The sequence below is a fragment of the Pristis pectinata genome, chromosome 17, assembly GCF_009764475.1.
Source record: "Pristis pectinata isolate sPriPec2 chromosome 17, sPriPec2.1.pri, whole genome shotgun sequence".
Lineage (NCBI taxonomy): Eukaryota > Metazoa > Chordata > Chondrichthyes > Rhinopristiformes > Pristidae > Pristis > Pristis pectinata.
The window spans coordinates 21047522-21169417 of record NC_067421.1 but is presented as its reverse complement, the minus strand read 5'-3'; the positions used below and the strand labels follow the sequence as shown (position 1 = coordinate 21169417).

The window sequence follows — 121896 nt, the reverse complement described above, 5'->3', positions numbered from 1 at the left end:
ACCCAGGTCCTCTCTGTCTTTACCACCCATCTGAGTGACAATTGATTGTCCATGGTTCATTCAAACCAAAGATAAATATCTCAAACTTAGCACTGGAGGATTCTTTATAATATTACAACAGCAAACACCCCACAATTCTGGTGCATGACTGTTAACCATCTTCTAGTGCAAACTATTTCCTTTCAAGTAAATTATGTTCACTACAACAAAGGATCACGTCTCTTCTCAGAAGTCATTAGGACCCTGAAGTCTCCAAGAATTTGGTTTGATTTCTTCTAACCTCATGTTCACACAGCAAACACCATTGACAGTGGCAATAAAATCCATTGCTGGAAATATCAATACCCTGTGTCTCAAAAACATATTTTCTTTCTTTCATAAATGAATAAAACTTAATGTAGCAAAATCTGCAAAAATATATGTGCAATTTTAATAAAATGTTCAGCTAGGTCTCATTATTTTGCTTTGTAACAAAAAAAGTGCTTTTAAACCACTGACTCATGGGTCGAGGCATGGAAACAGCATTCTGCCAAATCAAGAATGAATCCAAACCTCTAAGGTTGCTGTTAATTTCCTCAGACTTGATGGGATAATAAAAATTTGTGTTCAGATAAATCAAGTTTTCCTATTTGTTCCTGAAAAACCTAGCACAAGCCTTGAACAGGAAAGCATCAACTTTTTTCTGTCAAAGCAGATAAGTTTATGAAAACCCAAATTTTGTGCTTCTTCCAATTCTAGCAATTATTGCTGCTGAGAAAGTTTTTTATATAATAATGTTGATATCTAATGGATGGTACAAGATTTTGTTTTACACTTTTTGAAATTTGATTTTCTGAGTAAATATAAGGTAATTACAAATGATTACATTGAAACTGTATTTAAATCTCTACCTGTACAGGTTTAATTGTTTTTTTTTAACAGAATTTCTACCTGTAATACATCACATTACCTCAATCAGCCCATGACCTGTTTGCAATGATTGCAAAAAATATCAGCCATTGATGTAATTGCACTGAGAAGCCAATGGCACCTTTCTCTGCATAAACTGTCTAGGTTAAAATCCTGAAGTTGCTATTAGTGCTTCAGTACTCTTCCCCTGCAATTATTTTTAGCTTTCCCCATCACAAACAAGGGAAATCAGTGAATCGATGAAAATTTCAGACACTTGCAAATTATCCTTAAATGTCACACTTTGTTTCATCAGGAGCAAGTGAGGTTTTGAAGAAACTTTTCCTTAATTTTTGTAAGGGTTATTACATTCTCAAATATTTTAAAGTGTAACAAAGTTTAAAATAAGAAAAAGGTTGATTTTTAAACTTATTTGTGGTATTTCAGCTTCGAGCTTAATCTTGTGTGTGCAATCCAGTCTTAATTTCTGTAAATTATCAGCTAAAAATTGTGCTTTTTCTTTCTGGGCTTGCTCTCTGTGAAAATCCTTTATTGTGTTTGATGACATCATGGTTACTGGGCACCAGGGTTCCTTTTGAACTGATCCTTGTCAGCAAGCAATTTTGGAAAAAGGGAAGTCCACAGCAAATATTAAGATTTTTTTCTGGTAACTTTTTTCCCCCAAGGTTAGAGGCTGTGCCAAAAACAGCAAAATGCAGCACAATAGGAAGGAACTTTTAAAAATTACAATAGTGCATGGCTAAGACATCTGTGATGAGCATTAATAGATCTTCAAATGGATATAAAGTTGTGTAATGCAAATTATAGTGTGGAAATTTAGACTTCAACAAATAAACACTAACAATTGATTTTTTTTGTTGAAAGCAGACAGGTCTGGGAGTCAGATGCATTTTTTCAATGTCTGGGAAAGCTCCAGATTCCGTTCTGATGTCTTTTACAATAAAGCAGCTGGTACAATATTTTTTGAGAAAATGAGAATGCAATATTTAGAACCTCTTCACTCACCGGTCTTGCTTTTTCTTTCTTTACATAGACATGTTTGGATTCATTCTGGCACAATGGGAGCTCCTCCAGTTCTTCACTAATGGTCTATTTCTATTCAAAATTGTCTTGCATACTGTGGATTTCATTTGCACGTAGCGATACCCTTATTGGTAGCGTTCATTAACATTACAAGAGTTTCACAAAGTAAAAGTTGTCACATCAAGGTTTTAAAATCCATGCATTATCATGCATTTATTTTCCTGTATTCCTGTATAGGCTGGAAGTTCCTTCACAGACTCCAAAGTCAATAGGACTACCATGCAATCGTGCTGCTGTCTACCAGTTTATGTGAATTGTCCAGGTGCAGGCTGATTTGAGGATCTACCCTCATTTCATCCCACTTCTCAGCACCTGATTTGCTGCTATAAGCATTACACTGATAATGAAAGCTATGGCGAATGCACAGATGAGACTCTTCCTTACACAGGTCTGTTTGATTTGCTGTGTGGAACATGCTGCAGATACAAACAAAAGAAGTTTACTCTGTGGATTCACATACAGTGCACTATATTTTTCTGTTGAGGGCAATGTCCATTGGCCCAGCTGAGAAATGATGAAACTCGCCAGGTGAGAGTGTGGTCGACAGCCAATTGAAAATGGGACTCAAATATGTTTTAATTTTCAGTTGCATACAATGGGAAGGTATGCCCATTACTTGGATAATATGAAGTGGTACATAAATGTGAATTAAACATTTAAATATGTTTAAGTTAGCTCAGGTAAAGGGGTAACTTGAAAGATAAAGCAGCTGATTTTGAACTCCCCCAAAGGGCTATCGCTTGACTTGGAAACAATAACTATAGAAGCAATATCACAGCTCACATGAAGAAAAAATCTGTCATTATATCCAGTTAAAAATGCAAGTAGTCTTGTACAGTGATTAGTTGAAATTAAGCATTCTCACATCATTAAAGACAGTCAGTTCAAAAAAGAAGGAAGCGGTCTTGGATTTGTTTCTGGGAAATTAATGAGGGCAAGTAAAGTGCATAGCATTGGCAGATCATCTAGCCCACAGTGACTACAACATAATTTGGTTTAGAATAATCATGGAAAGACCTTTGAAAATATTGACGGAAAAATGGTCTACTGAGAAAGAGCTAATTTCAATGATTAAGAAGCAACCAAACACCATTAGACAGGAAAGGGCAATGTGATGTGGTAACAGAACAGTGGAGAGACAATATAGATATATTTCACTGAAGGGGAAAGGTAAAGCATTCAACACTTGTAAGGTTGGATTACAAAGGAAATAACTGTCGATATAAATTGGAGAAAAGAGATTTAAGATTAAAATCAATTTTTTTAACCAAAAAGAACGTGGAAGGGAATGGAGAGAATTGAGGAAGTGAATACAGACATCAGAGACATTATAAGATTAGCAGGCAACTTTAAATTCAACAATAAAATGATTTATAAAAATATAAAATGTGGCAGTTAACTAAGTTACCTATCTTAGTTTACTAAGGACCAAAGAGAAATCTTAATGTGGAGGTAGAGGACATGCCAGAAGCGTTAAATAAATCATTTGCATCTGCCTTCACAAAAGAAGTGGATGAGATAGGGTTGCACCACAGACGGAAGTTATCAGCAGAATAATAGTAACTTGAAAAGACTAGTTAAAGCACAGAACAGTTCAGTTATGAGAAGAGACTGGAGAAGGTAGGTCTATTCTCCCTGGAGCGGAGGAAGGTAAGAGGAAACATGATTGAGTTATTTAAAATTGAGGGGTGAGATAGGGTAACTTGCAGGAAACCTTTCTTCATATCAGAGGTAGATAAAACTGGAGGACACAGATTTAGGGTAAGAGGGAAGAGATTTAGAAGGGATATGAGGGCAACCTTCTTAACCTAGAGAGTGGTGAGTACTTGGAATGCACTGCCTGAGGGAGTTGTTGAAGCTGGGTGGCTAACAGCATTTAAGTGGTATCTTGAATTGCTTAGGCATGGAAGGCTATAGACCAAGTTCAAGGAGATGGGATTATTACAGAAGTAGCCACATTGATCTGTGTGGATAGGTTGGGCCGAAGGCCTCTTTCCATGCTGTATGATTCTCTGGTCTTGTCCAGACAGAGTGCATTCTAGGTTGCTGGAAGTAAAGATAAAAATAGTAAAGACATTGGTCAAAACTTTTCAATCTTCTTTGGATACAGGAGTACTGCCTGAGGACTGGAGCTTGCTAATGTTGTTCAAGAAAGGAAATTGGGAAAATACACACTAGTCCACCTAACATCACGCATCAAAGTTATAGAAAACCATTATCAGGGACTATCATTGGGAAGCCGTGGGTTAATCAAGGAGAGCCAACATGGTTTTGTCAAAGGGTAATAACTTGAGTGAATTTATGATGGTTTTTGATGCAATATCAGAGAAGATTGATCTTGGTATCTCAGTAGAGGTACATTTAGATTTTAAGTGAGGCATTCAACAAGGGTTTATTGAAGCCCGCAGATTTAAAAGGCAAGTGGCATCATAACACTGAACTGGTTCAGTGTCAAGAAGCAAAGTGGAGTGGGGCATAGTGGATTGATGCGTTCCAGACTGTGAAGTCATTGATGTTCCCCAAGGATTAGTTCTACGGCTTTTTATTCTTTATAAATGATCTGGTCTCAGGCATAGGAAGCAGTACCATAAATATGATAATGATATGAACTTGGCAAAACAGTTGATGATGATGACAGTTCAGGATGAGAGACAGATAATGAAATGGGCAGAAGAATGACAGATGGAGTCCATTGTGGAGAAGTGTGAAGTGAAGCATTTTGGAGCTACTATACAGTTCCAGTGGCACTAACTGGAAAAGAAAATCAGCAGAAAAATCTTGATATACATATACATAAATCTTCAAAAACAGTATGAGAAGTTGATGGGGTAGTTTAAAGATCATCTGTGTTACATGAGTTTATTAATTTAACAAAAGATTTACAGCAAAGGGATCGTGCTAGAATGTGATTAACCACTTTCTGTTGAGGAATATCAAGAATAATTCTATGCGCTACACTTCAGCAAAGATATATAAAGGCCTTGAGATGGGTACATAGGAGTTTTATCAGGGATTACTGGTTTTGAGGAGTAGATCAGAAGGTTATGTTATCCACCTTGGAAGGAATAAATTTGGGACAGGTGACCTAACAGTAGTTTCCACAATGATGCATGGTTCTGATAGAGTAGATAGAGCAAACCTATTACCCCTGTTGTGTGAGTCAAAAATTATGGGTTATACTTGTTGAAACTATCATTGCTCTTGAGATTTATTGGAAGCCTGGAACTGATTTTGCAGAAGTTGTATTATACTGAACTTACTGTCAATATCAACTGGACATTCATCTGGGTTGTCCACATGGCTCGCTTCTTCTGTCATGATTATATTTTCTATGTCTTTCATTGACAAATGTTCACAGAATGCCTCATAAAGGAGTCTCTTCAGCTCTTCCACTGTCATTCTCTGCATATCACACTACAAGAGAAACCAAAGTACGTCAAGCTTGTAATCCCAGAGTAGTGAAATCATAACATAACTATACCCAGTATAATGATGTCAAGAACAACTATAAATAGTTTCCTGCAATGCCATTCTGTGCTTGGCTGATAAGAGTTACTTAGTTGTAACTCAAGCTGGAACCTTTGTTAATTCTCTTGCCTTTTTGACTTATCTGGACATTTTGCCCACTACAGTATTTCTGTAGTAATAAATATTTCAACTGAATTCATAGTTTAATTGTGGAAAGAGCTTTATTGCACCTAATATTACTATGACAGAATTTCCTACAGAATAAACAATGTGGTGTTTATTATCATTAGTGGAGTAAAACATCATGGCCTAGAAATTTAATTCCGGCATGAAAACCTGTTTTGAGTGGGAGTGGACTCACCTAAATAGTTCCAGTGTGTTCACACAAGATTTTCATGTATACACCTCTTGTAATGACTCAAAGGCTTAAGTGGTGCCAATCGCAATCTTTCTTGAAATAAGATGAACTGTGAATGATTTCATGAATCCTAGTCGTCAAAGGATACTATCCTGCACTAATTAACAAGTTGTCTGCACGTCCTAAATGGGACTTACAAAATTCCAGTGACTTGGTCCAGTCCACTCCCCTGATCACCAAGTGCACACCCATCAGCCTTAACTGTGAATAGGCAACCCCCGTCCCCACCAAACTCTCAGCAGTCACCTCAACCATGACCCTGAGGGTTTATCTGGAGCACTTTCATACATCATTTTGGTCTGCTCTCATAGAAGGTGGTGCAACTATTTCAAACACATCTTGTTCCATCATAGAATGACTCGTGTGATATCTATACGCACAGATATCACGCATATAGTTGTCCCTTGGTTGACATGGTGATAATATGTGTATTGTCTGCATTGCTCTTTTCTGATGTGCAGCAGGTTAGCTGTTCTAACTTCTATCTCATTATCCCTTGAATCCACCATAAGTAAGGTCCCTCAGCAGGTTTGTTCCCTAGACTTCCCTCTCTGCTTCTGAGGTGCATGGGGACTACCACTGATATTGGTTACTGGTTTTTTGAAGGATCTGCCCTTATGTGCAATGCGCCCTGTACCAATGTGACACGCTATGGCAACCGTAACACTGAGCCATCTTGGATGAGCATCCTGAGGCTGGTTAGCTTCCAAAGGGCCTCCTACCTTTTCCATTATTGTGGCGTATCCACCAAGCCCACTTGTAGCATCCACATGACTGGATCTTGATTGAGGATCATCCTGCTGTTGCCAACTATGCTCGTGTTTTCTTCACTTGCACCTTAGAATCATACCCCAAGATTAACTCTCTCACATTTCCCTTCTGTACCAGTGGGAATCCTATGTGCTTCTCCTGAATGCTAAATCCACCATATTAGCCTGCTTCTCTTGAATTCTCTCAGCAACTTCCGAATTTGTAAGACTAAAATTCCCTCCAAAGTCTACACTGTCTTCATGTGATACCTCAGTGGTCAATAGGTTGTGGTGCCAATAGACTCACTAATGACTTGTATGCCTCTAATCTTACTGCCAACAGCAATCCCACCTTCATCTCCTCACGTGCCATTGTGGCTTCTCTTCAGTGTCCTTCTCCAGGATCTCAAAGATATCACTGCCTTAAGGACCAGCTGGACATGGTCCATGTGCAGGGCAAATGGCTACATCTGCTGGTACTCCTTGAGCTTCCTGATGTAGACATTTCCTTCTGTTCTCACTGTATGTGCTTATGCTCAAAGGACTGGGTCCTTCAGTTTAACCACAATGTGTGTCTGTCTCCTGTTGCTCTGACAAGCAGCAGCAACTTCCCAAACTTCATGCCAACCTGTAGAGTTCTTTGGTGTTGCTGCTTGGTCACATACGATACACTCACTTCTTGAAGGTACACTTGCACTTGTATAGCCTATATTGATGCATGTGGTTAAGGACTGTTGGTACATCAAAGCCAGCCTGCCAAAGGACATGCAACTACTCCTTGCACCACACCTATATCATTTACCTTACAATGTTTTTACGCATTGAACTCTCACATTAACACTGATGTACCCTAATGCACACTCAGCAATCACCACCATACTGATAAACACACGCACACATTTCTCACTTTCTTTTCTGTCTATTCAGTTAAAACAGACTTACCACACCAACATTCTTTCCTTTCTCGTAGAGAAGCTGGGATGGAATTGCTGAAAGCAAGAGCAGACAGAAGGCAGCCTCCACCGTGCTTTCCATCTTTTCAAAGCAACTAAGACTGTGCTTGTGATTGTGGACTTGGCTGCCATGGAGCCTGTGTCCAGCGGCGCCCCAGCGATTAATGACAATATGGTGATAACTAATCCTCTTCCTCACACCTCTCTCATCCCCTGGTCACTTCTGTCAATGACTTGCAGATGTGTTTAAATGTGCCCCACTAGTTGCCCTCTCCCCTCCTTATGACTGCACCCTTGCGCCTTTCTCATTTTAGTGATGTGCGAAATAGCATTTGATCAGGTGAGAGCTGGTGAATTTCAAGAGTCAGCAGTTGGAGGCAGTGTGTCACTTCATCCGACACAGGCATTCTTCAGCCCAGGTCCTGGCATTTTGGGAGAAGTAGAGGCCAATTTATAGATGGGATCTGCACACGGTGAGTCACTAGACCAGTATGTGTGCCAACTCCCTGGAGGGCAGACAAGGTCTCAAGTTCTGCATCGGAGGGCTCGGATTGAGAATTACATTGATGAAGGCTGATTCACCTGCACATCGGGATGCTGGGGGCATTGTCTGACCTCCTTGAAAGTCTGCATTCATTATGCATGATGTGCAATGTAATCTACCAGTGATGAATCACAAGATATTTTATTCAACAATTTGGTCCTTTTTTTAAAAAAGGAAGAAATGCAGCTTGCAATCTAATTTCAAGGCTCATATGGTTGTGTTGCTTACTTAAAAACACTATTATTGTATCACAATCTAATGATGCGTCAAAGTAAGATGGAATGAAATACTTGAATGTGATTTTGTTGGTCGTTTGTTTATACAACCTCAGCTGAGGTGTTCGTGTCAGTCAGAGAGCATCGACAGAAATCCTGTGACAAACTAAAATTAACATGTGTATTACATTGTGCTGGTGCTGTGCACCTCCTAGAGACACTGTAGAGGAGCAGTGGTAGAGGACTGGGGGCAGTTTGGGGGGGAAAATATCTCATTAGGAGAATCACACTCGCTGGATTATCCAATTAGTAATTGATGTTTCAAAATGTTATGGATCTGCATTGTAATAATCTTAATCTGTTCTTTAGAAGCCTCTGCTCAGTTTTTGCTGCCATTGCAATTGGGGTCCTAAACAGGTATTAAGTCTCGATTAGTAGCAATGTAAATATGGAATGCTGACCTACCAATACCAACCCGTAATAATTATTGCATTGATATCTGGCACTGCAGCAAGGTCTCTTCTGCTTTGGACCAATCAGAAGTTGCTACCTACTATTTGGGGGGGCAGGGGGGTGATGGGGAGATGCAGTTGGAGTTGGACATCACACTTCACACTTGCAAATTCGTCCCCATGACTCTGGAGGCAAAATTGCATAGCTCTGGAGATGGCATTTTAGGACTAACCCACACAGAATCAGAATCAGATTTATTATCATTGACATGCCGGGAAATTTGTTGTTTTGTGGCAGCAGTACAGCACAAAGACATAAAATCTATAAATTACAAAAATAAATAAATAGTGCAAAAAAAAGAATAACGAGATAGTGTTCATGGGTTCATGAATCGTTCAGAAATCTGATGGCGGAGGGGAAGAAGCTGTTCCTGAATCATTGAGTTTGGGTCTTCAGGCTCCTGTACCTCTTCCCCAATGGTAGTAACAGGAAGATGGTGAGGGTCCTTAATGATAGATGGCACCTTCTTAAGCCACCACCTCTTGAAGTTACTTCTGAGGCTGGTGTTTACAGATTTACAAGACAACTGCATTGAACCAGCATGAACCATACTATTAAATGGCTAGTGCATTTCAACAGACAACCAGTACAGTGAGCGGCTAGCCTGCATTACCTAATGGCAGCAGGGAGAAGAAAGAGGAGTCAGTGAAAATGTAGAAGCACTAACACTTATCTGCACCACCAGTTCCTAAGTGTGTTTCTGTTGAGATTTTGGTTTTTGAATTTCTCTTTGATGACTTTGTAAAGAAAAAGTTAATGCAATCCCCACAAATGTGCCAGTCATCTGGAGGAAGCTGACTGAATAAAGATTAATATAATTTAGGCTATGTAATATAGGCTAATGTAAAGTAGTCCAAGCATGCCACATTCAGGTATTCAAAGATTTGCAGGGTAAGGACATACATTTTCTGATTGACCTTTAACAGAAAAACAGATAAAGAGTTAATAATACATCTGGTCCTTTGTTTTCTGGTAGGGTGTGTTGTCATGTTTATGGATTACCTCATTGTAACATACTTCTTGTATTTTTCACTACATCCCTTTTGTGAGTTCTGATGAACATCCATCATCATAATGTTCTTGTGAGTTACTGTCAGAAAGTGAAGAACTCAAGCAGATCTATTTCCATTTGGCACTATTTGAAAACAGATAATGTACTACTTATTCTCAAGTGGCTTCACTGTTGTTTTGTTTAACTTTAAGTTGTAAAGAATTCTGAACTCCCTTACCACTTAGATCATCAACAGTTTTCGTTCTCAAGTAACACACACTCTGTAGCTTTGCTGGAAGATTACTTGCTTGTTGTTCATGCTTTGCCTTTGTTAAGTATTGCAATTATCTCTGAGTGCTTATTTCTTTCAGTTGTTTTTCTGGTGATTATGCATGCTTTCATTATCAGTTTAGTCTCTTGTAATAGACTCTGGAGGCTAAATTCTACAGCTCTGGAAAAGGATTGATGAGAGATTAGTCCACTCCTATTACTTCTGTGGTAGGTATATGCTGATTTACATAATTGCTGCTCGAAGTCATCACTAACCAGGCCATTTAAATGGCTGGCTCATTTCAACATGGAGCCAATATTGTGTGTGGCAAGAAACACTTTAAAAAATGGCCAGCAATAATAAACAGCTAAAGAGGGAAGAACATTGTCTTCCACTAGGTGACTGGGATTGCTGAGCCACTGTAAAACAGGGGCAAGGATGGCTCTGTAGAGCACAAACTTGCAATCTGCCCTTGGAAATTGTTCCCCTATTCTTGCTGCTCCAATGCTGTGCCTAACGTCTGTCAGACAGCTAGTCCAAACTGTGTATTGCACTGCGCACAAGACTAATCAGGTGACATTTCCTCCATATTGTGGCATGTGTTGATCTATAAATGTTGGCTTGCTATGTTTATTCTGTGATGGCTTTTGTTCTGAGCCAAGTGGATGTTATGATGAAGGTAACTCATAGAATCATACAGCACAGAAACAGGCCCTTCAGCCCACCTAGTCTGTGCAGACCATCAAGCATCCACTTACATTATTCTTATTTTATTCTCCCCACATTCCATCCACTCCTCTGCCCCAGATCACACCACTCACCCATACACTAGGGCTAATTTATAATGGCCAATCACCTTTCAATCCACACACTTTTGAGATGTGGGAGTCACAGGGAGAATGTGCAAGCTCCAACCAGACAGCACTGGAGGTTGGGATCAGACCTGGGTTGCTGGAACTGTGAGGCAGCGGCTCCACCAGCTGCACCACTCTGCCACCCTACGCCATGAGAGCATTGATGAAGTGGGACATGGGGCTGCATTTACTCATGTTGCAGTTAAACAAGTTACACAAGGGGAACTCTATCAGAAAGGGGGCTGCCTAGTCTGAAGAACACAGCTGGAAGTATCTCAATATCAGTAAGTATGGAATACTGATTCAAAACTAATGCTGCATTTGGCACTTGCCCTCGAATGAATTTCATCCTCATTCCTCATACAGCTGAACACACATTCAGCAGCTGAAAGGAATCAGAATCAGGTTTATTATCATTGACTTGTATGTCATGAAATTTGTTGTTTTGCGGCAGCAGTACAGTGCAAGGACATAAATTACAAAATAAATAAATAGTGCAAAACAAAAGGAATAATGACCCACCCCCAATAATTCTATTTAAAGGGATTGTTTACTATTTTTTAGCTTGGTTGCTAATTGATTTCCACTATCTATTGCTGTAATTGTACAAGTGTCTGGTAATTTTTGGAGTACACTGAAGTTGCTGAAACATGGGAAACATTGTGGTAGGTGCTAAAGAAGTTTATCTGGAGTTCCTAGGCAGGAGCATGTTAGTAAGCCTTCCATGGAGAATAGCACGAGTGGAAGAATAAACAGAAGCCACTTTGAACAGGATAAAGGGGAGGAGGGGAAGGCACTTCACAGAAGGGTGACTCTTTCCAGGGTGTTCAGGGGGACAGTTTTTCAACTGAATCTCAGCGTAGAACGGTGTGCAACAGATCCACAATTCAGTCAGGAGGACATATTTACTGAGACCTGCCACCTGCTGTGACCATTCCACCCAGTGCAGGATGAGGACTGTCAGAGGCTGTCAAGATGACTGTGATTTCTTATACGCCGAGATGATTCTCAGTTTGATCTATAATGGAGGTCACTGACACTCTCTTTTCAAAGAGAGCTAAATACATTTCATTCTGTCTGTCCCCAGAGCAGGATGGAGAGTAAGCACACAGTTCTATGAAGATGAAAGATGTGCCTGTGATGCAGGGCTTCTATGGTGTATCACATGTCAAATCTGTAAATGTACCTCAATCAAAGAGGGTTCCTCTCCCTCAATGTCCATCTGGTGGGTATTGTATCATGTAAATCAATGCTTAGTCTCCTGACAGCAGGCCAGATGCCTTCACCCTGTTGCAGTCCACTGTGCCATCTACATTTGAATCACCACAAGTAAAGGGTGGCCAGTGGATGACAAGGGAAATATACTGACATCAAGGCTGATGATTCTGATGCACAGCCCCTTACACACGGAAAGCATGAATTCAACGTATCCTCAACAGTTGCTGCAAGAAATCTGATACATCAGACAATTGGTCTAATCCATTGGACTATTATTGAGCAGTCTCATACAATTCAGCAGCATGGATGAAGTAAGGAGTTAAATTAGTACCCGAAACGTCAACTGTTTACTTCCCTCCATAGATGCTGCCTGACCTGCTGAGTTCCTCCAGCACTTTGTCTGTATTGGTTATGGCGAAGAGCAGAAAGGTGGATAGTAAATGATTGGATGGCCACAATGGAGCGAATGCTCTTCTGTGCCAATTCATTTCATGATTATCTGCAAAGGAAAGTGCCTTATTTTTTGGTTTTAAAATTTTGTTTGTTTTCACTGTCTTTCCTTTTAAAATCTTCTGACAAGATCAAGTATGGCACCTCTAACACCAAACATTAAGGTCAGTTTCAACGATCAATAAAAGATTCAAGAGAGTGAAAATGTACTATTTAACATTCAGCCATTTTTACTTAATTATATTTAAAATCTAATCACACAAGTGTGTTTAGATTAGGGACACTTACAAATAACTTCTGGAGTACAGATGTAAAGATACAAATCAATTTTAAGCGGTGGGCATAATCACGTCATTAAGTTGGAATAGTGTAATTGACTGAAGAGGCATGAATGACAGTCAAACGCTTGGATTTGCCATCATGGGGTTGTTGAAAATCAATAAAGATGTGATTTCTTGTAGGTCTTTCATTCTTGAATTGCAGTGCCCTCATAGGGTAAAACTCCTCACCTGATTAATGCAGCACCAGTACTCACTGAGTGGGTGAACAGCTGGAATTGTAAAGAATTTTAATATATCTTCCATTTGGTAACTGATATGATTGGGTGCAAAGTTATTTTTGCATCCAATTTTACTTCCTGTGGTGTAAAACATCCATTTCAGCTGACCCCATGAATTCCTCAACAGATGAGGTGGGTTTAAATCCCCCAGCAAATGTGTGTCCCAATGAGAAGAAGGACATCTGGTATGCTCCACAAATAGTTTAAATACTTTCTTTGGTAAGTAAGAACATAAAAACACAAGTACATAAGAAATAGGAATCAAGAAGCAAAACATCAGCATCTGCTAGACATCTGAAATAAATAGAAAAACTTAAAAATACCCAGACGATCAGGCAGCATTTGTAGAAACAGATAGAGAGCAAACATTTCAGGTCAATGGCCTTCCACCAGAAGCAGGAAAAATAGAAATTAAGCATATTTTAAGTTATAAAGGAGGAGTGGAAGGTTTGTTAATTGTTGTTAATCTGTCTGTGGAAATGTAAATAGATGGAGAAGAAGAGGACAGTGGAATGAGGGAGAGAGGAACAAAGGTGGGTCTGTGGGAATACAAGACACTCCGTATTTGGAAGTAAAAGAGAATGCTGCCAATACTCAATAGGTCAGGCAGCATCTGTGGAGAGAGAAAAACTGAACGAAAGTTACGGGGTGATGACTTCCTCCCCAAGATCCACAAGCCAGATTCACTTGTCAGATCCATTGTTTCATTCTGTTCTTTCCTCATCGACTCTATTCTTTCTCCCCTTGACTGTCTTTCTTCCCAATTAATCCGAGGCATCTCTGACATCCTCTGACACTTTGCAGTTTCTGGTTCCTGGTCCTAACTGGTTCATTTTCATTAAAGACATACAATCCCTCCATCTTATACCAGGATTCCATGAGGGTCCCTGGCTTCTTCCTTAACAAAGGCCCAACCAGTTCTCCTCCACCACCACTTTCCTTCGCCGGGCTGAAGTTGTTGCCATATTGAATATCTCCTAATTTAACTCCTCCTACTTCAGCCAGGTTACAGGTGTTGCTATGTGAACCTGCACGAGTCCCAAGCCGTGCCTTTTCATTGTGGCATATTCGGAACAGTCCTTGTTTTAGTTCTGATCAAGGCCCCTCCCTTGCCTTATTTTCTGGTAATTGATGACTGTATTGGTGCATCTTCCTACTCTAACAGTTCCATTACCTTTTATGGCAATTTCTATCCTGCTCTCACATTCACACACTCCAACCCTGTCCCTTCCCTTTCTTGATTTCTCCATTTCTATCCATCTCGGGTGATATTAGTGATGACGATCTTCACTATAATTCCTCCCACCCTGTTTCCTGCAAGGATTCCATTCCATTCTGCCAGTTTCTCCAGCTCCATTGCATCGGTCCTGATGATGGCACTTTCCACATCAGTGCTGAGACATCAACTTTTTTTTCCCCCCTGGCTTCTCCTCCTTGATAGAACTCCCAATGCGATCTGTTCCATTTCCTGCACCTCTGCTCTTAAAACTTCCTCTTCATTTTCCACCCAATTTGCCCCAAGTCAACTTAGAATCCTCTGTAATTTCTGTTCCCCTCAATGAAATACCACCACCAGACACTTGGTCCACAGTCTTTCCCTTTCTCTGTTCCAAAGGGACCATTCTCTTTGTGACTCCTTGATTCACACTTCCAGTTTCAATATTACCCACTTCCCTTCTTATGGAATCTACCCATGCAACTGCACCTGCTGTTTTATCTCTTCCCTTCCCACCATCCAGGGACCCAAATACTCTTTCAAGGTGAAGCAGTGTTTTACTTGTACTTTTGTGTATTGCATTCACTTCTCACAAAATGGTCTCCTCTACAATGGAAAAATCAAACACAGACTGTCCACAAGAGTGACCTTGGGATTCCTCTTGGCTGCTTCTTTAAATCTTCATTTCCCTCCCACTCTAACTTCTGTTTTTGGCCTCTTACACTATTCTAATGAAACCCAATGTAAGCTCGAGGAACAGCATCTCATTTTCTGACATTATAGCCCTCAACATTGAATTCAACAATTTCGGAAAAACAGCCTTTCCAGTTTGTGTCAGAACTGGCAAGTTCTCATAAAAGTTTATCAACCTGTAACATTAACTCTTTTTTCCTTCTCTCTGCATAGATGCTGTGTGAACTGTTGGGTATTTCCTGTGTTCTCTTTTATTTCAGATTTCCGAGAACTGCAGTGTTTTGTATCCCACAGTTCCAGCATTTAATTATATTTTCTCTCTCTGTCCTCTCTTATCCTCTTGTATTTACATTTCCTACAGTCAAATTGGCTTCATTTAGGAAACCTTCACCACTTTCTCTCATCCAGCACCATCACCATTTGTCCATTCAGTCCCTTTGTGCCAATCCCCTTTTTTCTCTCTGCAACTTAAAAAATGTTCTATTTCTGACTTTTTCCAGTTCTAATGAAATGTCATTGACCCGAAACATTAACTTGGTTTTCTTTTAACATAAACAATGAGCCGGTGTATGCAACATCCTGTTGAACCTGCTCTTTTCATAGCTTTATTGATCTTGAACCCAGATCCACTTTCATGCCTGTTTCTCTTCACCCTCGACTCCCCAATCTGTCTCGCCCTTGAATATATTCAGTGATTCAGCTTCCACAACTCTTCAGCATGAGAGTTGCAAAAATTTACAAACCTCATAGAAGAAATTCTTCCTTATCTCCCACTTAAATGGATGACTCTTGTTCTGAAACTATGCCTCCTAATTCTAAATTTTTCTGCAACCTTACCATCTACTCTTTCAAGCCCTTGAGATTCTAATGTTTCCATAAGATCATCTTTCATTCCGAAAATCTCAATGAAGATGAACTCAATCTCCTTACTCTTTCCTCCTAAGACATTGTCTTCATCCTTGGAGTCAATCTAGCAAACCTCCTCTGAGTTGTCTCCAATGTAGATGTATATTGCTTGAAATAAGGAGACCAAAACTGTGTGGGGGAGCCTCACCAACATCCTGCCATGTTATGGCAATATTTTTACACTCTAACCTCTTGTGACAAAGGGCAACAATTAATTTGCCTTCTTAATTACTTGTTGCATGCCAACTTTCTGCCTTTCATTGCATGAGGGCAAATAGATCTCTCTTGCATCATTCTGTAATCTTTCTCTGTTTACCTAATAATCTGTCTTTCTATTCTTCCTACCAAAGTGCAAACCTCATATTTCCCCAAATTATACTTCATCTGCCAAACTCTTGCCCATTCATTTAATCTATATCACTTTGCAGACTCTGTGTTCTCTTCACAACTTACTTTCCCATCTGACTTGGTACCATCAACAAACCTAGCTATGTAATGCCAGGCTATATCAAAGTTATTGATATGTTGTCAATACGAAGCCCCAACACTGATTGCCGTGGCAGTCTGCTAGTTACAGCCTGTTAATCTGAACAAAACTCATTTATTCTGAATCTGTTTTCTGTTGGCCAATCCTCTGTCCATGGTTATAATTTATCCCCAATACCAGGAGATCTTACATTGTGCTTTTATGTGACTTCTAAATGAATGTCTTTTGGCAATCCAGATACACTACTTGTTTCCCTTAACCACCTTGCTCATTATATCCTCAAAGAACCTGGACAGAGGTTGTCAAATTTGACATTAATTTGACACAGTGAGGATGTGTTGCTTAGATTCCTATTAACTCCCGATATTGAGTGAAATTTGGTTTCTGTTGGTCACTGTTAAAACGAGACCCGACACAATTTCAAGGAACAGCACCTCATCTCTCATCCAGGCACGTTGTAGCCTTCTCGTCTTCATATCTAATTCTCTAACTTTAGATAATATGTTTTTACTTCCCGTCTATAAGAACCATTTCTGCCTGCCATCCTTTTTCCTTGTGCGCTCTGTGCATAGTCAGGCCTGCTGGGCATGTGGTTCTGGGACATCATCAACACATTACACAGCCATAGTAGCTTAACCCTATTCCATCTGCCACCTGTCTTCACTCTATCACTCCATCCTTGGTTTAACCCATATTGTACTGCTACCTAGATGAACTTGTTTCTCTCTTTCTCGGGTCTGAAGGGTCCCTAATCTTAAAAGTTAACTGTTTCTCTTTCTACAAAAGTTGCCTAACCTGCTTAGATTTTCCAACATTTTCCATTTTCAGCTTTTTAAAAAAAAACTTAATGTTGGCTCTGTTTTTTTATCCTGCGCATTCAATCTAGCCTCCCAGGCAAGTCCCAACACCTTACCATTAACAACTCTTTACATAGACCAAGAAACTTAACCTACGGGTATCTACCTCCATTAGACTATTTCAATTCATCCTGTCACAGGCAATCCCTTTGTTCTACACGCTGCTCCCCCACCTCCTCTCTTACTGTAAACTACTTGCATCTCTCTCTTTCCCAGTTCTGGTGAAGGGTTGCAGACCAGAAACGTTGACCATTTCTCTTTCCACAGATACTGCCTGACCTGCTGAATTTTTCCAGCATTTTCTGTTTTTGTTTGAGGTTTCGTTTCATTGTGATCTTTCCTAATGTATCTGTGATCTGTACAAAGCCAGCATTAGGCAATCCACAACATGTGGATTCTCAGAAAATGTTGTTATCCTGTAGACATGTGCTTTGTCCTTACAAAGAAAACAAAATAGTTGCTTTAGTTCAATTGACTGAAGTTACCATTTCCCATTGAAATTAAATAACACATTAACCTTCAGGAGAATTCTATTTGTCTGATGAGCCACAAATATCACAAAGAGATATACCTGCACCTCTATTTCATTTCTTTTCCTTGTACTTAATCCTTTCAAACATTGATTGAAGGCATCATAGTGATCTACTCAAAGATAGAAAGTAACTGGTACTCTGAGGCTAACCGGGAATTGCTTTCTACTTTTTTTCTGAGCCCAAGTGACCTCTGTCAACAATCTACATTGGTGTAAGAATTGCCTAATCACTGCCCTCCTGAATAACTTTATATAGTGGTTTATTCATGGGGTGAGAGAGGCTTACAATCAGCCAACATTCTACTTCATCTTTGCTCCAGATGGGACTTCTGTTGGCAAAAATGACCCAAATTGGAATACTCACAGTGAATGCATTGTCTCTAGAGCTGTGAGTTTCTTGCCCAAATTATTCTGCCAAGGTCCTTGAATTAATTTTAAGTGAACCTTGGTTCAAGAATGCCATTACATGTAAATTCTTGTTTTGGCAGATCCCTCACCTCTACTATTATGATCAAGCTAGGAAATCAACACTGGTTTGACAAGGTGCACTGAAGGCCATGCTATGTGCACACTAAACATCAGGTGCTAACTTAACAGCAAAGATAGCGTGCAATCAACAGAGCTAAATGTAGCCACAACCAATGGATTGTAGGTACATGCAGCTCTGTGGCTGCAGACCAAAGTTCTAGATCCAGTACCAACAAATTGGTGCCTCAAGAAGGTGGTATCCATCACTAAGAACCCTCACCATCCGGGACATGCCCTCTTTTCGTTACTACCATCAGGGAGGAGGTATAGGAGCCTAAGGACTTGCACTCAACAATTCAGGAACAGCTTCTTCCCCTTCCCCATCAGATTTCTGAATGGCTCATGAACACTACCTCGTTATTCCTTTTTGTTTGCACTATTTATTTATTTTTGTAATTTATGGTAATTTTATGTCTTTGCACTGTACTGCTGCCGCAAAACAACAAATTTCACATCATACAAGTCAGTGATAATAAATCTGATTCTGATTCCGTTGTGAATGGCAGTAGGTAAGTAAACAACTAACAGGGTGAGAAACCTCCAAGCACATTTCCACCCTCAGTGATTGCAGGGGCATAGTTAAGGCTGAAGCGTTCACAACTGTGTTCATCCAGAAGTGCTGAGTGGATGATTCATTTTGGCTTCCTCCTGAGAACCCCACCATCACAGAAGCCAGTCTTCAGCCAATTTGATTCACCCTATATTGTCTGGTCCCATGGACAAGACTATGGGACCAGACAATAACCTAGCTGTATTACTGGTGGCCAGTGCTCCAGAACACCACAATGCAACATCAACCTGACAATGTGGGAAATTGTCCATTTATGTCCTGTTCACATAAAGTAGAACAAATCCAATCTGTCTACTTAGCACCCAATCAATTTATTATCAATCATTGGCAAAATGATGAAAAATCTCATTGACATTGCTGTCAAGTGGAGCTTGCTTTCCAATAACCTGATGACTGATGCCCAGCTGGGTTTCACCAAGACCTTTCAGATCTAAAGCTCATCACAGCCTTAGTCCAAACATGGACCAAATAGCTGAATTCCAGAGGTGAACTGAGACTGACTGTTCTTGACATCAAGGCAACATTTGATGAGTGTGGCCTCAAGGAACCCCAGTAAAATTGTAGTCAATAGTCATCATGGGAAAACGGTCCAATGGTTGGAGTCGTACTTTGCACAAAGGGAAGTGGCTGTGATTGTTGGAGTTCCTAACCTGGAAACATCTTACTGTTCCTTTACCGTTATTGGATCAAAATCCAGGAACTCCCTCCCGCCATTGCAGGAGTACCTTCACCTGAAGAAATGTAGCAGTTCAAGAAGATGCCTCACCACCATCTTCTCAGGTACAATTAGGGATGGGCAATAAATTCTGGCCTTGCCGGCAACACCCTCATCCATATCAAATGAATAAAAACAAAGTGCCTACCAAATCTTTAGTTTTAAAATTCTGCTATTTGTGGTATCATTAAATGTTAATAAAGAAGTTGGAGCAGATCATTTGAGGCCTTATTGAATGCTGGAGGTGGCTCAAGTGACTATATGGCCTCTTGCTCCTATTATGTCCATATGTAAATGTAATTTCACAATTTAGTTGTTGAATCACTTAATGAATTTAGCGAGAAGAGACTAATTCCATTTTTGGAAGGCAGTTGGCCTGTGAGGAATATCATTTGGACAACATAACATAGTGCATTTAAGTGAGTTAACCTTAGGCATAGAATAATCTTTAGATTTGTGCAGTAGATTTGTAAGTGGCTCTTTGCTGAAGAGTTTAAAATCAAGAGCTAAAGCATCTTTAGAAAGTGTACTTTAAGGCTTACAGGTTTAACCAAGCATGGAGCCCATGGTGCTATTAAAAGTGAGCTCCGGCTCAGTGGGAACACTCTTAGAAGGCTGCTACTGTGGACATCTGAATATAAAATCTGAGCTGACGCTCTAGTGATCTCTTCTCTCTTAGCTGGACTTTGAAAATCCCATGGCACTGTTTCAACCAAAGGTGAGTGACTTCCTCCTGTTGTTTGAGGCTTTATTTATTGTTCCAACAACATTAAAGCAGATTATCTGGCCTTTACCTCATTAATGTTTAAGTGATTTCACTGTGTGCAATATGGCTCTTGTGCTGCTCTGGACTTTACCTTGCTCAGTTCCATTCCGCTGCCATTGATTTGAAACTTTAGGGTACCTCCAGCCTTCTTTTGCAAGACTGGGAGAAATTACATCAGGTATAAATATCCAACCAGGTAGTTCACTGAAAATAATCAGAGATTGAAATTGTGCACTGCTTGAAAATGGATGCAGAATTTTCTCCCTGCACTCCACCAACGTAAAAATAGAGATAGAAATCAAGTAAATACTTTTATACCAGTTTTTACTTTTTTGTAGAAGGGTCCCCTGGTCTTTGCTGCTTGTCTGAAACTTGAAATAAATGGTGTGGTAAGCAATGTTACAGGATAAACTCAAGGGCATTGTTTTGTACCACTGCACAGAGAGCAAACACTATTTAAAGGGAGCGATGTGAGCTTCGGTGTCTAAAGTGGGTCAGATCTGAGGATTCGATAACTCTGAACTGGGAAAGTTTCAGGATTGGCTTTGATACTTGGGTTTCAATTTGTCTGTGTATGGGGAAAAGGCTAACAGTTGGTTAAGTTGTATTAATACTGTGTAATTCACTTTAATGGAAGGGAAACTACTTTGTTCCTATACATCCAAGATTACTCTTGGGAGCATATATTTCTAAATATATTAATGCATGGTCCCAGGGTTAATGTTTTTCTTCTGCCAGCCTAATGCTTGTTAAGCAGCAATTAATGTGGAGTATGTAAAGATACTCATGATTGATTTAATTCCCATAACACAAGCATTGCATGTTTTCCATTTAAAGACATATTACCCAGAGGAAAAATTTCTCAGGGAACTTTGGTTGGGAAAATTGCAAACTTCTCTATGCCTGAATATTATGGAGAAGGAAGCGAACTGGAACCTATATCGGGACTTTGAGAATGATAAGAGATTCTGCAGTTTGACCCAATGTTTAGCAAAGTCTAGTGAGGAACACATGTAAGGTGACTGCATCTTGACAAGTATTGATTTCTGATCTGTCTTAGCATGCTTTTACTCTGCTGAGGTTTCTGAGTTCTAATAGGAATCATCACTCAGAGAAGCTAGTGTATAATTCACTGCTAAGTTACTGAAGTAACAGATGTCTTCTTTGCTACATGTTGTCACACATTGATTTCAACCGTGACATGCAGTGCAAATTTCAGCGGATAAGGGATATTCTTTCAGTGTAAGATGGCATTGATCGAACTAATGTTGCTGTTCATATATCTGTGGGAAATAGCATCTATTTTCATCAACTGAGAGGGTTCTTACACTCTAAATGTTCAGATAACAGCTACATTTTCTCAAAAGTTCTTATATGTACACTTCCTGAAAGAATTGGGGGTTCAAGGGCAGAGAAGTGGAGGGTGTGAAATTGCAGAATTCAATGTTGCCTCTGGGGAAACAGGATCACCTGGTCGAGCAAACACTTAGCTTCTTAAGAAAAAAATGACACTGTCTGGACCACTTTGGAGCAAAACTTACACAAGTTTGCTGTAAGATCCCATGCAAATTGTTGGATTAACTACAGAATTATACATGATGCATGACATCCCATTGAAAAAAATATTTACACATGCTCAGGGAAATAAAGTTGTTATTTTGCAGCTTTTGAGACAATTTAAGAGAAACCCAAATCCTCTGCACCTCATTAACTAGAATTTGAGGCATCATAGATAATAAAACCACTTGTTGGCACTATTTTGATTAGAGCTGATGACACTGCAGGTTGAAGACAAAAGCAAAATGTGTGAACACTTCAAAACATGAAGTTGTTTTCTTAGGAGAAAATCCCCATACTGAAGTAGTGGAAGAATAAATTTTGGATAAATACATTGGAGCTGATACTAGTATCCCAGAATAACATTTCAGGTCCAATGTATGAAAAAATATTCTATTTCAGTGCACTTTTACAGCTATAAGAACAAATTAACCTGAGGCACAAGAGATTATGCAGATACTGGAATCTGGAGCAACACACACAAAATCCTGGAGGAACTCAGCAGGTCAGGCAGCATCTATGGAGGGAAATAAACAGTGGATGTTTCGGTCGAGACCCTTCATTGGGAAGAAATTTCTGTCGAAAGTAACCCGAGGAGTGTTTCTTTGTTGCAGAATATTGATTGTGTTTATTCTGTTACTTGTGGTTCCCCTGCATTCCATGCACCCCGCCCCCCCCAACCCCACCCCCAACCCTCCCCACTGAATGCCTTACCTTCCAAAAAACATTGTCAAACTCGGTCCCGTGAAATTTTTCTGGGATTGCAGCAGATGACAGTTTGGGGCCTAGCAGAGTCACAAATTCTTCAAAGTCCACTTGTCCATCACCTAAAAATATAATAGATTCTGTTAGCTTTGAACCTTCTAAATCAGTCGGAATAATAATTTAACGACATGAATCATGTTTCAATATTAACATTACTAATAACCATTGGCACTGTATGTAATGAAAATGAGCAGCACATCAGTCTCCCAGTTATAAAGCAGTGATGGTGCAGTGGTTAAGTTACTGGACTAGTAACCCAGAGGCCTTGACCAACAATCCAGATCCCTCAGTTCAAATCACATCATGGCAGTTGTGGAATTTAAATTCAATCAATGATCTAACCACTATGAATGATGACCACAAATTGCCAGGACCCCTTGGGGTCAGGAGAGGGAGAAGAAGTCCGGTTTCTATGTGACTTCCAGACTCACGGAAAAGTGTTGAATCTGAAATGGATGAGCAACCACACTGTTCAGTGATGGACAGTGACGTGGGTTTGACCCTCATGGTTAGTTGTCAGTTGTGTCCATCATGATCAATAAATGATGTAATGGCCACAACGGAAGAAGGTATTCTGGTTGTGTTCTGCTTGCCCCCTGGTGAAATTCTGTCAGATGGGCTGCCAAGTGTTTTGTTCGTTTGGGGATAGTCTAAACCATTCTCCCCCTTGTCACGAACCAGCAACAAAAGAAACACACTGAGCATGATTTAGTGTTAAAAACTATTTTATTAATCACTACTTATGATAATACGTAAAATAAAAGTAAAAATGTTAGTATGTTAGAATTCAAAAATGTTAAACCTCGAACGTTAACCCCAAAACTAAACTCGTCGTGTGTGTGTGTGGCAAAGTCCAAAACTCCCAGTTCCGGAATGGTTCTTAAAGTTCAGTTCCGCAAGCCATAAGGTGAAACATGAGCAAGGGCTTCTTCAACAACCACCGTTGTCAGAAGATAAGACGTAGATGTAGAAAAACATAGAGAGAGTAAATACGAAATCCAAATGTTCCACGATGGAACCCAAACAACACTCCAGTGTTTACTCAGTAGTGACTTCCTCACCCCGAAAAGCATCCGAATCGTGGTCGTCCACACAAATATACCTGTTTCCTTCTACAGGTCAGCAACAAAGTGAACTCCACCGGATTACTTCCAACTTCCATACATGGATTTCAGTAGCAAACACAGTTATTGTTTCTCATCCATCGGTAGAGAAAACAAGCAGGCTGGTGTCTCTCTCCCTTCTCTCTCTCTCTCTCCTTCTTCTTCTGCCTTCTTCAACCACGTCATTACGTCCTTTATCTTCTATTGACGTAAGCACGCCCCACACACACAAACACACACACTCTCTATCTTAAAGGGACTTTCACTGAGTCCGTAACACCCTGCACTCCCTTCCCATCACCCCTCAGGGGTTGGTTATGGCTAGAAGTGCAGGACAGTGGAAAAATCTAGTTTCTCTGACAGCTCTTTAAAGGTAGACAGCACCTCATAAAAGGAGAGGTAGATACAAGTTAGCTCCTGTATTAAGATTGGCACCTTACCAAGCAAAAGACTGCAGACTGATGTCACCTGCTGCAGCCTGCAATGACCTTGCAAGTTAAAAGTTAAGAGCATCAGTGACCTTGACCATCAGCAGTGGTGGGACATTTCCTGGCTGCCCATGGAACAGCCCATTCAACTATGGCAGGTGCTGCACTTCTGCTGCAAGATAGGCAGGCACACGCAAAAATGATCTTGTTGGCTTCTATGTCATTTCCTTAAAATGGACACAATGTGATCAAATTTCTAGACCAATATGTTAACACGAAGTATATCTTCTCAGGCCAGACACTGGAATGCAGGACAACAAAATGGTGTTGTTTCAATATTGCTTCATTAACAGCAATTATAAAACCTTTTGAAATAGGAGAAGGAATGAAAGATAATTGAATTAACACAGGATAGATAGTCAATTATAAATTTAATTTCTGTATGAAATAATCAGTGAAAATGTTTCTATCTTGACTGAATATGCAGCAATGAAAGGAATAAATGGTATTTTACTGACAAACTGAAACCTTGCTAGTAAATGTCGTATTTTGTTGCTATAATATTAGTAGCACATACAACCTTCAGTTTTACATGGTTTAGCAAGGGACTTTGCCTCCCTCACATTTCTGTAAAATACATTTTGGTAAATTGCATGTAGTAACTAATCTTAACTGGAATCTGGGGAAGAGTTTAATTTTGCAGGGAAAGGACAAGGATAACTAGAACACAGAAGATCAGGGTAGAAAGATATATAGCAGCAAAAAAATTAGAAATATTGCAAAGTTGAAGCATCCCAAATGAAGGCAAAAAGCAAAAGTGACAGAGGGCATATTAAATTTTATGAACATCAAAGTCTGTGGTGTAACTAATAGGGTTAGTGAGCTGCAGGCACAAATTGCTGCAAGGGATTACAATGTGGTTGCAGCGGAGACATGCCTCAAACAAGGTTGGGAATGGATTCAAAATACTAATTAACTATCATCTTTGCTGATTTCCCCCCCTTCTCTCACCTTCACCTTCACCCTTCTGATCCTTCCCAAATTGCCTGTTCCATTACCATCCAATCTCATCCTGCACTATCAGTCCTTGTCCTTTAATCTCTTCCGTCTTTACAAGATCAGTCTTCCCTCTCTCTTTCCCTGCATCTTCAAACAAGAACGCCTTTTCCCAATTTTAATGAAATGGTAATGTAGCGGCTAGCGTAATGCTATTACAGCGCCAGCGACCCAGGTTCAATTCCAGCCGCTGTCTATAAGGAGCTTGTATGTTCTCCCCGTGTCTGCATGGGTTTCCTCTGGGTGCTCCAGTTTCCTCCCACGTTCCAAAGACGTACAAGTTAGGAAGTTGTAGGCATGTTATGTTGGCCCCAGAAGCATGGCAACACTCTACGCAAAAGATGCATTTCACTTGTGTGTTTTGATATACATCTGACTAATAAAGATATGTTATCTATCTCTTATAATCAACTTGAAAAATTAGCTTTCTTTCTAAGTCCACAGATACCGCCTGACTTGCTAAGCATTTCCTGTATTTTCCATTTGGATTTCAGATTACCACCATCCACAGTGTATGGCTCTTTTTTTAATGGATTTTTAAAACTCCAGGGAACCTTCAGGAATGACAGAACAGGAGAAAGAGGAGAGGGTCTGGCAGTATGGGTTAAGGCTGACGTCACAGTTCCAGATAGAGAGGATTTAGGGCTGAATCATTTGGCTTGAGCCCAAGAACAGAGGGAAATCTGCTACATTGTTGGAAGATTTCTAATGGAATTGCAGGAAGAAGGAGATAGATCAGATTATTTGATAACAAATTTCAAAGATGTGCAAACAAAAGATTAGCAATATTAGGAAAGTCTTATTATCCTAATATAGCTTAGAAAATGCCTCTCGAAGATCAGAAAGGGACACAAAAAGATTTTTTTTATTTGTGTGTGGGAGAATTTGTCCCCAATCTAACAAGAATGTTGATTCTGGGAATCACTATAGGGCAAATGGTAGTGTGATACACAAGGAAATAATTTATCTGAATGTGACCAAACCATTATACAGTTTAAAGTACTTATATAGAGACCAAAAAATATCAAAGGTATAATTGCTCAAGAGAGGAATATCTAATTTCAATGAAGGATCTTATGACAGGTAGATTAGGAAAGGAGATCACAGGGTAAAGTGGTAACAGGGCAATGGACAACACTTAAGGAAAATTAGTAAATACCTTTGAAGGGATAGAGAAAAAATTAGTTTCTATCCAGGAATATTATGGGAAAGGTGGAAATGAAACAAATTAATATCACTAGCAGAGAGGGATTACTTAGAAAAGATTAAGAGGAGAATTAAATTGAAGTCATAATCAGTTATAACATGAAAATGTCAGTTGTTAGCTATGAGAAAAGTCTGGCCAGCTAAGAACCAGAAGTGGGATCTCCTTATGGAGGGAGAGGACGTGGCAGAAGTGTTAAGTAAATACTTTGCACCCATCTTAATAAACGAAGCAGATTATCTGAAGATTGCACTAAAAGAAAGGGAAGTTATGTGGAAGGTACTAATTGTAAAAGTAGATGTATTAAAATATTAGCTCTGCTGAAAATTGGTAAATCACATGATCTACATGGAATGCATCTCTGGTTGATGAAAGACCTCTGCCTTTTTATTTCTCCCTCTGGTTGAGGGAGAAATAAAAAGGCAGAGGTCAAAATCTTGAAATCAGGAAAAGATGCTGAGGTCGAGAGAGTTGCCGGTGTCCTGTCATTATTCAAGGAAGGGAGATGAGTAAAGAAGGAAAATGCAGGCCAGTCAGCCAATTGCCAATGAGAGAGAAGTTGTTGGAAATGGTGATCAGGGTCAATCATTTGGCAAGGTATGGGTTAATCAAAGCGAACCTGTATGGACTGGTTAAAAGCAAGTTGTGGCTGAATAACTTGAATGAACGTGTTAAAGAGGTAATGGATGATTTATCAAGGGGTACAATAGACGTACAATAGATGGTTGAAAGGATATTCGACACAGAAGTTTTATTACAAGGATGAATATTCATAGAATAAAGGGAAAACAATAGTATAGATGAAAAAGTGACAGGAAGTGAAGAGTGCTGATGGATGAATTTGTTTTCAGACTGAAGTTGTTTGCAGTGATGTTCTCTGATGGTCAGTTTTGGGTCCAAGACTTCACAATTTTTATAAAAACCTCAATTTGAGTGCAGGAGGCGGCATTAAAAAGTTAGAAGATGATATAAAAGTAGTAGTAGTGATGAGCTTAGCACATCATTGACAGGATGGGCAGAAGTGTGGCAAATAATGTTTAATGTGGAGACGTGAAGTAATGCACTTTGTAATGACTGATATGAAAAACAATCCAGCAAGGTTTTGAAAACTGTAATTGAACAGACAGACTGATATGGCACAGTACGTTGATAAGTTATTAAAAACACAGAGACAATGACAGAATATTATAAATGACTGGCTAAACCTCAGCTGTAATACTGAGATAATTCTGAACACCAAGTCAGATCAAAGGCCTTGGAAAAGGTATGGAGGAGGTTTGCCAGGATGTTACCAGGGATGAGGGACTTCAGTTAAGAGTGAGACCAGAAAGGTCAGGACAGTTCTCTTTAGAACAGACCAGGCTACGAGATGCCTGACAAACATTTTTGAGTTGAAGAGCTTTGATAAAGTAGATACAAAAACAATATTCTCTCTGTAAAAGGGCTTAAGATCCACAGGGAGATAAGGAGATTATTTTTTTCATTCAGGCTTTTCAAGATCTGTATCACACTAACTGAAAAACTGTTGGAGGTTGATTCTATAAATAACGTTAAAAGAGTGCTGGAGCATTGGAAGACCCTTCCTCAGTTCTGAAGAAGGATCTTTGACCTGAAATGTGAACCAGTTTCTCTTTCCACAAATGCTGGTTGACTGGTTCTGTTCTTCCAGCATTTCCGTTTTTGTTTCAGGATCCAGCCTCTGCAGTTTTATTTGTTTTCCATTACTGTTGCAGAATTGTGGGGTGAAATATAACTACTCTTTCATAGGACTAATGCAGACTGAATGGCCTCTGTGTATGCTGTAAATTTCTATGTTTCTATCAGATTACGGTTTCTGTAAATTTGATTTTGCATAATCTTTCTCAAAATCAATAGTGTCAGCTCAGCTCAGATGATACCAGACTTGTCTCTGAGTATAAAATGGTGGTTGGTTGAAGTCCAATCATTTAGTTTAATTCAGACTGTTACTTCAGTTCAGTACTGAATGAGATGCTTTAATACAAGTATTCACTGACCAATTACATGCTAAATTAAACTCACTCCTTGCAGTTAAGCTAAATGTTAAATAAACAACTGTGTCCGGGCAAACAACTTTTTTTTGAGTCAACAAACTTTTAAATAGTCATCTCATTTGCTGTTTATTGGACCTTGTCTTGTACAAATATTTTGCAGTATTTACCCACTTGGCAACAGGGACCACACTTTAAAATATAATTCGCTGTACATGAAATACTTTGTAGTGCCTGGACTGTAAACATTATGTAAATATGGGTCATACATCAATTCCCATTTTACCATTCCAATATTAACTTCCTTTACTGCAAACGCTTGTATACTAATAATTAGCCTCAAACTGCATGATACTGTATCATACATATCTTTCCCAACATATACAAATTCACATTTAAAACTACCAAATCTTCTATATTTGAGTGAAACTTTCAAGTAACAACTATCTTTGTGAACGACTTTGAAGGGGAGCCCAGATTTGATATGCTTATCTCCTGTTGAATTGATTTTTAAATTTTCATTAAGTGTATTGGAATCTGTGCAGTGGCTTTCTTTTTGCCACAGATTGACCATTATGAAAGAAGATTGTCCATTTTATTGTAGATTTAAATTGCAAAAAGTAATCATTTAGCCAGTTCATACAGGTATAGAACCACAATGTATGACTAATGTGTAATTTACAGATGTGACAGTGCAAGCAACTGGGTGCAATTATTAGTGGTCCTTTAGAAATGCAGCAATAGAGCACATGCTGACAATGTACAGAAGGCTCAAATTCAAGTCTAAGGACTTATCTCACATGTAATTAAATCTGCTTGCCTCATTTGTTATTTCAATGAATTCTTGGTAAATCTATTCAGTAATAGCTGAAATTTCTTCGGTATAGGAGGAAGCAATTTTAACATTTCTGGATGTATTAGGAGAGAACAATAAATCAAAAATAATAATCTAAGTCATCCTAAGTGGGCTGTCCTGTTAGGGAAATCTGAATTCTGCCTTTGCTCCGGGCACACATTGCTTCTTTTTCCTTTCTGAAGAAAACTGCATGGATGGGGTAAGAACTAAATGGCCCTTTATGTGTGGGCCACCTTCAAAATGGTAGAGTCCTGAAAGTGTACGGGGGAGCTTGAGCGATTTTACATCTAAATCCTTGGCAGTCTAGTGCTGGGATACGTCAGAGCTTCTAGTGATATCATTGATCCTTTCTCTGCTTACAGCTGGGGTGTGATATTAAAACCTCTGATCCCCATCGGGAAGGATCCTGAATGTATTTGAACTTGGATTCCAGGTGCATTATGAAATTAATGTGGAACAGAAACATGTGAACAGCACAAAAGACATTCATGTTTCCATCTGAATTTCCCATCCACCACAACCGTGCAGTCCTTGATTTATTGGGAGAAGAAAAATACCAAAGAAAGCTATCTTCTCTTGCAGACAGTATTTTAGTCCAGTTGGTATACTTCTCTAAAATGCAAATGAATTATCAGTTTTTGTGCTCAACAAATTAGGGGGTATCTCTGCTGCAAAATGGAACATTTATTATATTTCAGTCATTTTGCATAGGAAACAAATAACCTGTTTTCATGGATGGCAAAATCAGACACAGGGTTAAACATTTTCCAAACCTGACCACTATGAGGGGAAAAAAACTGCTCTTGGGATGCAAAATAGAATAAATTGGTTGTCCTCTTTAGAGAATATAAATTTTGATGATCGTCAATCTGATTTTTGAGCTGAGTTTCAAATAGATGAACTCAATTCATGTTGGATCCTGTGATTTTCATGCCATAAATGTGAGCTGAATTTGAATATTAAAGGTAGCAGTTCCTATTCAGTCTTCTGAAAAATAATGCTTGAGAAAGAACAAAATCAAGCTGTGTTCCACAATCATTACTGGATTATGTATAAACAGGACCCTTTGGCAATCAAAACACTGTAGATGCTGTAAATTTAAAATAGAAAACCTAAGACTGAGAAGCTGGGTTCTGATGAATGGTTCTAACAAGTGGGCAAGTGGGATACACAAGATCATTGATCTAAAAGTGCCAAAACATTATTCAGTTTGAAGTACTTATAGAGAGATCAGAAAATATCAAAAGATGAAAATGCTCAAGAGGGGAAAATCTAATTTCATTGATTTAAGGAAGCTCCCAAATACAGGTAGATTGGGAAAGGAGATCATAGGGTAAAGTTGTAACAGGGCAATGGATCACACTTAGCAACGAATTAGTTCAACTATGAACTAAATAATAGCTTTGAAGTGTTAAGGTAGATGGAAGCAAATGTACCTGGGTGACAAGGAGAAAAAAATGAAAGTAGTAGTTAATGGAAAATATCAAGAGCAATATTTAATTTCTATCCACGAACATCATGGAAGAGAGGAATATGTAACTAATTAATATCAATGTCAAAGAAGGGTTACTGGAAAAGGTAAGGAGCAGAATGAAACTGAAGCGAAAGAATACTGTAGCATAGAAGTGTCACTTACTAGCTATGAAAAAGTTTGGTCCATTGAGCACTAAACAATCCAGAAGCTTTGAAAAATCAGAAAGCCGCAATTGCTACAGATGCTGCCTGACCTGCTGAGTATTTCCAGCAATTTCTTGCCACAGATTGACCATTACTGAACGAAAAGACCAAATGTGAGTATTTCAGATTTCCATCACCAGCAATTTTTTTTTGTTTTTCATTTACTATGAAATTCATTGCCACTTCTCTTCCAGGAATGCCAGCCTTGAAGAGGTTCTGCTCCTTTGTTCTGACAAACATAAACTTTTCCTTGGTTGGAAAATACCATATCTTATGTGATTCACTCTTGATCTTGGTGGAAGAATCAGATTAAATGGTCCAGTCTAGAACACCAGAATCTTCGTAAATACTATTATTTTTCCCTTAATAATCAATGATAACAGATTACTGCTTGAAATGCAAAATGAACTGAATGAGGTAGAGTACAAGGTTCATACACATGGTTGATTGTAAAGCTGCCATTGATTTAAGCTTGTCCAGTACATAGCTTCTCTTATCTTATTCCACACCAAATCTTTTTAAGTGATGGCTTTCCATTGCATTTAAAGTCGTCATCTGCAAATCCATCTCTGACCTTGATTCCTCCAGTTTTACCTTCAATTCAGCACCTTTTGTTCATTTGACTGGTCTTTGTTTTATACTCACTCCATCACTGTGCTCAGCCTTCAGCTACTTTGGCCCTACTGTCTGGAGCTCCCTCCCTAAACCCCTCCAGTACTTCACTTTACTAACTCACTTTAAAAATTCTCATACCAATGGCCTAGATTTCTGCAGCAGTAATGATGTGGAAACTATGCATATTTGCCTCCATTGCACCATTAAACTGTCAGCAACTTGGAGATTTCCACACATGCACTGTTCAATACGTGAGTCTCAGAATTGCTGACAGTGATTCAGTACTGCTCCGCAGGCTCTGCTGTTTGCTGCCTTGTCCAGCTCAGTCAAGGGAAGTCACCCGAAGTGATGTCAATTTAAACTACTTATCAATTAGCACCGTGATAAAATATCCTGAAAATCTTATTGTTTGTTATACCAGGTCTAAGTGCATTTTTAATGACACACTAAAACATAATTTACTGCTCAGCAAACTAAACCTAAAAATTTAATTTTGTGCTTTATAATTTCTTCTAATAAATATTTCAAAATGTAAATGTTTAAGTAGAATATTTTTAATATTTTAAAGGTTTAGTTTTTATGTTTTAGCTCCTAATTAAATTATATGTGTATGTTCTGATCTGTGTAAAAGACATTTGGACAAGTACATGGATAGGAGGGGTTCAGAGGGATATGGGCCAAACGTCAGCAAATTGGACTAGGTCACTGGGCACCATGGTTGGCATGGATGATTTGGGCCAAAGGGTTTCCATGCTGTGTTACTCTGTGACTCTATGAATGACACTGTATAATGTTTAACATGAAAAATTGTGCTTTTACTTTCTAGTGTAAAGTGTGTGAAAATTCTTTTATAATGCTACAGTTGCTGGGTGTCAGGAACCCCTTTAGTGTTCAAGGGAAATCCTCACTGCACAGATTGCTGGATTCTTTCACTGTCAGCAGCAGGCTTCATTGCTTCATTGCTGACCAAGAATATTCTGGGCCATTTTCCTCTGACCATCTCTGAATCTCACATTTTGTGATTTAATACTAATTCCTCAATTAATATAGTTGTGAATTAAATGTGCTTTGTGCATGGAGTTGGTGTCTTCCATAATTATACTAAATAATAAATACATGGGCTGGATCATAAAAGATCAAGAGATTTTATCATCTGGACATAGAGTTTTCTATGGGTTACGTTTTTTCGGTGTGTTACTCCCAAAATCATCTAAGCCTGTACATTAGTTAAAATGAAATTGCGCTGGAAGCTTGCTCCACCCACAAAATTTAGCAAGTCCTCGATCAAATTAACCACCTTGCAAATTTCAGCTTAATGTTCCTGTTTGCAGACCTTCAAGGAAGGTCTTAATGTTAAGTTGGCTCTTTCGGCTGTAAGGATACTAATAGGCACATTTTGTGAGCTTTGAAGATAATTCTTTGTCACTTAAGAAGAAAATGACTGCACTTGCACAATTTTTGCATGTTTCTAAATACATCTTTAAATTGACTTTGAGTTATAATTAATCGGGTTATTCTCATGAAGGAATGGAAACCGATTAAAAATGTTTAATTATTGTGAAAAGTCTAGTTCAGCTGCATTGATAAAATCTGCTCCAAAGTAATCAAAGGAATGTGTCAAAAATAAACCGAGGAATCCATTTTAAAGAGAATTTTTTTTGGAAGAAGTAATCACATTATAAGTTCCTGTCTAATATTGCCAAGTTCTGGTGACTTTAGGATTTTCAATACTTGCAGCTCTGTTTGAAGCACAGGTTTCTTTCACATGAACACGAGGTAGCACAAACAAAAATGATGTTGCCACTCACAATGACTGTACAATTAAAGTTTGATGGACTGCCATCAGCACTTGAACAGATTTGTGCATATTTTGTTCTCAAAATTTAGTAATGATTTTTTCCTGCAATCAGCAAATAATCTGCAATGGAAATTTTTGAAGAAAACAAAAACCTCAATATTAGTGGAAAATTAATGGAACTAAGTCACTCTCAAAACTCTAAGTGGCTCTCAAAACAGAAACTCCATGTGCTGAGGCTTATTGAGCAAAGCAATCTGTTGTGTGCATATAGCAATTTAGAAACACAGAAATTCTGCATCCAGGGTTAAAAAAGCTTTAAGTTGCCGCTCTAAAACATCCTATATTTAAATTGGGAATGGATAAATATTTGAAAAAGAAAATTTTTTTAGAGTCTTGTGTAAAAATAGGAAAATAGGACTAAGTAGGTAGTTTCATTGAGAGAATTAGCTTTGGAATGAAAGGCTAAATAACCATTTATGCAGTAACTTGCTATGTACGTTTTATAACATGGAGATAAGTGACAACAACCATTTTGGAAATGCATTACAAGATGTAGGAAAGACAGAATCATTTGACACTGAAGGACACTATCCAACCTGTTGGTCTTTTGAAGGGCAATTTAGCTGATTCCACTCAATACTCCTCCACAGTTCTACAGTTATCTCCAGGTTTCTTTGGGAAGCTGCTACTTAATCTGTTTTCAGCAATCCATTCCAAGTCCTGATGAATTAAAATGATTTTCCTCATGTCAACTCTGTTACTTTTTTAACCAATCACCCTAAATATGTGTCCGCTGGTTACTGACACATCTGCCATCAGCAACATTTGCTTTTACTCTTCCTGATCAATGCATGATTTTAAATATTTCCATCAAATCTCCCTTCTGTGCTCTGAGAAGGACAATCTCAACTGTCTAGTCTATTCATATAACTATACCTCAGTATCAATGGATCAAGGCAGTAAATCTCTTGTGGAGACACAAGAAACTGCAGATGCTGGAATCGGGAGCAGAAAACAAACTGCAGGAAGGACTCAGCAGGTTGATCAGGATCTGTGGAGGAAAAGGGATGGTCGACCACCTCCTTGTCTCCACAGATGCTGCTTGACCCACTGAAATCTCTTGTACATCCTCTCTAAAATGGCCGTGCCCTTCCTAAAATTGATGCCCAGAATTATCTGCAAATTTCAATAGGTACCCACTAATAGACAACCTCATGGAATTAAACACAAAACTTCAGTAGGGCCAAGATAGTGGTTTTGTAGGTTTAACATAACTTTTTTATTCATTCTTGGGATCTGGGTATAGCTTTTGTATTTTTTAAGTTTGACATTTGTGCTCTTACGCCTTGGTTTATAGAGCCCAATATCTCATATGTTCTATCAACTGCTTTGTTAAACTGTCCTGCCAGCTTCAGAGACTTGTGCACAAACACCCCCAGATCTTTCAGTTCTTGCATCCCTTTTAAGATTGTAACATTTATCATGTAATGTCTCCCTTCCTACAGGTATGTATCAGCTTACAACTTTCTGTGGTAAATTTTAGCTTATCAAGTTTCACACTATCTGGACATTTCAATGTGTACCCACTAATACAGAACCACATAGAACACCACACACCTACACCCCAAAAGAGCCATTTAACACAAATCCATTTTCTACTGCACAATTTTGTATCCATGCTGCAACTGTCCTCTTCTTTTCATAGACTTCAATTGTGTAGACAAGTCTTTAATAAGGCACTTTATCAAATGCACATCAACTGCACTGTTCTGAACAACCCTTTGTTATCTGATCAAAACCTCAATCAAGTCAAGTTGATTTGCCCTCAGTCAAATTTGATTTGGCCTTACCAGATCTGTCCTGGCCCTCTTTTATTAATTAAATGGTCAGTAATTTTCTCCCAGATTATTGTTTCTAAGTACTTCCCCTGCCAGAGATGTTGAACAGATTGGTCTATAATTGCTAGGTTTATGCACATCCCCTGTGTAATGTTTAACCATCCCTTGTATTTGATAAGGGGTTGGAAGATTGTGGGCAGCACCTCTATAATTTCTATGGCTCAGCATGCATTCCATTCAAGTCAGGTGATTTATCTATTTCAAATACTGTCAGCCTTTCCAGGATCTCGTCTTTATCCTTTTCTTTTATCTCATTCAGTATTCTGGCAATCTCTCTGTCTACCCCAGTTTTGGCAAAGCCCCCTTTCTTGGTAAACAATTCAACTATGGCATGTCATTGTCTCATATCAAAGCTGTCATCCAAGTTTCCCAAGAATACTAATCGAAGTAGATTGTGAGTTTTAAGAGGAGTCTGAATCTCATTAAGCAAACATGAAACATAAATTAGTTCTAATTGGATTTCCATTATCCTCTCCAATGCCAAAGACATCCATTAGTTAAACAACTGCCATCCTTTCCATGACTTTTTTCTAGACTCATTTATCAGCAGATTTTACCGTCTATTAAATATAAATCATATCAATGCATATTTAATTATATTCCAACCAATCAAACATTTCAAATGAATCTGTATTTTAATGATGCAATCAAATTCCATGTTCAATTTGAAATAAACTTTGATTGCTTTTACTGTACATTTGAACAACTTTAATCTCATTGTATGAACCAGGTTAATTCAATTCCACTACCAAGGACTCCTACAGATTCTGATGTTGAAATGATTAGGATAATACCACTGAGGTGTGGAATAAAAATTAAGTATTTTCATGAGCCATAGCTTTACTCAGTAGCAATATGAATGATTAGCAAGTGGAAATACTATAAGTACAGAAAATGACTTAGAATTTCATGGTGAGCGTCATCTCACAGACTTGCTTCATAACAAAGGCAATGCACAGTTGATTGAAAATCATGGAAGTGCATTCTGTACACTCGGACCTCAGACACATGCTGTAATCAGAAGGTAAATTGAGGATTTCACAATCCACATTGTAAGTCCTATTTTTTCAGCAAAAGGTTTATCTCAGAGATTGTTTGTGTAGTGCACATAAACATTTCAATAGAATGTGCAGGGGTGAATTTGCTTGGTTTTAATTATTCCCTTTCTGAATCAGAAAGGGTGATCAGCGTTTCAGGAACACAAGTCTCATCATTAAAAGGATTTTTAAAGGTAAGCAGTGCTAACATTCTGTGGTAAGACTAATGGGCGATTAATGTGCAAGTTCACCAATTTCATGAAATTCAAGAGAAGACTGAGGGAAACCTGTTGTTTTTATGAGGTTGAAGGTGGCAAACTGGAAATAACCCAGGAACTCACAGGCTCTCTCTTTATCACCAGACATTCTGGATGATTTATGCAGTAATAACAGTGTGGACTTTAAATGTGCCATCATTTTGCTAGCAAATTCTGGCTCAGGTGTGAGCACTTCTTTGTAAAGTACAATGAATTTATCTTCAGGATGTATTTGTCCTGTTGCTGACCTTGTCTTCTTGACTATTCTCTTTTTTGAAATGTAATTGATTAATTACATAAAGTGTTACCAAGCTACTAGTATAAAATGCCTACTTGTTTCACAATAGCACATGAGATGTCTAAGCAAAGCAAGCAGTCCATTCTCAGCTGTGTTGGCAAGATGGAAGTTTATGTGATAATGATATTTCCCACCTTGAGTGGATTGAGAAAAAAAATGCTATCATTCAGTTGGCCTACTTAAACTGAGGCTCCCTGCAGCTAATTGTGAAAGAACATTGATTTGTGGAGAAGGCTTCTGCTGAAGCTGTTCCTTGCAGTTTAACACAGGCATATTGAAGTAAGTGGTCTAAACCATTTAATTGCAGAAATGGAAGCAAGTTCAAAATGACTATGCACAGCAATAAACACATGGATACTGTGAAAATGCAAACAGTACACATAATTTACTACCACTCTTTATTACCAATATCACACAGTTTGAATTATCTGCTTATTTTACATACACAACTGGCAATGGTTATGGACTGTAAACTTATTCTTCTACATGCTGCATCCTAATTCATAGATTATACATGGAGTTATACAGCATGGAAACAGGCCCTTGGGCCCAACTCGTCCATGCTGACCAAGATGCCGATCTACGCTAATCCCATTTGCCTGTTTTTGGCCCACATCCCTCTATACTTTTCCTATTCTTGTACCTGTCAAAATGTCTTTTCACTGTTTTAATGTTTTATAATGGTTTTCGTTTATTGATTGCAACATTAGAATTGAATTGAAGTTTGTTACTGTGTTTAACTAAGACCTTGAAATTTGTGATTGGGAGATGGGGGTAAAATGGAGGTCGGGGTGATAATTCAGGAGGAAGATTGGGGCGGTGCTTCGCAGCAGCCTGTACTTCAAGATTGTGTCAGAAGGCACACCCCTACCTCTACATTTCTGCATGATTTTACTTTTACAAACTTACCAGCCTGCTTTCAGGAGCACCAAATTTTATAGGTTCCCTATTTGCCGATGCAAAGAGCATAATACTTGGTTCAGGTACTGACCCATGATTGCTTTTGTTAACTTATACCAATATAAATGCAGGATCCATCCAGCTCACAATAAGCATGAATTTCCTATTTGGTATATTAAACAATTAAGTTTAGCTGCCTGATAAATTGGTGCAGCATTGTTGAATTTCTTTTTGTTGAACCTAACTCTCCTCTTCAGTCCTTTGGGGTTGGGGATGTTTTGCCTGCACTCCTACCCTGGGGGAAGAGGTGACAGATGAAGCCACTGTGGGATCTGCAGATTTTGTAATAAGTGTGGCAGGAGATACTTGGTGGGACAGGCAGGTGGGTAGTTTGGGAGATGGTGTGCTCCCAATTACACTGCAATTCTGTGTGATCACCGCCATGTGGACTCGAAGCTCTCAGTGCCCTTCTGAATTCCCCTTCTCTACTTTGAGTGGTCATGAGCCAAGCATTCCGAGGAATCGATGAAAATATTGCACTTTGTCAAGAAAGAAAAGGCTGCTTTAAGATGGAGACCTCAAGTACGGTCTACAAGGAAGCAGATATCCCTGTCCTCCTGTATGCTTCTTATTCATGGAGCATATAGAGCAGGAACCTCAAACTAATGCTTTCTCCCAAATCCACTTGTAGAATAAGTGAACCTACTTCAATGTCTTCTCCCAGGCCAATATCCCCAACATTTGAGTCTCTAATTATACTTAGTCAAATACATTTTACGGGCTATATCATTCGCATGCCCAACGTCAGATATCTGAACAGGTACTCCATTCTGAGCTTTGCCAGTCATACAAAGGAAAGCTCAAACCAACGTGACATGGAAATTAGTCAGAAACTAACCTGGAAAATGACTTATGACCTATTAAAGAAGCTCAGGTAAACAAAGGCAGGTTCCTTCCTTATTCTGAACGTTAAAAATGTCTGTATCAGAGGATATGATAGAAGCAAATCAGCCCCTGAATCCCCCATCTGGCAAATTAAATTTTACAAATTTTAGTCCTTGTCATTTTTACAGCAGATGTCAGGAGCAAGGAGTAGCTCAGTTCAGTACAGCATCCATAAACCCATAACATCTTCCTTCTAAAACAGCTTGGGTGCACAACATCCAGCTGAGCAATCCTTCTATCAGTTGGAGGTGCAAAGCTTCAAGAGCAGCAGCTTGTCTTTCTGCAACCAAGTCATATTTGGCACTGAGCCCGAGACAGATTAGTATGTTCTCACTCCATGGTCCAAGATAACAGCATTCAGCAATACACAAAAAGTGCTGGAGGAACTCAGCAGGTCAGGCAGCATCCATGGAAGGAAATAAACAATGTCAGGCTGAGACCCTTCATCAGGACCGGAAAGGAAGAGGGCAGAAGCCAGAATAAGAAGGTGGGGGAGGGGGTGGGATACAAGCAGGCAGGCGATAAGTGAGCTCAGGTGAGGGGGGAAGGAAGGTAGGTGGGTGGGGGAGGGGAGGCTCCTTCAGCAGCTGTCTGCCCCAGTATCAATGTTTCCTCTCTGGGTATCTTATTTCAATATGAAAGGAGGACCCAGTGTGCCTGTTGCAAGTAATCCGTGTTTCAGGAATGCACTGGAGGCCAGGGATCACATCTGCCTGGTAGATCATGAGTTTTGTGCTGTGCTTGGGTCTTGATCTTCACACTGTTTCCTCCTTGAATAAGTGCAATATGTCCATCAATTCCAGGGAATCCCTGGCCTGTGACCATTCAGAGTTGACAAGGAACATTCGGGATGACGTTGAGAACCTCGAGTGCTTGTGTTGCAACCATACAGAAGTGTAGTGTAATGGGGGACGTGATCAAAATAGGAAAGTCCAATACAGAACTCATTTCCAGCAACTTAATCCACATTCTTATTGATGGGCTTTAGTAATGAGGTGTGTCTGCCTCGAGACTAACTCCCTAGTAGTCAAACTGCAATCATCTCTCCCTGTAGCCACATCCTCTGTTTAATCGTTAAACTTCCTCACAGCCCTGCATCTGGCACAATGGAAAGAGGAAACCCCTTGGCTTGCTGCCTGAAGCATCTTTGGCACGAAGGAGGAACATTGTCAGGAGATATGGTATCTAGGGGCTCTAATATATGAACGAATTAAATTAAGGTCAAATAACATAGTTTGAATTTTATTTTGAGCAGCATTTTTGAGGTGTGTTATTTGAATACAAAACTGAAGGAATATAATTTTGAGAATACCAGCGTCAGTACAAAATCATATTTTGAATAAAAACTATTTTGAAGGATATGATATGCATAAATGTTATTTCAGAATCTGCCCAGAAACTCAATTGCATAATGTTGTTTTTCCTACACAACATAATTGAAAATCTGCTTTTCCTGGAGTAATCATCAACTCTCAGATGTCTGGTGTCATCCAGAAATTTGACTGGGAATTTCCTTGCACTATTGATTTATCTGTGACAGTCATGTGCAAAATCCCTTTTGGAGCATTTGAAGGAACTTATAATGAGTTGCCCCAGGAGAAATCATCACTCCCTGGGCTAGTAACCCAGCACCGATGGAGACTTCGGTAAGGTCAGGTCCTTAGTTACCTTTGATCCTTTGGCCTGCACCCTGATGAATCAGCTTCACTCCTTATCCTCCAAGGCAATGCCCCCTCCCTGAAGACCTCACACCCCAATCCTCTGAGGTCCTAAATGGATGCCCCGACTTCCACCCATTCTGACTACTTACCTGTTCACCACACCTTTTCAGACACACTTCCACAAACAACTTCAATTATGAAAAAATTCAATGCCTGTTAAAGCCCTGCTGAAACACTGGCATGAGGCAACCATTTGGTTCACCGGAGGTTCACAGAGTCACACAGCATGGAAACAGGCCCTTCAGCCCACCGTGATCATGCTGACCACCAAGCATGGATCTACACTAATCCCACTTTTCTTTTCACATCCCTATCAACTCTCTCCACTGTGATTCTCCTGCCACCCATCAATACCAGGGACAATTCACAGTTGCTAATTAACCTAGCAGCCCAGGAATAGTTCCAACTGAAATACCTGAGTTGGAAGGGTTAGAATCCTACAATCATTGAAGAAGATCATTCAGACTATCGTCTCCATGTTGACCATTTTAAAGCTATTCCACCAGATCCTGTCTCTTAACTGGAACCTTTCAGGTTGCTGCAAATCAAGTGTTCATCCAATTTTATGACCTAGAAGGAAGCCATTCAGCCTATCAAGTCTATGCCAGCTCTCAGAGTAATTCCATTCCCCCACTTCTTTCCCTAAAACTTATTCTCTTAAACATACCAATCAATTCTCCCAATTATCCCACCACTCACTACACTAGGGGCAATTTACAGTAGCCAATTAGCTTATCAACAAGCACATCTTTGGGCTATGGAGGAAACTGGAGCACCTGGAGGACACCCACATTATCAAAGGGAGGACGTGCACACTCCACAGAGACCGCACTGGAAATTAGGATTGAATTTGGTTTGCTGGAGCTGGGAGGCAGGCAGCACTATCTGCTGCACCATTCCACTCTGCTGCCCTCGGAGAAAGGGTTTCTGCACAACTGTTCTTTCAGAGAGTGAGTCATTGACCAACAACCACAACCACCCCAAATCCTCTGAGAAAATTTTTTTGTACCTCAACTCCCTTCTGCTCAGTAAAAACATATCCTATCCACTCTATCAAGAGCAATGGTGATGTTGAGGTTCGTTAGTTTTAACGTACCATAAAACATTGATTGTTTCTCACAACCAGGAATGGAGTTGGGAAAATATCAATCTAAGCAGTAAAATGTCTAACAGTTGCTGCATTATGTTGTAGATTGAACCCAATTTCTTAAATGTGGAGCTCTATGATTATGCTCGTCCATTCAGTAGATTAACCTCAACTGATTTACATAGAATGTCATCACAAATAACTTTATCACAAAGCGATGGTAAAGTTCAAACATCAGAATCAAAGGGAATATGTGTATGCTTCAATTGTTTTTCTTGGTTACAGGTCTGGGCTAACATTTCTCAAATCATGAAATACCAGATGTAATGATTCACAGTCATTAAGAAGTACAGTAAATTCCTGATAATCTGCTATCCCATGGTTTAGAAATCCTGATGGTCCAGCATCTGGCTCAACAGGTTCAGTTAAACTCACTGAAGCCCCATTTCTGTTCTCCCTTTGAATTTACTAGACATCCAGTCCCATGCTCCTTTTAATTCACTGGGTCTTGTTTCCTGTGCTCCCTTTAAACTCATCTGTTTCACTGGAAGATTTATTATACTACTGTGTAACATTTAAAAGAAAGTGAATAAAAAGTGTGTCAGTGTAACAATCAGAGTAATATCCAATAGTATGGAAAATCTGCCAGAACCACCAAAGTCCCAAGGGCAAGGGTTATTGGAGTTTTACTCTAAATACTTCAAACAATAAATTTCTGCACTCATTTTCTTATGGAAGCATTGTTCCTGGTAAAACACTCAAGAAGACAGAGATAGGCTGTAGATAGAAAGGGAATGGATTTAGTGGGATTGCTCTGTTAGGTGCCGGCATAGACTCATTGGGCTGATTGGCTGCTTCTGTACCTAACAACTCTGTGACTCTGAGCCTAAAAGCAGGCGTTTATTATCACTAGAGACACAAGAGACTGCAAATACTGGAATCTGGAGCAAAAAACAAAATGCTGGAGGAACTCAGTGGGTCAGGCATTTCAGGTTGAGACCCTTCATCTGGAATCCATTCCCTCCACAGATGCTGATTGACCCACTGAGTTCCTCCAGCATTTTGTTTTTTGCTACAGTTTATTATTGATCTTTAGCCTGTGTTCTTTTGTGAAAAGAAATTTACTCACAGACTGAAAAGAAAGCTATTCAGTCTAAATGAATGAAATTTAATTTGAGCTTGGTTATCTTGGGATAAAATTCTGCATTTGTGTCAAACAAGGGAGGATTCATCATTGTTGAAGAATTTCTTCCAGAATTATTTAAATGGCAATGACTGACAGTTTGTATTAAGCACCTCCAACGTCAGCATTAAATCATGATAACATCAGAACAAATATCTTCACATAAAATTTCCATTCTGCACAGTGACATCATAAACATATTTGAGCTAGAAAGTGTATAGTTATGGATACTCTCTCTCTCTCTCTCACACACACACACACACACACACACACACACACACACACACACACACACACACACACACACACACTCTCACTCTGTCTCTCTCTCTCTCTCTCTCTCTCTCTCTCTCCCCCCCCCCCCCCCCCCCCTCTCTGTCTGGATGACATGCAAACAAAAGCTTTTCACTGTACCTCGGTACATGTGACAATAATAAACTAATTACCCACAAACATACATCATATAACTGACCAAATACAATTGATACACAATGCTATGATAGAAGTCCGAACTCTAAAATAAAAGTGTTTCCTGCAAGTACTTATTGCACTGGACAGCCTGGAACTGGCACCAATGTTGGACTTGTGGATGAGCTCACCAATAACAAGTTACTGAAAATCAAAAAATCTGCAGATGCTGGAAATGTGAAATAAAAACAGGAAAGTTAGAAACGTTCAGTAGGTCAGGCAGCATGTGTGGAAAGAGAAGCAGAGTTAGTTTCAGATCCGAGACCTTTGACACAAATGGCCATTTCTGATGAATGGACTTAGACTTGAAACTAACTCTGCTTCTCTTTCCACAGATGCTGCCTGACCTGCTGAGTGTTTCCAGCATTTTCTGTTTTTATTTTATTAAGATGTTACTGTCACAGAAAGACAATTTTGCTGCAAACTCATGTCATGTCTTTACCTCCTAAAAGGACAAGGATAGAAGGCTTATGGAATACCATTACCTGTGGATTCCCCTCCTGACTTGGAAATGTATTGCTAGGTTAAGATCCCAGAACTCCCTTCCCAAGAGCACTGTGGGAATACTATTACCACAAAGACAATGGTGGTTCAAGAGGGCAGTCCATCACCACTTTCTCAGGGGAATTGAGCATGGGCAGTCATTGCTGATCTTGCCAGCAATGCCCACATCTTCTAGGTGAAAAAAAATATTCTCACCAGCCTTTCAACCATTTTCCTCAACTCCTGAAACATCTGAAATGGTGGCTCACCTGATGTTTCCAGTTGTCCTTAAGGAATGTGATAACATAATTTGTTTCAGAAAACATAGCATTAGTCATCTACCTAATGTAACCTCGAACTAGAATTGCAAACTGAGTGATGTGAATGATATCCCCTGTTGCAGTTTGGAAGGAGCTGATGCCAAGGAAAGTGACTTGCATCCTTGACAGTAGTATCAGGCAATATAATGGTATCTGTTCCAGTGGGTTGAAGGACTGGTTGCCACACAGATGAGTGATAACCTTCCTCGATATCTGCATTCTTCTTATGCAATATTTCTCCAGTAATTGCCAGTATGGGTATCTGTCCTTATACATCTTATTGGTTGGATAAGCATTCAGTGAGACCTGCTTTTCCTTGCAATGGAAAATATTGCAGTTACATCCTAAAATTTCTCAAAGATTTTCCAAGCTGTACAGCCAAAAAAAACAAGCAATTCTTCCCAAAAAGATTGCAGCTTATAGGCAAGCTATCTGGCCAATATTTTCAGCTATTTAGGCAAAGCAGGTGAATGCCCTTTTATATACAGATGAAATTGTCAGTTTCCCATCCACATTAAATCTTTTAACACGTTGTCTGTGTTTTCACAATACGTTTTATATAACAATGGCAGCACTGAACAAGAAGAGTGGGTTTGCATGGAATTGGAGGACCCTAATTTAAGTGGAGTTATTTGACTCCTACCAGCCTCCACCAGCAGCACTGCTGCCTAAGTTCAGTCCTGCTGACAAGTAGCTCTGTATGTGGGTACTGACAACAAGAAATTTTAAAGTTCTGCCATCATGCATTGTAAAAACATGGGCTGATTTTGAATCCCTTGGCCATTGTCTGATTGGGGAACTGATGGTGCTCAATTATTATTTGCCAAAATGACTAAGAAAAATGCTTGATTGCAAGTTTTTGAATTAAATATTTTGTGAAAATATAACTTTATTCATCAAACAAGCATCCACTTAAAACAATGGTGATTCTTTCACACATCTCAAAGTTAATAAATCACGCAAAGAGTAAGAATGGTGCAAGGTTTATTAAAGCAGCCATGGAGTGTACAATAGTGGCAATAAATGGCTACAGTGAAAATCACTTATTATTCAACAAGCTCCATGGGTTCTGATATAGAGCCCTTCAAGAATATCTTTAATGGGGGAGACTGACTCCAAGTATGTAAGTGAAGTCTGTGTCAATTGTCGGATAGTCTTGGACTGGAAGGAGGATGAAGTTGCAAATCTTGCACCATAAGCACTCAAGCATTACATGAATACCGTTACTGAGTAGCAGCACAGGACATGAATGCACATAATATAAAACTGATGTTGTATAAAGATAAACATAAATTGGTGTAATGACATTGAGAAATATTGAAACATGTTGTAAATAAATAATATAGTAGGGTTATGCAAAATACAATATATTTTTCATGATGTATGAGGGGCTAGCATTCTGTGAATGAAATGGCCATGCATCCATTCGTACTAATCTTCTGTCTAAAGATAGAAAACCCACAGGACTGCATGGAATCCCGACAGAAAAGCATGAGGACTGTTGAGAGTGCTACTGCTGAAGTGAAGAGTTGTGATCTGTGAAGATTGGCAAAGAGCACAGAATTCCAGGTTGTCAATTGTTCGAACTTTCAACAATGGGCATATACTCCCCCAATCTCTATCAACGTGGGAACCGTGCTGAAGCGTTACAGAAAATTTCCACTTATTATAGCATTTAGTCCCAAAGTAGTTTAAAGGACAAGGGGGTCAAACCTTGGTTTTTTTTGAGGAGGAGGGTGATGATGGCAGATTGGAAGGACAGTACACTGAGTCAATGAGTTCTTTATTCCCTGAGATCAAATCACCTCTGCCACTTCCCTTCCCAATCCAGTCTATTGGGACAAACTCTAATGCTACTCTAGCTCTGGCCCTGAATTCATATTTTCTTTAGCTTTTCTTATACCTCTCCTCTCATCCTCTCCAAGTTCACCTTATCTCTAAGGCCCATCGCCTACCTTCTCAAATCTATTCCTACCAGTGAATTTTGAGCTATGAAAATGAGGAATGGTGGTGATATCAAAGGGCAATCTGTGTCTTTTTCCCATCACTTTGGTGGCAGCAGAATGAATCTGATATTCACTCATAAATGTGTTTCATGATGTTTTTGCTGGTTATGCACATTGGTTCTGGTAAACTCTAGTAAGGAGTTGCATGGCCACTGTGCTTAATCCTGATGGATCTGACACCAGTACCAGGGTCTCCTTTTGTAGAGCTGAGTCTGCTTCCAGAAGCAAATATAACTATTATTTTACAGGCATGCTTGATGGTACAGAAGTAATGCTGACATGAGCACAAGCTGACTGTACCTGTGTGATTGCATGTCTAATACTACTAGAGGACATTCCTTCACTGTCTGAGCTTGGAGCAGTGGGCATATATGTGATCTAAGAATCCCTATTTCATGCCGGCTTTCAAAGAAGTTAAATCTGGCTACAACAGTTAAATGGGTTCCAAATAATAAAGCTTTTCTAACAGGCATTTAAGCATTTGTGCATTGAAGGACACCTTGGAATTAGGGGAGGTTGCATGTCAAGGATCTTCACTGACATGATCATTTCTACTTGTCAATGTACAAGTTTATGTGTAACTAACTCAATGTTACCAAGACTACCTTCATGTGAAAGGGACCAAGTGATTCTTCTATGTGATCTGTGCTCCTGTAACAGCCTCCATTTCCTATCTATTCACAAAGATCTGTCCATGTAAATCATCAGGGATATGAAGTATGGTAGATGGGGAAATGTTGGATGTAGTACATCTTGACTTTCAGAAAACCTTAACAATATACCATGGAAGAGAGTTTAAAGAAGATTAAATGGTTTGGAATTAGGAAAAGGATATTAAATTGGATTAAAAGCTAGTTAGAATGAAAGAGGCAGGGAGTGGGAATTAAAAGGCATCTCTCATGTGGCTATAATTACCTAGTAGAGTCCAAGAATGTTCTTCTCTGGTGCTGCCTTTGTTCACTGTGTAATCAATTATTTGGATAGTGGGCAAGACTGTCTGGTGTTTAAAGGCCAATTTACTAATCCTGAGGACCTAACAAAAACTGCAAGGGAATATCTATAAGGCCATAGAATCATAGACTCCTTGGGGTACAGAAAGCTATTTGGCTTTTTGAATCCATGCCAACCTTTTCTGGAGCAATCAGCTTAGTCCCATTCCCCCATTCTTTCCCCATAGCCCTACAAATTATTTCCCCTTGTGGTTACCCAATTCGCTTTTCACAAGATCACAAGACAAGGGAGCAGAAGTAGGCCATTTGGCCCATCGAGTCTGCTCCAAAGAAAAGGGGAAAAAGAAAAAAGAAATGAGAAATGGGGGGTGGGGGGTGGTGGAATCTGCTCCATGAGCAGAGAAAAAAACTATTCTAACCCCAATTTCCGGCCTTATCCCCATATCCCTTGATACCTTGACTAATTAGATATCTATCTATCTCCTCCTTAAACGCCTCCAATGATCTGGCCTCCACTGCTGTACATGGCAAGGAATTCCATAAATTCACTACCCTCTGGCTAAAGAAATTTCTCCTCATCTCTGTTTTAAACCTGCACCCTCTAATTCTAAGATTGTGCCCTCTGGTCCTGGACTCACCCACCAAGTGAAACAGCTTGGCCACATCTACTCTGACCAGTCCTTTCAACATTTTAAATGTTTCTGTGAGGTCCCCTCTCATTCTTCTGTACTCCAGTGAGTACAGTCCAAGAGCTGACAAACGCTCATCATATGTAAGCCCTTTCATTCCGGGAATCATCCTCGTAAATCTCCTCTGAACCCTCTCCAACATCAGCACGTTCTTCCTAAGATATGGGGCCCAAAACTGTACACAGTATTCCAAATGAGGCCTCACGAGTGCCCCGTAGAGCCTCATCAACACTTCCTTACTTTTATACACTATACCTCTTGAACTGAATGTCAACATAGCATTCACTTTCCTTACCGCCGATCTGACCTGGTGGTTAACCTTTAGGGTATCCTGCACTAGTACCCCCAAGTCCCTTCGTACTTCTGTACTTTTAATTTTCTCCCCTTCTAGATAATAATCTGCCCGTTTATTTCTGTTTCCAAAGTGTACAACAGTACATTTCTCAACATTGAATCTCATCTGCCATTTCCTTGCCCATTCTCCTAAACTATCTAGGTCTCTCTGCAACCTTCCTGTCTCCTCAATACTCTCTACTCCTCTACCTATCTTGGTGTCATCCGCAAACTTAGCCACAAAACCATTTACTCCATCATCCAAATCGTAAATGTACAGAGTAAAAAGAAGCGGCCCCAACACCGACACCTGCGGAACACCACCAGTAACCAGTAGCCAATCAGAACAGGATCCTTTTATTCCCACCCTTTGCTTTCTGCCAACCAGCCAACGCTCCACCCATTCTGTTATCCTAACTTTAATTCCATGACCTCTCATCTTATTAATCAGCCTCTTGTGTGGCACCTTGTCGAAGGCCTTTTGAAAGTCTAAATACACAACATCTACCGCCTCTCCCTTATCCACCTTGCCTGAGATTTCCTCAAAAAACTCCAATAGGTTGGTCAGGCAGGATCTTCCCTTCACAAAACCATGTTGGCTTGGACCTATCTTGCCTTGCACCTCTAGGTATTCCATAACCTCATCCTTGAGGATCGATCCTAATAACTTTCCCACCACCAATGTCAGACTAACAGACTCCCACCTTTCTTATACAGCGGAACTACATTTGCGACCCTCCAGTCCTCCAGAACCATGCCAGAGTCTATCGATTCCTGGAAAATTATCACCAGTGCCTCCGCAATCTTTAAAGCCACCTCCTTCAGAACCTGGGGATGCACCTCATCCGGTCCGGGAGACTTATCAGTCTTTAGTCCATTTAGCTTTCCTAGCACCTTCTCTCTAGTAGTCTTAACTGAACTCACTTCCATTCCTTGAGACCCCTGACTATCCGGTATATTGCTGATGTCCTCCACAGTGAAGACCAATGCAAAATACTCATTTAGTTCCTCTGCCATCTCTTTATCATCCATTATAATCTCTCCCGCACCGTTATCGATTCGTCCTATATCAACCCGTGTCTCTCTTTTACTCCTTATATATTTAAAAAAAACTCTTAGTATCCTTTCGAATGTTATCTGCCAACTTTCTTTCATAAGTTTTGAAAACCCTTTCTCAACCCCTCATACAGCCAGTGATTTCCAGATCATTTCTACATTCTGCAGAAGAAGTGTGAGGTGGTACACTTTGGAAGGACAAACTCTAAGGCAGAGTACAAAGTTAATGGCATGATTCTAGGTAGTGTAGAGGAGCAGAGGGATCTGGGGGTTCATATCCACAGATCCCTGAAAGTTGCCTCACAAGTGGATAGGGTAGTTAAGAAAGCTTATGGGATGTTAGCTTTCATAAGTCGAGGGATTGAGCCGCAAGGTAATGATGCAGCTCTATAAAACTTTGGTTAGACCACACTTAGAGTACTGTGTCCAGTTCTGGTCACCTCATTATAGGAAGGATGTGGAAGCATTGGAAAGGGTGCAGAGGAGATTTACCAGGATGCTGCCTAGATTAGAGAGTATGCATTATGAGGAGAGACTAAGGGAGCTAGGGCTTTACTCTTTGGAGAGAAGAAGGATGAGAGGAGACATGATAGAGGTATACAAAATATTAAGAGGAATAGATAGAGTGGACAGCCAGCACCTCTTTCCCAGGGCACCAATGCTCAATACAAGAGGGCATGGCTTTAGAGTAATGGGTGGGAAGTTCAAGGGAGATATCAGACGGAGATTTTTTACCCAGAGAGTGGTTGGGGCGTGGAATGCACTGCCTGGGGTGGTGGTGGAGGCAGGTACATTGGTCAAATTCAAGAGATTACTAGATAGACATATCGATGAATTTAAAATAGAGGGATATGTGGGAGGAAGGGGTTAGATAGTCTTAGGCGAGGTTTAAAGGTTAGCACAACATTGTGGGCTGAAGGGCCTGTTCTGTGCTGTACTGTTCTATGGTTCTATGGTTCTAAGTCTTGCCTACGTTTTTCCTATGTCTTTTACCCATCACTGTGGTGTCTGCAAATGGAATGTAATATGAATAAATAAAATGTTTGGTTGAAAGAATAAAAATGACAATTACACCTTGGATGTGGGAAATCTGAGTGACATGGATAGAAAGATTTGATGATTCAATTTTCCTGGACATTAACATCTCACTTCTAGCAAATAAGGCTGTAAAACTGGTTAATAGAATACTGGGTTTTATGACGAGAGGTGTGGATTGTAAATGTCAAAATGTGATGATGAATCTAAACAAAATCATTATGTCCACAGTTGGAACACTGTATGTAGTTTAGGTTCCATGCTATAAAGAGGCTTCTGGGGCAACAAGCAGCCAACAGCATAAATTCACCAAGATGCTGGCAGATATAAGAAAATAATTGGAAATGCTTTTGTGACAAGAGAAGACATGAAGGGATGATTTGACAGGAATGTTTAAAGTTATGAAGGTATGCAATGGAATAAATGCAACAAGCCGTGTTCATTAAATGTATAGTCTAAAAGAGGACTCCGACTTCAAATTAAATGTGAGAGATCTGGGACAAAGAGACATTTTCTTTATGTGGAGCTGAGGAATGCAGGATTCGAAATGGTGATTGAAGCAGAGGTTAACATTTAGCAAGCAGAGGTTAACATTTAAGAAGATAGATGGTTGAAGAAAAGTGCAATAAAGGGACTTGAGAACAAGATGTCACTTAGGATTAGACATGCTGATTATGTGGAAGATAAACATCAACACTGTCGGGGTGGAGGAGAGTTAGATGGCCTGATTCCATGCTGAATGCCTATGTCAGGAAAACACATTTTATTCACAGAGTACAACCCTGGCATAACTTACTAATACAAAGTCAATTTCTGGTTATTGTGTTACACAAACATAAAAATGTGTGTTAACCTAACTGCTGAGCTGTTCTCCAAGGATTCTGAGTGGATCCCTGTAGAATCACAATTGTGGGCTGTGGTAGACTTCATTGTCATTGGTAATGAATCGCAGGTGGCTGACTGTCTCTGCAAATCTTCATGCATCAGAAGACATTTCTGACTCATGATCTTCCTGCAGACTCAGAGCCTCTCCATACACTGCAATTCCATGTCTTGTAAATACTGCGTTATCCCAATATAACTTTGATATTATTCACAGCAAGGTTGCTATGTTGATGGATTCTTTGAGGACAATTTTAGTCTAATTTGTCTGGCAGAAAGCTTACAATTTTGGGATTGCTTTACATTCGGCCTGATCTTACTGTCTACAAGAGGCAAAATACTGCAGGTATTGCAAGCCTGAAATAAAACCACAAAAATCTGGAAATACTTAGCAGGTCAGGCGGCACCTCTGGAGAGAGATATAGAGTCATGGTTTCAGATCAATGCTCTTCCGCCAGAACTGGGAAACTTAACAATCAAACATTATTTAAGTTGCAGAGAAGAGAGAGGGTGGAGAGAAAGATGGGAATGCCCGTGTTTTTCTCCACAGATACTTCCTGACCTGCTGAGTATTTACAGCATTTTCTGTTTTTATTTACTGCCCATTACTTTGATAACTGGTAAAATTGAGTCAGGTGTAAACATGGATAGGTGACTCAATCCTTTGTTTCCTGCCAAGTGGGTTTTATAAAATTGTACCAGAAGATTCTGTATCGCACATACTCAGCTCTAAAGTAATCATTGGTACCTGCTGTATCAAAGTTCACTGATAAAATTCATCTATGGACTATTCCTTTCTTTAGTGGTTGTGATGATCAAAATCTGTCCTAACTCTGACCAACGTTCACCAATCATCCCCCTGCTTGTTGACATACATTGGTTGCCAATCGAACAATCTCCCAATGTTAAAATTCATACCCATTTTAAGATCTATCCATGACCTCACCGCTCTGTCTTTATAAACTCCAAGAATCCATCAACCCCTTGAACAATCTGTGTCCCTCTAATTCTGGCCTTGTGATTATTCATGAAGCTAATTGCTTCATCATTGGAGAAAATGCTTTCACCTCTCTAAACCTTCTTACTTTACTATCTGTCTTCCTTAAGTTACTGCTTAAAGCCTTTATTTACATTCACTAATATCTCCTGATTAGGTTCACTGTCAAATTTGATTGATTATGGATCTGTGAAGCACCATGTTTCATGGAGCCATGTAATTGAAAGAAATTATTTGGTACTTCAAAAAGTTCCTTACATGCTTATTCATAGTGGGTATGACTGATAAATATACCTTTGTTTTGATTTGGCTATGTAACTGAGACTATTTTTGGGATATCTAATAACTTACCTTTGACAAGTGGAGACTGAACAAAACTTTAACAAATTTGCTGATATTTCATAATTCAATTTAGTGAAAGTAGAAATTCTCAAAGCAGCATTAAACAGATACATGTTCCCTTAACACTTTCTAACATTCATGTCTTCTTTCTCTATAAAAGTCAGAAATAGCATCCTCTAAAATATTTCACGCATCTGAATTTCCAGAGGCAACAATGCAAGGAAAGGGTAATGCAAGAACAAAAGATGCGTAATTTATCACTTGTGGAGCAAAAGTTACAAGACACCAATTTTCTATTCATCCATTTTGGGGGATTTAAGTGTCACTGGCTAGACTGGCATTCATTGCTCATTCCTAATTGGGTAATTAATTCGATGATTCGATTAATTCGGTGCTAATGTTAAAAGTGGGTTGATACAAGAGTCCTGATGGTCTGAAATCTATGTTTACTGTCCTTCCTTTGCAAACATTTAGAGATGCTGGGAGTGTGGTGCAGTTATCTAACTAAATGGTTATGATATCACTAAGGAGATTGCTGTTCAATAATTAAGAGATTAGTGGATTTTCTAAACCAAAACTATTTTCATTTAATTGATGAACTGATAAATATACATTAGGATGTTTCCAGTTATCTATGAGTAGGAACCTTAAATACAATTATAAATTTCTAGGTTGAGGCTTAAATAGTTTGGAATTAAAACTAAATATCTATGACTTCAAATGTTAATTCTTTTTCTGCTTCCACAGATGCTGTCTGACCGAATGTGTGTTTTCAGAATTTTCTGTATTTATTTCAGATTCAAACCTTCCCCACCCCACCCCCACCCTCCTGCATCTGCATTTTTAAAAATTTTCATTAAATAATTTGGAGTTTTGCAACTCATCAAATTTCAATACATGAATGTGTTCTTACATGTGTTTATAGAGCCAAGGTATCACCAATGAGTTACAGTGCCAGCTTGGCTTGCACCCTTGCTTCTGAATAGCTTAGACTCAAACCCCATGGAACGATGTGAGCACTCTGTTCAATGTGCTGTATTTGAATAAATCATTAAACTGATGGCCTTCTCTGCCTATTCAGGTGGAAGTAAAAGTTGCATTAATAGAAGATGAAGTTCTCCTAATATACAGGTCAGCATTCATTTCTAAACTAACACCAGCAAAAATAACTTAACTGGTCATTTATCCTTTTTGCTATTTGCAGGATTTTGTAGCATACTAATTAGTGGACGGATAATGCCAAATAAAATGTTCCTGCTTTACGTTCCCCTGTCCTAGTTGTATAACATTAGCAACAATTCCAGTTTCCTGAATAAACCATCTCAGAATTATTTACATTTAGAGAATGGTTAGATTCAGTAACTGTATTGCGTAACAGATTACATGCTGACTCCACCAGGGAAGACTTTGCTGTGGAATCTTTGCTACTCCATTGAGAACTTCTTTTGGATTTTCTTTGCATCAGAGTTTCCTTTCCTAATGTTTCTCTTACTGCTGCTAAAGGCAGCATTCCATTCCCAAATCCACTTCCCTTCAGTTTATATAATCCAATTACCTTTAAACTTTACGTTACATGTTCATTTTACTGCTGTGGTTTAGCCATCACCAATTTTGACTTTCTCCTTGGATAAGTTTTTAATTTAATCAAGTTCATTATGGACTTCAAGGAGCCTGTTGTACGCGTAAGTTATATTTTCCACCACATTACCACCAAATTTTGAGAGTTCAGGTTCTGCTTTACACAGTAATTTACTTTCCTGTCACAAATTCCCAACCTACATTAATCTGACACACAGGTGTATGGCCGGCAGTCTAACATCTCCCCAAGTACACATTAGTCTGGTGTTATCCAATCAATCATTTTAACATCACATACAATGCACTAATCGTTTAAGGGCTGAAATAGTAATATATTTGCAATTTTAAAATTGTAATGCCACACATTATAAATAGATTAGAAACAAGAGGGTAGCTAGAGAAAGAGTAGGGCCCGTCAGGGACCAAAAGGAAAGTCTTTATACGGAGCCAGGGGCTATGTCTGGCATCCTGAATGAATACTTTGCATCAGTATTCACCAGGGAGGAGGAAAGGGAGGATGGGGAGTTAGGGGAGGTGTACATTGATAGTCAGGACAGAGGAAGTGTTCGAGATATTGAAGCATATCAAGGTGGAGAAATCCCCAGGGCCTGATGGAATCTATCCTCGGGTGTTACAGGAAGCAAGTGATGAGATTGCTGGGGCTCTGGTGGAGATTTTTGCATTATCTTTAGCCACAGGTGAGGTGCTGGAAGACTGAACGGGAGCTAATGTTGTTCCCGTATTCAAGAAGGGCAGTAATATAAGCCAGGAAAGTACAAGCCAGTGAGCCTTATGTCCGTAGTAGGGAAACCACTGAAAAAAACTCCTTAGGGACAGGATGTATGATCACATAGAAAGGCAGGGACTGATTGGGGGAGTCAGCATGGTTTTGTGCATTGGGGAATCCAGTCTCACAAACCAGATTAAGTTTTTTCAGGAATTACTCAGAAAACTGATGAAACCAAGGTGGTAAATGTGATATACATGGACTTTTGCAAAGATTTTGACAAGATCCTCCATGGTAGGCTGGTACAGAAAGTTAGGGCACATGGGATCTAATGTGTTTTGTCAAACTGGATCCAGAATTGGGTTGGTGATAGGAGGCAGAGGGTAGTGGTGAAGAGTTGTTTTTCTGACTGGAAGTCTGTAAAGCAGTGGTGTACGGCAGGAATCAGTGCTGGGGCCTTTGGTGTTTGTCACTTATATAAATGACATGGAAGAGAATGTCTGTGGTCTCAGTAAGTTTGTTGATGACTCAAAAATTGGTGGAGTAGTAGGTAACAAAGAAGGTTGCAAAGGATACAGAGGGATATAGACCTGTTGGAAAGGTGGGCAAAGTGGTGGCAGATGGAATTTAATCCAGACATAATGTGTTTAGGATTGTCTAATAGTGGCAGGACATATACAGTCCTACCACTATTAGATGATCTTAAATACATTAGGATTGTCTAGTAGTGGATTAGATGATCCATGGCAAGGACCTTAGAAGTGTTGATGTACAGAGGGACCTTGGGGTGCAAGTTCATAGCTCCCTGAAAATAGTGACACAGGTGGATAGAGTAGTGAAGAAAGTGTTTGGCTTGTTTCTCTTCATAGGTAGGGATCCTGAGTTTAAGAATTGGGACATTACATTGCAGCTCTACAAGACATTAGGAGGCCACCTTTGGAATATTGTGTGCAGTTCTGGTCACCACAGTACAGAAAGGATGCCGTAACACTGGAAAGAGCGCAGAAGCATTTCACCAGGATGTTGCCTGCAATGGAGGGCTTCAGTTACAAGGAGGTTGGACAGGCTGGGATTGTTCTCATAAGGCTGAAGGGTGACCTTATAGAGGTTTATAAAATTATGAGGGGCATAGATATGGTAGTTAGTTAGTCTTTTTCCAAAGTGAGAGGAGTCTAAAACTAGAGGACATGGGTTTAAAGTGAGAGCGGAAATATTCAAAGGAGATCTGAGGAGCAAGTTTGTCACACAGAGGGTGGTGGGTATACGGAACGAGCTGCCCGAGGAGGTGGTAGAGGCAGGTACAATTACACCGTTTAAAAAGCATTTGGACAGGTTAATGGATAGAAAAGAAATAGAGGGATAAATGCAGGGAAATGGGATAAGCATAGAAAGGCATCTCGGTCGGCATGGACGAGTCGGGCCGAAGGGCCTGACTCCGGGCCGTACCAATGACACAGTCGGAAAAAGAAAGCTGCAAAGTTAGGACAGCCGATTGAGCAAATATCTGACAGCCGTCTTGAGCGATTGATTATCCCTTCAGGCCCTTTGATAAAGGAGAAATGAGGATAAATAGAACATTAGATGTTCACTTTCTCAAGAACTCTGCGGCAATCTTTCCCTCTTTCATGCCATTCCACTGTAACCACGCTCCGAGAGTGACAGTTCTCAGCGGCCAAAGACCCGCGTTTTACGCAATGGTCGTCTCTGGACATCGGGGTTCTGGTCAAGCTACGCTCAGTCCCACAATCAGAAACTCGTATGGAAGTGAGATGAGATCCCAAGGACGGTTCATGGGAACAATGAAGCGGTTACACGTCAAATGTGCCCACGTTTTGCCGAAAGACAGTTTAGAAGAATAAGTGGTTTCCTCATTGAGGCACACGGCAGGTTGTTGCACTTTGCCAGCACAGACCCAGAGTAAGGAAACATTACACAGAGGGTTACAAACCTGTCTCGAGTGGTCTGTCGGTCTCAGTAGTTGAGGGTGTGATGATCAGAGGACGTGAATATTGGGCGGGAAAGTGAACCTGAAGCTTTGGACCAGCCAGGGCCCACTTCCAGTGTTCTTCCCTAAGCACTTGCGTCTATTTCCAGTCCTTCAATCCGACTTTATTTACTGAGTTATGTGATTTTAATGTAAAACCTGTTGCTTGAACGTAATTGGGCGTTGTGGATATTAATCTCTCCATTATCCACTTGGCCCCATTGTATCGGATTCCTGGTTGGAGGGACTCGAGTTGCGGGAAGACAGAAAACGTACGTTTAGGATGATTAATTGAACAAACTTTTACTAGTAACTGAATTTACAGGAACTAGACCAAGACCAAGTGCTTGTGATCAAGCCGTTGTAATGATCCGCCTATGCTTAACTCTAAAGCACAAGTTATCTAGGAGAGGGGGAGAGAGTGTTTGAATGTAAGAGGTTGCGTTCTGCCTCCTACCGTCCATATCCAATCGCTGGATGATCACTTCTAGTTCCACTTCATTCGGCATGTAGCCCAGAGATCGCATCGCCATCCCCAGTTCCTGCTTCGAGATAAACCCGTTTCCATCGCGGTCAAAGACTTTAAAAGCCTCCCGAATCTCTGTAGGGAGGAACTAGGTTTAATTAAATTTATACTAATGTTAACACACAATAAATTGATTTATAATATTGTGGTTATGCATAAATTATACTCATGTCTGGGAAATACAGACACAAGTCCAATAACTCGCTTCATTTTGAATCGATTTTTTCAGTGATCTTAGGTTGATATTGACTTGGAACACCTTTACTGGATTCATTATTAAACCTGACGCTCTCCTGAACATTTACCTGAGGAACTAAATCATGAAGGCAATCGTGACAGAATTGTCAAAGTAGCCAGGGATTTCATGAAGAAATGCGATCACTGCTGTACATATTTAGCAGCGGGCCGTTAAAGGGGATATTGAACAGTATCATCGTGGCACACAACGTTGTCTACATCCATGACAAATGTAAATCACTGATCAAAGTTATCCACAGAGCGGAAATAGATGAATGAGAGATCCAGCAGCAGATCCGCACATTGGTACAGGAGCAGTTCATGCGCCCAGGCAAGGTTTTATTATTCGCCTCTAATTTCTGTTGAGAGGATGGTTGATGTTTAAGGCGGAAGACAGCAAGCCTCTAAGTAAAAAGTGACCACTTCAGCTCTGAGGTGCATTCTGAACAGGTCATTCCCCAGGAATAAAAAAACAATTAAACCCAACCTGCAAGAGAAAATTGTCTTAGTCTTGCTCCCACCAATAGCAAATGAAAACTGTACTAGCTGACGCGCGCTGAATATCAATGCTTCGTGTTCAAGCCAAATACACGGCACCTTGCACCGGTATCTTCCTTCCTTCCTTCAGTAATCCAGACGTGTTTGTGGTGGTGTTTAACCTGGGGGGGGGGGGGGGGGGGGGTTGCTTCTGTATATCTTTTCCTATTGAATACACCCGCTCTATCTCTCACCTGTCTGTAAACGCTTCTGTCTCCCGCACAACAGTTCCACAGTCACATTCCTCTATTTTAACTACAGAAAAGAAAGACCACATTCATTTCGGTCACAGTTTTGGGTGTTGCCAACCCCGTTACCGCAGCACGGTGATATAGCACAGAACAAACATGTCACTGTCCTTACAGGTAACACGGCTAAGATAGAGACGAATAACACTAACCTTCCAGTTCATCCTCAGGTATGTCTATCGGGTCTTGGTTGGTGAGAATATCAGGGATGGTATAGATGCCCCTGTACATTAAAGTCGCGGTCACTGGGTGCATAGGCATATTGAATCTTTAGATCACAGAGGTTCTTCTCCCTGATCTTCATACGGCGAGTTTGAGAGACCAGTCCCTCTCGGTCACTTCCAATGAATCAGCACTCGGGAGCCAAGAGAAAGACATGATGCTATGGCTTTAATGTTTGCGAAGGGATCCGCGGCAAGACTCCATTCATCTCCTTGCGATAGTAGGAGCGGCGAGTGCTGTGCCCCCTCTCTCTGCCCGCTCCCTCGCCGTCTGACACGTGGCTTCACTCAGCAAAATTCCCTCTGACACTGAAGAGCAACCTGCAAAGCGCCTTGGAAATCAGTCAGGTCACAGCCTGCGAGGCTGCTCCAGCGTCGAGACTTAACTTGAAATGTAGTTAGGTTCCCGAAACGTGATGCTTCTTGTGAGGTTTCATCGCAGATAGCGGCTGCTGTAACCCTCCCCTCTCTTCAAACCATGACCCCAGACATTGCAAAGCATGAATGATTCATTTCAAAATACAATTTATTTGCTTTCATATTCACAACGATCAGATCTGGTGTGAGCACCAATCCATTATTCGCAAACAAAGCACAACGCCCGATAAAAACACATCTGAATATTCGTTTTGATCATAAATCATAATCCGGTCGAAGAGAAGCTCGCAATAGTAGGTTGAAACGCGCCACCGGGACTTCTCCAGGATCTGGTGTCAACGAATAAAAATGGTCTCACGGGATCCAACCAGTTAAATAAGGAAGGGACGAGCGACCCTCGCCAGTCAGATACACTCAGTCGTGTGGAATCAGTGAGGAATCGAAGGAGACATTGATTACTGCTGGGTTGCAAACACAAGAATTCAGCAAAACAAAATGCTACTGAGGCAACCTGTTCCTTCTCGATTCTACGAACTTGTATTTACGACGTGGGCTTTAGATCCAGGCAAACGGGCAGCCTGGAAATTTATACTGCTGTAATTTTTACACATTTCACGTCTTGGGAATGTCCCCAAGGCTTTGATGCCATCGAAGCCCGTCACCACGGTGTTGATTTGCCGGGTGTCGGCGATGGCCTGCTTTATGGTCATGGTTCTCCTGATCCCTTCTCGGGCTGAATATTCTGAAGTTGATTTGCTATGTGTTTGGACGTAACATACTAATCAGAACAGAAGCTTGAAAGCGAGCATATTGGCTTTCTAGAATGGAGATCGTCTAAATAAAACTGACCATGACGCCCCCATACCTAGCACCACACTTCTGTACCTGACAAAGTAATTCGACTACATTCTAAACTTTATTCTTTCCCCTTGTTCCCCTTGTAAACTGTGGCCAGATTATAAAAGAATTACAGCGAGGATTCGTACATTCAATTTTGTGAAAAATAAGGTTGGCAGTTTCACTGTTAAGTAAAATCTTAACGTGCCAGTACATTAAATAATAATTAGGGACGCGATGCTCCATCTGCTTTTAAAATGAAAGTGGTTATTATGAAAAAAAAGGATCTAAGACGTAATGAACCAACGCTTCAGAAGAAGGATGACCAAGAATTGATATTTGTTCGAAAAATAGTTGAGATAATGACAAAGGCAAATGATGTGTAATGGCGCGAGGCAGTCAAAGGGATCCATTCACACGCTTATCTCTAAAATGTGAACGAGTTATATAACAGGAAAAGTAATGCTTAATTTACACGACTTAATTGCATTGCAAAAGCTCTTTAGATTATTATCTGTATGTATACTTTATGACACCGGTGAGCTTTGGAAGGGCCATGGTTAACAATATGATTTATTAATTATTTCTACCAGGAAACAAACACAAGGAGAATATAAGTGGTCTCTGCAAGCAGGGTTGCATAAACACAAGGATAACCCATAGATATCAGACTGAAAATAACTGGAAACAATGGCAGAATTTATAATTAAATCACACATTAACCCATAATTAGAAGTAAATTAGCTATCACCACAAGTTTTGTCTCAAAAGAAAATTAAGATTTCCTTTATAGGTACATTAATTTATTTCAATTAGGTGGTTTGTGTCATTCTAGACTGTACTGCACTCATTCTAATTTGTCAATCCTCAATCTTCAGACTAAACAATTTGTGAGTAGATTTTGAATTAGGTGAGATAAGTATTTTGAATACAACCCAAAGACATTTTTAAGATTACCTTTAGTTCCTCATAACTCAATGTTTGATGCAAATGTATTATTAAACATAATTTTAGTTAAATATTTTGAATAGCAAATCATCATCTGCTTGGATAACTATCAAAGCTATCACAGAATTAGGATGGTAACATTTCAAAAAAGAGGAAAGGAACAAGTAAATCTTACAGGTTTAGGTACAAAACTTCTCAAGTGAGAGCTAACATTGGTGAAGTTGCTTTAAGATGCACATCAACACGGTAATGTGAGGCCATTTAGTCCTTCTGCCAGTTCTAGCATTCAATGAGTTCATAGTTTTAAAATTTCATGTACAGTGCCTGCCTTGGCACCATATCCCTTCATTGGTTTAGTTAATGAAAAACTATCACTCTCAGATTTAAAATCAGTTGCCCTTTTCAGAAAAGTTTCAAATTTTTAAAGTTATTTATATGTAGACACTTTTCTAATCATCCTATGAGACTTGGAACTCATACTTAAACAATGCCCCAAGTTCTGATCTCTTCATAAATAGCTTTTCTCAGCTATCTCTCAGTTTCCCACTGTGTCTTGAAAACTTCATGTCATCCTGGGAACACAGTCATAGTTTGTGTACTCTCTTCTCATGACCTGCAATTGAGATGTAATACTGGTGAATCCATGCTACACTCTCTCCAAAGACAACATGCTCTTCCCAGAATCACTCAAAATATTCCAGATGTGGTCTAATCAAAGCTTTGAATAGATACAGGATGCTTTCTACCTACTTGTAATTCTCTCGATACAAGAGCTGCCAGGCCATTAGCATCTTCTGTACCTTTCCATGTCATTTTATTGAATGATGCACATTGACCCCAAATCTCATTGGATTTTCACTGCTGCTACTTTCAGCATTTAGAAAATGCTGTCATCTTCTTGATTAGATCCAAAGTGCATAAGTTCACAGATGATTATATTGAAGTTCATTTGGTAGTTTCCTCCATTTGCAATCTATTAATAGCTTTGTAATTTTATACTTATATCTCTATTAGCCTACCTCTTAACTATCCTGAACATACTCAAGAAATGTGCTGCCTTTGTAACATGAGCTTGTCTGCTTATCTCAACTTATAGAGGTTAAAATTCTCATTTCAAATTATTCTGGCTTTACTACATGCTTCTCTATTCTCCACATTAATACATTCTGACACTTCGTGGCTGCAGCCAGAGTGACAATACACAACCCATCTCTATTCCCATAAAGTCTCCAATGCTTGTTTCAAACACAAACACAGCCTCAAGGACAAAGTGGTTGATGGCTACAGCTTGTTTGGGTTCACAGGTGGTTCTCAGGTAGAGTGCCTGGTGACACCCATTTTTTCACGAGATGAAACCTACTTGGCCTTGTAATCCTAGGCAATCTACCAACCAAGTACTAATTGTCCGAAATATGTTTGGCAACTGAGATCAAATAGCTATCATGTTGAAACCTCTAAACTGAACATGCACCTGCAATTCATTTAATTTGTTCTGTGCTTATGGGCCGTGGATCATAACCTGTTCTTTTGTTCGAACATTTTAAACATTCTTCTTTTATTTATCTCTCCTGATTTAACAACTTTACTTAATCTTCTCTTTACCTCCAGTTCCCAGAGCACAATTGCAGACTTTTAGCCTGCTCTCTAATTTTTCTGTTGTTTCAGGATTATTACTTATACTTCTTCTATGTGTTTATGACCTCCATTTATTAGTTTGTAGTCTCTGGCAGCCCCATGTGTTATTTCCATGAAGTCCCTGATCTCAGTTTCAATCAGATGGAGTCAGTACAAGCAGTTCCTTCAGATCCCAATTGTCATAGGAAATGGAACTTTTCTTTCCTACTTCACTTCCTCAGTGGCTCAGATAATAATCCAGATATTACACCTTTTAATTTGGAATCATAGAGTTGTACAGCATGGAAACAGGCCCTTCGGCCCAACTCATTCATGCCAACTGAGACATCTATCTATGATAATCCCATTTTCCTGAATTCCTGCATCCTGTCCAAATATTTTTTAAACATTGTGATTGTACAACCTCCTCTGGCAGCTTGTTCCACATACTCACCACGCTCTATGTGACAAACTTGCTCCTCAGGTCTCCTTTAAATATTTCCCCTCACCTTAAACCTGTGTCCTCCAATTTTAGACTTCCCTACCCTTGGGAAAAGACTATGACCATCTACCTTATCAATGCCCCTCATAATTTTATAAACTTCTATAACCTCTATTTGACTCCTGTTGCCTGGTAACCTTTGAACAGAACCTGTTGCGGAAGGTCTATTGATATTTTCTTACAGCCTGTATCTTCCTTTTCTTAAAATTTAATTCTGGTACATGGTCATGGTTGTCAAGCATTTAATTATTGCCCATCCGTCTATGTTCTTGAAAGGGTGGTGAAGGGCCACCTTCTTGAATTGCAATCCGTCCAGTGATGATACATACACATTGTTGGTGGGTATGCAATTCCAGGATTTAGACTTGGGTGCAGAAAGAATAGCATGAAATTTCTAAGTCAGGCTGGTAATGGAGGCTTTGATACCTGTATACCTGCTACCCTTGTGATTCTTGGTGGTTGAGATCATGTGTTTGGAAGGTGCAGTTTGAGTAGTCAAAGCAAGTGACTGCCCTGAACACCTTCCAGCTATGGTGTGCAGGTGGCAGAAGAAGTGAATAATTTACATGGTTAATGGGGTGCCAATCAGATAGGTTGTTTCGGGTTGGATAGTGGTTAAGCTTGTTGAAAGTTGTTGGAACTGCACCCCTCCAGAGTTGAGGGTATTTCAGCACATTCCTGACATGCCTTGTAGATGGTGGGAAAGCTTTTGGGTGTTAGAGATGAATCAATCAAAGCAGGATATCACCTTCTAACCTGCTCTTGTAGCCATAGTTAGATGGCGGTCAAGCTGAGTTCTGGGTTAGGACCAACACCCCAGAATGTTAATGGTAGGGTGGGTTGTTGTTAAGATTCTCTCTCTTGTTGGAGACGGTCATAGCCTGGAATGGGATGGCGTGAATGTTACTTGTAATTTCTCGGTACCTGGATATTTATGTCTTGTTGCGTGCAGGTCTGGGTCACTTCATCTCTTGAGTAGAGGCAAATGGAATTGAATACTGTGCAGTCATCAACAAACATCCCCACTTCTACCCATATGATAGAAGATGATTAAACCTCACAATCGGTTCCAGCTTCCTTTGTGTGAGGTGTGCCTCCTAACTTTGGCTGTTCTGACTTCAGTTTTACCAGAATTCATTGAAGTTACATTCATTCAAATGTTGCCTTGAAATCAAGGGCTGTCAGTCTTTCCTCACCTCTTGAATTCAGCTCTTTGGCCTTTCTTTGGACTATTCTCCTTTGATTTTATCAGGCAAGCATATCTGTCTCCCTCTCGTTAGTTCCTGATAGCTCAGGTTGTGCACAACCTGTCCTTTAGGTCAGTAGGAGGTGTTGCAATGTGTATCGTGCAGTTTGTTTGTGTGATTTGACTGTCATGGTCAAATAATTGTCACATGTAGAAGCTGGGAAATGTGAGTACGAATCTTGCAACAATGATAGATAATTAAGTGTAAGCTAAAGTAATGAAGGATAGAAACAAGTCCAGATTGATAGAGATTGTTGGTAAGTGAGTGATGGGCGTATGGTGCATTAAGTAGTCTGATGCTAGTGATCTAGTTTGAAGGTTATGACAGTTGAAAATGTATTCACTGACTTTGACCTCTTATCGTGTAGCTGTCACGGAGCTGTCTCCTGGCATTGGGCTCCATGGCCCTTTGCTCCCACTGCCTTCTGAGTGTGTGTCTGGAGGGTTTCCTTTCCTGGTGTGAATAAAAGACATTTCTCCTTCCTTGTATGTTCACTCAAATTCAGGAAATATTTTGAATAGATGGAATATTACAATGCAGTTACAACAGTCTTTGCATTCTTGAAATGAACAGGGAATATGCTTAAATGCAAACAGCTCTTGAAATGTAACATTATCAAATGTCCATCCAAAGTTGTGGAAGAGGAACACTGTCATGCTGTGTGGCGTTTCCATCTGTTACAATTGCCCAAATGTCTTTAAGTTTCACTAATTCTGGAACATATGGAGGGTTTTCACTGCAGTCCATCAAACACTTCAGTTTTCTGTGACTGCATTATTAGTTGCAGGATGAATTATGTAAAAAGGAATAACAAAATGATTTTTGCTGCAATGCAAATAGGGGTTCTGTCCCTGGAATCAGAACCTCCTGCACTTAGAACAAATTGTTGAAATAGTGGATGAATTGATGCAGAGAGCAACTATGGTGCATTTAATCCTATTAATTTCATTTAATGCAAGAATTGTGGAATAGTGATAATGGAAGATTTTATCTATCTCAGTATTATCATAGGAACGTGGGAATACAGCTACCAGTATATTCCTCTTCAAGATGGTTGCGTATACGTGGATAAATATTTGAATGAAACAAGAAATTTTGAAAGGGCAGTCAGTACGCTGGATTTCATAAATAGTGTTATGGTGTACAAGAGCAGGAAGGTTATGTTGAACCATTATAAAGCACTGGTTAACCATAACTGGAGTACTGCCTCCAGCTCTATTCCACATACTCCAAGAAAGCAGTGAAGTCCTAGAGGAGGAGCAGAAGTAGTTTCAGGAATAAGAGCTTAGAGCTACAAGGTTAGACTGGAGGATGGGGTTATTCTCCTTGGAGCTAAAAGGGTTGACAGTGAAATGATGGAGGTATTCAAGATCATCTAGACAGGATTGAAAGAGAGCAGCTGTTCCCATTAATGAATGATTCAAGGATTGGGGAAACAAATTTAAAGTGAAGGACAAACGGTGCATGGGGGTGATGAGGAGAAAATTTTCTTATGCAGAGATTAATTATAACCTGCAACTTACTGCTTTTAAGGGTGGATTTTAAAAGGGGATTGGATAGGCACTTGACAAAAAAATCATTTAAAGAGTGAGGGAGCGGAACTGATTATAGCACTTTACAGGGAGCTAGCATGGGCACGATGGACCAAATGCTTTCCTCCAGTGTCATAATGATTCTATGATTCTGTGGTTCTATAAATTTTTTAGTCAGTATGTTTACTGCCCAATAGGGATGGGCACATTGCTGGTTGTACTCCTCAGGACTGAAGTGGATCAAGTGATGATTAACTCAATGGGAGCATCCTGGAATAGTGATATTGTAATACAAAGCTTAGATTAGTTACAGAGCAGACTAATCAGTCTAGAATAAAAAAAATATTTAACTGGAGGAGGGTTGATTTCAGAAAACTGAGAAGGGAAATGAAAATCAAAAAACTGCCGATATTGGGAATTTGAAATAAAAACAGAAAACACTGAAAGCATCAGCAACTCAAGCAGCAACTGTGGAAAGGGAAATAGAGTTAATGTTTCAGGTTGAAGCTGCTTCATCAGAACTGGGAAAGAGAAAAAACAGCTTAGTTTGAAGGGGAAGGAAGGATAGGACAAAGGGAATATTTCCGAAAGAGTGATGCCACTGTTGCTGTGGTGATAAGCTATTGATGAAGCTGTCTGGTGGATAGATTAATGAGGGCAGTTAAAGGAACAAACAAAGCAAACAAAAGGACATGTTAAAGCTGTGAAGTACAGGTCAGAGTTGGAGGAAATGCCGAGAGAGAGAGAGAGAGAGAGACAGAGAGAGAGAGAGAGAGAGAGAGAGAGAGAGAGAGAGAGAGAGAGAGAGAGAGAGAGAGAGAGAGAGATCACCATGTTATCAACGTCAAGGCTGACTTGCTCTGGTTAAAGAAAATCAAAAAACTAGATGCTGGAAATCAGAAATAAAATCAGAAAATATTGGAAATATTCAGCAGGTTAGGCAGCAACAATAGACAGAGAAACAGATAAAGTTTAGGGTTGAAAAGAGAAAACAAGTTAGTTTAAATTGCAGAGAGGGTGGGCAAGGGATGGATAGGACAAGGGGACCATTTCTGATAGGGTGATCCAGGATTGCTGTCGTGATAGGTTGTTGATCAAGCTATCTGGTTAATAAGGGATAAACTGAGAAGGTGTCTGGTCTGGGTAAATTGGTCTCAAAGATAGAAATGTAATGAATAATGGACGGCCTTTAAAGAGGAAAGGGAGAATGATCAGAGCCATGCTTCTTTGTATGATTAAGGAATTAGACAGTAGAACAAAACAGAGAGAAGTAGCTCATCATGAATGCTGGTTTGTTAATGCAAGAGAAAATCAGGCTGCATATAAAAAATTCCTGAGCTTCCAGTTGCCTGTCATGTTAATTCTCCACCCTGACCTCTCTGCCCCGACCTTCTACGTTTCTCCAATGATGCACGAAGTAAGCTTGAGGAACAGCACCTCATCTTCTGTCTGGGTGTGTTGAAGCCCTTGGAATGCAATATTGATTTTAACAATTTCAGGAAACCACCTTTTGCTTTCACTCTCTCCCCTCTGTTTCAATTAGTTTCTTTCTTCCTTTCTGTCTCCAACTGCCAGTTTTTAAGGACAACTTCGGTCTGCCCCTATCCCAGACAATCCCTATGTTCTCTCCAACTCTCCCTCTCTCTGCAACTTTACTTGTTTGTTTGCTCACTCCTCCAATTCAGATGCAGGTTCCTTGACCCAAATAATCTACTTTTTTTCTCCTCCCACTGATGCTGCCTGACCTGTTGAGTGCTTCCAACATCTTTTGTTTTTGTTTTGGATTTCCAGCATCTGCAGATTTTTGCTCCAATGAATGGAAAAGGGGGAGAGGATCAGTGAATGTGTAAAAGGGATATTAAAAGCCAGTATGAGTGTAAATTAACTCCAAACATAGAATGTAATCCAAAAGTGTTCTCTATGAACAATAACAGTAAAGGGGTTGGGTGAGCTATGCAGCTGATAAGGAACAAAAATTGGAAATCTATTGGAGGAGTTGATGAGGTATAAAAGGATGATAATATTGCCAAAGAAATGGGAAACATGGAAGTGGTCAGGTTACTAGATGAGATAAAAACAAGGGAAGAGGAAATGTGATGAAGATCAACATTGCTCTAACGGATTGATATCCCAGATTGGATGTGATTTATCTTCGGTTGCTATGATGCAGTAGGTACATGTATTGTGCCAAAGGATAAGAAGAATGAAAATATTGTACTACATTGTACAAAAATGGGAAGAGTAATAAACCTGGAGAGTGCTGGCCAGTCAGTTAAATAACAGTTGTGGAGAAGTATTTAGATACAATACTCTGAGAGAAAATGAACAGACACTTGAATAAATATAGACCAGTAAAGAAGATCCAGCAAAGATTTGTTAAGGGCAAATCAAGTTTGACCAACTTGTTTGAGTTTTTTAATGAGATAACAGAGATGGTGGTTGAGGGCATTTCAGTTGAGGCTGTGGATTTTCAAAAAATGTTTGATTAAGCAGCATATAACAGTTTTGTTAATCAAAGTGAAGCCCATGGGATAAAAGTGACAGTGATAGAATGGCTGGAGAGTATACGCTGCAGAGTTGTAATGAATGACATGGAGTTCCTCAAGGATCAGGACAAGGATTGTATCTGGCATGCATTCATATATGGAACAGGGATTGGGAGGCAGTGGGACTGGAGGATGGGGGGGAGGGGAAATGGTAAAGCACAATTTTAGAATTTGCAGATGGCACCACATTTAGAACCATTGTTTACATTGAAGAAGGCAGAATAAAAGGAAAATACTGTGGATGATGGAAACCTGAAATAAAAATAAGAAATGCGGGAAATACTCAGTTATACTCAGAAATACCAGACCCTTTGAAAGATCATCGACCTGAGACGTTAACTCTCTTTCTCCCTCCACAGATGACCTGTTGAGTTTTTTCTGCATTTTCTGATTTTATGTTGTATCGAAAAAAATAGCAGTTTTCTAGAGGATGTAGAAGGGTGGAATGGACAGGCACACATCAGATGAAATTCAATCCAGAAAGAATGGAGCGCCTCAAGAAGGAAACCGATGGTGAGGAGGGATGTGCCTGTGATGCCATGAAGGCTTTTGAGAAGATACCAGGATGGTTGAGATGGTGAGAGTTAATGCAATTAGAAAGCAAGGAAAGTTAAGAGTAGACTTGATATAAATATTTAAAGTTATGAAGAATAAGTAAGGAGAAATGATTGATGGGTTGATAACCAGATTTAAGGTGACTGGAAAACAACATGAAGGAGTTCTATTTTAATGCAATGAATAGGATAGTGGAAACAGATCCACTGGTAATTTTTAAAGAGTTTGGGTAAATACTTGAAGAGTAAAACAATGCAGTGATGTGGGAAAGGAACTTGGACAAATTGCATTCCTCCGCAAAAGAGCTGGCATGGGACGGATGGCTGAGTGGATTTTGTCTGTGCGATATTATTTCTGCAATACTATTCTGTGATGCCACTATTCCACAATTTTATGGGCTGGGATATACAGGACTTATTTTTTCCAAATGTGTTGGGCTGTTTGAGCTGACGCCCCACACCCGAGAAATAGAACAGGCTCTGAGCAGCGAGAACACCTTAGCCAGTGTATGGCTGAGGCCACAGCCTTGGAGTGTCTCTGACAAGCTTTAACAGCTTAAATTCCTTTGAAATGTTTTTCAAAAAAATATAGAAATTAAAACAAATATCCAAACAGTTTTAAGCAATTATAAAAGACAATTAAAAAGACCTTAAAATACTCCCATATTATTAAAATAAAATAATTCAAACTCTAATCTTTGTGTACTTTCTTCTGCAGGTTTGGCAAACCTTTTCAAATGATTGGGTTTGCCATTGATAATCTGTCCTTTCCTCACTAAAGCTAAGGGGCCAGATGTAAACTGTGGCCAGACCCTCTCCTCAGGATATCAATGTTCAGTTGCTGGGTTCAATGTTAAGTCAAGACTGGATCACTCATGTTTTAACACAAGGCCTTGGGAAAAAGTAGATGTTAGGCTGCATCTGGACTTGCTATAACTAAACCATTTTATTTTATAATTTGCTTCTTTAATGACTGAAATAAGAATATATAATCTGGACAAGGCTCCTTCTAGTTTCTGAGCGTCAAACACTGAATGTAATATAAATTACCCACAACAGCCATTTAATGACCTTTTCAAGTGTAGTTATTGTATTATGTAGAGAAACTTGGCAGTCAACTTATTAACAGCAAGCAGCAAAGAGATAAATTGAGCTGATAATCTGCTTTTGTTCATGTTGATTAAAAAATTAACTTTGGCCATGGCCCCAGGAGAATTCTTTAGAAAGCGATGAAGTATTTTTATGGTGATCTGGGGCAGACAGAGCAGTGGTTTAACATTTCACAGGAAAGACAGCACCTCAGATAGTATTGTACTCCCGAAGTGCTGAATTGAAATGTTGACGTAGATTACACATGCAGGCCTCTGGAGTTAGGTCTTGAAATCAAAGCCTTTTACTGATAGGCAAGAATTCTGCAGGCGAGAATTATTAAACCAAATGTGACTGACATTTATTTCTAACTGTCTTAAAGTTAGATTGGGATCAGAGTGCCAGGATGAAAGAGAAATCTTGATGGTCTGCAGGTAGGTGGAATAACAAAGTAAAAGATAATGAGATAAATTTTTTTTTAAAAAGCAGGACTGAGAAGAATAATAAGAAATAAAATATAATGGATGCAATAATATAACCTGTCAGATCCCATCAATCTACTCAGGGATCAAGGTATCACCTCAGCTCCTTCAGAGAAAAGAATCTCCAGTTTATTGCAACGTAACAGTAATGGGAATGTTATTACATTGTTTACTTTCAAAACTGATTCAACAGACGGCTTCAGTATTGTTATCTATAGAGTATCAGTGGGTTCTGCTGGTTTTATATGTCTTTATAATTCACAAAGTGCAGTAAATTTTACCCCAAAGCAAATTTTTTTGCTTACTTTTGAATTGTGATACATTGAGTGTATTGTGAGTGATTAATCACAGAAGCTTATTGCTGTGAAAGTCACAGGGGAGAAACTGGATGCCACTGGAAAACATGCACTGGAATTGTGATAAACGATTAAGCTGTGCCTGTCTAACATGGCGCAGGTTACACATAAAGTATGGGCTCTCACCCCATTATCATGATTGTATCATCCAGACAGTGTTAACTGTGCTTCTTATTACATTTCATGAATTTTGAGTGGATGTGCAGACTGAAACTATGCCCTCATCTCTTACAAGGAGGGCGGTCATTGCTTCCAACTGTTGGTGGAAGTCACTCTACAGTTTTGAGAAACTAGCTGGAAGTCAGGCAGAATAGACCAGAGACTAGGTACCACATTTTCTGACAGAATTGTAAAATCATAGAAACGTACCGCATAGAAACAGATCCCTTCACCCCACCTTGTCCACACTGACTGTAATGCTTATCTACACGAATCCCAATTGCCCGCATTAGGCCCAAATCCCTCTCCGCGTTTCATATCAAAGTACCTGTCTAAATGTTTTTTAAACATCGTCTGATGAGGTTCAGAATGCCATTGAACAGGGTGAAAAGGAAGAGGAAGGTCTTCAAAGCCCAGTGTCTCAGGAAGCCACTTAGCATTAAGAGGTGGTCACTAATTAAGTCAACGGCAAGACTGAAGTGCAAAGGATGTTGCTGCAATGCTGCTAAAATGTGGTCAGTATCAGTGAAGACATCATCAGCTCCCATCCCTCAACGAAGCACTGGCCTCACACTGCTTCATGTGATACACATATATCATCACTTAAAAGCTACTGCTATTAACATAACATTCACTTGCCCCATCTCACCTTGTTACAACATTCTCACCCACATAATCCAGCATCAAGCAATATAGCAATAGCAGTACATTACCCACTGCAAAATGTTCCCTTTTTCGTTTATCACAAGGTTAGAAATGAAGATGTTTGCTGATGATTGTACAAAGTTCAATTCTGTTTGCAAGCCCTCAGAAAATAAACCAGTCCATCCCTATGTGCAGCAAGTTCTAGACAGCATTCAGGCACGGTCTGATACATAGCAAGTAACATTCACACTACAGAAGTCCCAGACAGTAGGCATCTCCAACAAGTTAGAGTCTAACCACCTGTTCAGAGGCAGGTTCTCCACCATCCAAGTCACTGTTGACCAGAAACTCAGTTAGATCACATAAACACTCTGGCTATAAGACAAGGTCAGGTGTTGGATATCCTGAAGTGAATGACTCACCACCTGACACCCCAAAGCTTTTCCACCATTAACAAGGCACAAATAGTGAGCAAGATGGAATACTCTCCACTTGACTGGATGAGTGCATCTCCAATAACTCTCAAGAACTTAGGTACCATTCAGGACAAAGCAGCCTGTTTTGATTGGCTCCCTATCAATCACCCTAAACTGGTGCAGAGTGTGTACCATTTGCAAAATGCATTGAAGTCACTCACTCAGGCTACTCCAACAGCACCTCCCAAATCCATAATCTTTAGTATCAAGTAGGCCAAAGACAGAAAATTAATGGAAATACCATTTCCTCCAGGTTCCCCTCCAATTTACACACCATCCTAATTTGGAAATATATCACCATTCCTTCACTGTCGTTGAGTCTAAATCCTGGAACTCTCTCCCCAGCAGTATTGTGGGAGCACCTTCGGCTGAAAGACCAAAATGGTTCAAGGAGGTGACTCACCGCCCCCTTCTCAAGGGCAGTTGGGATGGGCAATAAATGCTGCAGGGTTGCAGCATATTGAGAAAAGGCACTCACTGACAGACTTCCTTCTCACCACCAGAACATGATTGGTGACTGCAAACCTGTGTCCATTGGCTCAGTGACCTAGAGGCGAGGGTGATTACTGGACTGTTGCTGCAGAACCTTCGACCAGAGCAATGAAGAGGTCATTAGAGATGATGCTGTCCTTTCTAATCTCCTTTCACACCTCCGACACCTTTCTCCCATTTTACAGGATGCAGGCAGCATAAGTAGTCACCTTTTTACTCATCTTCTCCCCTCACTGTGGCTATTCTCTTGTGTTTTCCCCCTTTCAGATAACCAGTAAACCTGCTCAGTAGGGCCCTGGTTGTTGAACACTGAGAGAGTTGCCTTGAAACTTTAAATCGAGTAAGTTGCTTTGCCCTGGAAAATAAGCTTTTCTACTGTGCTATCTGGTCTGGTTGAGAATATTCCATCGCATTCCTGACACGTGTGGCAGGTGGTGGGAAGTCCTTTAGGAGTTGAATTCCTTGCCACAGATTACCCAGCCTTTGACTTGCTCTTGTAGCCACAGTATTTAAATTTCAGGTCCAGCAACATTCTTGGTTGATAATAAACTGCTAGGGGTCAATATTGGTGGTAATGCTGTTAAATGTCAAGGTGGGTGATCAAGCAATCATCTTTTGGATATGGTCATTGCCTGGCACATGTGTGATGCAAAGATTACACTATTTATCAGACCAAACCTTAAAGTCATTTGGGACCACTTCATTCTCTAAGTCTTGTTACCACTGATTAAGGTCCTACTGGAAATAGAAGGCAGTTTCTCAGTTTCTTACAGCAGATACAGAGAGTCCCTTTAGTCATCACCTCATCTCTTTATCTCTTCCTCCTGCAGAATGGTAAATTCAGCAGAAAGGAGCAAGCGAGGATGAGAGATATTGGAGTATACCCAGATCTGTCAGGACACCCAAATCTTGATCGGGCATCCAAATAGTAATATCTAGTCTGCTTCTGGTGTCTGAAGGGTCTTATTTTAAGAACATTGAGCTCTTGACTGGAGTCTGGAACCTGGTGTCCACAGGATAACCTTTTCCTCAAAGACCGATATATAGTGCAGCTCCGGACCAGAACCTCTCTTTCGATGCTCCTCCTCATTCTTCTGACAGCTTGCCTTAATCATTGACCCCTCTACTCCATGTCGATGCTGAAAGCCCAATGAGATGGCCAACAAGACTCGTGTTTCTTCATTAGGAGGTGATCTGATGAACTCCAACTTCTGAGGTAGTCTTAGGTACCTCAGAAGCACCTGCTCCTAAAATATCAATGAGTGCAGTTCTCTCCAACTAGCTCTTCTCAAAAAACCTCCCTGACAAACTTGCAAGTCATGGAGAATCCCTTTGAACAGTGCAAGTGATGTTTGTGGGGGGGATGAAGATTCTTCTTACTGTTAAATGTCAAGTTCCCAGAGCCGATTAACACAAGATATTGTTGGATCTCATACTGCAATTTGGCCGGGTTGATATCAAATCAAAACTGGAAGCAAATCAACACTGACAGCAAAGAGAAAAATGGTGATGCCTGATCCAATTTTGTAGCCACAATCTTTCAAACAAATGTTGGGAAGATTTGAGGATGCTTTAACTTTGAGAAAGAAAAGCTAAAAAAATTCTTTAAAGTTGGAAGTAATTAATAGGTATGTGCTCAACATCTGCACAAGTTTACAAGGGTCATTATTCTCAGGCACTAATGTATTCCTTGGGAACTTGAGATGGTTAAAATATCTACTTAACACATTTCAACAGAAACCCAAAGATAAAAGATAGAAGATGAGTGAGAGAATGCAAGATATTTTAAATGTATTAATTAAACAGCTGGAATCAATGAATAACAATTAAATGTGAAATTCATGACCATCAAACAAATAGTATGGTGTAGATATTTTAGTTTGGTGGGTTCATAAGATTAATTTATCTCAGGGTGCCATTTATGGTACCATTTTATATTAATAAATCCAATCCAGTGTTTAAGCATTTAGAGAAAAATGTTCAAGAACTGTTCTGAAACTTTATAGGTCAAAGGTTTTATTTAATCATATCAATACTATTAATATTTGGATTCTCTATAAATGCACTGTAGATGCTGATTTTACATCTGCTGAGTGTGTTTACAAACTTCAAAGTAATCCAAATTAGATGAGTAGTAGGGGCATTAATTCCTTATTAATTTGATCAGATATCTTTATTGAAACAATTACATATTAAACTTTATACTTTGGCTCAGAATTTATTGGAATGGCACACCATGTGGCAACAAGATTGTTTTCACACCCTTCAGCAAGACAAATCTTTGCGCTGCAAATTACAGGAAGTGTGAGCTGATAATGACATGGCAAGAGCAACAGAGCATCTGGGTCCTTGGTGAATGACAAAAGTAGAAGTCTTGAGCAAAGGGATTTAAGGATAGCAATAGAGTCATATAGTCATAAAGCTATACAGCACGGAAACAGGCCCTTCGGCCTAACTCGTCTGTGCTGACCAAGTTGCCTAACTGAGCTAGTCCCGTTTGCCTGCGTTTGGCCCATATCCCTCCAAACCTTTCCTATCCATATAACTGTCCAAATGCTTTTTATACAAATATAATAAATACGAAGGAATGGGGGAGAAGGAAATTGTGAGAATTAGAGTCTAATTAAGTAAAAGGAGGAAAAATAAAGAAAGGGAAAGAATGAATGGAAGAGAAAAAGGAAACCACAGAAAAATTAAAAATTGTATTTTAGATCAAAAAAACTTTTTGTTTTCTTTGGGTCTCCATATTTGAATTGTTTCCTTTCCAGGACCGAGACTGAGTGACATTGTAGCCGCACGTAGCTCATTGTTAACAATGTCCTAACACTGTTAAATGCCAACTCCAACTTTCTGCAAGGAAGTTAATTGGTTATTAACATGCAAATACAGCAACTTCTTGAAACTCATGCAGAGGTTGGGAGTGATCTGCCGTTATCACAGGGATAATGTCCGAGTTACTCAAAACATTCAGGAAGAAATATCACAGAATATCTCTTCTTTGTAACAATTATAATAGCATGTAATATCAACACATTGATCCATTTCCAGCAAATTCTGGGCCTTGATTTTAACGTTATTTGGAGATTTTATTTCAGTTTGAGGTCTATCACTATTTTGCCTAATGCTTCTTGGCGTGTATTCCAGCTGTCAGTGCACTCCACATGCTTGATACATGATGACAAGATGATTAATGACTATGATATAATTGCTGCAAATTTAATCAAGAATTAATATGTAATTGATAACTGTGAAATCCTACATCCAGCAGATATTATGTTTTATTTATGGGAAACGCAGGATTCATGTGACCATTCTGAATGTCCAATGAAAGAGTGTAATTTTTTACAAAAATATTGAGATTCAATGTAAAGATTAGACACATCAAAATGAGCAGTGATTTACTTCTTTTTTTTGAATTATAGAATGACAGAAAGATACAGTTTGGCCCATCAAGTCCAAAAATTATGTGGTTCAGAAATTAAAGACTCATTTGGTCCTTCTCGAATACAATACCAGCTGGTGGGATCAGTGTTTGATTTCACTGTGACTCTTCAGACAATGAAGCAGTCAGTTCAGAAAGGACTGGACAACTCGTAGGGATAGCCTGATAAATGGGAAGTAACATTTGTTGTGCATAACTGGCAGACAATCCCTACCACAAGCAATGGAGTCTTACTTCTTCCCTTTGACCTTCAATGACATTTCCACCACCATATCCTCCACCTTTGATGCCCAATGCTCACCATTTACCAGGAACTTACTGTGGCTACTGAAGTAAACCAAAAGCTGGGTGTTTGGCATTGAGTGATTTATCACTGATTCCAGAAATGCTAGGTGGCACAAGTGTGTCAGAATGGACCGGAAGGCACTGATAGTCAGCCCTACAGTCTCTAAAGAACTGGAGACCAGCTCCAGTGTGTGCAGCAGCTCATTCCAGACCTCGGCACTTACACAATGAAGCACAGAAGCCAGGAATGTTTGGGAGGTCAGACGTACAACAGATGACCCTCTTGCTCCATTCTGAGCTCACTTTTGAACTCGGCAATATGCAGAGCCTAGGGTTTAGTTACATTTCAAATCTGGCCCCTCATCATCGTGCCGGCCTTTGCTGGTGCATCTAATGGATTGAATGGGTTTGAGGATCCTCATTTTAAAAGGTATATTTAGACATGTTTTTTGATAATTTTCTTTACTTCGCATTATGTTTATGTTATGTTTCTAATTAGTAGCACATTCATATTTTAAATAAATTTTAAATTTGTATTTAAAAAAGAAACATTTTTAAACTGTATTTAATCATCAGAGATGTTTGGAAACATTAGAAAGGGCTTCTGACAGCACAGGTGTTAGAAGGTCATCAGGGCCAAGCCTTGGTTCCTGTGTACTGTGGAAAGGCTGTGACGGTGATACCACCAGCACATCAGGCACAGATTTAGTGTAGGCATGGGGGTGGCACAGGTGGTAACCACAAGAGGTGTGCTGGGATCAGAGTGATCCAACATGCCTGGCTAAGTGCAGTTCCAACAACACTCAAGAAATGGACATATTTGATTGGCATCCCATTTTGTACCCTGAATATTCATTTCCTCCAGTGTACATGGTGTAAAACTTACAAGACAGATTGCAGCATCTGCTAAATTGTAATTGACAGCACATCCCAAACCTGCTGGCACACCTGACCAACAGGACAATGAGCAAGCCTTTACCAAAAGGAATTCAAGTAGATGGCTCATTACCATCTTCTCAAGGGCAGATAGGGATGGGCATTTTGCTAGTCTTGCCAGCAATGCTAACATATTCCAAAACAATAAAAAAATGCAAATTGCCAATATTTTGGCTTAATATGTTTGGCTGAGATTTTGATTTTTTTCAGCTTAATGAAAGACCATGGTCCAATAAAATTTCTGATTAAAAGTGTCAAGAGGATTGATAGTTACTGTATATCTGGCATAATTTAGGAGAACTAGAAGGATTGGACCACTAATGGAAGTAATGCATAAAAAAGAGAAAATCAGTACCAGTGAATTAAGGTAAAAAAAACACTGTCGAGCATTAAGTCTATTAATTGACTTATTCATGATTCCTATAGATAGACAACAAAATGATGGCTTGAATTTGCTGAAATCTTGAGCCTACTAAAGGCACCTCCAAAGTGCACACCACTATCAAGGTGTAGAAGTACTAAGAAATGTTGCCATGAGGAGCTTATGTCATTACATGTGAGAGACCATCATTTTCTGGGACATTTCCACTCCTCCAAAGAGGCAATCATTGAAAATATTGAGCAGCTGTTTATCGTAATTTGGTCCCCATTAAAATCAATAGAATTTGTTGCAGTTAAGGCAATGCTCACATCACTACCATACAGACTGAACAATGAATGGCACTGGAGATCTGACAGCAGCATGATCCATATATTTCAGTGAACATAATTAACTGGACTTCTTATTCTCAATGATGACATCTCATGGTATTTGCTTCTGAAAGTGATGCAACACTGATGGGTTAACATGTCAATTTTGCATTAGGAAGTCATGGATGTAAACTGTATAAAGTAAAGGTAACATGAAGGTCCATTAAAAAAACTCTTGCATTTCATATAGTAATTTTCACAACTTCAGGATGTCGCCAAGTGCCTTATTTCTAATCTACCAGTTTTGAAGAGCAGTTCATGTTGTAATGCACATGTGACAAATGATTTGAGTCTGCTAAGGTTCTGCAAATGTGAGAATAATCACTCAATTTCTTTTCAGGTGTTTATTGAGGAATAAATATAGGCCAGGACCACAGGGGGTATTCTCCTGCTTTTCTTAGAAATACTGTCATGGGACTTTTTTAGATACACGTGAGATGGCAGGCCTTGATTCAACATTGTAACCTGAAACGGACACCTCCAGCGATGGAACACACACTCACTGGTGCACTGGAGCATCAGCCCAGGTTTTGTGCTCACATTCCCGGAGTGTACTGGTTTTTGATTTCATTATTATAGTTTTTTATCATTATTTTACTGTAGTATAGACAATAAATGGAGACTGTTAAAATTCCCATTTCTGCTCGACTGCATAAGTTAAATTATCTTTGATGTAATACTTCATATCGTACTTATCCAGCTCCCATTGTTGGGAATATTGTGTGCTCTAAAAAGCAGAGTGGCATACTTTAAAGTGTTAAAGTCAATAATTATGTCTTCTTAAGTAAGTCATTATCAGGGGGTACAGATAGTCTTAAGCATTATATTAACACTATGGGTATTAAAATACAGATTATAATACCCATATTGTTAAAAGACTCTAAAGCAGTATCTTTGAACAGTTTGAGCCCCAGGGCACTTCCAAAAGCAATACATGAAGCAACATGTTTTCCACATTCTCTAATATGTAATGAGAGTGTATGGCTGTTTTGTTTATGATAATGGAAGTATTACAGAGCCTGCGGGTGACTTATACCTGCTTTCCTTTCATTTTATTGCAGACAAAGATGGAGTGAATTGTCCATTGCACCCAACTCCTGGATTTCATCTTGATACAAATCAAACTTGAGGAGAAATTATTATTTCCCTTGCACTCTGAATCATAGACAAAACTGCAAGACATCTATATTCATGTTTTATTTTCTAAATATTATTTCTTTTGGAATGGTTAACCATAATCACTAAATGCCCACGATATAAAAAGAGGAACCACAATACCTCATCGAAAATAATGATTTTTCACACTTTTATCCATTTTACATTGAATTACTTAGAACCTGTATCTCAGAAACAGATTATTTGCTGGAACTGATCTGTGCCGGTGTTTATGATCCTTAGGAGCCTCCTCTGATTTCTGCTTCAGCTAAATCATATCACCAAATCCTTTCATTCCTTCTCCCTCATGCGCTTTTCAACTTCTTCTTAAACATGTTATTCAGCCCAGTTACTCTATGCGGTAGCACGTTCCACATTCTGATCACTCACTGGGTATTGAAGCTTCTCCTGAATTCTGTACTGGATTTACTAATGCCTATTTTACATTTATCAGCTTAGTTTTGGATGGTTGAATTAGTGAAAAGAGTAGGTGTGAAACTAATCCATTGTCTCTGTTTTTTTGGGCAGTGGGTTCATTCAGTTGTAATTTTATGTGTAATGTACATTTTAACACAATTTGAAAGGACAATGGTGTGTGTGTGTGTGTGTGTGTGCGTGCATGCGTGCGCGCATTTGTGTGTGCGTGTGTGTGCGCGTGCGCTCGTAGCTCACACTCTCTGAAAGAATAATTGTCAAAGTGTTAGGTGTTCCTTCGGCTACCACATTCCCTCAAGATTCCTGAAAGTCTGGTGTATTCCCAATATTAGCAAATCTCCATAACCAACTGTCCTAGCAATCAAGCACAAACAAATCTGCAGCTAATGGATGATCCTTTTAAGCAGCACAATTTGGTGAGATGTGCGTTTCTTACTTATGCTAACCATTGGGTTCTCCATGAATATTCAATGCATGATGTTAGATGAATTGCCAAGGTCTAATTTGACAATGCCTCTGTGATATTAAGAGTTGGTGCTGGATTTGGCCTACTCTACACACTTTCAAAGAGTAACATTTTGACAATCATTCTTTTGGGTGTGCGCCAAGATACAGAAAATGAGAGGAGGGCAATCTGCCAGAAGAGGGAGAAAGAAGAAGGAAGGAAGTGGTTACATCTAAAGGCTCTGTCCAGAAATCGTGTTCAATGAGCAATCCCCCTTTTCACACCTGTTTGAGATGCTCACAGAGATCTCCAACATTCTCAGCTACAATAAATTGCCATTTACTAAGAATGACTGTGGTTAAGAACGTCACCACTGAGCCTTTCCAGGTTGGTGCTGAAGATATTAGGAAAAGAGTGGAGGGAGAGCATGTTGTGATGAGGATATTAGGACTCTTCAACTGGATATGGATAGGTTGAGTGAGTGGATTAAAACTTGGCAAATGGTGTTTAATGTTAGAAAGTGTGAGGTCATGGACTTTGGTACAAAATCTAAAGCAGACTATTTTCTAAATGGACAACAATTGCAAATAAGCAAACAAGAGAGGGACCTAAGTCTTCTTGTGGAGAATTTTAAAAAGTTAACATGCAGGTGCAGCAAGTGGTTAAGAAGGAAAATGGCCTATGGGCCTTTATTGCAAGAACATAGAACATAGAACATCACAGCACAGTACAGGCCCTTCAGCCCATGATGTTATGCCAACATTTTATCCTGCTCTCAGATCTATCAAACCCTTCCCTCCCACATAGCCCCTTACTTTTCTATCATTCATGTGGTTATCTAAGAGTCTCTTAAATGTCCCTAAACTTACCTCTGACATCCCCCCTGTACCTTCCTCCAATGACCTTATAATTGTGCCCCCTCGTGTTAGCCATTTCCGCCCTGGGAAAAGGTCTCTGACTGTCCAGCTATCTGTGCCTCCTTTCATCTTGTATCAAGTCACCTCTCATCATCCTTCTCTCCAAAGAGAAAAGCCCTAGCTCACTCAACCTATCCTCATAAGACATGCTCTCCAATCCAGGCAGCATCCTGGTAAATCTCCTTTGCACCCTCTCTAAAGCTTCCACATCCTTCTTATAATGAGGTGACCAGAACTGAACACAATACTCCAAGTGTGCAGAGTTTTATAGAGCTGCAACATTACCTGGCAGCTCTTGAACTCAATACCATGACTAATGAAAGCCAACACACCATGCACCTTCTTAACAACCCTATCAACCTTGAGGGATCTATGGACATGGACCCCAAAATCCCTCTGTTCCTCCACACTGTTAAGAGTCCTGCCATTAACCCTGTATTTGCCTTCAAATTCGATCTTCCAAAGTGTATCACTTCACACTTTTCCTGCCACTTCTCAACCCAGCTCTGGATCCTATCAATGTCCTGTTGTAACCAACAGCAACCTTCTACACTATCCACAACACCACCAACCTTTGTGTCGTCTGCAAACTTACTAACTCACCTTTCATCATTTATAAGAATCACAAAGAGCAGGGGTCCCAGGACAGATCCCTGTGGAACACCACTGGTCACTGACCTCCAAGCAGAATATGCTCCATCTACCACCACCCTCTGTCTTCTATGGCTGAGCCAATTCTGAATCCACACAGCCAAGTTTCCCTGGATCCCATGCCTCCTGGCTTTCTGAATGAGACTTCTGTGAGGAACCTTATCAAATGCCTCACTGAAATCCAAGTGCACCACATCCACTGCTCGACCTTCAAGAGGGTTGGAGTTTAGAAATAGGCAAGTATTGTTATAATTGTACAGGGTACTGGTGGGGCCACACCAGAGTACTGTGCACAATTCTGGTCCCTTTATTTAAGAAAGGATATACTGGCATCAGAGACAGGCCAGAAGAGATTCACCAGGCTAATTCCTGGGATGAGAAACTCATCCTATTACAAGTGCCTAAAGAAATTAAATCAACATTCTTTGGAAATTAACAAAATGAAGGATGATCTTATTGATACACATGAGATCCTGAGGGGACGTGACAAGGTAGAAGTCAAGATATTTCCATTAGTGGGAGAATCTCGAATGAGAGGACATTGTTACAAGATTACAGGGCTGTCACTTAAAACCAAGGTGCCTAGGAACTTCTTCTCACAGAGAGTGGTGAACCTCTGGATCTGTCTGCTCTGGGAAGATTGTGGAGGTCAGACCATTGGATTAAAAGAGGAAGAAGATAAATTTTTGAAAGATCAGTGAATTGAGGGCTATGGGGGTCTGATACTGAAGAGGATGTGAGGCCTGTGGCAGATCAGCTGTGATCACATTGAATGGCAGGGCAGATTTGTGGAGCTGAGTGGTTTAGTCCTGTTTTCTTGTGTTTTTATGTTCTTAATGCCAGGTTAGTCAAATAGATTGGTCAAAGAGGTAGGTTTAATGGTCAAGTAGAGACAGATAGAAATTCCAAAGCTTAGGGCCTAGGAACCTCAAATTAGTGGTGAATAATTACGATAGGGGGTACTCAAGACCCAGAAATGGAGGAGAGTAAAGAGATGGGACAGTTATAGGATTGGAGGAAGCTACTGAGAAAGTGAAAAGGAAAACAATAGAGGATCATCCATTGTAAGTGTAGACATAGAAAATTCCATAGAAAAAGTGGAAGAATAGAATTAATTGAGATAAATTTCAGAAGATGACTAAAACACTTGCTTCTATAAAATATGTTTACCACTACTGACCAAGCTTAATCTTCTCGAGCTTTATAGACAGGATATTTGTGCAAAGATTTATATTAAGGTGTAAACATTTGCACCTTTGAGCTTAACGTTCTAACTGGGCATTAAGATGAGAAAAGTAAAGTGTAAAGTAAAGAAGAGTTTTATTTCTGGGTGAGAACACCGCAAAATGTCAGATTTGGTGGACCAGCAGTGAGAAGAGCTAGATATGAAAAATGTTTAAATGTCTTAAGTGCCTCAGTCTGAGTGGTATCTTTCAGTGTTCAATTCCCAGGGACAGTTATTCATTCTCCTTGTATCAATTTATAATTTTTCCAGAAAAAGTATGTGGAAAGATGTGGAAGTGTAGTGATTGTGATTTACAGTTTTGCCATCTAATATCCCAATAAATTTTGTTTCATTTAACAAAATTCATTAGGCTTATTTATACTTTAAACCTATACTTTAAAGGAATTATTTTAACTTTCTGTATTATTGGTTTTCAGTGCAACACAATGCATGACATTCAAGTGCCACTGAAGCCAATAATTTCCATGACAGCTCCCTACATCGTGCAATTTTGATGCACAAAGAAGGAATTCACAATATTCATGAGTTCAATTTCATCATAAGCGGTTGAAATATGTGACAGTCTATTACTGTGAATTAGATTTAGTGATATTCTGTCAACTCTCTATGTCAGTGGCATAAACTGGACCCATGGTAGTGGAAACCATTGCTTGTCTCTGTAAATGTTTCTCCAAATCTTTTCAAATGAATCAACTCTTGTGCCTCCTTGATATAATGCTAATAAATTCCACCTAAGGTTACTATAAGATGCTTGAGTTTGTTGAATGAATAACTACATAGAAATTCAATCACGTGGTGGTTATTTTATATGTGATGTGATTGAATTGTAGCATAAAATTGGTAGTATAATGCAACCAGACATTATAGCACATATAATGTGACTTTCGATCACATGGTTCCATGAACATAATGCAAATATGCACAAAGCATGCGGGACTCTGCAGGGGTGACATCAACCCTCCTGCAAAGCTCAATTGGCTCCTCTCCAAATATCCAATTAGTGCGGTGTGGACTGTGTAGATCCGAAGAACAAGGACAAGCCCTGCACCTGTGTTCTTAAAAGGGATTGTCAGTTACTTGCAGGTTTGTTGGTGAGTTACTGGAACTGAGTTCATTGGAGTCCAGAACTTTGGAGCAGCAGCAATTTTGGAATGTTCTAAATATTGCAAATGGTGTCTTTAGTTGTGATTCCACTGGACAACCAGGAGTAAGAAGAGAGAGACCAAAGGCAAAGAGTCTTTCGCTCCCATCCACATGTCTAAGGAACAATGCAAGTGGAGGATAAAGTTTTCTAAGTAACGGAGATCTTTGAGCTTCTACCTGCAGAATTACAGCATGCACTTGTGCCTGGGCTGCCTTGCCTGTAGAGGTGAGTTCACTGTCTCCCTGAAGTTCCTACCCTTCACACTGTTCCAAGAGACTGATAAATGCAGAGCAAACAGTTTGCAGTATGTCACTGCACATGATGTCATAGATGATATCTACTCATAGAGTCACAGAGTCATGCATCACGGAGACAGACTCTTCAGCCCAACTGGTCCATGCCAACCAAGATGCCCATCCAAGCTAGTCCCATTTGCCAATGTTTGGCCCATGAACTTCTAAACCTTTCCTATCCATGTACTTGTCCAAGTGTCTTTTAAATGTTGTTATTGAACCTGATCCAACCACTTCCTGTGGCAGCTTGTTCCACGTACATACCATTCTCTGTGTAAAAATGTTGCCCTTCAAGTTCCTATTAAATCTTTCCCCTCTCACCTTAAACCTATGCCCTCTTGTTCTTGATTCCCCAACCATTCGCTCTATCTATGCCCCTCATGATTTTATTCACCTCTCAGTCTCCTACGCTCCAAGGAAAAAAGTCCTAACCGGTCCAACCTCTCCTTATAACCCAGTCCCTCAAGCCCTGGCAACATCTTTATAAATCTTTTCTGCACTCTTTCCAGTTTAATAACATCTTTCCTATAGCAGGGTGACCAAAACTGAACATAACACTCCAAGTGCAGACTCACTAGTGCCTTGTACAACTGCACCATGACCTCCCAAATCTTATACTCAATGCCCTGACTTCTTCACTACCCTGTCTACCTGTGACTCCACTTTCAGGGAAGCATGTACTTGTACTCCAAGGTCCCCCTCTGTGCTACAACACGAATGAGAGAAATTCATCATCTCCTTGAGCACAAGGAAATAAGTGTCACAAGCTCATGGATTTGTCCAGAATCTTGAGAGTCCTAAGGTTTGCTTGAGTGATAGACTGCATCGATATGGTCTGAAATGCAAAGTTTTGTGTAATCAACAACAAAACAATCTCATTGCTAATGTCATTCACTTGGGAAACTCACATGAGGTATTAATTCTGTGGTTGTCTGTTATGGTCTTCACTCCCTCTCAGCTACTGAAACAGATGGTCAGATGCTCCCTGAGGAGCAAAAGATTTCCACTCTACCCTTGGCTCCTCACTGCTGTTCAGGTTCCTGGCTGTGCAGGATAGCACAATTATAACCACAGCCATGGGGACCTGTGGCTCTTAATGGGAATGTGATTCAGCTGTCTGGACCTCCCAGTGATACCCTGACACTACTTTCCAGACAGGAGCCTTGTGCCCTGTTGATGTCTGCTTTGTGCACTTAATCTGGTCATCATGAGGGCACAGTCATCGTCCTCTGTGCAGCAGCGAAAGGTGAGAGTCATCCAATCATATTGCACAGAAACAGGCCCTTTGGATCATCCTGTCCATGCTGACCATCAAGTATCTTTCTAGACCAATCCCATTCACCAGCTCTTGGTCCATAGCCTTCTAAGCCTCTGCTTCTTAATTGGCGTGAGAGCATCTGCTTCCACCACCTTCTCAGGTAGTGTGTTTCAGATTGCAATCAGCCACTTGGTGAAAAAAAATCTTTCTCAGATACCCTCTAAACATCTTACACCTCAGCTATGCCTTCTAGTCCCAGACTCCTCTGCCATGGGGAAAAGTTTCTTACTACCTCCCTATCAGTGCCAAGAGGAGGAAGAGGAAGGCAGTGGATGAAGACCTTTGGAAGTGCTGTCAGTGTGTACCTTGTAGGATAGGATATAGGATATCTTTATTAGTCACATGTACATCGAAACACACAGTGAAATGCATCTTTTGCGTAGAGTGTTCTGGGGGACAGCCTGCGAGCGTCGCCACGCTTCCGGAGCCAACCTAGCATGCCCACAACTTCCTAACCCTTACGTCTTTGGAATGTGGGAGGAAACCGGAGCACCTGGAGGAAACCCACGCAGACACAGGGAGAACGTACAAACTGCTTACAGACAGCGGTCAGAATTGAACCTGTGTCGCTGGTGCTGTAATAGCGTTATGCTAACCGCTACACTACCGTGGCTGCCCTTGTGTTCTTGTAGCTTGTAGCGACCTTGTAGCATGATGTTTCTTCGATTAGCTTTTTGGGCCCAATCAGAGAGACATAATGCTCAAATGCAGCAAGCCCTTGCATCATATGATATTAACCAGCAATGACACTCTGCATCAAATGGAAATTCTGCCATTTCCCCTTGACATTCAAAGGCATGACCATTACCTGTTTCCTCAACAGCAACATCCTGGGAAAATTACCTGAACCCATCACTTAATTTCTGTGGATTAAATACCTTCTATTGCTGGGAAACATTATGGACAAGAACTCAAGCTCATTTAGTGTAAACAATGTAAAAAAAAACTGGTGCTCAGAAGAACAAATCCATTGCTTCTAACATTACCTTTAAAGATCCCTCTAAATTTAACAAATTGCAAATAGGTCTCCATTATTTAAGGAAGGTGTGAGAGAAGATATCACCAATATATAATCCTATCGCTTTAATATCTGTTGTGATGAACCTATTGAAATTTTCATCTAAGGAGAGTGACTGAGCTTTGGAGAAATATGAGCTGATCAGAGAATCCCACTGTGGGATTTGTAAAGAGTAACTTATGTCTAAAAAAACAACTGAATTATTTAAGAAAGTAATTAAAGCAGCAGACAGGGGGATGTCTATGGATATAATTTATATGAGCTTTCAGCTGACATTCAATAAGATTCCAGATAAGAGGCTGCCAGCTAAAATTAAAGCTTATGGCATTGACTGGAAATTATTCACCTGATCATGAAGCTAGCTAAATGGCAGAGAACAGAGATTACAGATAGTAGGCTGGATTGTTTTGTGTATTGCAGGTGTTCTGTTTGGAACTACTATTGAAACTAAAGTAAATAATGAAATATGTACACAGGATTACGAGGTGATTTTATGGTGGTTTTTAGGATTCTAAAAGGGTGGATAGAAAGTAACTTTTCCACTGGTGAGGGAGACCAGACCATGGGACATGATCGTAAATAATCTTTTACATTTAGGATGGAAGTTGATAAATGCTTCTTCACACAAAGGATGGTAGAAGTGTGGAACACTTTCTCACAAAATCAGTGGTTAATAGTTCAATTAATAATTTTTAATCATAGAATTACAGATTTTTATTGACAGAATATCTTAATGATTAAAGAGCTAACCAGGTGGATGGGGTTAGAGTGCGTCAGCCAAGTTCTCAATGTAAAACACAGCAAGCTTGAAGAACTGAATGGACTACACCTGTTTTTATATTTCAATGTGCCACCATGATAATTTGTTTGTCTCCGGCAATAATGCAGTCATAGCAACAGCTTCCAATAACACTGCAGTTATAGCAATGCTTTTATGGTGTTAATCACTTTGAATTTACTCAGCTGATGCAGTTTGAGTAGCAATGGAAAAACTATTTGGATTTGGATACACATACTGTGCTTTGATATTTGGAACATTAACCAATTATTTCTCAGAACAATTGAGAAGTAATTTTCTTTCTTGTTTTTGAGTAAAGTTGGACAAGTAAACTAATGAAAATAGGTATAGATGGTCTTTATCTGGTTAGATTCCAGGAACAGTTTGTTTGATTTTGCTTGTTTTGAAAAACACTCACAGAAAAGCAATGAATACTCTTAGCAATATTTTCATCTCACACCATTTTCCAAATTAGATTCAGATGAAAGCTAGAAAACCACAAATTAAGTGTTAACCTTAAAGCATCGGCAGGGCTGGAGAAAGACAGTGTCCTGGGACAATTCAATCCTTCATTAAAATAAGATGAACATTAAATTGTCCAACCAGGTGGTGTTTTGTACCAGTCACATTCTGACATAATTTATACCTGAGAAAATGAATGTTTCAAAAACATGCTATGTACTTCAAAAAAATCCTAATGGAAACTGAGGATAACCTGCAGCAACTAAGCAGAACAGAAAAGATTTCCGATGATGAGCTAGTTCGACTTTAGTTCTCTGATAATTGTTCTGTTTTCTCCCGAAAGCTCATTTTCAGCATAAGTTTGAAAATAATAGTGACAACGTTCATTGCTTCTCTCTGAATGTTTATCAAAACAGAAATAGAACCAGAAAAACTATTGCTGGAATATAATCTGATAAAAACTGACAAAAATATTTTCATTACTTTGAATTTCTTATACAGTTTTATTCAAGTGCAGAAAGTAAATTGGTACTCAAATATCCTAGTAAATATCCTAAATGCAATGCACAAACACAAGTAATTTTTTTTGTTACTCAAAATTCATTGACTGGGTGAAATCAAATATAAATCTGGCATTTATAAGTTTACAAAAAGATGCAAGTTTGAGATAAAGAAGTTAAATAATGCATAACATGGAGGAGTGACTCCACCAAAATGTTACTTCATTTCCTTGGCTTTTCTGTTCTGTCTGACCACAGCTATGTGTGAAGGCTCCAAATTTAATGATTAGGAGAATTTAACTCAGGTTCTTTTCTCCTTGACTGGCTCTACAACAATTGAAAGCTGCACAATTTTTCACCAAAAATGATCCAAATTTAATCAAAACAATTAGCTCAGATTGAAAAATTTTACATAGTTTGTTACCATTTTGCAGAAAGTTCTGGTAACTAATTGATCAGTGCACAATTTCAGTTAACTGGGCATAATTCATTTTGAGTGAACTTGACAGAAATTCAATATGTTTGATATGTAGGAATTGACAGATAGATGGAAACAAATGACTTGTTTTTACATTGTGACTTCCATAACTTCAAGATACCTCAAACTGCTTTAAAGCAACAAAGCATTCTTCAAGTGCAGTCATTGTTTAATGTTCTGAGACCATCCAGCCAAGTAACTGTGGTCCCTCTCACAGCAATGAGATAAATAACCAAATAATCTGTCTATGTACTTCATTTAGAGGTAAATGTTGACCAAGACACCCGGGAGAACTCTCCCTGCCCTTCTGATAAATAGGGTCATGAGACTACGCACATCTGAGGGTTTCCCCAACATAAGATCCCAACCAAATATGTATCTTCATAGAGCATTGTTTCCCATAATACTAGAATGATGTACTTGTTGCATGATGAAATAGATCCAAATGAATTGAGGGCTGTTTGTTATTTTTTATTTTTATTCAATGAAATGTTCGCTCATTCATTGATAGATGAGAATATTACATACATAAAAAAGCTCAACCTCCAACAAACGTACAGTTGACTGTACCTATATAGCAATTGAACAACATGCTTCATTTTATAGTCTTCTCCTTTATTTTGCTTATAGTAGCTGATAAAGTTTACAATTTCAGAAAGCCATTGTAATCCCAGGGATTCTGGAAATCATTCCCGTAGATCGTAGAATTGTTGATAGTAATTGGGATATCTGTTTAACATTGCCCTTACCTTTATTATTTGCAAGCCTGAGACTGAATTCCCAAAGCAAGTGCACAACTCTGAACACTGTTGCAGCAAACGATTTGCAGAAGGACAGATAAAAAGCTTCAGGGATGTCCTCAAAATGAGGAAAATGTAACATGCTCATCAAATTATTGATAAGGAAAGGGGAAGTCGGACGCAAGAATAGGCTCATGAATAACCGAGAAACAGATGGATGGTAGGAGCTCCTATAAATATGTAAAAAAGCAAAGATCAGCCAAGGTTAATATGAGTCCCCTACAGACTGAGGCAGGAGAAATTATATTGGGGAATAAGAAAATGATAGAGAAATTAAAGAAATATTTTGTGTCTCTCTTTATGGAAGAAGATACTGAAACCCTCCTGGAAATAATGGAGAATGACAGGTCTAGAGTGAAAATGGAAGTCAAAGCTATTAACCTCAGTAAAAAACAAATTGGAGAAATTAATGGGACTGAAAGGTGATAAATTCCCAAGACTTGATGACTCGCATCCTAGGAGTGGCTATTGAGATAATGGACACACATTCTCATGTTCTAAAATTCCATAAACTCTAAAGCATCATTGATATGAAAAATGTTGTAACCTAGTACTAAGAAAGTGGTAATTGGGTTCTTGAAAAATAGTAATGGGATTGGGTAGCAGCAACATAGATGTATGAGACAGAGATGACATTTCACAACTCTGTTAAATGTTCTTGAGGTTCTAACAAGCAGGAAAGATAAAACTGAACTGGTAGAAGTGGTGTATTTGGATCTTCAGAAGGCCTTTATATGACAGCAGACAAAAGATTGTTAAATAAAACTAGTGTGCATGGTATTGGGGTAATATACTGTATAGATTGAGGAATGGTTAACAGTCACAAAACAGACAGTAGGAATAAACAGAATGCTTAGGGGCTGGGAGGCTGTGAATAAAGGGGTGCTGTAGGCTGTTCACATTCTAGGTCAATGATTTTGTTGAGGATAACCAATGTAATATAATCCGGGTTTGCTTTTGACACAAGGCCAGTCGGCAGTGTGGGATTGGAAGAGGATGCGGAGGGGCTTTCAGGGATATGGACAGATTATGTGCATGGGTGGTATTGGTATTGGTTTATTATTGTCACTTGTACCGAGGTACAGTGAAAAGCTTGTCTTACAAACTGATTGTACAGGTCAATTCATTACACAGTGCAATTACATTGAGTTAATACAGAGTGCATTGATGTAGTATAGGTAAAAACAATAACAGTACAAAGTAATGTGTCACAGCTACAGAGAAGGTGCAGTGCAATAAGGTGCAAGGTCACAACAAGGTAGATGGTGAGGTCATGGTCCATCTCATTGTATAAGGGAACTGTTCAATAGTCTTATCACAGTGGGGTAGAAGCTGTCCTTAAGTCTGGTGGTACGTGCCCTCAGGCTCCTGTATCTTCTACCCGATGGAAGAGGAGAGGAGAGAGAATGTCCCGGGTGGGTGGGGTCTTTGATTATGCTGGCTGCTACACCAAGACAGCAAGAGGTAAAGACAGAGTCCAAGGAGGGGAGGCTGGTGTCCGTGATGTGCTGGGCTGTGTCCACAACTCTCTGCAGCTTCTTGCGGTCTCGGGCAGAGCAGTTGCTGTACCAAGCCATGATACATCCAGATAGGATGCTTTCTATGGTGCATCAGTAAGAATTGGTGAGAGTCAAAGGGGACAAACCAAATTTCTTTAGCCTCCTGAGGAAGTAGAGGCGTTGGTGAGCTTTCTTGGCCGTGGCATCTACGTGATTGGACCAGGACAGGCTGTTGGTGATGTTCACTCCCAGGAACTTGAAGCTCTCAACCCTCTCGACCTCAGCACCATTGATGTAGACAGGTGCGTGTACACTGCCCCCTCTCCTGAAAGTCAATGACCAGCTCTTTAGTTTTGTTGACACTGAGGGAAAGGTTGTTGTCATGACACCATTCCACTAAGCTCTCTATCTCCTTCCTGTACTCTGACTCATCGCTGTTTGCGATACGGCCCACAACGGTGCCTCACATCTGCAAACTTGTAGATGGAGTTAGAGCAGTATCTTTCCACACAGTCGTGAGTGTATTGGGAGTATAGTGGAGGGCTGAGGACGCTTCCTTGTGGAGCACCAGTGTTGAGAATAATCTTGCCGGAAGTATTGCTGCCTATCCTCACTGATTGCGGTCTGTTTGTTAGAAAGTCAAGGATCCCAGTTACAGAGGTGAGGACATGCCAGATGGAATATAATGCAGAAAAATGTGAGACCTCCATTTTGGTAGAAAAGAATGGAAAAGTGGAGTTTTTTAAATAGTGGAGAATGAAAGACGTTCTTAGTCACAGGGACCCTGGTAAGTGATGACTAAAAGTTAACATACCTGGACAGTACACAATTAGGGAAGGCAAGCATTATGTCAGCCTTCATTGTAAGAGAATTTGAGTTCAATTGTGGAGATGTCTTCTATAATCATGTAGAGCTCTTGGTGAGATCACATCCAGAATACTGTGTATAGGTTTGGTTTCCCTAACTAAAGGGAGGATAAATAGAGGGAGTGCAGTGGAGGTTTACCAGATTGATTCCTGGAAAGGTGAATTTGTCATATGGGGAGAGATTATGTAGAATATGCCTGTGCACTCTTTCATTTTAGTTAGATGAGAGGTGATCTCATTGGAACTTACAAAATTGTGAAGGAGTTTGATAGGATAGATGCAAAGTTGAGGCTTGAGTATCACTCTCAAAATAAGGGGTCAGGCATTCAGCAGAGGTAGGCAATTCTGTCCCTTGAGCAGATATCTTACTTTGACCTTGTGGCTCATGAATTATTAGATGTAACCAGAGAGCAGAAGAGATCATGTGTGAATATAAAGATATGAGGTCAGATGGTACTACAGTGACGGAAGGGACTGTGCAGGTCTTGGAAAAGGGCGCAATTGTCTTCAAGACTTATGCTGTTCATGGAACTTTCAAATGACCTGAAGCAGGTTGGATTGAGTTGCTGTGTAGAGGGTGATTTAAAGAGTCTAAAGATCCCATGCATAATGTTATCTCAGGGCTGGAAGTATTTATGTCAGATGAGTGCACTGAACCAAGGTGCAGCAAGAAGGGGGTGAGAACTGTGATGGCTGAGTTGTAGGTCCCAGAAAACATTCAGACAGGCTTCCTAAAGTCAGCAGAGAAAGGGAAACAGCCGGTATCCTCAAGAAGCCGGAGAGAGGTTTACGAACTGTGACAGAGTGTACATGTAGATAGGAAGATGGGGAGCATTGAGAAAAAAGTAGATTGAAGTTGTCATTATTGGGCTTGCAATACTTAGAAATATTTTGGAAATAATGTATAATTACTGTAGTATTTTAATGGGGTAATAAACTATAAACTTTGGTATAACTTGAGTAGTATGATACTTACAATGGATTTATCAACACTTAGCTTCACTCCAGCCTCTTTGGCTCCTTGCATTGCCTCATGAAGATGACAGTTGTGCACTTTGTCCTCCACTCCATAAGTTCGGATGTTATCTGTCATGTCTATGAATCCTTTGCATCCTTTGTAAATCTTAATTACTTTCTTCTGAAACATGTCTTTGCATATAGGCCAAAAGGTAGACTTTGGAACTGTATTGTTCAAGTTCTGTGGTAGATGACTTCAACAATGAAGATTCCTTACCAATTTTTACATTCCAGTACCCATTCCTGGCATCTAGTTTGCTGTAAACCTTTGCCTCTGCCGGTACTGTTGGAGTTACTTTTCAACATTTCTCTTCAACTCAATTAACAGTTTATGTAGGGGATGGATCATTCAGTTCATTTGGGGAGTCAATGTGGCATTTAAAATCCCCTGATGCTTTGAGACAAGCACCCTACAAAAGAAGCAAACTGGTCCCAATCCAAATGCTCTCTGAATGTTTTGATGTTTTAACCATTCTGAAAACATTTGGTTTGGGACTGTTTTTGCTTCTTTTGGAGGATGTTTTTCAGTTTTTAGTGTTGTCTCTTCAATCCTGTGTTTTTATGATCAATTGTAATTCCCCCCAACTTCTCAGACCCAGCATGGCAGATCCTTCCATTCCTGTGATAAAGGAAATGCAGTTAATTTCTTTTCCTTTTATTGTCCCTTGATTTGGGCCATTCCAAGATGTGGAATCTTGCTTCCTTCTTCTTCTAAGAGGAGTGGATGTTCAGTTTCAAGATATTCTCTGACTTCATAAAGATCCAATCCTTTATTTCTTTCCTGACTATGCTAAGATGTAGTTGACCTCGTTATCACACCCGTCTTTAAAAAAATGTGGAACATTCATTTACACATTTGCCTGCATTTTCCAAATGCACCATAAATTGGGCAGAATAGGCTATGCCAAGGCAGAGTAGGCTAAGAACCACGTGCTGGTAAATGGGATTAGAAAGGATAGGTACTTGAGGGTTGGCATAGACATGGTGGGCTGAAGGGCCTGTTTCTGTGCTGTATAGTTCTATGACTCTTGTTGACCTCCCAGTCATCATGGGCTGGAACTATGGAGTCACTGCAGCTGTCTTTCTCATGCTTAGAACAATAACACATCTCACTAGATCTCACTAGATTACAGTCACCATTATTTTGTTATATATTATGTTATATTATATTGTTCCCAGAGCTGTTTCTTAATTACACTTTTAAATCTCAAATGAGTGCCTCACATGTTTACTTTCAAACGACAGGGACATGTTTGATGAGAGATTCACTGTGTGTTTTCTATGCAGAATAAAGTGTACTGGAGAATGATATGGTACAGTGACTACAACAATATAGATCCCTATTCATTCTTGCAACAGTGTAATAGTAACCCTTCATGAATTCCCAATAAGACAAATGATACTGACTGTGAATGGGTGAATCTTGTTTTATATGTCTTTGTTACTCTGCTACTTTAATATTTGCTCATGACCTTCAGTAGTTTGCAGTAAGGTTGTGAAATATGTATATTTTCCATCTCCTGCTGTACTTTGATCCCTTTATTTATTCTTTTCTTAGCTGAAGATTTTGCTGTTACTACTACCAAGGATCCCTGTACCTCTGACCAAATAGTTATAATGTAATGGATTGAGAAGCAATACAGCATCCTGACTGACTACCTTAACCTGTAAGAGACTGATGATGTTTAAAGAAACCAGCAGTTCATAAGAAATAGAAACAGCAGTAGGCCATTTGGCACTTGGTGTATTCTCCACATTCAGTACAATTCTAGCTGTTCTTTTACCTCAGTGGCACCTTCCTGCAGTAACCACATATCCCTTGATTCCCTTAATTCTATCAATCTATTTCTCGAACATACTGTGCAACTGAACTTCAACAGCCCTCTTGGGTAGAGAATTCGAAAGATCTGGGTGAAAAAATTTCTTCTCACCTCAATTCTAAATGACCAACCCCTCCTTTTGAGACTAGGACCCCTGGTTCTAGGCACTGCAGCCAGGGGAAATATCAACACCACATTTAACCTATCACCCCATTAAAAATGTACGTTTCCATAAGATCATCTCTCATTTGCCAGTAAATTCAAGATAGTTCAGCCATTTATGTAGAATCCTATCTTCATATTTAGTTAAATACATTGACATACCATGATGCTGATGTAGGAATGGGGCTATTCACAGGGCTAATGGGAAACTGTTCAGTCAAGGTCACCCTAACTTCAGTCATTGAATGGCAGTACAAGGCCAATACTTGTTCATGTGTTGGTTTCAAAGGCTGTGATTCAAGTAATTGTTGATTTATTTACCTAATCAAAAGAGAGGACAGACTTTACACTTAATATCTGCAGGGCAAAGATCCTCTACCAATCTGTGCATGCCATGCCCAACTAGAGCAGATGACTAACGTGAGGGGGCATAATTTTAAGGTGATTGGAGGAAGCTATAGGGGAGATGTCAGAGGGAATTTTTTTACACAGAGAGTGGTGGGTGCATGGAATGCACTGCCTGCAGAGGTGGTGGGGGCAGATACATTAGGGAAATCTAAGAGACTCTTAGATAGCCACATGAATGATAGAAAAATGGAGGGCTATGTGGGAGGGAAGAGTTAGATAGATCTTAAAGCAGGATAAAATGTCGGCACAACATCATGGGCCAAAGGGCTGTGCTGTAATGTTCTATGTTCTATGAACAAACAGCTGGGTTTTCAGTTTTATTCAAATGTTTCCACCTTGAACAATGTATGCATTCACAATCCAGCAAACGAATGATTTGATTATGAGCTCAAATTCTGGAGTGGGTCCTAACTTAGATGAGATGGTGAGAACAAAGGAATTGCATTTAAGTGGGTGCCTTTCTCAATCTTTTCAAAACACCTAAAGTTCTTTTCAAAGTATTTCTTAAGTATAACCTTTGTTGTAATGTTGGAAAAAGAGCAGCTAGTCTCAACACAGCTTGTTCCCACTAACGGCAATGTAATACTAACCCGACAATGCACCTTACTAATGTTGACTAATAATCACAGTTGGCCAGGGCAGTGGCAATATCTCCCCTGTTCTCCTTTGGTAATGTGAAATGGGATCTTTTATCCAAGGGAATAGAAGGTGCCTCAATCTAACATCTTATCAAAAAGACAGCACCTCCTGCAGTGCAGCATTCACTCAGTATGGTACTGAAATGTCAGCCTAGATATTTTGTATTCAACTCTCCGAAATAGGATTTAGACCTACAGCCTTCTAACCCAGAGGCAAGAGTGCTATCAACTAAGTCACAACTACCACTGATTACACATATGAGAGTGATATCTTAAAATCAAGGAAATGATGATGCTGTGTACTTCTTGCCATCATTTAAAAAAACATTGTTCTTCACCTATATTTGACAACGCTCATATTACTGGTTGGAGTTGTACTTATGCAAACATAATTTATTGTTTCAAATTTTTTTCTCTGCAGTTATCTTATGAACTACACATCATTTGATGTAGGACAAATAGGACAGCTTCCAGGTGGAGTGTTGGATTCATATTTAAGAATGAAAGTAGCATATGCTAGTAGCATATCAAAATTTCTTCCTGTGCTTTGCCAGCAAGCCTACCAGAAAGATCTCGTGTATACATGAATGGAATCTTTAAAATATACAGTATATGTCAGCAACGCAATAACACATCTGCTAAAATATGCTAAACAATTTGAATATTCTCCTCTATCGTTGATCTGTATTATGTGAACTCTCCTGCAGATATACTCAGATGCATGATTTAATGCAAAATTTCTATTTTTACCTACTTGATAACATCTTTTGTTAATTAGATTTATTAAAATAGCATATCGATTTAGAATTATACAGTTCTCACCATGAATAATTACAATAATTAAAGATAATGTTACTCAAACTTTGAGATACATGTATATGGAGTGAAATATGAAGACTACAGGTGAGTAGTAGTTAAATGACTTAGGCACAGTGCTCTCATAAATCATCCCTGACACAAGACTCTATGGTGATTTGAATGCTAATTAGATATTCAGGTTGTAACAGAAGGAGCCTTAGTGGTCACTCTAGTGCCACCCACTAATCTTGTTGCCAATATTAACATTGCTTTCTTTATCTTTAATGATAAAGAGTAATACAGCAGGAAAAGAGGATGTAGTATTTGTGGGATGGCAGATGTATTTCCATACAAATGAATAAATGATTTATTAGGATCATTATTTGATATGATAATTAATTAAGATGAAACAGAACAAAACCAGGCTTGGCCACATGATTTGAATATAGACACATGCTGCACATCTTAACTTGTAGGTTTTGTAAATCATTACAATGGAGCCTCCATAAAGTGAGTTCTTATTTATTGGAGAAATATTCTTCCAGGTTCCCCAATCTTAGCTGCTGGATATTCTGGTCTAGCACATAGAACAGTACAGCGCAAGAACAGGCCCTTCGGCCCACAATGTCTGTGCGGACCACCATGCCAATCCAAACTTATCCCATCTGCCTGCACATTTTGCAGCTATATAGGTCCCTGGTCAGACCCCACTTGGAGTACTGTGCTCAGTTCTGGTTGCCTCACTATAGGAAAGATGTGGAAGTCATAGAGAGGGTGCAGAGGAGATTTACAAGGATGCTGCCTGGGATGCGGAGCATGCCTTATGAAAGCAGGTTGAGGGAACTTGGCCTTTTCTCCTTGGAGAGATGTAGGATGAAGGGGGACCTGATAGAGGTGTATAAGATGATGAGAGGTATTGATAGGGTAGATAGTCAGAGGCTTTTCCTCAGGGCTGAATTGGTGGCCACAAGAGGACATAGGTTTAAGATGCTGGGGAGTAGATATAGAGGAGATGTCAGGGGTAAGTTTTTTACTCAGAGAGTGGTGAGTGTGTGGAATGGGCTGCCGGAAATGGTGGTGGAGGCTGATACGATAGGGTCTTTCAAGAGACTGTTAGATCGGTATATGGAGCTGAGTAAAATAGAGGGCTATGGGTAAGCCTAGTAATTTCTAGGGTAGGGACATGTTCGGCACAGCTTTGTGGGCCAAAGGCCCTGAATTGTGCTGTAATTGTTCTATGTTCTATGTCCATATCCCTCCATTCCCTTCCTGTTCGTGTGCTAGTCTAAATGCCTCTTAAGTGCTGCTATTGTTTCTGCTTCCCTACTTCCCCGGCAGCATCTTCCAGGCACCTACCTCTCTGTGTAAAAAACTTGCCTTGCATATCTCCTTTTAAATCTAAGCCCTCTGGTATTAACATTCTACCCCAGGAAAAAGACTCTGACAACTTATTCTGTCTACGCTTCACAGAATTGTACATACTTCTATCAGGTCCCCCCTCAGCCTCCACTACTTCAGAGAAAACAATCCAAGTTTGTCCAACTTCTCCTTATGGCTAATACTTTCTAATCCAGACAACACCCTGCTGAACATCTTCTGCACCCTCTCCAAAGCCTCCACATCCTTCATTTAAATGGGGGGTCCAGAACTGCACAAAGTAGTCTGATGTGTCCTCACTAAAGCTTTATACAATTGCAGCCTTACTCCCCGACTTTTATACTCAACACCCTGACCGATGAAGGCAAGTATGCAATTTGCCTTCTTAACCACCCTATCTACTTGTGTTGCCACTTTCAGGGAGCTATGTACTTGCATCCCAGGATCTCTCTGTACATCAATGCTCCTAAGGATCCTGCCATTTACTGTATACTTTCCTCTTGCATTTGCCCTCCCAAAGTGCAACACCTCACACTTGAATGGATTAAACTCCATCTGCCATTTCTCTGCCTTCATTTCCAACTAGCCTATATCCACTGATTCCTTTGACAACCTTCCTCACTATCCATAACTCTGCCAATTTTTGTATTGTCTGCAAACTAACTAACCAGCTCATCTACTATTTCATCCATATACTGTATATCACAAACCACAGAGATCCCAGCACTGATCCTTGTGGAAATCCAGTCAGAGTAACACACCTCCAACATTACCCTCTGTTCTTCTATGGCCAAGCCGTATAAAAAACAATACATTTTTCCAATAAATAATTATATACGGCCAATAGCATAATAATATTCATTTCAGTGACCCATGTTTGAATTTACAAGAATATAAATGTAAAAATAGAAGTCTCTACTTTGGTAAGCAAAGTACCATTACCAATACTTTATTTTTAATTGAGTCAGTTTACATTAGAACCCAGGAAGTTTAGGGAAGGTATCTCATTTTTATGTGTGAGTACTCTTTGCCTAATTGACTTAGCAACTTTGCTTAATTGGTGGTAAATATTACCTTGAATATTTCATGAACTTTGGATTCTATCAGTATGATTGAATTTCATTTATTGTGGATGAAGTTTCATATGTCAGGAGCCACTTCTTAGTGAGGGCATTAGGAAACCTGATGTAGGGTTTCAACCCGAAATGTCAATTATCCCTCTGCCTCCACAAATGCTGCCTGACCCACAGAGTTCCTCCAGCAGTTTGTTTTTTGCTCTGGCTTCCATCATCTGCAGTGTCTTGTGCCCTCAGCATTGAGGTTCACGTCACACTCAAACAGTGTCAATGGATGGGCCACATTGTCCGCATGCTTGATGCTAGACTCTGAAGGAAGCACTCTTTTCCAAGCTCTGTCATGGCAAATGTTTTCAATGAGGACAGAGGACATGCTTCAAAGCCTCCTCGGAAGGACATAACATCCTCATGGACTCATGGGAATCACTGGTCCATGACCATTGAGATTGGTGGAGAAGCACTTGGGAAGGTACTGAGCACTTTTAGTCTCTCCAGTAGGACGCCTGGAGCAATCAGTGGGATCTAATGGATCCACCAACCTGCCCTGTCAGCCTCCACCTGTCCCATCTGTGGCAGAGTCTGCAGATCCCTCACAAAACTTGTTAGCCACCTCAGAATCGGAGTGGAAGCAAATCATCCTTGACCCTAAGGACCAGCCGAAGAGGAAGAGGAGAGGAGGAAATGATCTGATTGTCTTTGTCTCTCTGACTGGTCAATAAATAAGAACATCAAGAATATTACAAAATATATGAGGTTGTGAAAATTACTTGTGCCATTTATGTACAGGAACAATGAGTTTCCTCATGCACTGGGAGAGGGTTGAGGAAGTTTATGCTAGTGGGCTGCAGACTGAAAATTTTGTGCACTGTTACTGAGAGCCTCTTCAACACAGCCACTGTAGTTATTGTTTCCAGGTTTCCCAGTCAGTAGGACTGAGCGGGTGAGATGTCAATGTGCATGGCTCGATTTCAGCTTCCCTGTTTAAACCATGACATTTGACAAATTCTGGTGTTGGCTACATCACACAAGGATATCACAAAACAGAATCCAGGTGTACTCAGGCCAAGATTTATCAATTCCTTGAGCAACACACAAAACACTGGAAGAACTTAGCAGGACAAGCAGCATCTATGGAGGGATTCCAGCATCTGTAGTCTCCTGTGTCTCCATTTACCAAATCCTTGTTGGACACCATTCTGGGGACTACAGATGTCCACTGGGATATCGTATGCCATGCTGATGGGAGGGAGAAGGAAGATTGGTCATTCCCCAAGAGAGCATGTTGGAAGTTTCAGGAATGAAGCAGCAGGAGCATCTTTCTCCTGTTATAATGATTAAGCCCTGTCCTCTGCAGCTTGTGTCTCCTACAGGTCCAAATTTCACTGCAGTCAGTGTTACGGAGAGTGCAGTGCAGTCCTAATATTCTGGAGATTCTTGAATGTTGAAGGGATCCTCCAGATCTCTCGAGGTACCTGAAGCTTGCTGAATGAGACCAAGTTGTCAGATGCCTCTGACTGAAGCACTCCTGGGACTCATTGACTGGACTGCTTGAGAAGTCTTATCATCCATATTTATCTCCCAGCAGACAGCTGCCAAGGTATGAAAGCACTGCGCTACCTTTCTGAACTAGTACCCAGAGTTTAGGCTGTTGATCTGGAGGAATAAGTGGAAATCCCTTCACAACATCTAGAGAGTTTAAATTCAGGTAATTAAATAAACTGGGATTTTTTAAAAGCTAATAATAGTAGTGAAGCTATCAGGATTTATAACACTTCATCCAGTTCACTAATGGACTTCAGAGGAGAGAATCTGCCATTCTTATATAGTCTGGCCTAGATGTGACCACAGACCACTGTTTCGAGGCAATTAGGAATGCACAATAAATGCTGGCATTGCCAGAAATGTCCACTTCTTGGGAATTAAAGGCATGAAGAGTAGGGAGGCTAGATGGTTGCGGAACAAGGGAATCACGGCAGCTTGCTCAGGAATCTTGTTTTGTGGCTGAGGGGGATTTATGAACTCCAGGCCCACTAACTGAATGGAAACCCTTGTGGCTGATGATGGGTGATCTTGTGTTGCCCTGATTTCTGCATTTACAGTTCAATACACCCTGAGTCACTGAGGAGCCAGACAGAGCCAGAAACCAGCGTGCCCACTCATTCTTTATTGCTCTCATCACTTGATAATAATTGAAAGACCTGGCAACAAGTTATCAGTCACCTTCCTCACATATTTGTAGCCTCTTGATTGTGGTATCCTACAGAAGTCCCCTGCAGAGTCCTGGAAGGTTCCCGAGGCAAAGCAGTTGAGGGCCATTGTGTCCTTGGAATAAAGGATTGAATTATACTGGGCATGAATCCAACATGATCCCAAAGAGTCACAATTGGATTTACACTGTGGAGATCATTGCGTTATCCCTCCTTGGAATACATTTCAGATTAAAACCAATTTCACTTTCCATTTTTTATAAGAACTCAAATTAGCATTAACTGGCAGGTCAAGGACTGTACGTATCTATTTGATTCTACAAAATGAATTTGCTGCAATGTTAATGATAGCCTTATCTCTGCTAAGTGCTGAAATCTTTTCACTTAAAAGCAATTTAGTGATATTGCAATTGTTGTCCAAAGCCTATTTTTATCAAATATCTTGCATTATTCAATACAATATGTATGGTTCAATAAATGGTACCTTAATCTGTGACACTCTAGTTGAGAAAGATGTATTTGAGGTCCATTTTGAAATATGAAGAGGTTCTCCTCTCTGCCCTCCCCACAATGCACCACATTTCAATCAGATACATATTACGTTAAGTGCAGGCTCTTGTGATTATATAAATTCTTATCAAGCACATTTTGAGCCATCACCCAAGGGTGCCTTCATGCTAGAAAAAATTCAAAACACAGAATGTGGTTTATGTGGAATTTTCTTCTGCAAACCATTATTGAGGCAAGGTACACAACACTTTAAAATGAAATTAGATTCTTGAAAAAGTAGAATACAAAAATGCAACGAGGAAAGAACAGGAGAATGGATTAGATTAGGTGGCTCATCTAGAGAAAAATAGCAGTGCAGACTTGAGCTGTGTGGTTTGCTCCCCTGCCTGCAACACTCTGTCACTCTATGTTACGTTACCTATAACATCAGTGACACTGAGGTACATGACAAAAGCCTGGGCTTGGTTTGTGTTGGCAGGTTTTTCACTGCAGTGCTTTCCAAAAAAAAATACCCATCAATTCTAAAATTTATTGTGAATATATAAATATCAAAATTCTATGTTTACCAATTAAGCTTAGCCTTCATTTTAGTATTGAAACACTTAATTGTGAAAAGATAACAGCAGAGGACATTCCCCCTAATTTTATACAGGTAATCAACCTGGGCAAGTTGCCCGGGTGGTAGGTGATTGCATGCCTGTGACAGAGCCCAGACAGTTTTGCATCCATTTAAATTAATATCTGGTAATTAGATCAGGCCCTCATGGAAACCTGCTGTCCTCTCCATCAGATTAATAGCTATATACTCTGCCTAGGTGATCAATTTTGCCCCAAAAATAAAGGAGGCAAATATTTCAGCAGCATCATATGACAAAGATCATTTAAATGCCGGCCATGGTTAGTTGATCTCCTCAGATGAGCTATTTATCCTTTCTGTTTCATTCATGTCCAACTTAACATGCTGAGAATCAGTGACAATTTGCAGCATTGAGAAAATGGCTTTTCCTAGTAAGTTCTTACTTCAAACCTGTTTCAGCATTCATTGTATTCCATATGGAATAACAAAAAACAACCTGATTAAGAACTATATACAAGTAACAACTGCATTTAGTGTGTCCAGTCTTGTAAAACTTTGAACAGTTTGAAATTACAATGTTCCTTTCCTTTGACACCTAATTGAAAATCTCCCCAAATTACACATTTAACCATAAATAATGTCAAGATGCACTAAAATATAGAACATTTATAGATAGTCATTTAAAAGAACAACACACTGTATTGCATGCAGTATTTCTTTCCGCTTTATTGACTGCCCAGATGCTATATCGAATGGCTGCGGGTAAATACAGCATGAACTCTCTTGTCAGTTCCAGTCTTGGGTTACCTATCAGGCCATATAAATTGATGCTTCCTTTATGAACACATTCCACCAATTGTTCTTTTGCCAACTTATTTCAACCAAACTGAGCCAGTGCAAACACTCAGTGATGATATTTTGTAACTTGCATCTGTGTTTGTCAATTGGTGAACAGAGAAATAAATAAAAGGATTGTGAGGGAATTGCATAAACTAAAGCCCAGTAACTATTATGTCAATAAATTGCTGGGAGAGAGTACATTTCAAATGTACATTCAAATGGGGGAAAAGACATTAATAGAAAAGGTGCCATGAGAGAAAACAGAAGGCTAATATTCTTTGAAGCAGCAAAAAATAGACTAAATTCCAAGGATGTTTATTTATTGTCCCAAAGGCATTAATCCACGTTGGGGCATGGTTTCCAAGTGCAGGCTGCTCTGTGTTACATTGCTAAGTTACCACTTCATGTCTGGGCTGAGTTGGAGCATTAGTGATTTTGACTTAACTCACCAGACAGAAACCTATGGGTTCAGGAGGAATGCTGGTTGTCCAGTAAATCCTACTATTGAATGCACATCCTACCAGTATTATTTTTTTGTTGACTTTGATGGAGTATAAATTGGTTGTAACAGCAGCTCTGCATCAACTTCATCAGTTTTCAGACTTCTGTCTTAGGTTAAAATTGTCCATGGTGGAACAAATTCAACACTGCACTCAGGGGAAACGAAGCTTATTAGCTGTCAAACCAAGAAGGTGAATGACCTGACAATCTGCCACTTACACACCACTGATCTCCAACTGCTCTCCTGAGCCAGCAGCTAAGGCATATTTCTTTTAATATGTAGATCAAGTTCTAATGATTTAACCCCTACTGTGTATTTTGTCACCACTGTAAGCAAGAAAGCTGCTATGACTTTCCCATTGGGTGAACTAAAGTCAGCAGAGTATAGGAAGCAGAATCACTCAAAGTAAGATTTCTTAACTCTAGGCTCCATGAAGAGAATTTAGATGTGCACTCTCCTTAATCCCCTCAGTGTGTCCAACCACCCTTCTTCCCAGATCCGGAACTCCGGTCCCCACACAACTTGCAGCCATTTGCTTCTCGTTCAGAGCACAGTGTCGATCAGCGACATGTTAGCATTGCAGGCTGAAAAGATTAACTTGAATGTTGCCAGGACTCAAGGGACAGGGTTATAGGGAGAAGTTGTGCAGGTTAGGACTATTTTTCTTGGAGTACAGGAGACTGAGGGGTGATCTTATAGAGGTGTATAAAATCATGAGGGGCATAGATAGGGTGAATGCACACAGTCTTTTTCCCAGAATTGGGGAATCAAGAACTATGGTGCATAGGTTTAAGGTGAGAGGGGAAAGATTTAATAGGAACCTGAGGGGCAACTTTTTCATGCAGTGGGTGGTACATATATGGATCGAGCTGCCAGAGGAAGTGGTTGAGGCAGGTACAATTTGGACATTTAAAAGACATTTGGATGGGTACATGGACAGGAAAGGTTCAGAGGAATATGGGTCAAACACAGGCAAATGGGACTAACTTAGATGGGCATCTTGTTTGGCATGGACCAGCTGGGCCAAAGGGCCTGTTTCTGTGCTGTATGACTCTATCAATCATATTCCTGCAAGCAGGAAGCCAACTGAAGCCAAGATATTTAGGTTTTGCCTAGATGTACACCAATGAATTTTTTTTCTATTCAATTATGCAGTTAATACCCTGTGCCTCTAGATGCACATTCCCTGATGTGGACAGACCTCTCACTGACTGCCTACAGCAAGAGGAGGTCCAAGGACATACTGTATGTTGCTGTGCCCGCAATCAATGGGGACATTTTAAGCCATTCTGTATAAACAAAATATTCTTGAAAGATTCCTCAGGACTTGCCTGCCCACCATTCCCTTGTTACAATAAACATAATCTGTGTTTTATTGAATGAGCTGAATTACGAATATCTTTCTACTAGTTTGATGTTTAATCTTTGAATGCAACTATACTACAATTAGCAACATACAAAGAAGTGTAATATCAAGTGGCATAGTGAAGGAATTGCTGATGAGACCTTCATAGGACATCACCACTGCCTTCATCTTCTGTGTTTCATTTTCTGCCTTTTAAGGTTACTAAGTCAAATTTTATTGTGCCTAACTAATCCAAATTAAATCTTAGTTTAATAATGGTGGATACAAGACAAAACAATCCTGGATATGTTTAATTAGAATTTTCTTTCATTACCTTCTAAGTTTTTTGCTCTACTCACCTCGATGAAATCATTGGACCAGTGTGTGCAGAGACACTCTCCAACTCTTGTTATTTTATCATAACCTCGTGCAGCAATTTGCCATTTAAAGAAAAAAAATGTACAATTAATCTGAAAATCATGCTCACTGTGACATACTCTGTAGCTCATCACAACTCCAAAACTGTACAATTAACATCTTTAAAAATGCTGCTTTTGGCATCTCCAGAGAGATTAAACGAAGTTACAACATAAATAAAAACTACTCTCCTTCCTGATTGAGCAATAATAAGTGTCTTGAGCATGAGAACGCACAATTGCTCATATTAATTGAAGGATGCTTAACAGGTAAATCAGATCAGTTTGCACTGTTTTGGGGCAATACAAGTGTCCTTAACTGTCAAAATGCTTGTGCACAAACTTGAGCGGCAATTTGTGTTGATGCAATATTGATGAATATGCTATTAAGTGTAGAGTGAAATGCCTGCTGAAATATATAGAACCAGCAAAATTATAAATCTATATTGCTCAATGATCGACGTCAATGTTAGTGCTGTCATTTTGAAGTTCACAATGCACCTGATTCCCACTCCCCACCACCCCCCCCCACACCAACCTCCCACAGAACCCTTAAAGGGATCATCAACAATGTGCAGGTTAAAAGCTGGTTAATATCTTTTGATTCATACCACAAATCTGCAAGGTTTGGTTCTTTCTGCAGTTGATTTAAACTGGGAAAAGTCTACAGGAAGTGGTGTGGTAATACTGATGGACCGTTTCTCTAATTTTAAGGCTTCTACTCTAAACAGGACACTTTCGCATGGTTCAATGACAGGCATTCCCCTTGTGAATGGGCAAATGAACAGAGGGCATTCAGAATATGACAAGCTTTCTTCTTTACTGTTTACAGGCTCTGGGCAATGCTCGCAAGGCCAATCCCTTGCCAATTCATTGCCATCCCTGATTGTTTTTGGAAGATGGTGATGAGCTGCAATTTCCCACAGTTTAGATCCAGTGATATGTTCCAAGTCTGGATAGAGTGTAACCAGGATGGGAACCTGCAGGTGGTGGTAATTCCATGCAACTGCTACCCTTGTTTTTTTTGGTGGAAAAGCCGGTAGAAAAGGAAGAAGGAAGCATTAAGCAGCTGTTAGCAGGAAGCCTGATCCACTCTGGAAGTTCAGGGAGGAATTCTCCCCATATTTCCTTACTACTTAGTGGGTGGCCTTTTGACCCGTGAGTGTTAAGCTGACTTTCAGAGCAATCCCTTCAATCCCATTCTCTCCCACAAGTCTCGACCTCCCTGCACTAGTGGTAAAAGACAGTTGCCCATGCATGAACCAAGCAGCTCATCATTGGGATGTGGGGAGAAACAGGGGCATCTGGGGAAACCCACACTCTCACAGGGAGAACACGCAACATCCACACAGACAGCAAGCGAGCATGGGTTACTGGAACTGTGACAAACCTTATGGAAGGACAAGGTGAGAGACAACTGTGCTTCACTGAGGGTATGCTGACTGAAATCTGCCACCCACAGCAACCACAATGGCGACCTCAGAGTGTGGAAGAGACTGCATTTCCAGTAGCAGTCAGGATCACAAAGAATGTTTCTGCATCTGGCTCTTCCTTGCTGGAGATGGAGATGTTTGCAACATCTTGCAGTGTGCCTTTCACCGTCGCACAAGGTGTGGGTGACGGTGGGGGGAAAGTCACTGAAACTCTTTATCTAGAGGGAACTAAATGTATTTCGTTTTCTCTTGTCATGCAGCTCCCAGTGTCAGTGGAGCAATGTGAGGACCCCATTGATTGCAGGCACATTGGGCTGGATCATGCAGAAACCTAATGTCAGATCCAAGGAAAAGCTCTGGCTGTATGCAGTGTGTATATCAGTGCATTCTGAGCTTGTGTGGCTGCTGAGCTCAGGGGCTGGAAACATTTCAATCTGAGCCCTCTGCTATACACCAGCCAAAGTTGACACATACACCACAGCTCCATTCATTTCAACAGGGTCGCTGATCTTTACTGAAAGATAAGTGAAAATAAATAACTTAATTTATTTTGATAATATTAATAATATGTGTTTAAATATTTTTTTAACTATTTAAATGTTTTTCAGCTGTTTCTAAATGTCTCTGAAACTGGTGAAAAGGTCTCTGGGAACGTGAGTTATCTGAAAGTCATCAGGGCTATCCATGGGCAAGGCCTTAGTTTCTGATGCCTGCAGCCCAGTAGTGATCTGCTCAGCTTAAGGCTAAGACTGTGAGGCTGGAGGACACTGGGACCCATGTGGCTGCCAAGGGTCAGCACAACGATGGGCTGGACCAAGCCCAATATTTTGTGGGCTTGATATTTCAAAATTGTTTAGTTCTGAAATAAACAATCACTCAACATCCAGTTCCGGTGTAACTGTATTCAGCAAATAGCACAGGTCAGCCCCAGCTGGGTATTTCCAGCTTTATGTATTTTGTTCTACTTTGGAAGAGCTCTGCAGACCAATGTTGTTAATGATCTCCTGTGTGCTGCACACCATGAGGGAGCGGCTCTTGCCACTAGTTATATGGTGAAAATCTAAGAAACAGGATGATGAGGTGGAGGAAGAGGAAGAGGAGAGGTAACCTGGGCAACAGTTCTCTGCCAGGAGGAAGAGGAAGAGTGGAGGTAACCTGGGAAACAACTCTCTGCCAGTTTCTCTGAAGAACTCATTTGGAGGGATGAGAGATTTAAGAAAATACAATCCCTGTTCCATTTTGCTCGTGCTGCCTTCCCTCTGTCACTAATCTGCACAGCATCCTCTTATTCATACTGCAAGAATAAAAGCCACCATGAAATGAATGCTCAAAACCATGTTAATAAATGAAATCATGTCACACTGCTCGCAGAAATCCACTAATCAACCTTGAGCATTTCCTCAGTGCTCGTCTTCTGCACACCACCTTTGTATATTCTACTACCAACAGTTCTGCCTCAGGTACACAGAAGACAGATAAAATTGTTGGAGTTATGGAAAGTGAGGAAGATTGTCAAAGGATTCAGCAGGATATAGATCAGTCAGAAATATGGGCAGAGAAATGGCAGATGGAGTTTACTCTGTACAAATGTGAGGTGTTGCACTTTGAGAGGTCAAATGTAAGAGGAAAAGTTACAGTAAATGGCAGGACCCTTCAGAGCTTTGATTTACAGAGGGATCTTGGGTGCAAGTTCATAGCTCCCTGAAAGTGGATACATAAATTGGCTAGTAAAGAAGGCATATGGCATTCTTGCCTTCATCGGTTGGGGCATTGAGTCTAACACTTGGAAAGTCATGTTGTAGCTGTATAAAACTTTTGTTAGGCCACATGTGGAGTATTGTGTGCAGTTCTGATCGCTGCATTACAGGAAGGATGTGGAGGCTTTGGAGAGGGTGCAGAAGAGGTTCACCAGGTTGCTGCCTGGATTGGAGTATATTACCTAATAGGAGAAGTTGGGCAAACCTTGATTGTTTTCCCTGGAGTATTGGAGACTGAGGGGTGCCCTGGTAGAAGTATATAAGATTGTGAGCGGCATACGTAGGGTAGACAATCAGAGTCTTCTTCCTAGGGTAGAAATGTCAAATATTAGAGGGCATAGCTTTAAGGTAAGAAGGGGAAATTTTAAAGGAGATTTGCAAGGCAAGTGTTTTTTACACAGCGTGGCAGGCGCCTGGAACGTGCTGCCAGGGGAGGTGGTGGAAGCAGATACGATATAACATTTAAAAGACATTTAGACAGACACATGAACAGGCAGGGAATGGAGGGATATAGACCATGTGCAGGCTGAAGGGATTAGCTTAAGTAGTCATTATGGTCGGTACAGACATGGTGGGCCAAAGGGCCTGTTCCTTTGCTGTACTGTTGTATGTTCTCAGTGGATTTAGCAGCATAGCTGAAGGAAGACTGCTGAGGGAAAAGCTGGCTTTGGAAGAAGTTGAGCAGCACTGTATCTAGGAGGCTCAATTGTGAACTACAAGGCATTTATTCACCAACAACCTGCTCACCAATGCCCAGTTTGGTTTTCACCAGGACCACTTGGGTTCAGATCTCATTGCAGCGATTGTCTAAACATTGACCACATCTGAAATGCAGAGGTGAAATAAGGATGACTGCCCTTGATATCAAGGCGGAATTTGACTATGTGTAACATCAAGGAACCTTGATATAACTGAAGTCAATGGGCATCAAGGAGAAAACACCCTCGGAGCTGGAGTCATACCTTACATAAAGATAGATTGTTGTGGTTGTTGCAGGTGCAGGGAAGTGTTCTAGGCCCAAGCATCTTCAACTGCTTCTTCAATGAAAATCAAAAGCATTGCAGATACTGGAAATCTGAAATAAAAACAGAAAATGCTGGAAACACTCACAGGTCAGGCAGCATCTGTGGAGGGGGACACTCTTAACATTTCAGAAGCATTAATGGCTTCTCTTTCCGCAGATGTTGCTGACCTGCTGAGTGTTTCCAGCATTTTCTGTTTCATCAATAACCTTCCTTCCATCATAAGATCAGAAGTAGGATGTTCACTGATGGCTGCAAAATGTTCAACTCCTTTTGCAACTCCTCAGCAAGTAAGGCAGTTTACACCTACTTGCAGCATTACAGACAACATTCAAACATGGGCTGATAAGTGGCTGGTGACATTTGATTTACCAAAGTGGGCAATGACTATTTCAAACAAAAAAACATTATAATACCTAGCCTTAATATTTTTCAGCATTCCAGTTGCCAAATGCCCCCCTGTTAGCATCCTGGGGATCACCACCAATCAGAAGCAACTGAAGTAGTGAAAGAAATCCTACGGCTGCATGAGCAGGTTAGAAATTGGGTATCTTGTGATGTGTCTCACCCTGTGACACATCAAAGTCCTTCCATCTTCTATAAGACACAAGTTAGAAGTGTGATGGGATACTCTTCACTTGCCTGGATGAATATAGCTCTAACAACACTCAGGAAGCGCGACACCATTCAGGACAAACCAGTCCATTTAGCTATCCTGTTCACCACCCAAAACATTCATTCCCTCTGTCACAATGACACATAGGCTGCAGTATGTGCCATTTACAAAATGTACTGCAGTTACCTCACCTAAGTCACTCTGATAGCCTTCCCCAAGCCCATGAGCTCTACAGCTCTACCACTACAAAAGGCAAGGGCTTCAAGCACATGGGACCACCACCACTAGCAAATTGCCACACATCTTAACATGTAAATGTGATGCCATTTCTTTACCATTGGTTTGTCTAAATCCTGAAACTCACTACCTGACAAAGTTCACCAAAAGGATTGCAGCGGTTCAAGGTGGTTCACCACTGCGGTCTCAAGGGAAATCAGGGACAGGCAATAAATGTTGACCTTGCCAGCAATACCCCAAAATTGAAAAATGAATAAGTTAAAAAAACATGAAGCTCCCTCCTCTGTGAAATTAGTCTAAATTTTTTGTCTTGGTCTCTGAAGCGATGGCTCTGAGTGTGAACTTGTGTGATAGTTATTATTCATCAACATTGTCTTGTTGTTCCTGCTCTGCCTGGCCAGGTTGGGGCTGTTGGCTATCTGAAATAAAAAAGGGACAAGAATAACACTGAGGCACAGGAACAAGCAGTAACTCAGAAGGATATGTTTGCGGCTTGCAACTCAGAGGACAGAGTGGGGTGAGGTAGGACAAAGAAGGCAGATTCCATAAGAGGTTACCAATCACCTTTGATGCTTTCAGCCCAACATGGTCTTCATAACAGATGAGCCATCAATAGCGAGCAGTGTCTCTCGTGGTTTAGGACATGCAGAGTAGCCATCCCTTCTGCTTAGCTTCTTGTTGCCGTTGGTTTTGTGCCACTTTGTGGGATAGGATTGCAAGCTGTGAGATGTGGTTGTGGGGCTTGGAACATATCTGTATGAATAATGGTGCAGTGGAGCATATGAATGTTAAAGGTCCTGATCAACTGAGATTGCTGGTAATTGAGTAATGGTAAATTGAATGGTGTCTGAGTCTAGTACTTTAGTTGGTGGGATTCAGCATTTGAAGTTGCATTCAATGCATTCATGTCCTTTGGGCAACTTTCCTGGCATTGATCTCCAGGCTATTTCTCTTGACTGTTTGTCTGAAGGGCCTCCTGGGTTACAGGACATCACTCCATATTTCCACGTCCTTTAGCAAAGCCTTACTTGAAGCATCTTTTCTCTATTGACCAGTAGGATGCTGGTATTACTGGAATTGTCAGCAATTATTGTGCCTGAACTGAAGAGGCAGGTAAGACTCAACCACCTTGCTGGATCTGGAGGCACACAGTGACCAGACTGGGGAAGGCTGGCATATTTCTGACCCTGAAGCACATCAATGAATCAGATTGGTGTTTGTGATAATCCAGCAGTTTCAAATAACGTAGAACATTACAGCACAGTACAGGCCCTTCAGCCCACGTTGTTGTGCCGACATTTTATCCTGCTGTAAGATCCATCTAACCCTTTCCTCCCACATAGCCCTCCATTTCTCTATCATTCATGTGGCTATCTAAGAGTCTCTTAAATGTCCCTAATATATCTGCCTCCACAACCTCTGCCGGCAGTGCATTCCATGCACCCGCCACTCTCTGTGTAAAAAACTTGCCTCTGACATCCCCCCGATACCTTCTTCCAATCACCTTAGAATCATGTGAGCCATTTTCACCCTGGGGAAAAGTCTTTGACTGTCCACTTGATCTATGCCTCTTATCATCTTGTACACATGACAAGTCATTGTCACTGTTACAGATGCCATTCTTTTATTTCAGGTTAATTTAATTAATTTGCTGTGGTGGGAATTTGAATTCATTTCTAGACCTCTAGAGACTGATCTCGTAAATTAACCACTACACTACTGTATCCATGTGATTAATGGCATTAATCCATAAAATGGAGCATGTTCTTTGCCATGTGGTGTTATTTTTTAAGGTTTCACAATTCTGCTTCACTTTTAGGACATCTGCCAGCACCTGCTCCCACCACAAAGCACAACCTCTTAAGATGTGCAGGCCACTTCTGTTAAGCAGTGCAGGTTAGTTTTAACTGGTGCTGATCACTTAGGATGTTAGCCCCCTGCTGATGCACCTGGTCAGTGGTGGCTATAGCTATGATGAAGTACGAGGTTGGCATGCCGTCTGCATTCCACTCAAAACAGCGGGTTAATCATGAATGATGGACCCATTTTCAGGGACTACTGAATTCAGCTGCTGTCTTATGCTCATTACTAGTCTGTGGGTATTCAGCTTCTTGCAGAACTAAATCCCTCAAATACTAATAAAGCAAAACCAATGGAAATCCTCCCTGTCTGTGAATAGCTGTTCAGATCTTAAAAAGCATAGTGCAAGGCACTGGTGGCCCAGCGAGATATTAGAGCATACAATGCTGGTGCCCCAAGGGATTAAATTAGCATTGCAAACTGACTATTGGTATGTCCAAACCCAATGTGCTAATCTCCCAGGCTTTATGAAGAAGATTGCATGTCAACTAAGTACATCTGAAGTGGTTTGCATCAGTGTTTTAGTACAGCATGAATAACTTGTATATCTGTCACAGTAAACATGCTGGCTGATAGTGTCCTGTTTCTCCAAAATGTGGGTATCTTTTGCAAAGGAATACTCCACTCAACAATGGTTGAAGTACAAAGAGCTGCCAACGAAGTGACAGGTGGTGAAAGCTGCTGGTATCTGAACAATAGCCTGATCTCTACTAACACCTTTACAATAACAGTGCAATAATCCATGGTTCCTGAAATCTGCTTCAGAAGATCTTTTCCATTTAGTACATACATCATGCTCTTAATATATACAACAGGGGATGAATTTCTACCCTCTTCTTTCTTTCTGAACATTTTACACCATAAATACCCTGTAAAATAAGTTTTGTGAAGAGTAAACAAATGAAATTTGTCAAAAAAAATTGTAAGAAAGCACAACTCCAGTCTTGCCAGGATTTGTTCACGATTCCAAATTCATTGACTAAAAATTCATCTCTCATCGGTTGAACTAAACATAGTGTACTAGTTTGTTCAGTGCTACTAACTGAATTTCAGAAGAAAAATAGAATGGGCAGCCATCACTACACAGCATAGAGGCATAGCCAAACAGCATGGAAACAGGCCCTTTGGCCCACCAAGTCTGCACCGACCATCGAGCGCCCATCTGCACTAATCTCATTTTATTCCTGCCAATTCCCATCAAATCCACCTCTAAATCCCAAATTCCAACCCATCCCACTACTCCCGCCCAGATTCCAACACATGAGAGGCAACGTTAGTGGCCAATTAACCCACAAATCAGCACGTCTTTGGGATGTGGGAGGAAACCAGGGTGCATGGGGGAAACCCACATGGTGAGTGGGAGAAAGTGCAAACGCACACAGAAAGCACCAAAGGTCAGGATTGAACCCAGGTTGCTAGAGTTGAGAGGCAGCAGCTCCACTTTCTGTGCCACTGTGCTTTCCCAATAGTGGTGTCAGAAGTGAGACCTGAATACCACCCCTGCAAAGGGACTGTAAGACACCAACCATTGACAGTTGCAGGGATGATCAGACCTTGAGTCAGGCACCTTAGACCACTCAGCCAACCTGACAGCTATGTTTACCTCTGTGCAAAAGGAAGAACTTCAAGTCAGTCAAATGCTTCCCTTTTTACTCTTTGATATAAAGGCTGAATTTGCTCATTACACTTAGTTGGTTGTTAGTTGGCTTTGGGTTCGCCCAGTCTGGCCACATTATCACTGACATTTTCTCTGCAGAACACATTCCATCAGTTGATGTAATTCCTTATGACGTGTGCAAACGTGCATTGAATACTCAATAAATACAGTTAACAATAATTGAAAGTAACTGGGCCTGGAGACAGAAATAAAACTGCTGCACTTCAGATTAATCACTTAACCCAGTTTTTGTTCTGCCATCTGGCACTTGTCTCTGTAAACCACTTCAAAATTGTATCTGCTGAAAAGCTGTTTCTTTCGACCCCCACTATTCCCCACAAAGTATTGGTTACTTCTTTTCACATTGCATTCATGAAGAATTTCCCTATTGTTTTTCCTCTTTATTGAAAATTAGGGTCAGTAGCACAGATACTAAGAGTTTTTTGGCAAATAGCCTAGTTGGCCAATCTTTATGTTTGAGAACCAGTTGAGTGCTTGGCTAGGGACAGTACCAAGATGCAACCTTAATATCACTTTATGAAAAGAAAGACCTATGCAATTCACTATACCAGGATGTCACAATGCCTGCTGCAGCCATTAAATTAAATAATTTAGCAAACAAAACTAATTTCCATGTAACATGCTCCTGCAAACAATAGGGTAAATATTGCCCAGACAACAGGGCTAATTCCCCCGCCCTTCTTTGAAGTGCCTTGGAATAATTTGCATCCATTTGAAATAACAGGCAGGTTAGCAATCTATCCAGATGATAGAGGCTCTGATAATGCAGCACACTCTCTTGTTAATACATTGCAACAGTGACAGCACTTTAAAGTTCTTCAGTGACTGTAAAACTTTTGGGGAGTGCTGAGGTCACGATAGATACTTTGTAAATGCAAACCTTTCTTTTGCTGGGAAAGCATTTGATGCATAAAAACAAACTTTGGAAACTATTTAAAAGAAGAGTGGAGAAATACACACAAAATGCTGGAGGAACTCAGCAGGGTCAGAGCCTATTCCAGACCAAAAGAGAAACCTCCTGGTGGAGGCAGAGGACATGGTAGAGTGATTTCAGTACTATCTTTCCTGTCCTCAGGTTATTTTAAAGGAAGCAAAAGGGAATTGGATATGATAGAATGACAACAAGGGGTCATACTTAAACAGTGTCTCACATTGGCAGAGCCTCATTGGAGCCATAGATTCATACAGCCTGGAAACGGTCTTTTCAGTCACCACATCCACATTGACCCGTCCATACTAATCCAATCTCCCAGCAGTTGGCCTGTAATGTTCTATGCCTAGGCGATATTAGTGCCTGTCCATGGGATTTCTAGTTCATCTCCCAACAGCCCACACTAATGTTTAGACCTATGATTCAATGATAACTAGAGGAGGCCACTTTAATACGACCAAATTTCTGCTAACTGATTTGGATAAACTGTAAAGGCGTAGTGTTCAGCAATAGTAAATGGGCAGCAATTGTTTTAAACAAGATGTTATTAAATTAATTCCACTCTGAATGAATTTTGTGCACCAAAATTACAATACCTCCAAGGCTTATTGTATTTGGCTAAAGGTACCTTATCAGAAAGAATTTCTAGTTTTTACATTTGTTAAAATAGCCTTTACTTGGTGCTATCTGGCATTGTAGTTGGAGAAGATTTGGCTTTCTTTAAGCTCGTCCTGGATATTGACTTTAATACATAATTAGTCCCTTGGTCTCATTGCTTGTAGTCATAAGTCTTCAAACAACTGTCTGCTTTCTCTGACAATTTTTTCATCTTCAGGCTCCATCAGCCTCTTGGCCCCAAACTTCCCCATTGTAAATTTCTACCTTAGGAAAATAAACAGCATTCTCTCAGGCTCTCTCTTTAATGCTACCTTATTACTTCTCTGGTCAGTCACCTGCAATGCTATCTTTGCCTCCATCGATCTCCTTCACAATTGTTCGATGTTGAACTTTCATGCTCTTGGGTTCCCGATGATTTTCCAACCTCATTCATCCTGTTATACAAAAACAAAACTTCTGCTCTCAAATCCATGTAGTGTTTGCTTGCTGATCATGGACAGCCGTAGCTGGATGAGCCCATCCTCCCGCAGCAGGACAATTTCCCAGTGTGAGTAGGGAATAAGAACAATTTTGAGAAATGCAAGTTCAAAGATCACACTGTACTCAGTAATACTTAAGATATTGAATGCCTTTTGCACTTGTCTAGCAAATATACAAGTATGATGATAATTTGTTTAAATCCATATTGACTTCATTACAAATCAATGCAAATCTTCTTGATCTTATAATAGCGATTCCATCATTTCACCACACCTATTGCTAGCAAAAAGTTCAATTCGAGATGACAAGGTTTGCGGACCTGAAATTAAATCTTATAAAACATTGTTATTAATTTGGAAACAAATTTTCAATTACCATTAGATACCTGTTTATTTTCCAATTATTTTGCATCTTGTTGTGCTATCATTAATCACTGGATCTGTTTACCATAGAGAAAGTATTGGCCTTTAACGTTGCTTGGCAAATAACACAACATTTATTGGAACCTTTGGAAAGCTTTAGGTTATTACATGATTTTTGTGCAAAACATGCACGATTCACTGAGCTAATGACTCCTTTCATCATTTCCAAAAAGGGCTGCTTGATGGAACTGGAGCAGAATATTTTTACTTAAGACTCACTGAGCCGTTCTCTGGAATCTTTCCAACTTATATCAGTGCTGTCACAGTTGTTATCTTCTTACGCTGGAGAGAAAGTTAGATTTAGGTTGTATGTAGCTCTGCAATATAACTTGTGAAGACACCAGACACCTGATTTTAAGGAATGAATGGCAGAGATAATCAAAACTTTTGATCTGAAATTGAATTCCTGATGAATACCTAACTGAAGTAAAGAATAAAAAGACATACAATTCAGGAATGGAAAGGTTAAGAATTTGTTTTAAAATACATTTATATTCTACATCCTGTATAGTCCTCATTGAGGCCAAAGAGTGATATTGTTTCACTCTTGAAAATCAAGTTTAACCTGATGTTCAGAGACCAGAACATATTACCTGTTCTTCTTTTTAAATAAATGCCTTATTGCTGCATTTTTTTCTGATCTAAGATGTGACTAGAGTAGAGATTAGTTTGGTTCAAAATGATCTTAAGTTTTCTTCAACACTCAAAGTCAAGTGAAGTAATTGAGGAAAACCTAAAGCTTTTGAGATAGACATCATAAATTCTATGTGAAACATGTTTAGTGAACTATTTACAACTCTCCTCAAAAAAATGAAGAATATTGGAATGTCAATTTTTCAGAAGCAATTCCATAGTTTGAGACTGGTTACACGCAATTATCAGCAACTCAATACAAATCAGGTCCTCTTTCTACAATAGTCACTACCGTTAACATTTTGCAGCTGTATTTTCTCTGCTCTGTTATGCCTGACATGTTCTAATCAACCCAGAGGAAGCCAGAATGTCAGAAATTGTGTGCAAGGTGGAAAACGACCTCCTCACTGTTCATTTAAAAAACGTCTATTGCACCAGATTCATTTTGCGAAAGGTTTCAGTAAATTGGAGCTTATGAATGAATTTCGACAATACATTGTTCAGCCTAAAGTTTGCCCCAGAACAAATTGTTGTTTTTACATTTAGTTTTCATCCAGCATTTGCTTGAATTGGAGGCTTCTTATGCACATGTTTTGAATCACAAGTTTTTTTTTTGCTTAGAACGGATTCAGAGATTTTATATTACACCTCATTGTGCTGGGAGGGGCTGGTTAGGTGGAGGGTAGGGGGAATGGAATAGTAAACTCTGTTTCCAAAAAGCAGACCAACATATCTAGCGGGCAGCGTCGGAGCGGGCAGTGGAGTGAGAGGGAGCAGAGTGGGTTCGGCTTTGGCTCAACGGGCTTCAGCGAGAGCGGGAAAGAGGCGAGATTATAGACAGGGGGTAAGTTATTAGTTTAGTTTAGTTGTTGACCTCAGTGATATTCAGCAGTATGCATCTGGGATTAGTGTTGTGTTTGGAGTGTCAGATGTGGGGCCCCTGGGAGACGACCAGACTCCCTGATAACTACATCTGCGCAAAGTGCACCGAGATGCGGCTCCTCAAGGAACGGATTGAGAGTCTGGAGCAGCAGCTGGATGACCTTCGGTTGGTTAGGGAGAGCGAGCAGGAGATAGACAGGAGTTATAAAGAATATGTAGACAGCACCTCAGTGGCGGTCCCCCTCAAAAACCGATATCTCATTTTAGATTCGGTTGGAGAGGATGACTTCATAGAGGAAGACCTCAGCAGCCAGGACCTTGGCACCGTGTCTGGTACTGTGGTCCAGCAGAGGAAGAGACATGCAGTGGTTATTGGGGATTCGATAGTAAGGGGTACGGATAGCAGATTCTGCGATAGCGATAATGAGTCTCGGATGGTGTGTTGCCTCCCTGGTGCCAGGGTACGGGATATCACAGACCGTGTCGAGAATATTCTGAGACGGGAGGGTGAGCAGCCAGAAATCTTGGTACATGTAGGTACCAATGATGTAGGTAGAAAAAGAGAAGAGGTCCTGAAGGAGGAATACAAGGCATTAGGGAGAAGGTTGAAAAGTAGGACCTCAAGGGTAGTAATCTCAGGACTACTGCCCATGCCGCGTGTCAATGACAGGAAGAATAGAAAGCTCTGGCAGTTAAATGCGTGGCTGAGTGACTGGTGCAAGGGGCAGGGCTTCAGATTCTTGGATACCTGGGACCTTTTTTGGGGGAGGCAAGACCTATTTGCTAAGGATGGGTTGCACCTAAACTCCAAAGGGTCCAATATCCTGGCGGGAATGTTTAATTTAGTTGTAGGGGAGGGTTTAAACTGATCTGGCAGGGGGATGGTAACCAGGATGCTAGGTTACAAGATGCTAAGGTGAGGGAGGAAGTGTATAGAAACGAATCCATTGAGGATGGCAAGAATGACAGGCAGGTGATAAGTCAGGATAATTTACTGAATAATAGAAGTACAACAAATCAGGATGTTAGGATACAGAATGTTAGGATCGGGGATGAGGATGTTAGGATACTGAATTTTAGGATAGGGGATGAGGTCTACACGAACATGTCTAAGATAGTAGGTAGCGAAGATAGTAAGAAGGATGGACAGGTAGAAAGTCAGGATAATCTGCTGAACAATAGAAGTACAATAAAATCAATAGCAGATACCAGTCTAAACGTACTATATTTAAATGCACGTAGCATCAGGAATAAAGTAGATGACCTAGTGGCACAACTACAGGTTAATAAATATGACATCGTTGCAATCACTGAGTCATGGCTTCATGATGGATGTGATTGGGAACTGAATGTCAAGGGGTATACAGTGTATAGGAAGGATAGGCGGGTAGGCAGAGGGGGAGGTGTGGCCATGATGGTTAGTAGCGATATAAAATCAATAGAAAGGAAGGACATTGGGTCAGAGGAGGTGGAATCCTTATGGGTGGAGCTAAGAAATAGCAAGGGTAAAAGGACAATAGTAGCAGTCATATATAGGCCCCCGAACAGCAGTCAGGAAGTGGACCATAAGTTGCAGATTGAGATAGAAAAAGCGTGCCAGAGTGACAATGTGAAGATAATTATGGGGGATTTTAACATGAAGGTGGACTGGGAAATCCAGCAAGGCGGTAGTACTCAGGAGAGTGAGTTTGTGGAATGTCTAAGGGATGTTTTTCTGGAGCAACTTATTGAGGAGCCCACCAGGGGATCGGCTGTTTTGGATTGGGTGCTGTGTAGTGAACCCGAGGTGATTAGGGAACTAAAGGTAATGGAACCACTGGGAACAAGTGATCACAATATGATTGAGTTTAGTTTCAAGTTTGAGAAGGAGAAGCTGATAACTGGTGTATCGATATTTCAGTGGAATAAGGGAAATTACAAAGGTATGAGAGAAGAGTTGGCCCAAATTGATTGGAGGAGTAAGTTAGCTGGAGGGACGGCAGAGGAGAAATGGAAGAAATTTCTACAGGAAATAAGGACAATGCAGGACAGATATATTCCAAGAAAAAAGAAGGTTTTGAATGGAAAAAAGGCACAGATGTGGATAACGAGGGAGGTGAAGGATAAAATAAAAGCAAAAGGGGCGGCGTACAAAGTAGCAAAAATTAGTGGGAAAACAGAAGATTGGAAAGTTTTTAAAAATCTGCAGAGAGAAACTAAGAAGGTCATTAGGAAAGCAAAGATGAGTTACGAAAGGAAGCTGGCAGACAACATTCGGAAGGATTCTAAGAGTTTTTTTAAATACATAAGGAATAAAAGAGAGACACGGGTTGACATAGGACCAATTGATAACGGTGCAGGAGGTATTATAATGGACGATAGTGAGATGGCAAGGGAATTGAATGAATATTTTGCATCGGTCTTCACCGTGGAGGACATAAGCAATGTGCCGGTTAGTCAGGAGTCTCACGAATTGGAACTGAGTTCAGTTGAGATTAATAGGGAGAAGGTGCTAGGAAAACTAAAGGGGCTTAAGACTGATGTCTCCCGGACCGGATGAGGTGCATTCCCGGGTTCTGAAGGAGGTGGCTGTAGAGATAGCGGAGGCATTGGCGATTATTTTTCAGGAATCGATAGATTCTGGCATGGTTCCGGAGGACTGGAGGGTAGCGAATGTAGTTCCGTTGTATAAGAAAGGTGGGAGGCAGCACAAAGGCAATTACAGACCTATTAGTCTGACGTCAGTGGTGGGAAAATTATTGGAATCTATCCTCAAGGAGGAGGTTACCGAATACCTAGAGGCGCAAGGCAAGATTGGACCTAGTCAACATGGTTTTGTGAAGGGGAGGTCCTGTCTGACCAACCTATTGGAGTTTTTTGAAGAAATCACAGGTAGGGTGGATAAGGGAGAGGCGGTAGACGTTGTGTATTTAGACTTTCAAAAGGCCTTCGATAAGGTGCCTCACAAGAGACTGATTAATAAGATGAGAGGTCATGGAATTATGGGTAGGGTAGCAAAATGGGTGGAGCATTGGCTGGTTGGCAGGAAGCAAAGGGTGGAAATAAAAGGATCTCGTTCTGGTTGGTTACCGGTTACTAGTGGTGTGCCGCAGGGGTCGGTGTTGGGGCCGCTCCTTTTTACCTTGTACATCAATGATTTGGATGATGGAATAAATGGTTGTGTGGCTAAGTTTGCGGATGACACCAAGATAAGTGGAGGAGTAGGGAGCATGGAGGAAATAGAAAGGATGCAGAGGGACCTAGATAGTTTAGGAGAATGGGCAAGGAAATGGCAGATGAGATTCAATGTTGAGAAATGTGCAGTTGTACACTTTGGAAGCAGAAATAAGCGGGTAGATTATTATCTAGAAGGAGAGAAGATTGATAGTACGGTAGTACAAAGGGACTTGGGGGTACTCGTACAGGATACCTTAAAAGTTAACCGCCAGGTTGGATCGGTGGTTAAGAAAGCGAATGCTATGTTGGCATTCATCTCGAGAGGTATAGTGTATAAAAGTAAGGAAGTGTTGATGAGGCTCTACGGGGCGCTAGTGAGGCCTCATTTGGAATACTGTGCGCAGTTTTGGGCCCCACATCTTAGGAAGGATGTGCTGACGTTGGAGAGGGTTCAGAGGAGATTTACGAGAATGATTCCGGGAATGAAAGGGCTTAAGTATGATGAGCATTTGTCGGCTCTTGGACTGTACTCACTGGAGTACAGAAGGATGAGAGGGGACCTCGTAGCGACATTTAAAATGTTGACAGGTAAGGATAGAGTAGATGTGGCTAGGCTGTTTCCCTTGGTGGGCGAGTCCAGGACCAGAGGGCACAATCTTAGAATTAGAGGGTACAGTTTCAAGACAGAGATGAGGAGAAATTTCTTTACCCAGAGGGTGGTGAA

At 40.1% G+C, this 121896-nt stretch overlaps 1 protein-coding gene across 1 annotated transcript; it reads right to left on the bottom strand.

Annotated features, from left to right (window-relative positions):
• Positions 1-2280: 2280 nt before the first annotated feature.
• LOC127579474 (calcium-binding protein 7) lies at positions 2281-58519 on the bottom strand. The gene is made up of 5 exons (XM_052032309.1): positions 58411-58519; positions 57168-57311; positions 22738-22850; positions 5253-5406; positions 2281-2408 (listed from the first exon to the last, which is right to left on the bottom strand). Exons 1-5 carry the CDS (start codon positions 58517-58519, stop codon positions 2281-2283), a joined length of 648 nt encoding a protein of 215 aa, XP_051888269.1.
• Between the last annotated feature and the right edge of the window lie 63377 nt (positions 58520-121896).

Bases quoted from the DNA above. Each gene is read 5' to 3' on its own strand.
- LOC127579474 (XM_052032309.1), bottom strand. From the start codon at position 58,519: ATGCCTATGCACCCAGTGACCGCGACTTTAATGTACAGGGGCATCTAT. The intron at 22,851-57,167 runs GTAGGAGGCAGA...TTATATTTTTAG, and splicing joins CCAGCGATTGGATATGGACG to GTGATGGACAAGTGGACTTT. The intron at 2,409-5,252 runs GTAAGTTCAGTA...TTGTATCTGCAG, and splicing joins ATGTCCAGTTGATATTGACA to CATGTTCCACACAGCAAATC.